Genomic DNA, 113,646 nt, shown 5'->3' on the forward strand with positions numbered 1-113,646 from the left:
AGGAGGAGCTAGGTGATGAGAGAGAGAAAGAGGGGGGGCATGGAGGCAGATGTTCACATGTCTCCACTAGTCAAAGATAATTGATATATCTAGGTTGGGTATTGGGTTACACTTTGAGCATTACCAAATTTATAAAGCCTTTGATTACATTAAAAATTGTATAAAAGCAAAAAGGAAAAGGGGGCATGGGATAGGGGTTTTCTAGGGAGGGGAAATTGGGAAAGGGGATGGTATCTGAAATGTAAATAAAATATCCAATAAAACAAAAAATGAGACTAAATAAAAATTAATCTTGAAATAAAAAAAAAAAAACATGGGGTGTCGTTGCCTCTCTCCCAGTTTTGCCTGACTTGTTGACTACATTTGTCATGAAAAAAGACTTCCTACTCTAGAAACATTGGGCCAGGAAGGGCAGAACAGCAACTATCTCTCCAATCTTGGGGGTGTTTAAGTTGGCAATATGGTTCCATAGGAGAGATTTTGTCCATGGTGTGTGAATGCCATTTTCTTTCACTGCTTGCCTGAGTTCTTTTAGGTCTGAGGCTTGGAGTGGGTACCAGTTAAGTACCCAGTTAACTTGAGTGGGGTTGATATTAACTGGGGATGCTCGAGCAGTTTGGGTTTCAAGTTCTATGGAATTTGGCAGGGTTTTATCTATGAGTTTTGAAGGTCTCTCACTTTTGCACTTGGAGAAGGGGGAAGGGATTTATCTTTCTATGGTTGAGTAAGGGGAGATGCAGGCGAGAGGTCCTTTGGTATTTTAATGGAGCCTTGCCTTTGGATGGGGGGAGGGATGAGCAGGAGGAGCAGATGGTTTGCTTGGCATTTCCTCCAAGGCCAATAAGGGGAGAAGGGTGGGTAGATGGATCTTATTTCTCTTATTAGTTGGGTAAGGGCTGTGAGGTCTGAAATAGGGTGATTTTTGTGACCTTGATCTTTGGGTTCATTTGACTGAGGGGGGTCAGGAGCTGTGTTGTTCTCAGTCTGTCCTATTTTAGATAGCCCTATACATTGCCAAATTGCCCCTAAGATTGGCAAAAACTCATGAGGGTTTTTAAAAATCTCTGTTTTTGATGAAGGAAGCTACTCTGCTCCATGAGTCTGGACTGTAAATTTTGTTGTCAGCCATGCATGGCACTATCTAAAGGACTTCCTCCCCAAACAAGGAGTCTTGTTTTTGGCTATTTTTATGCCATGGGATTTTAGTAGGGCACATATTTGCCTGGCCTGGGGTGCTTTTTTTATGTGATGTTGAGTTTCCCATGACAGAAAAGAGGAGAAATGCTTTGTCCAATGGGAACATTCCCTTGGTCTATTGGCTTTGGGGGATTCCACAGAGGTCCAAAATGCTAAGCCTTCCCACAGATTTAAGAACTGGCAGCCGCCCTGTGGCTTTTAAGTGGCTGCTGGCTGCTGCATTACCAGGGTTTTCTTTTTGTTTTAAAGAGCGTCTAGATAGAGAATCTTTGCCAATGCCTGTTGCGGGCTGTTGGGATTTAAAAAGAGGCCAGAGGGACCTTCAGTCAAAACCAGAGAGTAGCTCTGGCCAGAAGGCTTCAGTTGTTCCTTCTGCTTATCTAAATCCGCTCAGTGGCTCTGACTGAAAACACAGCAGGAAAAAGGACAGGTTGTTCATCTCCAGAGTTGGGGTGGGGCTCACCTTTCCACGGTATCAGTTCCTGCAGCTGTGTCGCTGTTCGAGCCTTATGTTGGGTGCCAGCTGTGGGTTCCCTGTTCCAGAGGGTGTCCCACGATTATCTCTAGCCTGGCCTGGTGCCAGGGTCTGGGCCAAGGGGACAGAGTGTGAGCAGGGAGGAGAGATCACCTGCCTCTGCTGTTGTCTCTGTTCGAGTCTCTGCTGTCACCACCTGGTCACTCCCAGGTGTTGCACCTGTCTCTCTGCACTGAGCCGGCCTGAAGCTGGCTAGCTGGCAGGGAGGCAACTTGGTGTCCCAGGCAGTTTTCAGGAGAGCAGATCTCTTCCCAAGTGTTACAGCTTTTGCGACAGAAACTCTCGGACACCGAGATGATTCTCACACACCTTTACTTCTCCGGAATAAAGCCCTTGTATACAGTTTCACGGCGGGTTAGGATCTGGCAGCAGATAACACCTATTGGCTTGGTCTGAGAGCTTGGAGATACTTCATCTAGATGTGGGAGAGCCTGAGGCACTGTTCTTTGTGACTGATGGCCATAGACCTCTCTGTGGGAGGGGCTGTGGAGGGCTGAAGCTAAACAAAAAGAACCAGGGCCTGGGAGCAGAGCCGAACACTTGCCATCTGATAAGGGTCTGGGGTTTGAGGCCTGTTTGACCAGGCACCCAGCTGCTTCTCACAGCCCACCGCCCCACACATATGTATGAAAGAAAGCCTCCTCTCAAGTAATGTATAATAGAAAAATGTAATCCAATGCCAATAAAATTAAACTTCTAGAAGTTATTTAAGAAGGATTCTGGCCTTTGGGGAACAGGAAGAACCCAAGGAATCAGACCTCTATGCCACAGAAAGAAACTCTGGGTCTACTATCCAGAAGGAATTGCATCCTCTCCAAGTCTCCAGACCTTTGGTTCCCATCAAAACTCTTCTTTTCATGCCAAATCCCCAACCAACTGTCTCGTCCAAAGAAATTATTTCAGTAACACACCTGGAACTAGAGTCCCACCTCCTGTTGTCCAGGAAACTGAGGGATCTCTATCCCTGTTTTCCACTCTTGACAAAGTCTACCACTTAGTTAATCATTCCCACCTGGAAATCAGCCAGGATCTCTGGTTATGTTATGGTGGGGGGGGTAGTTAACTCCCACCTCCACACTACTTAGGGATGGAAACTAACCAACTTAGTCTATTGGCAGACAAAACTCATTGTGACCAGAAACATCCCAAATTAATGTTAAAGGACTTTAAAAAGTCTGGAACTTGTCTAATATACAAAACCTTTAACCTACACATTCCCCCGTATTTCTGATGCCTGCTATTCTGCCTTGTGGGTTAACTCATCTGGAAAACAGTGATATTTACTGAGCACCTGACTACTTGGTGGGCACGGTTTGATTAAATGTACCTCTTCTGATGCTTTACAAACTGAGAAACTCCTTTTATGCACCTTCTGCCTCAGGTATACCTATATAATGGGGAAAAGGAGAGAATATATTTTAATATGAATCCTGGACTACAAAGAAAAAATATCTATGCCTGTTCAAATTCCACTACTAGCTGGTGTGGCATAGCCAGCTCAATAGACACGGGCGCCATCAGCCTTCATTATGGGGGGATACAAAGTTTAAGGAATGAAGTAGACAGGTTGATCAGGACTTAGAGTACCAAAAGTTTCCAATTCTGAATGAGAACAACAGTTAGATCTCTTGCAGAAGTTCTCCCACAGTATCAGAGGCTTAGACTTATTTCTCAGGAGACAACATGGATGGTGTATGGGTTTGGGAAACCCGTTGTTTCTATGCTAATTGAGCAGGAGTAATTGGAAAAATACTTGCCATATTTGGGGAACACCTCAGAAAGCTATCGGTACAAAGACATGAATCAGATAATTGGTACCGTTTCTCTTGGTCCTCTGGCTAACTACTCTGCTATCAGTACTGTCAGGACCTTTAATTCTAATTCTAATTGGATTAATGTTGTGGTCCTTTATTTTAAATCTCATGACCAATTATGTACAACAAAGGAATAATTCAGTCAAATTAATGGTTCTTAGTACCTTCCACACCTCTTTAGAGTAGGTTGAGTTCATGATTTGACTCATTCACTAAGACCAGTGGGGAATGTAATAGGCTCCCAGGCCTTAGCACAATTGACTTCTTTCAGACTATAAAACTCAGCAGGTAGACAGTACTACCTGCCAAAATAAAAAGAAGACCTAATTCATCGAAGTCTGTAGTTCTGGGAAAGTCTCTAAATGTACTGACCTTGGTTTTGACTTCTGTAGTTCTGCACCTGGTTGTTGTTGTTAACTAAAGTATGTAAATCCAATACATGGTTTTGTATTTAAAAAACTCATCCTGAGAAAGGCTCAGTGCTACACTGGGATCCTGGACACCCAGTGTAGCAGCCTGCCAGAGAATAAAGGCTTTCTGTTGTTTTAAATCCATATCTTCTCTGGTGAGTACCCCAAAACACCAGTAAAATAAACAAATAAATGTAATAAAAATATGAAAGAAAAACTGAGTCACTTGAGTCAGAAGCATAGCTTCTGGAGTGTAGGAGTTCAAGACCAGTTTGGGTACTACAGAAAGAGTGTTACAAGAAAAAATAACAACAAAACTGCATTCTGCATTCTGCCATTTGTGCTACCAGTGTGTCAATTGCATACAAAGGCCAGCTCTGACACAGTGTTAAATCTACTTGCTTCAGTTTCAAAGCAAAAACATATCCACTTCTGCACCTCTGATTGTCATAATGTTTTTTCCTACCAGTTTAATGAGAGCAGCCAGTGTTTCTTACATTGTCACCGAAGAGGAAGAGGAATACACAGATAGGTACAGGCAGGAAGTGGGAATGAGCTTACAAAAGTTTATACCTAAGGAAGCTCAGATCTGAGAAAAAGCACCATTTAAACCTAACACAGATCCAATCTCACGTGTATTATGGGGCCATTCAGTTTCAATTAGCTTTTACTGTTTACATCACAACTATGAAACTGCCCAGGAAAGAACATGAATCTGAATTGTGGAAACTGAGGTTGATAGAAGGGAGGTTAGGGGGACATTTTATTTATTTATTTATTTATTTATTTATTTATTTATTTATTTACTGAGTGCTAAGTGTGTCCAACTTGCAGGCAGTAACCTGCATGCATCTCACGAAAGCTACCAACACATTTGTAGATGATAACGTCAAGTTACATCATCAGAAGTTTGCACAAACCTGATACAGTTGGCCTTGAACTTGCTATGAACTGAAGGCTGGCCTCAAATATGTGGACCTCCCATCTTTACCTCTCAAGTTCTGGGATTACAGGCTTATGTCACTTTGTCTAGCTTCAGGGAAACTATATCTGTGCACACTTACATTAGAAGCTACTTTATGGTTCTAGCAAGAATGACTTAAGAGGTTGCATGACTCAGTGGCTACAGAGTCAGCTCAGTGGTAGAGCACTTGCCTAGCAAGTGCAAGGCCAAGGACATAGTCCCCAGCTATGCCAGACCTACTGGCGTAAAACATCTTATAAGAGCTGTTGAATGTAGTATCCCATGCATGCAATTCCAGCCCTCTGGAACTAGACACAGGAAGAACAGGAGTTTAAGGCCCGCCTAAGTAATATGAGACACTCTCTCAAAAAACAAACAAACAAACAAACAACAAAAATTAAAAAAAACCAAAGGTGATTTACATTCTCGAAACTTGAACTTCATGCTTTAAAAAAACACAATAGTGGGCTGGAGAGATGATGGCTCAGTGGTTAAGAGCACTGTCTGCTCTTCCAGAGGTTCTGAGGTCAGTTCCCAGCAACCACATGGTGGCTCACTACCATCTGTAATGGGATCTGATGCCCTCTTCTGGTGTGTCAGAAGATAGCTACAGTGTACTGACATACATAAAATAAATAAATCTTACACACACACACACACACAATAGTCTCACACTTATTTTTTTAACCTTCTCAGAATACTGTGCTGCTTAAGTGTGTTGGTTTGTTTGAGTCAACTGGACACAAATTAGAGTCATCTGGGAAGAGATAATTTAATTGAAAAAAAAAAAAAGGCCCAACAAGATTGACTTAAGCTAACATTGTGGGGGAATTGTGTAAACTTAATGTTTGAAGTAAGAGATCCCAGGCCACTGTGGGCAATACCATCCCTAGGCAGGTGGTTCTTTATGGTACAAGAAAGCAGGCTGAGCAAGCTATGTGGAGCAGGCCAAGAAACAGCACTCCTTCGTAGTTTTGAAAGAGTTAAAGATGGAGTCAAAATGCAGTTCAGCTTGTTCTGCTCTTCGGGTCCTAGGAAACTACCTATCCACAAGATAGATATGATGAGAGATCAGGGTAGCGTGACCAAGCGCTGTGGGTACCAAGAACTAGAAATGGATTAGATAGAGTTTGAGAAGAGTTCAGGTCAACGCGCCCGTGTACCCTGGATACCAGAGAAAAATTGAATAGGGTCTTAAGAGAACAAAAAGATATTCCCCCTGACCATTTGTTGAACCTGTCACGGGAACTGAACACTAGACAGGTACTTTCTATAGACACTTAATCATGACTCACCCCTCATTCCCCCTGGGCTGTGGCTTTTCCCTATAAAAAGCCCTTCCTCTGTCCAGAAGGGGTCATACTTCATTGCTTGCCTCTGCGTAGGACAGGCTGGAAGTGCAACCTCAACTCATTGATTTGAAATATACTTCTTGCAGTTACATCAAGTTTGGTGTCTTTGCAGTTATTGGGGTGGCCGCGAGTTCCCAGGAACAGGGAAGGAGTTCCTTCCTTCCTGTCAGGCCTTACAGTTTCTGCTTCAGTCCTTTCATCCCTCAATGAATTATGGAACTATGACTCAGGGCATGTAAGTCAAACCAACCAGTTCCTCCCTAAGTTGCTTTCAGTCATGATCTTTATCATAGCAATAGAAATGAACTAAGACAACTTCTTAATCCAATATAGACTCATGATTCTTAAAAAAAAATATATGTGCTAGGATACTGGCTTTGCTAGGATTTCTTCTCAAATAATTAATTAGACCTCATCCTATACACAGGATTTTGATAACATTAGGTCTCTAAGTGAATAGAAATTAAAAGTCTTTAAACTCTTAGGTTAGGCTATTTGATCATGTTTTGAGGATCTGTGTCTGTCCGCAGTTAAAGACATGGTAGGATAAAACAGAAATGAAATTGGATGGGTAAGGAAGTGGGAGAGTATGGGAGGGAGTGAGGGAGGAGAAAAAATATGGAGAAGATTTATTGTACAAAAGGGTTTTTTTTTTTTTTTAGATAAAAATAGTTTTGTTAAGAAAAATGTGGTAGGAGGGGCTGGGTTTGTGTCTTAGTGGTTAAAAGCACTGGGTCCTCTTGCATAGGAACAGGGTTTGATTCCCAGCACAGGCATGGTGGCTCACAACTATCTGTAACTCCTCTTCCAGGGCATCTGATGCCCTCTTGTGGCGTCCTCTGATACCAGGCATGCAAGTGGTGCACAGTCATACATGCAGTCAGAACCCTCATGCACTTAAAAACAAGTAACATTAAAAATTGTTTTAAAAACTTTTTTTAAAATTACTGGAGCTTGTGGGAGTAAGTAGCCTATTGACCAAATAAATATAGGGCAAAAGACAGTGGTAAGATCAGACAATTAGTAAAGAAAGGGGAATGGCAAAGAAACTGGAGAAGTTATGTTTGAAAGAAAAAAAAAACAAATGTATCAAGAATATTTTTTAAAAAGTGTCCCAGTTCTCTGCCTGCATCAAGGCTGTCAAGTTCAAAGGTCAAGTTCAAGGCTAACACCAGGCTCTCCTTGTCTTGTGTTTTTAGAACGTAGATTATATGATCCAAAGAGACAGTTTAACCAGTAAAGGCAATTGATGCCAAGACCCAGGACTTGAGTTCAATCCCCAGGACCCACATGGTGGATAGAATCAGTTCCCATGAATTGTCTTTTGACCTCCACACACCCTCTGTTGCATGTGCATACTCACATATGTGCCCACAAAATAAGTCAAAAGGCAAGTATGAGTATAACCCCTATTATTACTATACTATACTATTGCAACATACCCTATATTTCAAAGTAGGCCAAGACACTTGGTGGAAAGAGAGAATTAACTCCTGCTATGTTAGCATGTGTACACACAAATATACAGGCTGAAGTGGTTAACCCAAAAACTAAAGAAAAATTCCCTGCAGAAAATTGGAGAAACTAAAATCAATGTGAATCCAACTTCTAATACAAAAGAGAAGGAAGCTATGCTTGATTAGCCACATCCATATCTGTCAGTGATCCCTGTCTCCCTTATTGTCCAATATCCAGAGGGCTATTTTAATTACTTATAATGTGACAGAGCAAGACATTACAGAAGATCCTCGGTCTTGTATTCTTGCTGAGGCCACTTTAGGTTTGACTAGAATCTGATCTTGATGGGAAGCTGCATGAAAAATTACCCAACTCTATTCTGGGGACCTGAGGTCAAGATTCCCCAGCTTCCTTAGCTTCTGTCAAACTGCTTGCTTGTGCAGAACATCCCTGCTCCAGCTAACTGAATTTTTTAAAAAGAATTATTTATTTATTTTATGTATGTGAGTGTACCGTTGCTATCTTCAGACACACCAGAAGAAGGCACCAGATTCCCATTACAGATGGTTGTGAGCTACCATGTGGTTGCTGGGAATTGAACTCAGGACCTCTGGAAGAGCAGTCAGTGCTCTTAACCACTGAGCCATCTCTCCAGCCCTGCTAACTGAGTTTTTTAAAGCTTCTGTTAAACTTCTTGCTTGTACACAACACTCCTTGCCCCCTCCACCTAACTGCTTGTCTTAGCTTCTGTTAAACTGCCTGATTGTTCAGAACACCCCTGCTCCAGCCAACTGATTACTTTTAGTTTCTGTTAAACTGTTTCCTTCCCCCTCCAGCTAACTGCATATATTAGCTTCTGTTAAACTGCCTGTTTGTGCACAAGACACCCTGCCCCCTCCAGCTAACTATTTTTTAGCTTCTGTTAAACTGCTTGCTTGGGATAAACCTCCCCTTGAAGCTCCTGAGCGAGATATCAAGATATGGTTTTTGCCTTCAAAAATCCCTTACCCTAAACACTAATAAACATTTCACTTCAGTCTCAAATATTTGAGTGTATTCCAGCAAGATGGAAGAAAGACTTTCAATCAGCTATAAACTATGTATGAGTGGTCATCTCTGGCTTCCAGTAACAGCAAATGCAATTTTTTAGTAGTTCTAGAAACAATTTTTAAAAGGAAGGCATCTCAGCTTGTCCAATTTTTAAATGTAAATAATATGTTATTTTTTTAGGTTTTTTTTTGTTTTTGTTTTGTTTTTTTTTGAGACAGGGTTTTTCTGTATAGCCCTGGCTATCCTGGAACTCACTCTGTAGACCAGGCTGGCCTTGAACTCAGAAATCCACTTGCCTCTGCCTCCCAAGTGCTGGGATTAAAGGAGTGTGCCATCACTGCCTGGTTGATATGTTAGTTTTTAATAAAAATTTATGTGTGTCCATATGAATGAATGCCACATGTATTTGGGTACGGGATCCTCTGGAGCTGGAGTTGGTTGTGAGCTGCCTGACATGGGTGTTGGGAACCAAATTCAGGTCTTCTGCAAAAGCACCATGTGCTCTTAATCACTGAGCCATTGCATCAACATCCTACCCCAACTCCTCCATATGCTTAAACTTATGTGTGTGTGTGTCTAAATTAAATATTAATATGTAGCCTTGACTGGGCTGGAATTGGTTTTATAGATCAGGCTGGCCTCAAACTCAGAAAGATCAGTCTGCCTCTGCCCCCTGAGTACTGGGATTAAGGTACAACCATGATTAGCTTATAAACGCTTTTTCTAAAGATTCAAGATCATCCCATTTTTTACTTTTGAGATAGGGTCTCACTATGTAGCCCTGGTTGGCCTGACACTCACTCAGTAGAGCAAAGTGGCCTTAAACTCACATAGATCTGCCTGCCTCTTGCCTCCCTTATACCAGGATTAAAGGCATATGCCATCATGCCTGGCTTGGTTTTTTTTCCAACTAAGATATTAAATCACAGGATACTATGACTTTCTTGGGTGTTGCCATAACACTTCATGAAGGGCAGTTAGTTTTATATCTGAGAATGCAAAGTGTGGTGAGCAAGTGTACCCCTGTATGAATGTTTATTGGCATGAGCACGGCCATATCAGGGACACCAATGCTTTAGAACCTTGGGATCACCTTCCCCTAGTTTAAGTATGATGTTTATGAACATTGACCTTTAGCCAAAACCCCTGTGTCCTGGATGACTACAGATGGAGTCAGCTCTCCTACAGAGATCCTTAACTGAGATTAGCTAACTTGCTTCCTCCTTGGTGCTGTACACAATAAAGAAGCTTTAGTTCCCTTAATAGTGCTGGTGCATCTCCATCAGAGCACACAGCCTACCCCATCACAGCCTCTTTTTGTCTTCCTTTCTTCATTTTCTGTTGCTCCAGTCCAGGGCAATCCGAAAGCCATTCAGATCTCCAAAACAGAGGATACCTAATGGCAATGTGGAGTCTATGTCATGTAGCTAATGTGTCTTGAATATTTTAAATTGCTTCTAGCCAGTTTTCTAATACTTTTAATAATGTTCTATGAAAGATGAAAATGTTGAGCATGCACTGTAATGTTTAAAAACTAGTTCCATCGCAAACGGAGTTTCAAACAAAGTTACTGTGTGGAAAAATAAAAACCTAGGAGTCAGCAGGACATTAATGTTAGGCTAAAGATTGTTAACCACGAGATGTTTAGATCTTGACTCCAGAGTTAGCACTTCCAGCAGCTGAGTCTTGACAGCAATTTAAAAAGAAAACTGATCTCAGAGCTATGTGGCTCATTTCCTCTTATTGTATAATTCTTATCATAAAATATTAATCAGATGCTCATTCTGCTTTTGTAATCTCTATTATCCATTTGGTTGCTCAGAAAAAAAATGAAAGAAGAAGAAAACAACAACAACAACAACAACAAAAACTCCAAAGTTGAGACAGTTGTGATGTACTCCTTTAAAAACTCCAGCCCCTGTCTTCCTTCTTGGCAGCAGCTCTAAGGTTGGCAAAGAAGGCTGTTGTTGTGATGTTGCTATAAACAAAATAAACTTGCATTTTCCCTTTAAAGTGGCCTGGGACTCCACAACAGGAGCGAGTCTAACCCTGTGGATTAGTTGGTGTGAAATAAAGGGCTGTCAGTATTAGAACACATTCCTAGATGAGCTGCTCTACAGGAAAATTTCTCACTAAGATTGAAGCTGAAATATAATTGGTATAACACTTTAGAAACAAACACAATATATGGCTCTTTGGACTTTTGGTATGTGTTTTAAATATTGTGCATGAATTGAAATGTAATAAAATAAATAATAATAATACAACCAACCAACCAACCACCACCAGCACCACCACCACCATCATCCAGTAAAACAGACAAACAAAATCCCTGGAAGATGAGTATAGCTGCACTAACTTCTAATTGTAGCACTCGGGAGGCTGAGTCAGGAAGACCATAAGTTTAAGGCCAATCTGAGTTACATAACAATTTCTAGGACCCCATGGGCTGATATCCTGTATCACAGTAAATAGTAAACAAACAGAACACAAAAGAAGAGCGCCACAAAATGACTGCTGATGACACATGTCCATTTCATGCAAACTGAGGCCAGGGCAAAGGAAAGCAAGAGTGAAGGGGGGCAGGGGAAAAAGGGAATAAATGGCATAGGTGGCGTGTGTGACCGTGACCTCAGAAGCACCTCATCTCCAATCAGACTCCAGAGCAAGGATGGTATCAGGCAGCCCTGGGAAATGTGGGCATATTTCTCAGCATTAATGAATGTCCTCTGACACAGACTCTACTGTGACCCTGATTCTTAAACCAAACCTCGTATATGATAATAATAGTGACTGTTTTAGTATATTGAACAATCAATGTCAGTAAAAGAAGCTGTACATTATGAAATTCTTTATACTTTTGAGAAGCTGCTTTAAAAAAAACCTTTTGATTCTTTGTGAATTTCACAGCATGCACCCCAATTCCACCCATCTCCTCTTCCCTTCATATTCTCTGCCTTTCAACCTCCCCCGGAAAACAAAACAATCCCATGAACAAACAAACAAACAAACAACTAACTTGTTGTGGAAGCTGTAGTGTGTCACAGCGTGTGTTACACTGTACCCTTTTGTTCACATATCTTTACTAGCAAATGTCACTGCAAGGTCTAGTTCAAGCCTCTGTCTTCTGCTACATCATTAATACTGGATCCTCATGGGGACTCCTTTCAGATATCCTGCTGTTGCCCTGTGTCAGGGAGACCTTGCAGCTTTAGATTTGCAGGACCAGCCCCTTCATGTATTCCAACAGTTGATAGATGGGGTAGATGTTGGGGGTGGGCCAGCTGAAAGCCCTGGTCCTGGGTCTAGTTGGTAGCTGAGTTGGTCAGCCTGACATCTCTCCTAAATTCATGCAATTTGCCCTGGCAAGGGGCAGGGACAACTTTTAGGCTCTCATGTCTTTGGGGTTGGTTCTCCCTTGCCCATGTCAAACTCTAGCACACTGCCTAGACAAGGTGAAAGGTCACTCTCTGGAGTTCTGCACCCGGCAAGAGGCTGGGTCAGCTCACCCACTCTCACATCCTCAGAGCCAGCTTTTACTTGCCTAGGCACAGAAACTGCTTTCTTAATGGCAACTATTTCAGGGAAGTTGTGAACCCCATCTATTCAGTTAAGTTGCAGAAGAAGCTTACAGCCTTGTATCTCTCCTGCCGTGTTTGCTTTTGCCCACCCCTTTGAGACACGTCACTCTAGCCTAGGTTGAAGAAGACCTTGAACTCTGTTTCTCCTGCCTCCACTTCCAAAGTGATGTGATTATATACCTGTCACGATGTTAGATAGTTTTATTTTAAAGATAGGGTCTCATAGATCCTGAGCTGGCCTAGAACTGGCTTTTGTAGCATGTGATGACGTTGAACTTTTGGTCCTCTTGTTTCCACCTCCTGAGTTCTGGGTATTGCTTGTGTGTACAACCACACCTAGTGTATGCTGGGGACTGAACCTAGGGTTTTATGCACACTGGGCACTCTACCAACTGAGCTACATGCCTGACTCTTTCCCCTTTGAGAGAGGGTTTCTCCCTCTCATTATTTGGAATTGTGGGGATGTTGCATATGGTATAATGTGCCCCATGATTTAAATGCTACTAAGTGGAACAGCCTCCTTCTTGAAAATCCCATCTTCAGCCAGCAGTAAATAGACTAGAGGATCAAGCTGGATATTAATTTTTCAAGACAGCGTCTCACAGTGTAGCCCTGCCTATCCTGGAACTCACTATATAGGTAGACTGGCCTCAAACTCACAGAGATCTGCCTGTCCCTGTCTCCTCATTGCTGGGATTAAAGGTGTACACACCGTACCTGGGTTTAGTTTTTCTCAAACAGTTATTTGTGTATGTTTGTGTGCATACACACATGCTACAGCAAATGTGTGGAGGCGAGAGAACAGCTCTCAGGAATAGGGACTCTCCACTAGCTGTGTCTCAGGGATTAACTCAAGTAGTCAGGATTACTGGCAAGTTCTTTACCCAATGAGCCATTTTGTTGATCCCAGGCTGGATATTAAACACGTTTTCCCTGAGGATGTCCAAGAGTCATTTATCCTCCAAAACTTGTTGAACTGAAAAAAAATTACAAAATAGGTTTGACACGTGAGGCCCATGGCTTCTGCCCTGACTAGCTGTAATAGGAATATCTAAGCTATCTAATCAAACTGGTCTGAAGTTCACTCAAAACCACCACCAGATTGGCAGTTTCTTCCCATAACCGCACGCAACACACACTATGGAGAAAACCTAATAAACACACAAGACAGTGGTGCTACAGTACAGTTACATCGATAGATCTGAGCACCCGGGAACCTCAGACAGGAGTATTAATTGCTGTGTATTCCTAGTCCAGTCTGGAATACATAGTGAATACATGGGAAGCCAGGGCTACAATAAAAAGCCTGTCTCAAGCAAAATAGTGTGTGTGTGTGTGTGTGTAGCCCAAAATATAACCGGAAAAAGTCTTTAACACTAGAAATGTCTGGGGAAAATATTCAGAATTCAAATTGTGCCCTCTTTTTAAGGTGTATAGTTGAGCCACTTAATTTACTGTTACCCTTTATTCTAGATGTGTGCATGTGTGGAATCAGGTATGTGCACAGCAGTGCAGAAGCCCTTGGAGATCAAAGGCATTAGGTTTTCTGGAGAGTTACAAGGGGCCATGAGCCACCTGACCTTAGTACTGAGAACCGGAGTTCTCTGTAATAGCAATGTAACTTGCTCATAAGTACTAAGCCATTTCTCAACTCCTGATATTTTTTTTATGATTGTGTGTGTTCTGAGTGCATACTATGAAGGTCAGAGGACAACTTTCTTGGAATTTTCTCTCTCCTTTTATCCTGGAATTGAACTCGGGGTTTCATGCTTTTGGGGCAAGCACTTATATCCTCTGAGCCACCTCCCCAGCTCCTAGATTGTTCTTTGTTCCCATTTTCTAAAAAAATTCTAATTTGTAAATGTTTTGTCAACAACCACACCATATACTTTGGCAGTGTCTTAAGATGGCATAACTATTTTAGAAAAATTAAAATCTAGGATTAGGACATTTCATACTACATTACTATAAGCTAAAAATAGGAAGTCAAGTACTTTGATTTTTGAGATATCCCTATCAGAACTAAATATGTATTTAATTGTATTTAATTGCTTATATACTGTGTTTGGGTAAGTTGTCCTTTTATCTCAATGTCACAACATAAGTTTGTTCAATTCCCTAAGTCTGTGTGTTTTAATTTAAAAAATTTGCATATGGATGCTTTTGCCTGTGTGTATGTACCATATGCATACGGACACAGGAAAAGTGTCAGAGTGTCAGATCTTCTGAAACTGGAGTTAAAGGTCTTTGAAAGCCACCGTGTGGGTTCTGGGAATTGAATCTGGATCCTCTTGACTGCTGGGTCATCTCTCAAAACCTGTTTTAAAAATGATTATTGAAATCATAAAGTGAAGTCCCGGGGAACTAATTTGCAAACTTCCCAAGTTAGAATGGGTACTGAACTCAGTTCCACCCAGAAGTATTCCCTAAACAACAGCACTGCTATACAGTTAACATTTTATTTAATCTTATACAGGAAACAGGAGGAACGGATTGGTTCCTTTTTTTTTTTTCATCAGTAGCTTACAACTCTTTTGGTGAGATTCCCATTTGATGTTTTCTCAGTTTTATTACCCCCAAATGCCAATTTTATTATTCACTTTGCAAATATCAGGTAGGGAATGAAATGTGAAGCTAACTTATTCCATTTCTGACTTCTCCCCAAATTTATTAAACTTCACAAACATGAGGCAGCTAATCAAATATCAAGGAGACAAATTCGGAGCGTCTTGTTGCACGTTTTAGAATGACTGCTTGGGCACCTCGTATTCCGGTTCACTTCGCCCAGCGGTTTCTGCTTCGGATCCAACGTTTGTTTGCATTCCACGTTCCTTTCTGAGGGGAATAAAACAACAACCGTTCAAGATTTTCTAATAGGTAAAATTAAGTATAGTCCACTGGTGGTGACCCTTCTGCCTCTGCTTCTCCAGTACTAGGATCCTAAGAGTTGGGAACACTAAGCTTAGCAAAGATAACAGGGCTCACCAAATGGGCCCCCTACAGCCCGTGACTATGGAGGGAGAAGCCCAAGGGGTCCCCAGAAAAGACTTCGAGCCCCCTAGAGCAAGTGGTTTACCGCCTAAACACGCTGGGGAACTGAGTTCTTTGGAAGACTCGGTCCAGTTCTTGAAGCTTCAGCTCACTGAAGGCAGCGCAGATCTTGCTTAAATCATCATCCTGAATCTGCTGGATCTTAGTTGTAGCTTGTTGGATTGGCTGGTCCTGGTCACCATAGCCCTTGTTTTCCTCTTTGTTCTTGGCTCCGTGCGCTCCTGTAACTAGAAAACCAAAACTATTACTTTCTCCTGCTGCTCTTCCCAAATCAGATTTAGGCCAAATTTGGTCACCACCATCACCTCCTCCCCCAACACTGATCATAGGCAGTTTCACTTCTGAAAAGGATAAAGACAGATGAAGAATCCAAGAGACAGATAGAAAAACCTAAAGGCCGGACACCCAAAGGCTGCCACCAAGGAGTAGCATCTGTGGCGTCTCTACTATCCTATCCACATGTGTACCTCACAAAGCTTGTTTTTTGGGGGGGAGGGAGGGAAGGTATACCCTCCGAATTCCCCCAGAGGTTTCTTTGGGGAGGGTTGTAGGCCAATTTCTCCATTTCAGCCCAAGTACCAACCTTTAGCTTTTTCCAAGTTAGCATCAGTTCTGAAGCTCTGGTAGCTGGTGTCCTGATGCTCGAACTGGCGGCGAGGATCCATTTCGAAGGTGTTTTTTGAAACTTTTGGCGTTTAAAGCTCAGGAGGTCTGCTCTGTGAGATGGCAGCTGAACCACGGTCCTCTCGCCGCGCCGCCGCCAACTGTTCTGCTCCAAGCTCTGAGAGACCAGCTTGAGGGGTTTGTACCTATTGTGACGTTCACGGGGTTGATGATTGGACAGTGGTGACGTGCACAAGGTTGGGGATTGGATGAGTTGCAGGCATGTACTACACTGGTGATTGGTCAAGCTAGGACATGCATAAGGTTTGTGATTGGATGGGCTGTGATGATTTGGTGCTGCAGATTGGACTGTCTAGGGAATCCTGTCCCTGGGGATTGGACGGCTGTGACAGGCACGACAGTGGGAGGATTGGACAAGCTTCAGGCATGTGATTGATTGATCAGGCTAGGACACACATACGGTTTGTGATTGGATAGGCTGTGATGTATTTGATGCTGTAGTTTGAATTTTCTAGGGGTCTTCTGTCTCTAGGGATTGGATGGGCTGGGAGGCACATTCACACAATCATAGGGATTGGAGGGCTAGAATGTACATATGTGCGATGCTGGGGATTGAACAGATTGTAAAGGGCATGAAATTGTGGGATTGAGTGACACGCTTCCGGGTGTGGCTGTTGGGAGGGAAAACCTGTCTTGTGGGGGAAGGGGCAGAAGAGCGAGACTAAGGGTGAAATCTCGCGAGAGCCTCTGAGCTCATAGAGAAAAGCTACCCCACCCCACCCCCCACCTTCAAGGTGAGCATGCGCATTTATGGTGTGTTTCCTTCCTCAAGAGCTACACAAAACTGGAAGACCTGGTTTCTGAAAGCTGAGTTATCTTCGAAGGATTTGCCCCAGGGTTCTGGCCCATTGTCTCCCAAAGTGTGTAAGTTGTAAATAAGAGGAAACAAGCAGGCAGCAGTTTACAAGCTAAGAGTTTGCCCAACCACATAGAAGCTGAGGGCACTAAGCTTGGCAAGGTGTCCAGGAAAAACTATACCCTGACTGGCAACTACAGGGACAAGAGCACGCACTTAGCTGGGGCATTTTGACCCTGAGTTTCTAGAACAGAGTTGGGTACTTCTCCAGGGTACTTTTCACTTGTAGAAAGTGGGGGTGGTGGTGGTCAATTTCAGGTTAAACCAGCAGTGGAGCCAGATGAGACAAGATAAGAGGAAACTGCTTTGCCACAGTAATCAATCAGGTAAGAAGCATGCTGACATATAGAGCAGTGATTTGAATCTGGGAAGTTAGAAAACACGTCCTCCTCAATGATCATTTCCTAACTTTTTTAAAGATTTATTTTTTGTGAATACAGTGTCACTGTCTTCAGACAGGTTTTGAGACACTGTGTGGTTGCTGGGAATTGAACTCAGGGAGCCCTGGAAGAGCAGTCAGTGCTCTTAACTGCTGAGCCATCTCTCCAGCCCTTCTAATTTTTTTTCAAAACAGGAATGTGGGTGACAGGAAGTCCTTAGGTAACAATAAAAATAAACAAAAAGGAGACTAAGTACTTGAAACTAGAATACCCAAATCGACTTCTTTGCTGAAATTTTAGTATTAACCCCAAATGATACACTATCCTTCACCAACCACGGAGGCTGTTATGTAAAACAGCTATTGCTGGGAAGGACAGGATAGAATGTGCAGAAAATAGAACCTTGTGTATTACCTATGACTTTAAAACATGTCTGGGCTCCTGTGAAAAACATGAACAAAAGCCTCAACAACATACAGATTTGAAGTCCAACCTGACCATTTCACTTATGAGTAAACACTCAGATGAGCTGGGAGCAGAACCTACACAGATCCATGTAACCCACATTCAGGGCAGCATTGGTTGGAGTAGCTGGCAATGAATGCACCTATGTGCCCTTTGATGAACGAGTTGCTGAAATGTGAAATATAATTATACAGAAAGGAATATTTATTATTTATGATGCATATTATTATGCTATTATTTAAATTATTTATAATGCAATATGTACATGGGAATATTCATTATTGATACTCAAAAAAAGGAATGAAATCCTGGGTTCTATCTTCAATATTGCCCAATACAAATCAAAACAAAAGCTTCTGAAATAAAACAAAGCATTTTTTTATTTTTTTGGTTTCTTGAGACAGGGGTCTTGTTATATACCCTAGGTTGGCCATATCTTCTATTTGTAGGAGTCTAGGTTTGCAACATTATTCCTGTCTCATTACATTATAGCTGAATCTTGTATACATTGTGCTGATAGGATAAAGTATAATTCCATATTTGTGTGTGTGTGTGTTTGTGTGTGTGTGTGTGTGTGTGTGTGTAGCATTAAAGTTCATATGGGTAGAGTGGTGTTTCCTCGGGGCTGGAGGATGGAACATTAAGAGATTATGTTTAGTGAGTGTGAAGTTTCACTCTGGGAAGGTAAAGAGTTGTGCAGATGTGATGCATGGTGGTCATGGTTGCTCAGTGGGGTCAATGTACTTAATGTCATTGAACAGTGTGCTTTTGGGGGTTGTTTTTGGAATACAGGGTCTCACACTGTCTCCAAAACACAGTGAGTTGGTCATGCTATTGAATGTGGGACAAAATTGCTCAACACATAAATGTTGTCAGAGAAATTTGTGATTGGGGATGTATGCTTTATTCATTTTGTAATAGGAAAATTTCAACAAGAACTTGCTATCATGACTTTTGTGCCCCACCAATATGTGCACACTTCTCATGAAAACCAAATTTTGTAACTGTGGTGTTTGTCAGCTGCCTATATGGTGAGAACATGTTCTATCTAGATCCTGTTAACAAACCGTACCCACAGCTGCTACTCTGATTTAAGAGGGGCAGGTGTTTTTCTTGCTTTATTTGGGGGTAGCATGTGTTACCAGGATAGGAAGTGAGGAGGGTAAACCACAGTTGGCTTAAGGAGAGGCTGGAATTCTATTATTTGGAGGTCATGAGCTTTGGAAGCAGGGACACTCAACATCTGATCAGTGTTGCAAGCTGTCTCATGGCTGACAGTAAGAGACATGAGGGTGAACACAATACATGTCTGGTTTTGTTAGGAACCATTTAACATGTTGCAAGAATGAAAAAAAAAGATTCAAGTAAAGAAGTCTGTTTCTGAGATATGAGAACTATAGGAATGTGAGATTCTGCTCTGGGAAGGAGGAGACAATATGGCTTCTGGACTGGAGCTGTGGACCAAGAGAGAAGAGCCTGCCTGTGAGCTGGATAGAATGGAGTCTAAGTGTACCTTTGAAGCAGCAGGATCCCTGCCAGAGTAGCTATCAGTGCCCTGTGTGCCACATAAAGGGAAGGCAGGGAAGAGAAGTGGAATCAGCCTAGATATACTTGGGCTGGCTGCTCTTGTGAATGACCTCATAGGAAGTTTCTTTTAGGGTTCAGGGCTGAAATGAAATTCTTAGCTTATTCAGAATCAACTTTGTCTGGAAAATTACTATCTTTCTTTAGGGCCATGTCCTGCTTCTTTTGCCCATGGTCAGGGGTGGGGTGAGGTACATCTTACCTCTCACACTAGGGGTTGGTCCTGAGATATACAGCACTGTTACCTCGTGGAAGGAGGACCTTGTCATCTTGTTTAAAGGCCAGTTTCTGATAATGGAAACCATAATTTTACTAATCCAGAAGACACATGGATAAAGATGTTGAGAATTTACCTCTTTATTGAAAACACAAGTGCTGAGGAGATAGGGCTGAAACAAAAGGTTGTTGGTGGAGGGGGCTGGGGGAGGAGCTGGAGGGGGTGGAGCCTCTGCATCTGGCTCCCAGGCAAGGGCGAAACTTGAGGCTTCTCCACGATTTTCAGGGAAAGGTGATCTGCTTACAAGGAGGAGGAAGACCTCTGAGCCTTTATTTATGGATTATATTTCCTGTATTGCGCTCTCTTCTTTTCAAACCAATTCTACAACAGGAGAAAAAGAAATCGGCTTACTCTATAGTAAATAATTAGAGGAGAAAAACTGAAAAAAACACATCATGGCTTTCTGTTCTCTGTCAGAAGACCCTTTTTTCCTTACTGCTCGAATTTTTTGAGGGGCTGATGGTGTGAAACATGGAACAGTATCCCCAGCAGTCCAAAATAGTCCCTAAGCAAATATCCAAACGCCACATGCTCCTTTCCCCTCTCCATCGTAGCGCACACTGGAAGACATTAGCAGCAGCATTGCCAGGCAGGAAATGATAACACTGGGTGCCTTTATCTGTGTGGCTTCACTAGGCACTTCAAAACAGCAAGAGGATCAGGCATTTGGACTCTATGCTTTCCCCATTCCCACCAGTCTCTGTTTAATCAATCAGCTTTGTGAGTGCTGGGCTCTGCCTGTGAGCACTCAAATTGTCCCTGTAAGGATTTGTATTTAATTTTTAGTATTTCAAATAATTTAGCATCATGGAGCCCTCGGCTACACTAATTTGAATGAATTATTTATTACAACCCCAGTGGGATGTCTCCACAGAGACAATCTACTTAAAGGATACCCATGTTAAAAGAAGTTGTACAAGATATATACTTCTTTATATATCTCATTTATCTATATATAACTAATAGAAATATGTGCACATATAACACATATGTGTCTTTATAACTTAAATACATATATTTATAATTTACTTATTGGCTAAGTGTGTGTGACATGTATGTGTTTAGCGAGTGAAAGTAGCATAGTAGTCATCTTGCAAAGGTCCTGCATTTGCTTCCAAGCACCCACAGAGGCTCATGACTACCTGTAACTCCAGCTCGAGATGATGTAATGTTCTCTTCTGGTCTCTAGCACCCACAGATAGGTCATATACACAGACATATATACATGTAAATAAATAAATAGATAAAACCAATCTTTAAAAGGACAGTTTGAAGGCTGGAGAGAGATGGTTCAGCAGTTAAAAGTGCTGGTTGGTCTTCTAGAGGACCTCGGTTTGACTCCCAGCAACCACATGATGGCTCATAGTCATCTGTAACTCCAGTTCAAGGAGATCTGACTCCCTAATCTGGCCTCTGGGGGCACCAAGCATAAACAGGCAAAACAGCCATGAACATAAAATATAACAACAACACTAACAATAATTTTTAAAAGGTAGTTTTGAAATAGTGTGAGGTCAAAACAAACAAACAAACAAGACAAGAACAACAACAACAACAACAAAAAACCCAGTAACTTCTTGGACAGAATAAAGCCACCCTAGACCTGAAGCAAGTTCTAGAATGGCAGTTCTATCAAGTCGCCTTGTCTTTACCCACCTTCACTTTGGCTTCACGCACACACAGGCACACTGCCAGTCTTTTTCTGAGGGGAAAAATGGCAAAGGTTCAGCCTTTGACATCACAGATAGAATAAATTGTGTATAGGCTACTTCACATTTGTTTTTTTTTTTAATATTTATTTATTTTATATATGTGAGTTCATTGGTGTTGTCTTCAGACACACCAGAAGAGGGCATCAAATCCTATCACAGATGGTTGTGAGCCACCATATGGTTGCTGGGAATTGAACTCAGGACCTCTGGAAGAGCAGTCAGTGCTCTTAACCACTGAGCCATCTCTCCAGCCCACATTTGTTTTTCAAAAATGTTTTCACCAACTTTCTACTTTCTGTAACATTCACCTTGAAGATTTTGAGGCTTAAAAACAAGCTCCAGCTCCCGTAGCTGCCAGTGGGCGAATCTACTGCTGAAGCCACTTTTGCCCTTCAGCAGTGGCCCAGGCTGCACAGCCCAGGGGCCTGTCATATTCCAGAAAACTGGCTGTTGAAGCTGATGCACATTCTCCCTGACACAGCGACCAGCACCATGGCCTTCTTGGTTCCTGTTATCCATGAGGCCTGCAGCACCAGCAGCAGACCCACCTTCTCCACTTAATTCTTCTGCTCCTTCCCTTTCTGCTGCTGCTGCTGCTCCTGACCCAGGCTGGCTCCCTCTACTCTCTTCCTCCTTTCTTCCCTCTCCAGCCAGCAAGTCTGTCAGTGCCTTCGTACCTGAAGTGGGGAAACGGAAAAATCAGGCGTCAGGGCCTAGGCTGGTGCTGAGGTGCCGTGGAGTCACCTCACGGTAAAGCCTGTGGCACACTGCGCCTGTTCAGTCGCAGTATGGGACACTCCTTCCCTCGTGGACATCGCCTACCCACCATTCCCATCACTCACTGACCAGTCACATTTTCCTCATCTTCCTCAGGTCTCATATGAAGCGCGTAATTGATGTTTGGACCCTCCATGTCCATAAGGCCTTGGAAGGCGCTTAGTGTGTGCTGTCCGTCGTGCCACTGTGTAGTCTGGAGCCCCCTACAGTTCCGAAAAACTGAACATCTCAACCATCAAGGGCTGTCTTCAGGTTAGTACAGTATCCAATCATGGGCGCACAGTCCTGACCTCCTGTTGATTGGAGTTGAGACCCTGAATTGTGAAACTTGGGACAGATTAGAGCTGCAATGAGCAGGGTGTATTTGAAGGAAATCATGGCCCTTGGGCAAAGTAGGATGTAGAAGGGGCTTTCACTTTGCATCTCAACTGAGTCCTCTGGCCTTGCTTAATTATCTTCCTAGGGAAGGGATGGCAGTCAACTACCGGAACCTATGGGGGGGGGAAGATCCCCCAGTAGCTCTGGAGGCCTCGCAGAAATGTGCGGATAATACCTCTTGGTCTAGTTCTCCACATTGGGTCCCTGGTCCTTGGCACAGACTGGATATTAAGCTAATGTGTTTATCAGGGAGGCTCTTCCTTTGGGCTGTCACAGAAAGTGAAGCACACGCAGTCTGTCGTGCTTCCATGCTCTGCCTTTAAGGGAGCTTGTGCAGAATTGCAGGGCCTGCTGGCTCAGTGGACAGATCAGAGGGCTCACCTTCGCCAAGTCTGCTGGGCACGGAATGGAGGTGGGTAGTAGCGGTGACGGGACATGGGACTTTAGTACTACTGTCAAGCTTTGATAAGTGCTGGTAAAAGCTGTGAGACTTTTCATACCTGTGCTGAGCCTCCTCACATTTGCCTTGAACACACCACACACACACACTCACACAGACACACACAGACACACACACACAGACACACACACAGAAACACACACACACATACAGACACACACACACACACACACACACACACACACACACACACACACACACACTTCTAATGTCTTCTCTGAAAGGTCAAATTGTCAAGAGCAGGCTTTTATGCCTTGGTCTCCATCTTGGAACTGTCAGTCAAGCAGCCCCTTCGCTGGCATGTGGCTGGTCTGATCCTATGGTAGCCAACTTTTCCAACTCATCTGTTCTGGTCACCATGAGACTAACAGGGTCCTTAAAAAACTAGTGTATCTCCAGTCATTTCCATGTCTGAGCTGGCAATTTGGGAACCCTGATGCTGGAGTAAGAATTCTTCCAGAAAAAGAGTTACCTTACAGTTTCAATAACTGCTTGTATACCAAAACTGCGTATGTGTATCTCTTCTCTTCTCTTCTCTTCTCTTCTCTTCTCTTCTCTTCTCTTCTCTTCTCTTCTCTTCTCTTCTTTCTTCTTGCCTTTGTCTTTGAGTAAATCCTGAAACTGTTATTGGTAAGGTGCTGAGAACATGAGAATTTTTCTTTCTAGTCTGACCACAGTCATAGAGACACCAATTTCTGGGCAGGGGATGTAGCTTGGTTGACAGTGTTCTGCTATATAAGTAATAGCATGACTTAGAACCCCTGAACTACATGGGGAGCTGGGTACATGGTGAGCAAAGACATTAAGAAGTGACCCCAAGATCTCCAAAGATGATGGCCTATGACTTCTGCCTTTTGTGACCACCACAGGGTTGGAGGGGACCTAGGGTAATGGTCCTGGTGGCAAGTAATTCTTTGTCATTTTAATTGATACAGAGGTCATTTAGATTATACTTCCTGCTCTAATTTATCTTTTCTCAGATCTCTGATAGTTATTGTACTGGCTGATTTTGTGTGTCAACTTGACACAAGCTGGAGTTATCACAGAGAAAGGAGCCTCCCTTGAGAAAATGCCTCCATGAGATCCAGCCGTCAGGCATTTTCTCAATTAGTGATCAAGGGGGGAGAGCACACTGTGGGTGGTACAATCCCTGGGCTTGTAGTTTTGGGTTCTATAAGAAAGCAGGCTGAGCTAGCCAGGGGAAGCAAATCAGTAAGCAGCACACTCCATGGCCTCTGCATCAGCTCCTGCCTTCAAGTTCCTGCCCTGTGTGAGTTCCTATCCTGTTTTCCTTTGGTGATGAACAGCAATGTGGAAGTATAAGTTGAATAAACCTTTTTCTCCCCAACTTGCTTTTTTGGTCATGATATTTTGTGTAAAAGTCAGGAAATACAAAAGTCAGGAATACAAACCCTGACTAAGACAGTTATTGATGGCCAACTGTAAGTTCTGTCAGTTTAACAGAAGCAAGTAAACCAGCACCCCCTCCAAAGGCCACAGCTGCTCAGTCAATCCATCTTATATGTAAAAACCAGACTCACAGTTTACCTTGCTGGCAGACCTCACACTGAAAGAGATAAACTCACAAAACAGGTTCCAGTGCAACTTTTTACTATACTTTATTTAAAGGAACTTGTTTTGCAATGACTACTGTCAGCAGTTAACTGCCTGTCTCAAGGTAAATGATTGTGTAGAAAAAGAAAAGGTTTGAAGTTTTCGTAAGTTGTGAGGGTCTAAAGAATCAAAAGTATATAAATGCAAGATATAGAGCTCTGAGGATGTGAAAGCTTAAGTTGTAAGGGTCTAAGACAGTCATCGAAGGGGTGTAAATGCAAGTTATAAAGGTATAAGTATCTAAGGAGGTGATTTAAAGTATATGAAAAATGAGAAGTCTTTCAGATTTCTTTCCCTGTCTATGCTACTGTTATAGTAACACTTCAAATTTTCAGAGTTTTAACAAGAATCAACATGAAGTGGAAATCTGTGGTTGTGTCATATGTTGCAGACTCATGTGATGTTTTGCTGAAGCAAGACCTGAGCGTAGACACGTGACGTTTGGAGAGTATAACTATGACCCAAGGTGATAGGCACTTGCATAGCCAGTTGTACATCACTTCATTGGTCTTGCATCTTTGCTCATCTTCACTGCCTTGTGAGAGGCACCACAAGAGAACTTCTCCTGGTTTTCTGGCCAGTTGTGGTCACTGCTGCTGACTCCTGACAATTTAGTGGAGGCCTAGCTATTTCTACTGGATTGTGTCTCCTCTGCTGATTTGTATTTTGTGACACTCTTTGAACTGTGATGATAGTATCCTGACACAACTGAACTGGACCGCTGGTATCCTGACAATGGAGGTTGTAATTGCCCCAAAAGAACTACTTCTAAATAAGTCCACATCACTTTCTCCTATTTAGCATCTTTACCTCCTATCTTTGAACAGTGGGCTAGAAAGGGGGGATGTCAAAGTATTTGAGAACCCTTATTAATGTAGGTTTCAAAAAACTAAGCCTACACCAATGGGATTCTAATAAGCTATTAATATAGCCCTGATAAAGCACAGGCTACTATTATTATCATAGTCACAGGCACAAAAATTTAAATTTCCTTTTTTTCTAAGTATAGATTTAAAGGTGCTTTTCCTTGTGATGAAAACATCTCTGTTCAATCTAAATATCCAGCCCTCTGAACTAAAGAAAGAGTATTTATGCCTTTAACTCAAAACCATAGCTTTTGCTATGACTCAGTCATGAATCTACTCTAGCTGTTTACAGATAACCTATTAGCTGCTTTTTCCCCTACAATGAGAATTTCAGTACAGATTGCAAACAATAGTAATGCTAATGTATCTAAAACTTTTATCTCTTTTTGTAAACTTAAAAAAAATTATGTAAGCTCAGGGAGTCATGACACAGGCTAAATAGACTTCAGATACATAGTGTCTATAACCAAAAGCTTAAGCTCCCCCCTTCCCCCCACCTCCCAGCCCAGCTGCCTACCCCTGAGGGTGGGCTTGCCCTTCCTCTGGTCTTGAGACTTCTTTCCTCCCTCCAACTAGGACCACAGGCCTGGAAGTTTGAAGTGTACACTCAAAGATTTTCTCTAAAGATACCTTACTTTCTATCCCTAGTCTATATCTGTTTTTAACAGATTGCCAAGCAACTACAGACTAGAAACTGCTTCAAAACTGCCTGCAGCACTCCAGGTTCAGGTGGTCTTTCAGAACCATCTAGCAAAAGAGATGGGCCTGAATCCTCTGTTCATTTCCATCCTTTGACTAACATTCCAGCCTTGCTAGGCCCTGACAATGATGCTCTAATTTCAGCTGAGAAGCAGTTACAGAAGTGATTATGTTACCCCTTATCATCAACAAAAAGGTAGGAATGTCAGCTCCAAAAGAAATTCAGGACAAATGACTATCTGTGGTGTCTATTAGCATACCAAGGCTCATATTTTATCCAGGCTTCCTCAGTTTCATAACTACCTGTGGCTGTTCTCAATTCTTCTTAACCTGTTCTTTACAGCTCACCTCACCCTGATCCCTACCCTAAACTTCTCCAGCTTGTGGGATTCTCTCATCCAGATTCTCCTTTTTCATATAATTCCTTTCATTTTATCCATGCACTCTCTTGGATTTTTGCTCATTCTGTTTTGTCTTTCTCTCTTAGTCCTCTGCTCTTTTCTTATCCACTCCTCTCTTACGGCCAAGTTCACTCTGCTGGCCATGTTTAATATATTACTTTCCCTCTTTGCTCTGTATTCTTCCAAATGCCCTGGCTGTACTCCCCCTCATATCTATAATATAAACCTTGCCCTCAGTCATACCCTGGAGTAGTCATGTCCTCATTTTATACACTCACCATCCCTTTGTATTTACGTTCATTCTTTAAATGTTCAACTCCCCAAAGGACTATAATTTAAACTTTTATTTATTTATCTTTTTGTTGTCATTGTTGTTGTTTTTAATTTAATCCAGCAACATGGCTGCCCTGGCAAGGGATCACTTCCAAAGACCTTCTAGGTCTATATAATCCTGGTGGAGTGTAGACAAGCCTTGGATTACATTATGATCTAGCTGAAATGCAGACACTTCTTTAGTACACTTAGTTCCTAACAATGAAGGTAAGGTTAGTTTGTAAAAGGAAGTACACAAGTTTGAAAGTGACATTGAATTGAAGGGCAGACAATGTGATGGATCAGAAAGATTTGAAAGAATGAGAACAGAACAGAGTGAGTCAGTGGAGATCAGTGCTGTGGAGTGCAGTCCCAGGTGAACTGAGTTCAGTTAGTTCATTGGAGTTGAGTTCATGCAGTTCAGTGCAGGTCAGCAGAGGCAGTTGAAGCAAGAGAATGAGAAGGTGCCAGAAGATAAGAACTCATTTCCAGAGTTAATTTGAGATCAAGCAGAAAAAATTAGTGAGAAGCAAAATAAACTGGTTTGAGTCAGTCAGCTTGGAAAGGAGTTTGTACCAGAACAGTTGAGTTGAACCAGCCATCCAGAGTTCAGAAAGAACTAGAAAGAATGATTTTATCCAGCAGTAAGCCTGAGAGGCTGAAACATTCTAGGCCTAGATTAGACTGGAGGCTAGAAGCTTCCAGGACTAGGCCTAGGGATAGTTAGAGCAGAGAAAGAAGTGCTCTGGGCTCAGCCCAAGCAGTGTAGTTTGCATAGCTTGTGTGAGTGGATTCCAACTCATCCCCACCCCCATCCGAGGAAATGAAAGATACTTTTACAACTTTTTACTGATTCTTTGTAAATTTCATATCATGAACCCTGATCCCACTCATCTCCCTGTCCATCCATATCTGCCCTTGGATCTTGCAATCTCCCAGTCACCAAAGAAAATGAACAAACAGACAAAAGTTTTTCTGTAGATGCTCTGGTGTGTCACATACCCCTTTGCCCAAACAGATTTTCTTACAAATACTCATTGCAGTGAGTTATTGGTATTGTTTGAGGCATTTAGTGTCTGCTACATTATCAATACTAAATACTAAATCCTAACTGGGACTCCTCTCAGATATCCTTTGATTGCCTTGTGTTATGAAGATTTTTCAGCTTTGGTTCTGAAGGACCAGGCCCTTCATACATCCCAGCATTCATAGATGAGGTAGATGTTGGGGTGGGATAACTCAAAATCCTGGATCTAGGCCTGTGTGGTGGCTGGGTTGGCCAGCTGTCCTGCACACACACCACCTAGGCTAGCTCTCTAGTACTTCCCAGGTAAGGGGTGGGGCCAGCTCACCTGAGTGCAGCAGCTGGCAAGGGATAGAGATAGCTCTCATGCTCTCAAGTCCTCAGGGCCAGCTCTCCTGTGCCCAGGCTACCCGGGCCAGGTCTACTGTGCTGCCCAGCTAAGGTTTAGGGCCCAGTTTTCCAAGTGCTGCAGCTGGTATAGGGCAGAGCCAGCTTTCTTGTGTTTACACCCACAGGGCCAACTGTCCTACACTGTCCAGGCTAGGGGTGGAGGGTGGGAGGAGTAGGTCATTTCTTCTGTATCCATGGCACTACAAGGCCAACTGAGGAATAGAGCCAGCTCTGCATAGCCCTTAGGTATCAACATGGCCCCAGGCAGCAGCCCAGACCAAGGACTTCTGCATGGCCTTTGGTGGTAACATGGGCCATGGACATTGATGCTGACCCCTGCTGCAGCAGGACCAGTGACTCAAACATGGCCCTTGATGGCAGTGTGGGCCAGGACCTTTGGTGATATCTTAGAGTGCTCACATCAGGCTGTTCCTCACTACGCCAAGAGTCTCCAATTCTACATCTCTTCATTGTGCACACATTATTCTGCTTCTTTCTCTTCTATCTTTTCAGTACTTACTCATCTTAATGGAGCCCTGGGCCCCTGGGTGTCTTTCATGTGGCATTGGGTAGGGGTTGTCCTGTTTATCTATTTTTCTTATTTTATTAATCCTTTGAAAATGTCATACAGAATATTTTGATCATACCTAGATACACTCCTTTCCTTACCCCAGCCAATGTTGTGTCTTTTATTTATTTATTTATTTTTTTTTTTTACAAAACATACTATGTGCAGTTTGTGCTGCGTGAATATGAATATTCTTAGATACATGGCCTTTTCTTGGAGCATGGTCTGCCTATAAGTAGGCACATCTTTAAGAAGACTGTCTTTCCATCTCCCAGCAACTATTAATTGTCCATAGCTCCTTAGCTAGGGCTAGGATTTCATACTTACCTCCCGTCTTCATGCTGGAATATTGTCTGGCTCATGTAGGTCTTGTGCATGTGGTTACACCTGCTGTGTGTATGTGCAACTGCCTTGATGTGTCCACAAAACACTGTTACTGTATAGTTATTTGCCACCTCTGGCCTGGCCTATGCAATCTTTTATCCCTCCTCCACAATGATCCCAGCCCCTAGGAGTGCATTTGGCATATGATACAGATGTCTCATTTATTGCAGAGCATTCTGAAGTCTTTTCATTTTCTGCACCTTGACCTGTTATGAGTCTCTACATTAATTATCATCTACTACAAATAGGAGCTTCTCTGATGAGGGCTGAGAGATGCAGCGATCTATAGATAAAGTAATAAGTCAGGATTCTGTTTACTATTATGCTCATTTAGCAGAGTAACAGTTGGTTTTTCCCTAAGACTTATGACCTGTCTAGCCATAGGTTCTTGACCTTATAATGGTGCCAGGTTTGGCTTTCAAGTTGTGGAGTAGGCCTTAAAAATGATCAGAAAGTGGTTGCTTACTCCCATGCCATTCGTGTCACTATTGTGCCTATGTCCATATCCTTCCAGGCAGGTTTTTTATTGTAGCTCACAAGGCTCACAGCCAGATAAGATATGACAGCAAGTACCAGGCACGGAAGGAATCACCATATGATGATTATTTTATCCTCTGGTATCATGTATAGCACCTTCCAGCACTATGAAAGCTGTGGTCCTAGGTTTATAGAGGGACTTTCTTAGACCCTCCAGGTAATGACACAGAGGATTTTTAATATTTTAAATATTAGGGCTTTTAGCTAGGACAGTTTCCCAGACAGATACCCAGCTTAACCAGACTAATCCTGGCACTACATCCCTCCACATGGCTAGCTCCACTTCTCTGCTCTGGTCTGTCTGTTCACTAAAATGTTCATGGCAAATCTGGGCTCATTTTTTCTCCCAGCATCCCCCCGCCTCTTTCTAGGAAGTTCTGCCCTCCACTTCCTGCCCAACTATTGCCCATCGGCTTTTTATTACAGCCAGTCAGATACAATTCTAGATCACCTCTAGGTTAGTGATAAATATTCACAAAATATGAGACTGGTGATGGGCCATAGAAATAACAATATCAAGATCCAGCTAACATTTAGCTCTTTGCCAGTAGAGATTTAACAATTGAAGACACAGAGCTATACCTTCACACAATGTATCCCAACACAGGTTAGAACCAGCATGACTACTCTGTGTGTGACTCAATGATGGGGTGTTTTAAGCATCAGGGTCTTACCGTCACATTCTGGCAGATAACTGTGACTGTTTGAATGAAAATGTCCCCAGTATGCTCAAGTATTTGAACATCTTGGATTCCAGTTGGTGGTGCTATTTAGGGAGGTCATGGTAAGGTGTATGTAACCTTGCTGGAGGAAGTATATAGCTGGGCCAGGCTTTGGGATTTTATAGCCTCACCTCACTTCAGGTTTACCCCTGATCTTTGTTTCCAGTTAAGGATGTTTGTTATCTCTTGGCTTCCAGATCCTGCTTCCATGCCTGGCACTTGCTGCCATATCTTCCTGCATGATGAAGTCTTATCTTTCTGAATCCCTAAGCCAAAAGCAATTCTTCCTTTTATAAGATACTTTTGGTGATGGTATTTTACCATAGTAACAGAAAAATAACTAATACAGAATAATACTAATAATACTAGAGTGTGGGCTATTGCTAGAAAGAACCTGACTTATTAGGGATGTGGAAGACTTTGGAATTTTGAACTACAAACATGGTCAAATGCTGTAAGCAGAGTCTAGGGAGGTGTCCCAGTAGAAGCCTGGAAGACAGAAGTGTTGGGGGCAATGTGACCATGATGGCTTGAGTTGAGAGGTTTCCAAGGGGAAAATACGAGCAACTGGATGAGAGGACATTCTTGTGATTATTTTGGCAAAGAATCTGTCTGCCTTCTGCTCATCTTAAGAACTTGTCTGAGGCTAAACTGAAAAGTAATGGACCAATTGAAGGTAAGTTCAAGACAGCATAATACCGAATCCGTGGCATACTACATTTGTAAGTGTACAATGAAAAACAAGTGGGGCAGAAAGGAATACAAAATGTACACTTTGGAGAAAAGAGCACTAGGAAACTTAATGTTGCAACCAAGTCTTATGCTGAGAGCCTACAATCGTTTGACATTAGCAAAGTTAATGTGAGGCCTCCTGCTCTCCACTTGTGCTATAGGAAGGATACCTTCAGGGTAAGACTTCCTGTAACTATGCTTTAAACTTCTGAAATAAAAGAGACCCTAAAGCCGGGCAGTCGTGGCGCACGCCTTCAATCCCAGCACTTGGGAGGCAGAGGCAGGCGGATTTCTGAGTTCGAGGCCAGCCTGGTCTACAGAGTGAGTTCCAGGACAGCCAGGGCTACACAGAGAAACCCTGTCTCGAAAAACAAAAAACAAAACAAAACAAAACAAAACAACAACAACAACAAAAAGACCCTAAGGAGTTTTCTGCGTTTGAAAAGCAAACAAAAGCTGCTGTAAACATGATTCTGGGGGAGAAAGTCCATCCCAAGCTGGCAGCTGAACTTTGTAGTGCTGTACAGTACATGGCACTAACTTTATAGTGGGCTTTCCAGTTCAAGAAATGGGATCCCAGGGCCTCTTTTTTTTCTTTTTCTTTTAAACCAGAAAGTAGATTAATATCTGAAAGCCAGAGAGTCCCAAATCTCACAAGGATGAGGCTCTAATACATCATTGGCTCCTTTGTCTCTTATGTATGAATATATATTCTGCTTGGGTGCTTTTAAATTACTAAGCAGTGGTCACTAGAATGTGAAGATAAGGGAAAAAAAAGAAACTGCAGGGGTGACATGATCAGTGTCAGGTGCAAAGGACACTCTACTCCCCTCAATTCTGGGGCCTGTTCCCCTCTACCAAAGGAGTTACTGCTTATCACCGTCAGAAAGGAATACATGATTATTGTGGTGCCTAATATCATACCAAAATTTATGCTGGTCTTGGGCTTCCTCAGTTTCACAGCTGTGGCTCTTCTAAGCTCTTCTTACCCCACACCCTACCCTAAACTTTTCCAACTCATAGACTTCTGTCCCACAGCTTCTTGATCCCATACAACCATGTTACTTCAGCCATGTGCTCTCTAGGTCTTTTGTCTTTTCTCTTGGTCCCTCTTGCCTCTCTTTTTTGGTCTCATTTGCCTTCACTCTCTTATTCTTCCTTCCTTCCTACCCCCTCCTTCCTTTCGTGGTTCAGGCTGGTTCAGTCTGCCAGCCATGTTTGACCTATTACTTTCTCTCTCTGTTCTGTACTCTTCCAGATGCCTCTGGCTGTACTGTCTGTCACATCTACAATAAAAACCTTCCCCCTCAATCACCTTGGAGTGGTCATGTCCTTAGTTTTTATAGTCAGTTCACATGTACACATGAGTGTACTGGTCAGCTGTATGTACATATGGACATTGACCAGACCTCATGGGTATTTTCTGTTGTCTATTCTCCTTGCTCTATAGATCCCCCCTGTTCTACACTGGTGCTTTTTGGGGTCCAGGAGTTACCTCATAAACCACACGTACATCAATCTCAGTCAGACAGGGATAGCTTATTGACCATTTGCCCTAGGACTGATCAATTAGGGTTGCAAACCAGACTTGGGAGCTGACTGTGACCACAAATGTTTTCCATGGCCAGTTTATAAAGGCAAAAACCACAAAGAACTCATGTACAGGTATAGAAAGGGCTTCCTGGTGGTCAGATTGGACTCAAGTTATTTTGGCTAGCTAGACAGAACAGTTCTAACTGACTTTAATTCGGATTGGTCCTAAGTAGAGCTTATGGTTGTGGAATTTCTTAAAATTAACAAACCTCGGAACATAATAATAAATCTCAGAACATAACAGGGTGTGTGGTCAGCTTGACTCTGTTCTGAGTCAAGCTATTTTTCTGTCAGTAACAATATGAAATGACTGACAGGCATGGAACAAAATGGCTACAGTTATGTGAGGGAGCAGACTTCAACAGTGCTCAAGCCCATCTCAGAGTAAAAGAATATTACCTTAGTTTAGGGGTCTATATTTCCATGGATTCTATGGGGCTGGAGATAAATCTTTTGATTATGAAAAATATGCAAACAAAAATCAAGCAGGCTCCTGGAATCAAAAGCTTAACGACTATGATACACTTGAATCTCCCTAAAGATGAAAAACATCCCCAGATCATTTATCTGGGTTCTATTCACTCCATGTAACAACCTTCATCTGATTGGTGGTTTGTTCTATGACATTTCCTTCATCATCTATTTGTACACTCAGGTTGAATTTTTCACAAGTTCCTCCTTTGGAAGCAAGAACATAGTCTAAAGCTAAATGGTTTTTGGTAGATAGCATTGGGGATTTTGCTTTGTTGTTTGGTTAGAATATTAAGGGCATTTGCAGTTTTATTAGTTATAATTTTAGCAGCAGTTTATAATCTTGATGATTGATTTAGCATATAGATAGGTAAACCACCAGGATCCAGACTATGCCCAATGTCTGGACCATAACAATGGATTATATGTTTATATGGCCAGTTGTTAGCTTTACAGTCAACAATTTGTAAAGCCAGTCAGTTTCTTTGGGTCTCCTAGTCCTCATATATCGTGTGTGTGTGTGTGTGTGTGTGTGTGTGTGTGTGTGTGTGTGTATGTCCAAATACTCTCCTCTGGCAAATGAGAGTAGGAACAAGGAGGGCTGGATATATCTTAACACACAAGATCTGGACCAGATTAGAGGAAACACAGCATAAGCTGTTTTCCTACATATCCAATATAGTCTACCTGAAGCTTACCATTTGATGTTCATACTCCAGTGTCTCATGTCTGTCAGAGGTGAGCGAAGTCAGACAAAAGGTGGGTATAGATGAGTTAATCCAGCAACAGGGCTGATAACATCCAAATATACCTTCTAGGTCTTTATGACCCAGCTGGAATGCAGCCATGCCTTTAGTACAAACCTTTGATCCCTTTGGATGGGATCCTTCAGTATATACATTTAATCCCAAACAATTATGTCTCATTGAGGGGCAGACAAAGTGATGAATCAGAGAAAGATTGACAGAATGAATCAGAGATAGGATATGCCCAAGTCTCAGGAGAAAACCTATAAGAGTAGTGTAGGGGGAGTCAGTTTAGTCAGTTTATTTGTTGTGCATTTCAGTTGGGAGTCAGTTGGGAGTCAGTTGGGAGTCAGTTTAGTCAGTGAGTTGGGAGTCAGTGCAGTGAGTGCAGTGCAGTGGAGTTGACTTCCTCAGTGAGTTCATGCAGTACAGTGCAGGTCAGCAGAGGCAGTTGAAGCCAGAGAATAAGAAGGAGCCAGAAGATTAGAGCAAGTTATCAGAGTTAATTTGAGGCCAATCAGAACAATTCAGTGAAAAGCTGAGAGAAGCCAGATTGAATCATTCAGCTTGGAGAGAGGAGTTTGAGCCAGAACAGTTGTGTTGAACCAGCCAGCCAGAGTTCAGAGTTCAGAAAGAACTAGAAAGAGTGAACTTATTTAGCAGTAAGTCCTCAAGGTGAGAATTACATCTAACAAAGAAAAGTTACTTTTACAGGTGGGAGTTTTGTTCTGAATGGTTTAGAGATTCCCACCACTGAGTTTTTTGGACAGTTTCATTATACAATCTTTGGCCTAGGCGTGTTAGACAGCATGTTAGGCTTCTAATGGAAGCAATCAACTCCTTTCCCCTTGGGAAAATGTAATTTTCCCAATAACTGAGGCTTTAAGAAACTGTGTTCAGAAAAAAAAAAAAAAGAAACCACTTTCTGGTAGCAGAATAAGGGGGGGGGCATCCAATTTTTTTTTCATAAAGTTCGAGATGATCAGAATGTCTAGCTTCCTAGGGTCATTGATCTCTGTTAGTCTCTCTACATACACAGCAAGAAGAGACTTTAAAAGCCTGTACTGCTTTCTGCCATCTTTAGAAACAAGTTTCTGGTTATAGAAGGGTTTTGGTGTGCATACTTCTATTTATTTCTTCATAGAAGAACTGGAATACTTGGTATGACATGGCTTTGTGGGTGACAGGAACCCCTTTGAAATATAACATTGTCCCTGATTGTGTCTTTATCATCTAAAGTGAGCGCGCGCGCGCACACACACACACACACACACACACACACACACACACACACCACATGCATGTGTGCATATTTCAGCCTGCCACTCTTACCATGTGTCCTTTAAGTTGAGAATAATGAAATAGCCAGGGTTACAGGTCCCCAATTAACAGTTCCATTGTGACAGTTCCCTTTGGAAGTACTACCACTTAGTTTGTTTTCTGCCAAGAGGCCCATGTCACTCATGTTCAGTTAGGATGGTAGGTTTTGGAAGAGGGAATCATAGCCAAATCTCCATTTAGTCTGTTTTCTTATTCCCAGGATAGCTCACTGCATAATTCAACATGGTTTTTGGACCTTAATTATAATGTTGCGTGAGTCAAAAAGTATTAACATTAACTTTTTAAATTAGTGATCCTTATATTTTGGCTCATTCAACCTCTGCCTGGGTGGTTATTTTTTTTTTTAAAATTTGTGTATTGAGGCTGAAGAAATGGCTCTGTGGTTAAGAGCACTGGTTGCTCTTCTAGAAGAACTGGGTTTAATTCCCAACACGTACTTGGAGACTTACAACAATGGTAACTCCTATTCCAAGGGGATCCAGTGTCCTTTTCTGGTCTCTAATGGGCATTGAATGCACATGGTGTATAAACATACATTCTAACAAATACCCATATACATAGATTTTTAAAAAATCTTAAAATTGTATATAGGTGTTGTGGTGGTTTGAATTAGAATAGCTCCTGTAGGTTCATGTGTTTGCCAGCCCCAGTTGGTGAGCTGCTTCTGAAGGATTAGGAGATATAGAATTGTTGGAGGAAGTGTGTCATTGGGGGTGAGCTTTGAGTGGCTTTGCAGTTTCAAAAGCCCACATCAGGCTCAGTGTCTTGCTTTCTGTCTGTTGCTTATGGATCAGGATGTAAAGTCCTTAGCTATTGCTTCAGTGCCATGCTTTTATGCTTCCCATCATGATAATGGACTAACCTCCCAAACTCTAAGCAAGTTCCAAAAGAAATACTTTCTTTCTATATAGAGCTGCCTTGGTCATGATGTCTCTTCACAGCAATAGAACAGTAACTGAGGCAGGTATGTTTTTACATGCCTATATATTTGTGCACAACATGCATTTCCTGGTGTTGGTGGAAGCCAGAAGAGGGCGCCAGATCCCCTGGAATTGGACAGATGTTTGTGAGCCATAATTTGGGTGATAGAAATCAAATCTCCAACGTTTGGAAGAGTAGCCAGCATTCTTAACTGCTGAGGTATCTCACCAGTCCATAGCCCATAGGTATATTTTGATAAATGAATACGGTAAAGTAGGATCCACATATCCCCTTGACATGATCAAGTTATATGAATACATTGGTTACCACTAGAGGAGGTTATTGAACCACAAAAAGGGACCAGATTAGGGGCAGTGGACAGAGACTATACATCTCCTATCAAAGACATGAAACTGCACTAACAGAAACCCTTTTCACCACAAATCCAGTCATCTGGAGCCGCTTCAACTAAATGCATAGCAAAAGTTAAGTGGGGATAAGAGCAAATAGGTAAAGGCAAAGGGTTGCAGAACATTACGATGGGACAAAACCAGGTCACTTAATGAACTGTTGACTCATCAGTGCTTTAAGGTGCCTCCACACATGGGCTGGTCAGCTTCGGGTGTGACCACCAGCACAGAGCTGTAGATATCTGGTTTTGCCAGGTCCTCTGGTTTCCTTGAGTCGTTTGCTGCCGCAGCCTGGCCTCTCCAGGTGGTCAGCTTGCATGGTATTGATGTGTCAGAAACACATTCCCAGCCACCAGGCAATGGGTTTCAATCTGCTAGGATGGATTCAAGAAATTACCTCTGTATCTTTAGTGCAGCAAGGATGAATAAAACAACAGAGCAGACCTTTCCAGAGGGGCTTTAGGGGCCATGCATTCTATTTTCTTACCATACTGCAGCCCCTGGTTTAAAGGAGACGGTATCTCTGGTGAAGCTCACAGGCACTATAATGTATAGTAACCAAGGCTGGGCCAAGGGCCTGTATTTGTTGTTTTAAGATGATACCTTAAGGCTCTCCATATGCCTAAATATGGATAAAGCAGTGGGAGGAGGGCACCCATAAAGGATTTAATAAAGGCAGAACCTTGTCTGGCAGGGGTATATATAATTCTTAATGAGGTGGATGGTAACAGTTAATTCCAGTGTAAGTGAGTCTTTTGAAACAGTTTTCTTAGTCTTCATTTCACTGTCTAATTCTTACATTCCATCTTCCTGGAGCAGCTGTACCATTTCAGCTATAATTGCTGGTCTGTTATCTGATCCTTTGGTGACAGGAATTCCAAAGCAAGGGAAGATCTCCATTAAGAGATGTTGGACTTCCAAATATCTTTGTGTGTGTGTACAGATGGGGAAAGCTTCCATCCAGCCTGAGAAAGATCACACAAAGACTAGAAGATTGCAGCCTTAGACTCAAGGCATTTCAATGAAATCCACAAATATATTTCAAAAGGAGTTATTATCAGTTCCACAGGAAACCCAACTGCCCACACTTGAAAAGACATTCTAAATATCCAGAAATGAGGTCAGCCTGGACAAAAGGAGGGTTTCTGGTGGTTAGATAAAAAGCTCACATTCCTTAGGAGTTTGTGAAACTGGTTCCCATATGCCAAAAGGAATCATTTCCCTCATGTCTCACACTTGAAAAGACATTCTAAATATCCAGAAATGAGGTCAGCCTGGACAAAAGGAGGGTTTCTGGTGGTTAGATAAAAAGCTCACATTCCTTAGGAGTTTGTGAAACTGGTTCCCATATGCCAAAAGGAATCATTTCCCTCATGTCTCATAGAAGGGACACAGCCTCATCCATGGCGCCTGTTAGCATCAAAGGATATTTCTGTGGGTGACTGCATTAGACATCTTTTTGTCCCTTAACATCTTTTTATACATGCATATGTCTATACTTTAGGATGCTTCTATGTAGTGTTTTTCATATGACTTTTTAGAAATGTCTTCTGTGTTAATTATCCCTTCCCACTCCCCCTAACCATTTACACTGGTACATTTTATTTCCCATTTTATGATAGCTTCTCTTCCCCAACTACAGACTCTTACTGGTTTTCTGACATCTGTGGGTTTTCCAAATGGAACATACATATTTCAAGATTCAAAGCTCACACCCATAAATGAGAGAAAGCATGCAACATCTACCTTTCTGCATCTGGATTTTCTCACTCAGAATAATTGTTTCCAACTTTATTCATTTGCCTGTGAATTTCAGAATTTCACTCTTCTTTATGGCTGAGTAATATTCCATTGTTCCTACATTCATTACCCATTTATAAGTCCGTGGACAGCTAGGCTATCTCTATCCCCTGGCTATTGTAAATAGAACAACAGTGGACATGGATGAGCAAGTATCTCTGCTGTCAGATATTTGCCCCTTGAGTGGCAAAGAGTGGTATAGCTAGATCATGTGGCAGATCTATTTCTAGCTTTTTTTTTTTTAAAGACAACCCTGATTTCAGTAGTGGCCACACTAGTTTGTACTCCCACCAGTAAGTGAGTAAATGCTTATTTGTCCCCTCACCCACACCGGCATTTGTTTTCATGTTTTGTTTGGTTTTGTTTTGTCATTTTGACACAGATCAGTGTACAGCTGTTCCACAGAGGCAGAATGATGAAAACAAAAATATAGTACACTGGGTGGATTTTTATTTTTTTAAAGTCACCTTTAGTTTATCAGGAACTGTTTTTATAGCATTTTTGTAGAAAACCCTCTGTTTATCCTGTTTTTGAAGCCATGAGAATTATACAGTTTGAAAATACCTTAAAGAGAGTCAGTCACCTTCTGCTCTGGGGAGGAGGGGATGATATGCTTCCTGGGCTGGGGGGTGGTTAGGACACAAAAGAGAAGGAAGTACCCTTGTGGACTGGATGGGATGGCTTCTAGTGGTTGTGAAGCACCCACACTGGCAGTCACTTCTAGTGCCCTGGCTGGTTCGTACAGTGGGAGAGTAGCAGGAAGAATGTGGGGGCAGAAAGACTTGCTGCCTGCTTCCTGTGACTTCTTTGACTAGCTTCTTAGGAAGTTTCTGTCAGAGCCCAAGGTTAGAGACCAATGTTAGAACCAGATTCCCAGTATTAGCTCTGTTTGGAAAAAGTTTTTTTTCCCTCATTAGGGACTTGTCTTCCCCTCCTTCCACATTTGTAGTCTGGCAAGTTGAGAGGGGAGGGGTGAGGGCAGCATGATAGTGGGACAGAAAGGAATGTGTGAGTCAGAACAAACGTACTATGGTACTTGGGAAACGCTCGAGATACCCAGGGCATACAGATGCTGACTTAGTGATGTCATTTATGGAAAGAGACCTTGTCATCGTGTTTCAAGGAAAGTTCTTTGGGAACTTTACTCGTTTCTTACTAATTTGTAAAAACAAATGCAGCAAAGATACAGAGACTTCACTTCTTTATTAACAATACAGATGCTGAGGACATAAAAGTGTAGGTGGCAGCAAAACCTTATAGGTATCTGGCTCCTGTGCAAGGGTGGTTCTCTAGGACTCCTGCATAGTACTCCAGAAAAGAGGCACCTCCGAGCACTTCTAGCTTCTGCTGTCTCCTATATTGTTCTCGTCTTCCCTTAAACCAATTCTACAACAATCCAGAAAAAAATGGTTCAGTATAGTAACCAGGATTATAATTAGAAAACATATCATGTAATATTGGTTACCCTCTATAATTTATATCAATATAATTTACATTAATATTATCTTGTTCAGAAGAACCTGGTTTCTCACTGCTGTAATTCTGTAAGGTGAAGGGGAAGAAAGGCTGGTAGAGGGTACAGAACTTGCCTAGAATGTGGGAGAGCCAGGCTTCTGGCCCCAGCATTGCAAAATAGTTCATGGACAATTACTGCACACCTGGCTTCTCTGTCTCCTCTCCTAGAGCCCTCTGCAGATACTTATCAGCACTCTCGGGCAGATGCAGCCACATGGTCCAGAGAGGTTTTTTTTTTTTTTTTTTTTTTTTTTTTTTTTTTTTTTTTTTTTTTTTTTTTTTGAGACAGGGTTTCTCTGTATAGCCCTGGCTGTCCTGGAACTCACTCTGTAGACCAGGCTGGCCTCGAACTCAGAAATCTGTCTGCCTCTGCCTCCCAAGTGCTGGGATTAAAGGCGTGCGCCACCACCGCCCAGCAGAGAGTTCTTTTGATGGGTGACCTTATCTGTATGGCTTCACTAGGCACTTCAAAACAGCAGGAGGACTGGATATTCGACTCTCTGCTTTCCCCATTCCCACCAGTCTCTGTTTAAACAAGTTTACATCAGCTTTCTGAGTGCTCAGCTCTGCCTGTGAACTAACCACGTACTCAAATTGCCCCATAAGGATAGAATTTACGCTCAGTTTTCAGTATTTCATAGTTTAGGATCACCATTAGCCACACTAATATGAATAATTCAAATAATTTATATTTCATAACCCCAGTGGGATGTCTCCACAAAGACATCTTTCTACCTGAAGGATATCAGTGTTCCAAAGAATTTCATTCATACATATATATATATATATATATATATGTATATGTATATATATATATACATATATATGAGTTTGTATAACAATTTATTAATACAACTATTAATGCATACAAAGTATACATATTTTATATGTTAAAACATATATTCATAGTTTATCTACAGGATACATGTATATATGATCTATATGTGTCTATTCTGTGTTCCTTTCAGAAGCTGTGCTGTCCTAAAATAAGCCATTTAAAGTTGACTGGTTTTTTTTTTTTTTACTTTTTTTTTAATGTATGTGAGTACACTGTCGCTTTTTTCAGACACACCAGAAGAGGGCATCAGATCTCATTACAGATGGTTGTGAGCCACCATGTGGTTGCTGGGAATTGAACTCAGGGCCTCTGGAAGAGCAGTCACTGCTCTTAACCAATGAGCCATCTCTCCAGCCCCGATTTGGTTTTCTTTTCTTTTCCTTTCCTTTCTTTTCTTTTCTTTTCTTTTCTTTTCTTTTCTTTTCTTTTCTTTTCTTTTCTTTTCTTTCTTTCTTTCTTTTTTTTGGTTTTTCGAGACAGGTTTTTTTTGTATAGCCTTGGCTGTCCTGGAACTCACTCTGTAGACCAGGCTGGCCTCGAACTCAGAAATCCTCCTGCCTCTGCCTCCCAAGTGCTGGGATTAAAGGCGTGTGCCACCACTGCCCGGCCCGATTTGGTTTTCTTATTCCATTTTATATTCACAAAGAACATAAAGTTCAGAGGTTATTTTAAGGGGGCTGTAGAGAAGAGTTAAAAGCACTTAATGCTCTTGTAGGGAACCAAGTTTGGTTCCTAGCCCATGCATAAGGGGGTTCATGACCACTTGTAATTCAAGCTCCAGGGGATTTGATATCCTCTTCTAGCCTCGGAGGATACTTGCACACATGTTACATGCAGATATAGACACAACTATACACATGAATGAAAAATTGTAAAAATAAAGATTTTAAAAATGTAATTCTGAAACATAAAACTTAAAACAACAACAACAACAACAACAACAACAACAACAACAACAACAACACAACTTTACCCATAGGCTAAAAGTATCCAAGATAAGAAGCAAGTTGTAGAATGGCTGTCCTGTCAAATTGTTTTCTTCTTACCTGAACTCTGGCTTCACTCACACCTATCCATCTTGCCAGATGTTTTCTGAGGGCAAAAATAGCAGATATTCAGTATTGGGCATTTTGGAAGAAATACAATATTTTATTTATACTTGTTTTAAATGTTTATTCCAGCCTTTGCTTTCTGTGGCATTCACCTTGAAGATTTTTGAGGCTTAATAAAATTCCACTAGGCTTTTAATCCCAGCAGTCAGGAAGCAGAGGCAGGTGAATCTCTGTGAGTTTGAGGTCAGCCTGGTCTACAGAGTGAGTTCCAGGATAGCCAGGACTATGCACAGAGACCCGGTGTCAAAAAACAAACAACAAAACTACCCCCCCAACAATTCTACTGGTAATTTTATCTTATTATCATCCACCATTAACAGCCATGAAAACCCAAGCGGTCCCTAATAAGACATTTGAAAAACACTAATACTTAGACCAGCAAAATCCTCAAAAGAAATGCTCCCAATATCAGGTGAGGTGATGCAGGAAACTTTTTTCAAATAATTAAACAACAGTTACAAAACAAATACAAACAGGAAAATCCTGTGTGAGGCATTTTGTCAGAATTGAAGTATAAACTCAAAGAAAAGATTTCCTCCCTCTCTCTCCCCCCTCTCTTTTCTGAGACAGAGTTTCTTTTTTGTTTTGTTTTGTTTTTTTGTTTTTTTTCGAGACAGGGTTTCTCTGTGTAGCCCTGGCTGTCCTGGAACTCACTCTGTAGTCCAGGCTGGCCTCGAACTCAGAAATCCACCTGCCTCTGCCTCCCAAGTGCTGGGATTAAAGGCATGCGTCACCACTGCCCGGCTCCTGAGACAGGGTTTCTCTGTGTAGTCCTGGCTGTCCTGGAACTTGTTCTGTACAACAGGCTTGCCTGGAACTTACAGAGATCTTCCTGCCTCTGCCTGCTGTGTGCTGGGGTGTGCCACCATTGGCCAGTTTTAAAGATTTCAAATATTAACTCAGGAGGATGTTCAGCTTGCTGATGGTCAGGAGAATACCACATTACATTTATTTGTTTAATTTATTTGGCGCGTGTTAGTGCATGTGTAGGTAGGTATAGGTGTGTGTGTGTGTGTGTGTGTGTGTGTGTGTGTGTGTGTGCCTGAGCTATGGTGCATCTGTGCAGATCAAAGTGCAAGTGATGGGAGTCTGTTCTCTCCTTCCACAGTGTGGGTTCTGGGGATTGAACTCAGGTTCTCAGGCTTGGTGGCAAGTGCCTTTACCCACTAAGCCATCTTACAAGTCCCAGGAAAAGAAATGTTGACTACAACAAGTAGAAAAGGAACAGACAACAACAACAAAACAATAACCACTTCACAATACTGGCTGCCTAGTCTTATATTCCATAGCAGAGAACCAGAAAGAAATAAAAAACCCTTCAAGCAAGTGGAACATGCCCTAAATCCCAATACAAATGGTCTGGAGACGGGGCAGGCCTGGAACTCATTATTTAAGTCATATCCTTGCCTCCACTTCCCAACTGCTAGAACTCCAGGTGCACTACTAACACACACAGCAGCATGCTTTTGAAAAATACTGTTTCGAGATAATGTTTCACTTTGCAGCTCTGAGAATGCCACTCTCCCACAGGCTCACCTATTTGAATGCTTATTGTATTGAATAAAATCCCCGGTTGGTAGAACTGTTTAGAAAGAATTAGGGGTTGTGATCTTGTTGGAGAGGGTAGGCTTTGCACCTTCAAAACTCATGAGATTCTGCTGAGTCTCTCTTTGCTTCATGGTTGTATCTCAAGATATAAGCGACTGCCCTGTACCTACCTGCCTACTGCTGTGCTCCCTGCCTGCCTACTGCCGTGCTCCCTGCTGTGATGGTCAGGAACTCTAATCCTCTGAGACTGTAAGCCCCCAAAAACTTTATTTATTTATTTATTTATTTATTTATTTATTTATTTATATAAATAAGGTGCTTTGGTCACAGCAAGAGAAAAGTAACTAAGACGCTAGCTAAGCTTACCAGGAAAGTCACTTCTGTCCACGCTTGGCATTCCTAGCACCAGAAAGATGCCGCCATGCCCAGTATTGAATCTTGTTTTACAGATCACTTTTCTATGGGAAGGGGAACAAAATAGAGGCCCCCCCAAAACAAACCCAGTAACTAAGAGAAAGGTGCCACCAGGCTTTGTGGTGCTTCCTTTTAATACTAGCACTTGGGAGGCAAAGGCAGGTAAAACTCTGTTAGTTCCATGCCAGCCAGGGATATATAGGGAGACCCTGGAGAGACAATGCACTCATAAGTAAAAATAAACTTAAAGTCAAACACACGATATACAGATCTTTGAAATTTCTATTATTCCAACCACTCGACCTTTCACATGTTCAACAGGATCTTACTTAGAGAGAAGACACTGTCCAAAGTTTTCCACTCTAAGTCATTTAAAAACTATATAAAAATGCCTTCATCCCCATTATCTTTGCCAGGGTTTCCATTGCTTGGATGAAACACCATGGCCAAAAACAACTTGGAGAGGAAAGAGTTTATTTTGCTCACAGTTCATTATTTTGCTAATAGTTCATCAAAAGCGGTGAAAGCAGGAACGGAAGCAGAACAGAATCCTGGAGACAGGAGCTGATGCAGAGGCCATCGAGGCATGCTGCTTGCTCCCCATGGCTTGCTTAGTCTACTTTCTTATAGAATCCAGGACCACCTGCTCAGGGTGGCCTCACCCACAATGGGCTGTGCCCTCTAGAGTCAACCAATAATTATGAGAATACCCTAAAGGCTTTCCTACAGCCTGATTTTTTTTTTAAACCTGTTTTTTATTTTTATTTGCACTGATGTTGTGCCTGCATGTATGCCTTTGTGAGGGTGCTAGATCCTCTGGAACTAGAGTTACAGACCATTGTGAGCCACCACGTGGGTGCTGGGATTTAAATCTGGCTTCTCTGAAGAGCAGCCTGTGCTCTTAACTGTTGAGCCAGTGCCTTCAGCCCCTGACAGCCTGCTCAGACAGAAACTTTCTCAATTGAGGATCCCTCCTCTCTGATGACTCTAGCTTGTGTTAAGTTGATATAAAACTATCCAGAACAAACACTTTGCACGAGTCTACCCCCCTACCCCAGCACATTACCCCCCACCATACTACTGCAGGATGCAGGATTCTGGCAGCCTGGGTTTTGGAAGTGGCTTTTATTTAGGGTAAGAGGCCAGCTGAGGAAATGGCCCAGAAGATAGGTAAAGGTAAAGGTAGGAAGCCAGATGGCCTGCACTTGATCCTGAGTCTCAGGAGGAAGGAGAGAACAGACTAACAACCCAAGCTGTATTCTGACCTCTACATGTGACAGATGTCACCTACTCCCACAGTAACACATTCCCACTCTCACAAATCAAACAAATACATATATAATGTGCAATTTTCAAGGGGTAGCAGGAGGAGGATGATCTGGCAGCTGCTGTGGACTGCCATGTGCTCCTAGGAAACAGGCTCTGCTTACCTTTCTTCTGCACTGATGAAGTGATTCTGCTGGAAAATTCGCTCCAGCTCCTGCAACTGCCACCGGTTGAACTTGTAGTGGAAGCTACGCTGGCGTACCAGCACGGACACAGGCTGCACACCAGATATCAGCACTGACACAGGCTGCACACCAGATATCAGCACCGGAATAGGCTGCACATTCTCTATGACCTCCATGTCCTTGGGGACTGGCTCCTCTGGCTGCTTTTCATTCTCTCGGCCACAGCCACTGGCACCATGGCCTTCTTGGTTCCTGTTATCCATGAGGCCTGCAGCGCCAGCAGCAGACCCACCTTCTCCACTTAATTCTTCTGCTCCTTTGCCTTCCGCTGCTGCTGCTCCTGCTCCTGCCCCAGGCTGGCCCTGTTCACTCTCTCCCTCATTTCTACCCTCTCCATCCCGTAAGATCATCTGTGCCTTCACATCTGGAAGTGGGGAAACAAACAAACAAACAAAAAACAGGCGTCAGGGCCTAGGCTGGTGCGGAGGTCCGGTGAAGTCTCAGCAAATGCTTCAGTGCACAGCAACTCTCTAGTTGCCTCTGCAGACACATTTCTCCCCCTCGTGCACATGGCCAACCCACCATTCCCAGAAAGCACTCACCATTCAACTTTTCCTTATCCTCATCAAGTCCCTCATGAAGTAAGCAGTTGGTGTTTTGATGCTCCATGTCCTGAATGCGCCCCTGCAGCTTGCCCCAGCGGATTCTGAGTCGGAGCTCCCGAGGTTACGTGGTTTCGAAAGCCTAAAGGCCAAAAGCCGAAAGCCGAAAGCCGAGCTTCTCAACCAGGAAGAGATTCTCTTGTAGCCCTTGGGGGCGGTAGTGCAGGTTACCAAGTATCCAATCATGGGTGCGCTATCCTGACTTCCATTTGATCTCCTGCAGCTATGGGTTGAGCCTGAGGTGCAAAACAGACCAGGTTGGTGCTGCAACGAGCAGGCTATATTTGCAGGGACCGCATGGTACTTAGGCTTGTACAGATGCACACGTGGCTATCCAAGTTGCAGTTGGATAAATTATCTTCTAGGGTCAACTATGCCAAACGACTTGTATTGAAAAAGAAAAGCTCTGGAGACCTTGGAGACATGTTTTTAGAATACTTCTTGTTTAGTTGGGGGGGGGTGCCTTTTCATGACTTTAATCCCAGTATTCAGGGGAAAGAAGGAAGTGGCTTTCTGAGTTCCAAGCCAGTCTTGTTTACATAGTGATTTCCAGGACAGCCAGAACCACAGTGAGACCATCTCCTCTCAAAAACAAAGGGTGTCTTTGGCTTAGGCCTAGTAGTTTATACTAGGCGCCTGTTACTTGACAGAGAACAGAAATTAAACTGATAAGATTATCCATGAGGTCTCTTCCTTTGAGTGTTCACAGAAAGCGCAGTTAGAGTCTGTCATGTTTCCATGTTGTGCCTTTACAGGAGCATGGGTGTGGATTGGGGTTTATTAGTACTGGACACACTCGTTAAAACCGTGAAAATTGCCATACCTTGCTGAGGTTCCCTGCATTTCTCTTGAATGGGCCCTCCTAAGCTTTTCTCTGAATGATCAAAGGATCAAGAGCAGGCTCCAATCTCCATCCAGAAACTATCAGTTAAGCAGCCCCTCCGCTGGCATGTGGTCAAACTGGTCTTTAGGCAGCAAATATTTTCCAACACGTTCTGGCCACTCTGAGACTAGAAACAGCCCCTGGGAACTAGGCTCTCTCCAGGCAGTTCTTTTTCTAGGGTGGGAGTATTCTAGGGTCCTGGTGCCAGAGGAGGGGTTCTTCTCCCACCAAAAGACATACCTCAGAATTCTGGACCCATTTTAAAACCAAACCTACACATATATGTTTCTGGCCCTTGTTTGTTCCTTGTTGTGTAACCTGAAACTACTGTTGTCAAGGTGCACAGAACCTGAGGATATTTTTTTCTCTATAGCTCTGGTCAAGATTATAAAGATATGTGTTGGGGCATACAGCTTATTGTATAGAGTCCTTGCCTAGCATGTGTAATGCTATCTGTGGCTAATCCCCAACACTGTCTTGTCTTGTCTTTTCTTGTTTGTTTTTTTGAGACTGGGTTTCTCTGTGTAGCCCCTGGTTGTCCTGGAACCCACTCTGTAGGCCAGACTGGCCTCGAACTCAGAGATTCACCTGCTTCTGCCTCTCGAATGTTGGTATTAAACACATGCGCCACCACTGCCTGGAAGAGTCTCTGTCTTTTAATGCTTGTAATCTTAGATCTCAGGAGGTAGGGGCAGAAAGATCGGAATTTCATCTTCAGCTACAGAATTTATTTGAATCTAGCTTGGAACACATACCACACTAATAAAAGTCCATCTCCTTTCCCAAAATTTGATAACTCCATTTTCAAATAAAGTAGTGGACCTTATTTAATTTTTAAACTCACAGAGATACACTTTTTGTCTTAACATGTGATCTATTCTTGAAAATGTTCCTAGTATATGTAAAAAACCCTCTATTTTCTTTCTTGTGATTACAGTGTACATAGGAGTTGCAACTGGCTAGGACTTTCCTTTCTTGGCAGCTTGCATAGAACCTTCTGCTACTATGAAAGCCAGTTCTCAGGGCTTTCAGGCCAGATCCAGCTGGATTCCTCCAAGTTCTGTGTGTGAAGTGTGTCATGTCTCCAGCAATCCAGACTAACTTTCAGCTCTGGGAGACCATTCAGTGCAATAGCAGTAGGCAGACCATTTTCAGTGTTTTCAAAATCTCTGTGATTGCCAAGGCCAACAACTTGAAGTGGGTTTCTCATGCCTGGTATTGAGGGTTTGTTATATAGTCCATGCCTCTTATGGGGAGCACTGTCACCCCAAATGGGATAATGTAACTTAGAAATACATACATATACATACATATATGTGTATATATGTTATTCTAAGCATATATATGTATACACATGTGTGTCTATGCACACAGACTTATATGTAATTAAGGTATATAATTATTTTTTCAGACATCCTTAGTGTTGTTTAATGCTCTTTTTTTTTTGACTTCCTTCCCAACTTCCCAATTAAAGGCCCGTTTTTTTTGCATTTCCCCCTTCAAATTACTTATGTACTGCTGTTTGCTTCTGTCAGCTTGCAGCCACACCTACAGTGAACCCACATCATTGCCAGCATTTGTGGTGGGCAGGTTTCTTGATTTTAGCCATTCTAACTGGGGGAAGATGAATCTTAAAGTAGTTATCATTTGAATTTTTCTAATTGCTAAGGATGTTGAACACTTTAGAGTTTTTTTTTACTTTAATCATTTTTTATTTCTTACTCTGAGAACTCTGTGTTCAGATCCATATCCCCTCCTTTTTTTTTTTTTTTAAATTGGGTCCTTTGTTTTCTTGATTTTAGTGGTCTGAGAGACTTTAAGTTTGAGTACTTGTATATTATGGATATTAATCATTTATCAGATGTATTGCTGGCAAAGACTCTCATCTACTTTAAGGGTTTTCAAACTAAATAAAAATCCCCACATTCTTTACAGAATTAAAAAAAACATATTTCTTTTGCTGTAAGAAGGTTTCTAGTTTTATGAATTTCCACTTGTCAACTGTTGGTCTTATTTCCTGAGCAAATAGAGTCCTATTCAGAAAGTCATTGGCTACATATCTATCTTGTAGGATACTGCCTATGATTTCTTCCATTAGTTTCAGCGTTTTGTATTTTACACAGAGGCCTTTAGTCCTTTTGTCCACTTGGCATTAATTTTGTTCCAATGGAGAGGTCATCCTTGGTTAGGTTTGTTCCTAGATATTTCATTTTCTTTGAGACCAGTGTACATGGGAGTGTATCCATAATTTCTCTTCTCACCATGTTTTATTGTTAGTGTATAGAAAGGCAACCAGTTTTTGTAATTTGGTTTTATATCCTGCCATGTTATTGATGTTTTTAATATATGCCTGTATTTGGCTTGCAAGCATTTTTTTCTTTAATTCTCATTACTATGTAAAAAGTTCAGGCAATGCAGTTGCAGTGGACATCTCCATACCAAGTGCTGATGGAGTGGGGTATCAGGTAGAGATATTAAGATCCCAGGGCTCACGGGATGGCCCTTGAGATTAAGTGAGAGGGTTTGTTTTTTTTAAAAAAAGGTAGAGAGCTGAGTGTGTTGGCACATGCCTTTGATTACAGCATGTGTGCAGCAAAGGCAATCAGATATCTGTGAGTTTGAGGCCACCTTGGTTTACAAATCAAGTTCCAGGACAGCCAGAGCTGTCATACAGAGACATCTGGCTTCCCCGTGCACAGGCATACATGTCTACACTCCACCAACACATGAATACATACCCCTTGTGCATATCACCATAAAGAAAACTGATAATGTTATTTGGAAGTGAAATACTACCTCTCCATTTTGATCTCAATCTACATGATTTTAAAGTGATTTTTGATTCACTGAAGTCTTTTGTTGTGGTAAATCTCTGACCCAAATAAGTCCAGTCAAGAAAAACACAACTCAATATTTATGGATATAAACTGGAGGCCTAGATTGGGCAGATTTACCACTGCACTACTCTATTCCCCAGCTATGAGATCCCTTACAACTTGCGATTTTTCCAGGCCACATTCTTCTCCTCCTCCGTTGTCCTTCCATCTCTGGCTCCTCCATAGCTCCTCTGTAGCTCCTCAGTAGCCTCTCTCTCTCCTGTTGACTTCCTCCTCTGACTCCTCCCCTTCTGACTCCTCCTCTTCCTTTTTCTCCACCTCCCCTTCTACTGCCCAATCACTGGCTCTAGCCTTTATTTTACAAATTTAATTGTACAGAAGGTTCACAAGATTCACTCCTCTTCTGCAGCCCCTCCCAGGAGTGGAAATACCATGAAAACACGAGGCTGGGGCTATCCACAACAGTCTTTTGCCTAGAATTTAATCTTGTCTGGTATCAAGGTCATGGGACATTTCTTTGAATGTTATTTGTCTGTTTCTGAATTTTGAATCTTTCTGGGAAGATTTTTCTTTTAAAATATTATATATATATATATATATATATATATATATATATATATTACATAACACAAACACACACACACACACACACACACACACACACACACACACACACACACACACGGCTTTCGTCTGCACTAATGTCTGTGCACTATGTGTGTGCAGTGCCTGAGCAGTCCAGAAGAGGGTAGAGGAGCCCCTGGGACTGGAATTATAGATGATTGTGAGCTGCCATATGCTTGGAGTATGTGAATGAGTGGTTCTCTGATTCTTCTGTTTTGTCTTGGGCTGTTTTCTTTCTGTTGGTTTGCCTTGTCTATCTCTGATATGATGGTTTTTGTTCTATCTTAATATATATTATTTTGTTATGTTTTGTTGTTATCTCTTAGAAGCCTGTTCTTTTCTGAGAGACAGAATGAGAGTGAACCAGGATGGAAGGGGAAGAGGAGAGGCACTTGAAGGAGTAGAGGGAGGGGAAACTGTAATCAGGATATACTATATGAGAAAAAAAAATCTATTTTTAATAAAAAGAGGGAAAAAAGAAAAAGAGAAAAAAGTATTATCTTCTGTCACATATACTAGTAAAAGTATTGTTATAATACTTTTTAGTATATAATATAAATATATAACATACAATATATTACATATTAATATAAAATATTAATATATAATATATATTATATATAATATATGTAATACTAATACTAATTTAACTATATAACATGTTTTTCTCTTATTTATCTTTTAGCCATCTGCTGGCACAATTCAGCACACTATCTAATTTAAAGAGAGAAAAGCTGTATAATCATCCCAAAGATATCAGAGAGCACCTGATTTAATTCAACAACATTTTGTATAAAAATTCTTTAACATTAGCAATTTTATTAGAATAAACTCTCCTTACCATCTAAAAGAGTATTTACCAAATTTAAAAAAAAAAAAACATTAATAGGGGCTGGAGAGATGTCTCAGTGGTTAAGTACACTGACTGCTCTTCCAAAGGACCCTGGTTTGGTTCAGAGCACTCACATGGCAGTTCACAGCTGTCTGCAACTCCAGTTCTAGAGAATCTGGCAGCCTCTTCTGGCTTTTGTGGGTACTACATGCACACAATGCATATACATAGTACATATACATAGTGCATATACATACATGTAGGCAAAGCACCCATACACATAAAATAAAGATGTGATAACAAAACATACTTTAGATATATTTATTTTACACATGAGTGTTTTGCATGCATATGTTAGTGTGTGAGTATTTGTGTATGTGTGAGTGTGTACGTCTACTAAAGTGTGGTATGTCTAGGCATGTGAGTATGTGTGATTGTGTGAGTGTGTAAGAGAGTTGTAGGTGTAAGTATGTGTTTTGTTATTGAGGTTTTGAGTGTTAGTGTGAGTGCCTGTGTGACTTTAACTGAGGGTGTAATGTGGAGTGTGTGTGAAAGTGTATATTTGATTGTGTACATGTGAGTGTGTACATGTGTGTATGTATGCAGGCATGTGTGAGTTCATGTATATGTTTAGTGTCTTTTGCTTATAATAAAGTGTTCTTCCTTTTTTATAATCAATTTTAGTTTGTAGGCCATTTTTTTGGTCAGATATTAGGATAGGAACATCTTGTTTCCTTGTCCATTTGCTTTTTCCCCACATTCTTTCACTGCCCCTGAAGAAGAGTTTCTTTTAGACAGCAAAATATAGAGTTTGTTTCTTAATCCATTCATCTAACTTGTATCTTTTGATTGAGTAGTTGAGGCCATGAATCTTTGAAGGTGTTATTGAAAGGTGTGTATTGATTGCAGCAGTTTTATTGGTTTTCTTTGTGGTTTGTGTTTGTAGTCCCATTTTGTGTTTCAGTAACTATAGCTTCACTTGTTTTCTCTATATAGACTATTGGTGTGCTTATTCCTCTCTTCAGTCTGAAGTTTTGCCTCCAGTATTCTCTGTAGAACTGGTTTGGTGGACATGAATTCTACCTTGCTTGTAACATGAATTTATATTTTCTGTCTCTTACAACTATGGTGTATAGTTTTGATGGGTATAGTAGTCTAGGTTGGCAGTCACCATCTTTCAGAACTCAGAATACATTGCTCCACAGTCTTCAGGATTTCAGAGTTTCCATTAAGAAATCAGGTGTTTTCTGATGGATTTTTTCCCTTTATATGTGACTTGCATTTTTTTCTCTTGTGGCTTTCAGTACACTTTCTTTGTTCTGTATAATTAATATTTTAGCTATGATGCTTTCTTTGTTCTGTATATTTAATGTTTTAGCAATGATGTGCCCTGGAGAGTTTCTTTTTTTCTTTTTCTTTCCTTTTTTTTTGAGAGTTTTTTTTTTCAGCTCGATTTGTTGTTTCTGGTACTTGTTTTCTAGTAACAACTACAGAAACAATTTGTGAAAGTATAGCCTTTGTACATTTGTATCATAAATGTCACTTTTGAAATTGAAGCTTTCTGCTGGCTGCCTATATATTATCTATATACTCTAGGTCCTAGAACCTAGGTAATGTTTGATGTTTGAGAACAAACATCACCCCAAGTATCCCTCTGCTTCCTTAAGTGAAGGATGCAACTGTTGCATCTCTTTGAATGATTATCTTATGTTTCCAGGATGAGAAGTGAGGGGTAGATCATAGCAGTAGGTACAAGCAGCTGGGGTATGTATGAGTCTGACAGGGCAGCTACTGAGGAATTCCAGCTCCATAGGAGATGGGGAGAGTGTCAGCTTCTGCATCTGTAATGAGCCCATTGGGAACTATGGGCTTTGGGAATATTGCATCTTTGAATCATCCATGACTCTGGAAGATCCCAGGCACACAGCCATATGGTGAATACAGTAATGTACACTGTGTGTTCTTGAATTTTTTGTCTTATAAAATTGTTTTGTTTTAGTCTACATAAATTTCTTTCTCAGAAATATTATTACCAAAGTGACTTGCTTATAGGGATTTATAATTTGAAATAAACATAATTAAGAAAACAAGAATTTCTCTATTGTACTGAGGTATGATGTAAAACTTATTTATAGGCAATATTATTTAAAGCAGATAATTAGACTTATCTGCTAAAGCAACTTTCCTACTTAAGCCTATGTGATAGAAGGAAAACAGCAGCTAGGAGCTGTTTTCCTCAAAATCTTGCAGAGCAGTGGGGAATGTTTAGTTTCTACCACACAGAGCCACCAGGAATTTTTCATAGTCTTCTTTGGTTTCATCCAGGATGGCTTGGCAAAGACAGATTCCATACTTCTTCTAGTAAAGTTATTTGATTTCATTCATGTCAATTTCCAAACTGGAGACCATAATTCTGATGGGGAGTTCCAGCACCCTTCAGCTGGAGTGCTGGTGACACGTCTATGTAGGTAGAGTGTTTCAGAATTATAGTGATCAATGACATGAGCAAAGTTGTGTTCTTAAAATTTTTAAGTGGTAACCCTTTTACCAGGAACTATTTAAGAAGTTACAATATCTGCTGTTTCCCGCCCCTCCAGCTAGCTCTGTGGCTCCTGCGGCTCCTCCGGCTCCTCTCTTTCCTCTCCCGGCTTCCTGCGGCTCCAGCTTGGGCTCAGCGGTGGCGGGCAGTCGCAGTGGTACAGAATGGCAGACCTCAGTCTTGTGGATGCACTGACAGAGCCACCTCCAGAAACTGAGGGAGAGATAAAGCGAGACTTCATGGCCGCGTTGGAGGCAGAGCCCTATGAAGACATTGTGGGAGAAACTGTGGAGAAAAATGAGTTTATTCCTCTCTTGGATGGTGATGAGAAAACTGGGAACTCAGAGTCCAAAAAGAAACCATGTTTAGACACTAGCCAGGTTGAAGGTATCCCATCTTCTAAACCAACACTTCTGGCCAATGGTGATCATGGAATAGAGGGGAATAAGACTACAGGATGTCCAACTGACATCCTCAGAGAGAACGTGGACTATCAGGATTTTCAGAACAGCCAGGATTGGCCAGAAGATGCAAACTTTTGTTTCGAGCCCCAACAAGTGTTAGATACTAATCAGGCTGATCCCTTTAACATGCACCATGATGATGGTCTGGTGGATCTGCTCTTTGTTTCCAGTGGACCCACAAATGCTTCTGCATTTATAGAGCAAAACAGTCCTTTAGAAGACAGTTATGGTATGGTTCCACGTGACTCATTTGCTACCATGGCTGTTGTATCTCAGGAGGGGTCTGTAGGAGCCCCAAACTCTCCACACTCAGATTCCTGCATTCCCCCAGAGGTTACTATAGAAACCCAACAGCCAGCAACAGAGCTATCCAAGGCAGTAGAATTGGAATCAGTAAAAGAGCAGCTGCCAACTAAACCATTGGAAATGATGGCACAACAGACCACTGATGTGGTGCCATCCAAAGAAACCGAGGAATCTCCATCCATAGACATAACACCAGGCCCAGGCACAGAAGAAACACTGGCTAAAGATATAGAAGATATCACCAATCCAGATGTAATACTGGCAAATGTCACACAGCCATCAACTGAATCAGATATGTTCCTGGCCCAGGACATGGAATTACTCATAAAAACAGAGGCAGCCCATGTTAAAAATATATTGCCTACAGAACCAGATGTATCTTCAACCAAGGATATGGCACCACCTACAGAAGAAATGGTCCCAAGCAAGGATATGACATTCCTCAAAGAAACAGAGACAACACTTTCAATAAAAATGGACTTGGCACCACCTGAGGATGTGATGCTTCCCGAAGAAACACAGCTCTCCCCAGCCAAGGTCATGGTTACACTCTCAGAGAGAGACGTGGCCCCAGCAAGTGACGATGAGCCCTCTACAGAAGTGCCTGTGGCTCAAGAGGTGGTCTTGTCCTCAGAAACAGAGGTGGTACTGCCCTCAGACCCCATAATGGCATTGACAAAGGATGTGACAATCCCATTAGAAGCAGAGGGACCTCTGGTGACCGACATGACTCCATCTTCAGAAACAGAAATGACCATAAGCAAGGAGACAGCTCCACCCACAGAAACAAAATTGGGCATGGTCAAAGACATGACTCCACTCTCCGAATCAGAAGTGGCTCTGGTCACGGACATGGTTACACTTCCAGAAACAAAGATAACTGAGTTTAACAAAGAAGAGGTAACCTCAGTCAAGGACATGTCTCCGCCTATAGATACAGAGGCTCCCCTGGCTAAGAATGCTGATCTCCACTCAGGAAAAGAGTTGACTCTCGATAACAGCATGGTTCCAGCCTCGGATCTTGCACTACCCTTGGAAACAAAAGTAGCAACAGTTCAAATTAAAGACAAAGAAACTATACAGACCCAAGAAGAACTAAGTGAAGACTCCCAGTTAGAACCTGTGCAGCACAAGGGACAGTCGGCAGTACCTCCTTTTACAGTTTCACTAGAACCCGTCAAATCTACAGACCAAAAGTCTACCTTGCCAATAGATGAAGTTTCTCCATTAGAGAAATTAGAGCAGAAGGAAGCAGCTGGCGGCCAGCCTTCTGAGCTGTGCTCAGGAGTATCCCAGCTAGAAGGAAAGGCTGCTGTAGGTGTGACTGGAAATGACATCACTACCCCACCAAACAAAGAGCTACCACCAAGCCCAGAAAAGAAAGCAAAGCCTTTGGCTACCATTCAACCTGCAAAGACTTCAACATCGAAAGCCAAAACACAGCCCACTTCTCTCCCTAAACAACCAGCTCCCACCACCTCTGGTGGGTTGAATAAAAAACCCATGAGCCACGCTTCAGGCTCAGTGCCAGCTACCCCACACAAACGCCCTGCTGCTGCCACTGCTACTGCCAGGCCTTCCACCCTACTTGCAAAAGACGTGAAGCCAAAGCCAATTACAGACACTAAGATTACTACTGAAAAGCGGACCTCGCCATCCAAACCTTCATCTGCCCCACCCCTCAGACCTGGACCTAAAACCACCTCAACCATTTCAAAAGCCACATCTCCCTCAATGCTTGCTTCCACTGGGCCAAGGAGTAGAAGTCCAGCTACAACTCTGCCTAAGAGGCCCACCACCACCAAGACTGAGGGAAAACCTGCTGATGTCAAAAGGATGACTGCTAAGTCTGCCACAGCTGACTTGAGTCACTCAAAGACCACCCCTGCCAGTTCTGTGAAGAGAAACACCACTCCCACTGGGGCAGCACCCCCCGCAGGGGTGACTTCCACTCGAGTCAAGCCCATGTCTGCACCTTGCCGGTCTTCTGTGGCTCTTTCTATGGACAAGAAGCCCACCTCCACTAAGCCTAGCCCCTCTGCTCCCAGGGTGAGCCGCCTGGCCACAACCGTTTCTGCCCCTGATCTAAAGAGTGTTTGCGCCAAGGTTGGCTCTACAGAAAATGTCAAGCACCAGCCTGGGGGAGGCCGGGCCAAAGTAGAGAGAAAAACAGAGGCAGCTACCACAGTTGGAAAGCCTGAACCTAATGCAGTCACTAAAGCAGCCGGCTCCATTGCGACTGCACAGAAACCGCCTGCTGGGAAAGTCCAGATAGTCTCAAAAAAAGTGAGCTACAGCCATATTCAATCCAAGTGTGGTTCCAAGGACAATATTAAGCATGTCCCTGGAGGTGGCAATGTTCAGATTCAGAACAAGAAAGTGGATATATCCAAGGTCTCGTCCAAATGTGGGTCCAAAGCTAATATCAAGCACAAGCCAGGTGGAGGAGATGTCAAGATTGAAAGTCAGAAGTTGAACTTCAAGGAGAAGGCCCAAGCCAAAGTGGGATCCTTTGATAACATGGGCCACTTGCCTGCAGGAGGTGCCGTGAAGACTGAGGGCGGTGGCAGTGAGGCCCCTCCGTGTCCAGGCCCCCCCCGCTGGGGAGGAGCCTGTCATCCTTGAGGCTGTGCCTGTTGCTGGCGCCCCTACTTCAGCCAGTGGCCTCAGTGGCCACACCACCCTGTCAGGGGGTGGTGACCAAAGGGAGCCCCAGACCTTAGCCAGATACAGGAGATAAACATCTAACAATGACATTCTGGTCTTGTCTTCCATCTCCCTGTGTTCCCTCTCTTGTCTCCCCCGTTGTTACCCTCTCCCCTCCCTCCTCACGTGTCACTGCAGATTGAGACCTACAGGCTGACGTTCCGGGCAAATGCCAGGGCCCGCACTGACCATGGGGCTGACATTGTCTCCTGGCCTCCCCACTTCCCTGCTGGCCCAAGCTTGGGGTCTCGAGCCCTGGGCTCCTTTTCCCGGGTTGTCTACTAGACTTGTAAGCTCTTGGATGCTGGGCAGCCTCTTTAGCTCTCCTTCCCTCCTGCCTCGCTTGCTTGAGGCAGCAGCAGCCCCGCTGCCTTCACACCTCCTTCCACCCCTTTCTGGGCCCAGCTCCAACTTCACTATCTCACCACTTCCCCACTGCACCATGGAGAAAGGTGGGAGGGGATGGGAGTCTACTGGGTTCTCTGGGATCTAGAGGGGAGGAGCTGGATTCCAGCCTCAAAACCCAAAAGAAACTGACAAACCTTCCCTCTCTTCCCTGGCCCAACCTGGAGGGACTGGTAAGGGTGAACTCCCAAGTAGAGACCAGCACCGAATCCCCTGGAACCTAAGCCACTGCCTCTCCTTGACCCCATGGTGGAGGCCACCATGTAGGTGGTACCAGGCCCTTTTGCTGCCCCGCCTCAAGTTAGTCAAGGTTCAGTCCTCCTTGTCCCCACGGCTTATTGTACGTGAGTAGCTGCCGTCTCACTTTTTTCTTTTATTCTTTTCCCCTCCCTATGAACTGGTGGTGTAGTTTGCAGGTTGAAGCCATGTCTAAATGAGAGTTCTCAGTAGGTGGTAAGGGAAGCAGGAAAGAAGATCCTGAGTCTCCACTGAGGAGGCTGTCAGACATTGGGGGTTGCCCTACTCTGGGCAGCTTGGAGGCCCTGTGGGAAGAAGTGGGGCTATTGCCTAGTGAAGTCGGACAGCTAGGGAGGGTCAGTGTGACTGGTTGTGTTGGTATTGTGTATCTGCTGCTTTTCTAACCAAGAGGCTGGTTTTGGCATCTATCTCATTCCCTGGGAATCCAATGGTTACTGTATGATACAAAACCAGGGCTGGAGAAACAGAAATGAAGGTCAAAATCCCTGGCCTGTACCTGCAGGCCATGGCATCCAAATCCTCATATCTAAGGGAGCCTGAGATGTCCAGAACGCTTGTGAACAGTGGGGAATCAGGTGTGAAAATTTAAAACTAAAATGCATGAGACTGAGGCCATCCCACTTTTCTTCTGGTGTGACTGGAGAGGAGCAGGAGAGGCCAGCCATGGTGGTGTAGCCATCCCAGCGTGATCTGCTCACGGATGGGATGGCTGCAGTGCTAAGAAAATCCCGGGAATTGTATCAACAGAAGATTCTTATTGCACTTGTATTTTTTGTATTAAAGTTTGCATGGTTTCTAATAAAGGATTCAAACCTAAAAAAAAAAAAAAAAGAAGTTACAATATCGAAAAGACATATTTTCAGTATTAGTTTGGTTCTGAATTCACAAGATATGTGTACTTTGCAAAGATGCTGCAATGCACAGTGAATTTTACTGCATACCTCACTTTCAGCAGCTGTTTAAGAGCAAAGGCAACTACAATGAAGGTTTGGTTGTAAACAACACAAGGAGCCCTGGGCCCACAAGGAGGTGGACTCAGGCACCAATACAGCCTGAGACCCCTTTAACATCCATTTCCTCCCAGCACATGGCCTACAGCTGGGCAGTGGGAAGGAGGTTAACCTGGGCTTCGGGGAGGGGGGTGGGAAAGGATGAGGCTCCCTCAGACAGGTTTCAGGCATAAGGCTCTGCTGCAGGATTCCTTACTTTTCCTATAGGAGGTTGGCGTTGGGAACCAGAATTGGAATTTTCACCATACTGCTTACTTTAGCCCATCTCACCTCATCCCATGGCTCCCTGGGAGGGAGCTTCCATATTTAGGTGCCTTTTCTCCAGCAAGGAGTCAGCATGCCCTCCTCAGGGTCCCAAGATCCCTCACTGCCACCTGGGCCTTGTGTATTCTCTTGACTCCCCAACTACCTCTGCCCCTTAGCCTGGTTGTGAGCCACAGAGACTGGAAGAGGGAGAGTGGCATCGGCTGAGCCTCATAGATGCCCCCTCGATGGTGGGGAGAGGGCTGGTGAAGAGGCAAGACAGCCTGCAGCCTTCAGGGTCTGGGGGTCCCTTGTACCACAAAGCTAAAGCTCTTGCTAGAGCCTCAGCTGACAAGCTTGGCAACAGCTATGCTCCCCCTCTGTTGTGTCAGTCAGCACATGCTCTAGGAAAGAGAGACAATATGCCTCCTGGGTTTGGCTTGGGTGAGCTATACAGAGATGTCTTCTTGAGAAGCATGGGGTGGGTTCTTCTCTTCCCTTTGAAGCAGCAGGACTTCTGGCAAAGTACCCTGTTTATGCCATGGAAAGAGAGACAAGAGTTTGGGGAGCAGCCTAAAAAAAGGACACTGTACTGCTTCCTGAGAGTCCCATGAATAGCCTATACGGAAGATTCTCAGTGACCAGGGTTGAAATAAAATCCTCACTCTGGCCAGAATCAGCCCTGTCTGGATAAAGACTCTCTCTAGGGTCTTGCCCTGTCTCTCTCCTATATTTTTGGTCCTACATAGTAGGAGAAGAGGTGAGCCCAGCATGACAGGTAAACAAAAAAGAATATGTGGGTCAATGAAAACCCATTATGCAACTTGCAAAGCTCTTGTGATATAAATTGCTTGCCTGTGGTAGTACAGCAATAGCATCTCATGCAAGGAGACCTTGTTATTCAGTTTAAAGGACATTTCCTTGAAAGCTTACACACATATTTTACTAAATAAAAAGGCACATGAAACAAATATATTGAAAATTCATATTGTTATTGAAATACAAGTGCTTCGGAGATAACATATTGCTAGTAGCAGAAAAAAAATTCATTTCTATCTGGTGCCTGGGCTAGAGTGGCACTCCAGGGCTCCTCCACAGTCTTCAGGGAAAGTCGTTCTGGGAAGCAGAAGGAGAACTTCTGAGACCTCATAGCCTCTTATAGCGACTGTATTGTTCTCTCCTCTTCCGAAACCATCTCTACAATGAGTGAGAAAAAGGAATTAGTTCAGTGTAGTAAACTTTTAGGACCATAATTACAAAAACATATCATGTAAGTTTGTATATCAGTGTTACTTTATACTGAACAGATGAACCTGGTTTCTTATTCTTTTAATTCTATGTGGGGCTGAGGGGCTGAGGGGCTGAGGTGCTGGCAGGCTGGCACAGGGTCCAGTGCTGCTCTAGAATGTGGAAGGCCCTGGTTTCCACCCCAGCACTGCAAAATAGTCCCAGAAAAATGTTCAAAGGTTGCACATCTTGTTTCCCTCTCTACTGTAATTCACACTGTAGGATGTTAGCAGCATTTCCAGGCAGATATACCAGTGTTTACATCAGCTTTATGAGTGCTCGGTTCAGCCTGTGAGCTATAACCTAACTCAAATTCCTCCTGTAAGGATAGAATTTATGCTTGGTTTTAAGCATTTCAAATAGTTTTGGATCATGGAGCCCCTAACCCCAGTATGACTCCACAGAGAAACCCTATGTAAAAGATAACAGCATTACTAGGAGTTGCACATAGTTATATATGGAATATATATATGTGTGTCTATTTATCTATATATAATTAATATAATTATATATACTAAAACGCCTATTTTTATAAGTTAAGTCATGCCTGTTTATAATTTATCCATAGAATACATGTATGTGTAATATATATGTGTCTAAGACATGAAGTAGTTCAGTGTTATTTTTTGTTTCTTTAGGAAGTCATATTCCATTTTGAAATATGCCCTTTGTGCATGGTGAGGCTTCCCTATTCCATTTCCACTCACAAAGGCCTTAACGCTCAAAAGTCATTCCGAGGGGTCTGCAGAGACAGCTCTGTGGTTAAGAACACTTGCTGCTCTTGCACAAGGACCAGAGTTTGGTCCCCAGCATCTATCTTGGATGGATCAAGACTACCTGTAACTCCAGCTCCAGGGGATTTATGTCCTCTTCTGGATTCTTTAGGCACTTGGCCACATGTTTTATATGCGAACAGAGATATACACATCATAAAAATAAAACAATCTTAAAAACATTCTGAAACAGTTTTATGTTAACAACAAAACAATTTCATGGATAAGATGAATGAGTCCAAGACCTAAAGCAAGTTCTAAAATGGCTGTCTTGCCAAATGGCTTTGTTTGGTTTACTGACCTTCACTATGGCTTCAGTCACACCCATCCATCTGGCCAGTTGTTTTCTAAGGGTAAAATGGCAGATGTTCAGTATTTAGCATTATATATGAAAGAAAATATGTGAAGGACCTTTTATATTTGCTCTAAAATGCTGGTCTCATCCCTCACCATCTTTGACATTTATCTTGAAGGTTTTGAAGTTTTAAACAAATTCTACAAGTAATTTTAGTTTATTATTAATGAACCATTTATACACATGAAAACCCATACATGTCCCTAGTAAGCATTTTTAAAAGCAACAACACAGGCACCAACAATATCAAGTGAAATGCTGGTAATACTGGGTATGGTGGTGTAGGAGACACTGCCTCTAAAAACACAAGAAAACCAAACAAAGCAATAGTTGCAAAGCAAATGCATGCAGAGGAATCGTGTGTGAGTTCCTTTGTCAAGACAGAAGAATAAACTCAAAAGAAGATGGATTCATTGGGAGCACATGGAGATTTCTAATTTACAGTTAATACATGAGGACATCCAATGTGCTGAGTGTTGGGGGAAATTAAATGTTACATTTATTTTAATTATTTGGTGTGTGTGTGTGCACACGCTCGTGCGTGCATGTGTATACACGCACACTCCTGTGCCAAAGTGAACATGTGCAGGTTAGAGGGCACCTAATGGAGGTTAGTTTTCTTTTTCCATCATGTGGATGTGGATTCTGGGGACAAAACTCTGGTTCTCTGGGTTGGTGGCAAGTGCTTTTACCCACTGAACCATCATCTTACTAGCCTTGGGAAAGAAAATATTAAAAGCACAACAGACAGAAAAGAAACGTTCAAAGAAAGAAAAAAACAAAAATCAAAAATCAAACAACAACCCTCCACAGTACTGGCAATCCCTTCCCAAATTCCTAGTATAAGGGAGGCTCAGACAATGGGTCCCTGTAAATTCCAGGCCACCCTGGCCTACAGAGTGAGCTCTCGTATCAGAAAACAAGAACAAACAGAAAAAGAAATCTAGATAAGCTGATCTCAGCAAAAAGCTCTTATGGAGCCAGATGCCCAATATTAAGTCTTGTTTTTATGGACCGTTTTCTGTGGGCAGGGTGGCAAAAAAGGGAGGCCAAAAATACTAAAGGAATGTTGTGGGCCAGACTTGCTTGTGCATTTAATCCTGGCACTTGGGAAGGCAAAGGTGGGTGGATCTTCTTGAGTTTGAGGTCAGTCTGCTCTATAATGTGAGTGCCAGGCCAGGGATTTGGTTTTTTGTTTTGTTTTGTTTTGTTTTTTTGTTTTGTTTTTTTGTTTTGTTTTTTTGTTTTGTTTTGTTTTTTTTTTTTGTTTTGTTTTTCGAGACAGGGTTTCTCTGTGTAGCCCTGGCTGTCCTGGAACTCACTCTGTAGACCAGGCTGGCCTCGAACTCAGAAATCCGCCTGCCTCTGCCTCCCGAGTGCTGGTATTAAAGGCGTGCACCACCACCGCCTGGCTAGGCCAGGGATTTGTAATGAGATCTTGGAGGTGGGAGTTAAGGAGAAAAGTATGTTAATGAGTTTATAATTATAAAAAATTTAAAGGCAAAATAAATGATATACAGACATACCAAAAATGTTAACAAGAGCAGGATGCCACTCTGTACTATCCCAACCATAGTGCAGCCTTGCATGTCTCTTTAAAAAGGACCTTACTAATATAGGAGACATTGACTGAAGTTTTCCACTTTGATTCATTTAAATACTGTATGAAAATACCTTCACTCTCATTTTGTACGACTCTCACCCCTACCCCAGAACCATAGTGCAGGACACAGGATCGGGCCTGAATTTTTCAGGTGACAAGTATTTCAAGAGGCAAGTGTTTGCCGGGAATGACAAGATGGCTAAGTTGGTACCTGTGCTTGACGGAAAGCCCTGATGATCTCAGTTTCATGTCTCGGACCCACATGATAAAACTTAATGGTGCAAGTGTTCTCTCGTCTCCTCGTGTAACAAATGGTTCATACACTCGCACATAAGCAAATCCACACAGACATACCACCACCACCGCCACCACCACCACCACCAAATAAATGAGGTTACGTAAAAAAAAAAAAAAAACAAAAAAAACAAAAAAAAAACAAAAAACAAACAAACAAACAACAAAAAAAACCAGAGGCCCTGTGGGGGACCAGGGAGAAAGTCAACGGTCACCACGGGCCAGCACGCGCTCCCGTCAACTAGGACATAAGGCTAGGCAGTCTCTCTCCTCACCTTGCTTCTACACTGAAAAAACAATTGGTCTGGAAAATGCTCTCCAGTTCCTTCAGCTGCCACTGGGTGAATTTATGGCGCAATCGACGTCGTGGCACCTGCCTAGGCACAGACTGGACACTCCCGCCCTCAGCACCCTCAGGAATCGGCTCCTTCGGTTGCTGTTCATTATTCTGGCCTCTGCTGGCGCCGCCATCTTCCTTGTTCATGTCTTCATCTACAAGGCCTACAGCACCGGCAGCGGCGGGACTCTCTTCATTTACTTCGTTGTCTCCTCTCCCTTTTGCTGCTGTGGCTCCCAATGCCGGCTCCTCCTGTCCTGTATCTTCCTCATTTCTTTCCTCTTCAGCCGGCAAAACCTTTGTACCTGCAGTTGGGAAAAAAGAGAAAAACCAGGCTTCGCGGCCTAAAGTAGGCAAGGAGTCGCAGAGATGCCAGTAGCGCATGGCGCCAGTCCGGTCATCTCTCTGACGCCACATCCGTTTCACTCATGGAGACAGTTAAATCATTCCCAGCTACATACTGACCATTCCCCATACCCCCAACCTCATCAACTCCCAGAACAAACAAGTACTTGATGTTGTAACACTCCATACCTTGGGAGCTGTCCATTTTAGTTTTACATCTGTAGACTGAACTGGAACCTCTGGTAATTCTGACGTAGTTCCGGTAATAGGACAGAGCGGTGACCCTTGACCTGGAAGAGATTTCTTCCAGTCCGTTCCACGTTACTACATGTCCAGTTATAGATGTAATGTTCTTGCTTCATGCTCATCACCTGTTGCTATGGATTGAGCCCTGAGGTGCCCTAGTGAGAGCAGTTTGGTGCTGTTATAAGCGGGATGTGTTTCAGGAGGGCACAGTTCTTGGGCAAGTAGAGATGCAGAAATGGCCTTCTAAGCTGCATCTCAGATGAGTCCTCTGACCTTGGTGAATTATCTTCCTAGGGAAGGGATGGTGGTCAACTATAGGAGCCGAATTGAGGGGAGTAAGAAAATATCTCCCAGTAACTCTGGAGCCCTTGAGGAAAATGTTTGTAGAATTGCCTTTTGGTCTAGTGCTCCACATTGACTCCTTGGTTAGTTGGCAGAGAAAAGAAATTAAATCAATGTAATTATCTAGGAGGCCTCTTCCTTTGAACTTTCACACAAAGTGAACTTAGATCCTGTGGTGGTTTGAATAAGAATGGCTCCCCATAGGTATATATATTTGAATTTTTGGTCCCCAGTTGGTAGAAGTATTTGGGAAGGATTGGGAGCTATAGCCTTGTTAGAGGAGGTGTGGCCTTGTTGGAAGAGGCATGGTGTTGGGGGTGGGCTTTCAGGTTTCAAAGGTCCACACCATTCCCTGTTAATACCCCTCCCCTCTGTTGAGAGCTTGTTGAAGATACAAGCTCCCAGCTACTGCTCTAGTGTCATGCCTGCCTACCTGCTGCCATGCTTGCTGCCATGATCGTGGCTTCACCCTCTGAAACAAGCAAGCCACTAGGTAAATACTTTGTTTTATAAGATGCCTTTATGGCAGCGTCTCTTCAAGCAATAGGAGGGTAGCTAAGATAGAGCCTATCGTGCTTCCACGCTCCACCTTTAAGGGAGCTTGTGCAGAATTGCAGGGCCTGCTGGCTCAGTGGACAGATCAGAGGGCTCACCTTCACCAGGGCTACTGGGGTGGGGGTTGGGGGTAGGTTAGTAGTACTGTCAAGTTTTGGTAAGTACTGGTAAAAGCTATGAGAATTGTCATACCTGTGCTGAGCTTCGTCACATTTGTCTTGAGCTAGCACGCGTGTGCGCGTGGGCACACACACACACACACACACACACACACACACACTTCTAATGTCTTCGCTGAACAATCAAAGTGTCAAGAGCAGGCTTTTATGCCTTGGGCTCCATCCCAGAACTGTCAGTCAAGCAGCCCCTTCGCTGGCATGTGGTCAGACTCGTCCCAAGGCAGCCAAATTTTCCCAACATGTTCTGGTCACTCTTAAAATAGAAGGCCCTACACTAGTATCATGTTTCCAGACTGTTCCTTGTTTGGGATGGGAATATCCTGGAGCCTTGGTGCTGGAGTTCCCCTAGGATAAGACTTACCTCATTTTTCTGATAACTACCTCACAAAAAAGGCCACATGTTTATCTTTCCTAGTTCTTCCCTCTTTGCTCTAAATCTCAACATTGCTGTGTCAAGCACAGGAGAAATTTTTTCTATCCCTAGTCTGGTCAAAATAGTAAAGACATACATTTCTGGGCTGGGGCTGTAGCTCAGTTTGCATTGTCCTTACCTAGCATGTTTAAAGGCACAGGATCCCTACGAGTTGCATAAAGCCAGCATGGTGTGTGGCAGTCCTGTAATGCTAGCCTGTTAGGAGATAGATGCCAGAGTCACCCTAGTTTACAAAATGAGTTTGTATTCAGAGAGGGACATATGACACCATCTAAAAATAGAAAATGACATTCTATCTAAAAAAAGACAACCATCTCTTTTCCCCAATTATAATATTGCCATCTACAATAATGAAGTGTGCAAGGGGCCCAATTTAATTTTTAAAATTCACTGACATGTGTTTTTTGTTTTATTATATAATCTACCTGGAGAATATTCCCCATATGTTTGAAAACAATATGTATATTGCTGTTTGTGGTTAGAGCATCCAGTTTATCTAGTCTGCTTTATCATAGTAAGTTTTCCTTTCCTTAGGATATTCTAATTTTTATTAAACATTATTGAAAATGATATATTGAAATCTATATTGCTTTAAAACTGCCCATTTCTCACTTCATATTGTCATTCCAGGTCTGTTTTTTAAAATATTTTGAGACAGTGTTATCTAGGCAGCCCCAAAATTTTACATACCAAAAGATAACCTTAATCTATAATAGCACATGCTACCATCCTCTGTCCCTTTTTGAATAATTGTTTTGGTCACATATAGAATTATCCATCAACAGGGTTTTAAACATTCCTTTCACTGCCTTAAATATATTGTTCATGGTATTTCCTGTCCTCCATGTTTCATGAGGGCACTATTCATTATATCTATATGCCATTGGATATGACGCTTCTTCTTTGCTGCTGTTGTAAAGCAATCTTTTTGTTTATCAAGAGCAGGTGAGTCTTGGTGTAAATATCAAGTTTATGGTGCTTTAAGGTGGTTAGGCTTTCTTCTATGTCTAGTGCTGTAGGATTTGCCAGATTTACCAGATTTAGTCATTTTGCCATTATTTCTCCAAGTGTTCTTTCTTCTTCTTTCTCTAGCCCTGCTATTCCTCCAGGAGTTTAATCAGGTGTCCTCACATTTTTCTTTTTAAATTTATATTTTATTTACTTACATTATGAGGTGTATGCCATGCACTTGTGCAGAAACCATAGGACAACTTGTGGGAATCAGTTTTCTCTTACTATGTGGAGCCTGGGCACCAAACTCAGGATGTCAAAGCTTGGCAGCAAGCATCTTGACCCATGAAATCATCTTGTGAACTCTTACATTTCTTCTTTTTGTCATTGTTGAAAATATTTTTCCATACTATATATCCTAATCACAGTTTTGCCTACTCCATTTTCCCTCAGATTCTCCCCCTTCCCCACCCATTCAATCCTACACTTTCCAATACTTTCAATATTTTCTTCTTCATTCCTCAGACTGAATACTGAACTCAACTGGCCTATCTTCAAGATTGCCCAGTTCTCCTTTTGGTTACTCCAGTGATTTTTATTCAATGATGTTATTTTTGTTTACTTTATAAATAATGTTTTGTTTACTTTATAAATAATGCTGCTAGGATATATCCTTTTAATTCATTTATTTATTGCTGAGTGGAAGGGGCCAGTTCATGTCCCTATGTGGAAAACTTTATCTCCTCCCATTATGTGTGTCCTGAGTATGGAAATCAGGTCATTAGGACTGCTGGCAAGATCTTTTATCTTCAGAGCTATCTCATGAGTCCTTATGTTATCTTTTATTTATAGAATTTTTATTTATTATTTGGAAAAACACTTTGATATTTTTTGTGAACACTTTTCTCTTGAGTTCCTGTAATTCCTTTGTTATAAATTCCTATAGCTTTTTTAGCACATTTATTAGTAGAAGTATTAAAAGCTTAGTGTATCAATCTCAGCACCTGGTTGACTTCTCTCTTTTACTTAAAAGCAATTTTCACTTTATCTATGTATAGTTTGTGCATGTGTTTACACATGTACATTCAAGGTATAAACCCATGTGTTCACGAGGCTGGGCAGAAGTCAATATGGAGTGTCCTCTTCTAACGTCCTTTTCCATGTTATTGTAAAGTTTTTAAAATTTATTTTTGTTATTTTAAGTGCATGTGTGTACAGATGCCTGCAGAGGGAAAGTGTCATGTTCCCCTGGAGCTGGAGTTAGACATGATTGTGAGCCCCCTGGTGAGGGAGGTTGACAAACATCTGAGTCCTCTGGAAGAACAGTGCATACTCTCCAGACTCTTGATTTTTTAAATTTTAATTTGACATTTTATTTATTTACATTTCAGATGCCATCCCCTTTCCCCATTCCCCCTCCCCATTAATCCCCTATCCCATCCCTCCTCCTCCTTTTTTGCTTTTATACTGTTTAAATTACATGCAAGTATTAAGGTCAGTTCTAGGTTGTGGAGAAATGCAATAGATGCAAATAGTCAAGGAACAAGCAAGACAATAAATACAAATAGTTAAAGAACAAGCAAGGCAATAAACAAAATTCTGTGAACACTCCCATGATCACTGTTTCTAAGGGCTTACCAGGATGACCAAAATATCTGAGCCTACTTTCCTGTCCTAGCCCAAAGTCATTTTCATGCCTGAATCCTACTTCTTTGTGCTAGCCTAATATTTAGATTCCTGCCTGTAATTACTTCTTTGTTCCAGCCTAAGATTTAGATTCCTGCCTGAAATTACTTCTTTGTTCTAGCCTAGGCTTTATATTCCTACCTGAAATTACTTCTTTGTTCCAGCCTAATGTCAGATTCCTGTCTGCAGTCCATTTCCTTGTCCTTGGTCTATGTCAGATTCCTTCCAAGCAGCCCATTTCATTTCCTTGTCCTTGGCCAATCAGATTCTTGATTTTTATTTTTAAATTATGTGCATATATGTGTGCCTGAGTGTGGTTTGTACACATGTGTGTGGATGGGTATAAAAAGTAGAAGAGAGTGTCAGATCCCATGGAGCTTGAGGTTACATGCCATTGTGAGTTGCCTTTTGTGGGTTCTGGGAATCAAGCTTAGGCCCTCTGCAAGAGCAGCATGCACTCCTAATTGTAGAGACATCTCTCTAGTCACCCCTATGTTAGCTTTTTCTGGAACAGATTCAGTCTCTAAACCTCAAGCCCACAGTTACAGCTAGATGGGATGGCCAACAACCCCTTTAGAGCTACCTTTCTCTCTCTCAGAACCAAGATTTAATTGTTTGCTATTGCTTTTACATCTATGTTGGGGATCACAATCATATCTTTATGCTGGCTTGGCTGTCACTTTCCCTACTGAACTATTTCCCAGCCCCAGTTTTTAAAAGTGAGATGGAGACCTCATGTAGTGTACACAGGCTGTTCTTGAACTTGCTGTGTAGCCAAGGAGGACCACAAAAGTCTGATTCTCATACATCTACTTCTCAAGTGCTGTGATTACAGGTCCTGTCCATGGTGTTCAGCTCTTACTGTTTCTACCCTCACTTTCCCTATGAGCGGACCCCACTGTCTGTACCACTGCATGCTAGCTTTTTTCCCCTTTCATTTAAAATATTTAATTTCATTTTAAAAATGGGAAGCCCCAGTCTAGAGTAGCTGCAGCTGCCACAGATGGAGAATGGACAAGAGAGGAAAAGTTTGCCAGGAATGTGGAGGTCCTCTGAACTGTCAGAACCACGAAAAGTCACATCTGCGCTGTCTGTTTAAATGACATTGCCTTGGTAATTTAGACACATACCTTAACTGTCTCAGAAGACACTTGAAACAGATATAATGAGAATTCAGCTCTATATTGTAAATACAAGGGCTGAGGGGCTAAGTGTGTAATGACAGGATGTTGGTGGCAGCAAAATCTAAGACCTATGACAGAATTAACTGTTGGCTCATGCCACAACTGGCCCCAAAAGTTCCACACAGAAAAGGAGGGCAAGGAAAATAATTGAGAGGAGTCTAGTTATTATTTCATTGCTTGTGTCCTGTGAACCCCATGGGTTGTCTTAAATGAAGTTTCTGTCAAAGTTGAGGGCTGGGGTGAAATCCTGAGTTGGAGGGGCAGGGGCGGGGATCATCTGTGTTTAGAAAAAACTACTGTTCCTCTTTAGGGTCTTACATTGTCTCTCTTGTAAATTTGCATGTGTTAAGAGTCAGGATGAGAACAGTATGAGGGGGTGACAAAAAATAAACACGTGGGTCAGGGTAACCATACTATGGAAGTTAGAAAGTTCCTGTAACACACAGGGCTTACTGACTGTGATGCAGAGACATTACCTCCTGGAAACAATGTCGTTCTGTTTAAATGACATTTCCTTGATATCAGACATGTATCTTAACAATCTCAGAAGGCACACAAAGCAAATATATCGAGAATTCAGCTCTTTATTACAAATACAAGTTTTGAGGAGATAACTGTGTAGTAACAGGGTTTTGGAGGCACAAAATCATCTGCCTATGGTGCCTTGAGCAATCGTGGCTCCTCCACAACCTTCAGAGAATGATGTTTTGGGAAGCAGGAGGAGGACTTCTGAGCATTTACAGCATCTTATAACTCCTGTATTTTTCTCTCCACTTCAAAAGCCATTTCTCCAATGATTAGGAAAAAGGAATTGGTTCAGTGTAGTATAACCATTAGGATTATAACTAAAGTACTTAATAAAACCCAGCAAGAATCTACAGTATTATATTATCAACTAAAAGCTATATTGACTTTGTCCTTTCCTATTTGAATTTAGGTCCTACCCCACACTTTGAAACCTAGACCTGGCACCATTATTAAGGCCAAGAACCTGTAGCTAGAACAAGTCCTAGGGGGAAACTCCCTTTCTATTACTCTGCTAAATCAGCATAGCATTAAACTGACACTCAATGGTATATTGTTCTAACTAGTGCATTTCTCAGCCTCATTAGAGAAACCTCTATTTCTGGTAGACGGTGATCAACATAGAGATCTACTACAGAGCAAGGCAGAGAAAACACGAGATTGAAGAAGTCTCATCCCCAAATAGAACACATATAGCACACGTCCTCCTCCCAAGGCTCAGAGATCATTTTGGGAGAGAGGATGGGAAAAGGCTGTGCATGACCACAAGGAACAGTGTTTTCTTGGTACATCAGGGTATATGTGTATGTATGTGTGTGTGTGTGTGTGTGTGTGTGTGTGTGTGTGTGTGTGTATATATATATATATATATATATATATATATATATGCACATATCTAAGAATATTTAAGTATCGCAAATTAGGGTCACAACCAGAGTATGACTCTCCAGAGAAATGCTTTCTAAAGCACACCACCAGCCTTGGCCATATACCTTTAACCCCAGCACTGGGGAGGCAGAAGCAGGAGGTCTACACAGGGAGGGCTACACAGGGAAAGTCAACCTCAAAAACAAACACACACACACATATACACAAAAGAATACTAGCCTTACAATCTTTATATATATGTCTCTCTATATATACACATACATAATTTTTAATGTGTGTATACATATATATCTTACATATCTCTATATAATACTATTTTACATGTAATACGTATACACTTTCTAAGTTAAAATGCATATAATAATTTACCCACAGGATACACATATGTGTAATATATATGTACTTAGTGAAAATAAGCTTGGTAAAATTCTTTGTTCCTTAGGAAATTATGTGTCTTCTGGAAATGAGCCATTTTTGATTAGTAGTCCTGTCTGAATATTATTGTGCTACTATATATATAGACAGGGCTACTATTCTGTCTGGTTACTTTTAGACCATTTTTGGTTTTTCGAGACAGGGTTTCTCTGTGTAGTCCTGACTGTCCTGGAACTCACTCTATAGACCAGGCTGGCCTCGAACTCACAGAGATCTACCCACCTCTGCCTTCCAAGTTCTGAGTTTAAAGGCATTTCTTTCTTATTCCATATTCTACCCATAAGGACCACAAATCTCCAAAGCCATTTTCGGTTGGTTTTAAGTGATGGTTTAGTGGTTAATGCTTGTTGCTCTTATAGAGGACTTGAGTTTAGCTCCTAGGACCTATTTGGGCTGCTTATAAATATGTGTACTTCCAGCTCCGTGAAATATATGCCCTCTCCTGGCTTCCTTGAGCAGCCACACACATATGGCATGCATGTGTGTACATGTGCCAAAACACACATTAAAAAAAACTAGAGATAAATCTTTTAAAAGACATTTTGAAACATGGTTTGTAAATGTTATCAAAGGCAACACAGAGAACCAAAAGGACTTACAGATAAAGTAAGTTCTAGAATGGCTGTCCTACTGACTGGCTTTTCTGAGTGGACTCACCTGCACTCTGGCTTCACTCACATCCATGGATCTTGCCAGACGTTTTCTAAAGGTAAAAATGGAAGACATTCAGCATTTGAAGTTATGGATATGTGAAATGAAATATGAGAAGAATATTTTATTATTGTTTTCAAAGGTTTGTCTCATTCCCTACTTTCTCTGATATTCACCTTGAGAATTTTGAGGTGCTTATTACCAAACTACCATTAATAGATATTAAAACCCCAGCAAGTCTCTAATAAGCAATTTTAAAAGCACTAATGAAGACAGTAAAAACCTCAAAAGAAATTCTCCTAACACAGGTGACAGTGGTACAGGAGACCCTACCTCAAACAAAACAACATAAAACAAGGCAAAAACTACAAAACAAATGCCAACAGGAAAAACCTGCACGAAGTGTTTGTCAGGATAAAAGGAAGCTCCAGTCAAGAAGCTTAATGGAAAGTATCCAAAAAATTTTAATATTCAATTAACCATGAGGTACTTCAATCTGCTAATTATCAAACAAATGAAATACCACACTTCTTTTTTAAATGTATTTTTTTTAATGTGTGCATGTGTCTCTGGTGCACATGCAGAGAGGTCATCGTCTGCTATGTGTGTCCTCAGAGTGGACCTCAGGTTCTCATAGCAAATGCCTTTACCTGCTGACCCATCTTCCAGTCCAGGTAAAGAACTATTACAAGTCATAGCAGACACAAAGTGAGTATTAGAAAACCTCACAGCACTGACTGCCCAGTCCTGGATTCCAAGTATGATGGAAAGCTGAGGCACGAGCTCCCTGCAAGTTCCAGGGAAACCATGCTGCACAGTAAGATCTTGGATCAGAAAGCAGAAGAGAACCTCTGCACACACCTCCACCCCTGCCAGAAAAACAAATAAACAAGCAAACAAAAACCATATGGTGGTATGCCTTCAATCATAACACAAATGGCCTAATGGAGAAGGGGCTGGCATTGGAGTCTAACTGGGAGATAACTTTGAACTTCTGATCTACCAGCCAAATAAGGGGATTACAGACATGCACCACTTCGTTCTCATTCAGCCTGGTTTTTGTTGTTGTTGTTTTGTTTTATCTGTTTATTTTAATATTTTAAAGAAAGCCTTCCACTCTGCAGCTCAGGCTAGCTTGGCACTCACTACCATAGCAAGATGGTTCAGAGAAGGTGCTTGCCTGCTTGCCTGAGTTCAAAACCCAGGACCCACATGATGCAAGCAAAGAAACAACTCCCACAAGTTGTCATCTAGCCTCCAGATGTGCAATCTTGTGAACATGCACACACAAGTACAGCATGTGCAAACACACACACACACACACACACACACACACGCGCGCGCGCAGTCTTAAATAAAAGAAATTAAAGAAGTGCATCTAAAAATAAAAGGCAGACAAGGAGGAGACCAGGAGGGAGGAGAAGCTCTCTGTGTACTCCATTTCCCCAACAAACTGAAGCCAGCTAAGCAATCTACTTATGCTTCCGTAGTGCTGATGTAGTGATTTCTTTGTAAGATGCTCTCTAGCTCTTGTAGCTGCAGCAGGGCGAACCTGTGTTGCTGATGGGGGTGGTATTCAGGCACCAACACTCTCACAGGATTAACACAGGACCACTGTCCTGGCACAGGCTTTACATTTTCTAAATCCCCCCATGCAATCGGGGACTGGCTCCTCTGGCTGCTTCTCATTCTCCTGGTTATAGCCAGTGGCGCCATTGTCCTCTTGGTTCCTGTTATCCATGAGGCCTGCAGCACCAGCAGCAGACCCACCTTCTCCACTTAATTCTTCTGCTCCTTCCCTTTCTGCTGCTGCTGCTGCTCCTGACCCAGGCTGGCTCCCTCTACTCTCTTCCTCCTTTCTTCCCTCTCCAGCCAGCAAGTCTGTCAGTGCCTTCGTACCTGAAGTGGGGAAACGGAAAAATCAGGCGTCAGGGCCTAGGCTGGTGCTGAGGTGCCGTGGAGTCACTTCACGGTAAAGCCTGTGGCACACTGCGCCTGTTCAGTTGCAGTATGGGACACTCCTTCCCTCGTGGACATCGCCTACCCACCATTCCCACCACTCACTGACCATTCACATTTCCTCATCTTCCTCAGGTCTCATATGAAGCACATAATTGATGTTTGGACCCTCCATGTCCGTAAGGCCTTGGAAGGCGCTTGCGGCATGCTATTGCTGTTAAAGCTGTCCGCGCACCCCCCCCCCAGCAATTCCGGAAGTAGAGCTTCTAAACCACCAAGGGTTCTTCTCTTCTGCATCAACAGGCCCCATAGTCTATGTTAGCATGCATCCAGTTATGGTAGTGTGTCCTGGATTCTGGTTGCCCTTTTGTTGCTGTAGGCTGAACTCTGACCAGCAAAACTGAGAGCAAACTCTGACCTGCAAAACTGAGAGCAGTTTGGAGGTTACTTGAATAGGAATTATTTGAAGGAAATCATGGCCCTTGGGCAAAGTAAGATGTAGAAGGGGCTTTCACTTTGCATCTCAACTGAGTCCTCTGGCCTTGCTTAATTATCTTCCTAGGGAAGGGATGGCAGTCAACTACCGGAACCCATGGGGGGGGGTGGGAAAAGATCCCCCAGTAGCTCTGGAGGCCTCGCAGAAATGTGCGGATAATACCTTTTGGTCTAGTTCTCCACATTGGGTCCCTGGTCCTTGGCACAGACTGGATATTAAGCTAATGTGTTTATCAGGGAGGCTCTTCCTTTGGGCTGTCACAGAAAGTGAAGCACACGCAGTCTGTCGTGCTTCCATGCTCTGCCTTTAAGGGAGCTTGTGCAGAACTGCAGGGCCTGCTGGCTCAGTGGACAGATCAGAGGGCTCACCTTCGCCAAGTCTGCTGGGCACGGAATGGAGGTGGGTAGTAGCGGTGACGGGACATGGGACTTTGGTACTACTGTCAAGCTTTGATAAGTGCTGGTAAAAGCTGTGAGACTTTTCATACCTGTGCTGAGCCTCCTCACATTTGCCTTGAACACACCACACACACACACTCACACAGACACACACACACACACACACACAGACACACACACACACACACAGACACACACACACACACAGACACACAGACACACACACATAGACACACACACAGACACACACATAGACACACACACAGACACACACATAGATACACACACAGACACACACAGACACACACACACAGACACACACACAGAGACACACACACACAGACACACACACAGACACACACACAGACACACACACAGACACACACATAGACACACACACAGACACACACAGACACACATACAGACACACACACAGACACACACATAGACACACACACAGACACACACAGACACACACACAGACACACACACACAGACACACACACAGACACACACATAGACACACACACAGACACACACATAGACACACACACACACACACACATAGATACACACACAGACACACACAGACACACACACACAGACACACACACAGAGACACACACACACAGACACACACACAGACACACACACAGACACACACACAGACACACACATAGACACACACACAGACACACACAGACACACATACAGACACACACACAGACACACACATAGACACACACACAGACACACACAGACACACACACAGACACACACACAGACACACACATACAGACACACACACACACAGACACACACACACAGACACACACACAGAAACACACACACACATACAGACACACACACACACACACACACACACACACACACACACACACACACTTCTAATGTCTTCTCTGAAAAGGTCAAATTGTCAAGGGCAGGCTTTTACGCCTTGGTTTCCATCCTGGAACTGTCAGTCAAGCAGCCCCTTTGCTGGCATGTGGCTGGTCTGATCCCATGGTAGCCAACTTTTCTCATCAGATTCTGGTCACTTCATGTTCACTTTATGTATATGTGAGTGTGTGTGTGTGTATGTATATATTTTTTCCCCAAAAACTGCCTCCCAGGTCCCCCTCCCAGTGTTCTTCACCTCATTCCCCAAATAGAAGGTCCTATACTAATATCATGTTTCCAGACTGTTCCTTGTTTGGGATGGGAATATCTTGGAGCCCTGGTGCCAGAGTTCTCCTAGTATAAGACTTACCTCACAGTTCTGATAACTACCTCACAAAAAAGTCTGCATGTTTCTTCTTCCTAATTTTTCTTCCTTCTTTGCTCTAAATCCTGACATTGCTCTTGTCAAAGTGTCAAGAACAGGACAATTTTTTTGTCTCTCTAGTCTGGCCAAAATAGTAAAGACACACATTTCTGCACTGGAGATGTAGCTCAGGTTGCAGAGTCTTTGCCTAACACGTCTAAAGCCATCCATGGTTTATCTGGAACACTGAAGAAGCAAGCCTGGTGTACCAGTGCCTCAGTGCCTGTTATCTGAGCACTTTGCAGATAGGGGTAGGCTGATCAGCTTTTCAAATTCAGCTTTGGCTAGTGAGTGAGTTTGGAACTTGTTCTTCAATACATAAGGTTATTTCTCAAAATAAAGTCATTCATTTCTTCTCACCAATTGTCATTCCTCGGTTTTCCTGTCAAGCAGTGAGTGGCTGACTTATTTTTTGTCTATTTTTACTGTTTGAGCATTGCATCCATGTGTATAATGGAGTATGATCAAATCCACCCCCACATTCTCTTTTCTCCAATTACCCACACCCTGTTTCTCACTATTCCTCTCTTCCTAGTTTGTTTTTTTAAAACCCACTGAGTCTCCTTTTTGCTGTCTGTGTGTACATGGATGTAAGACCGTTACAGGAGCATGTATAACCTCCTCATGACCTTATCTCAGAAGAAAAGTGACTCTCCTTCCCCCCCAACCCAGGCAGCATTCAAAGGCCAGTTTTTTTATTTGGGTAGAAATTCATGAGGCCTTCCCCTATCCGCACTAGGATTTTGGCTAGCCTTTTCCTGTGCAGGCCTTTTATAAGTAGTCACAGACCGAGGGCTCATGTATGCAAGGGCCCTTGTGAGTATTCCCTGTTTAATTCAAGGCCTAATGTTTAACTGGAGTGTTTGTTTCCTGCCATTTAGTTTTTGAGTTCTTTGTATATTCTAGAAACCAACCCTTTGACAGAGTTATGGTTGGTAAAGATTTTTCCCCCCATTCTGTGTGCTGTCTCTTTATCAGAAGGATGTTTTCCTTCTCTTTGCTAAAGCTTTTCATTTCTGAGGACATATCCGTCAATTGTTAATTTTAATGACCACATCACCAGGGCCTAGTTGAGGAAGTCCTTTTCTCTGCTAGGATGGTGAACCATATTGCCCACTTTCTCCTTTATTGGGTTCAGGGTATTGGGTCTTGTGTTGAGGTCTTTGTTCTATTTGGAATTGAGTCATGTTCAGGATGTGAGGTGAGTAAGGGAGGGGTCTGAGCAGAGTGTTGAATGTGAGCAGCAGGGGCATGAATCTGATGGAGCAGCTCCTGAGTCCTTCCAGCTGGGCTCAGGTAGGTACGTCCACTGCAGGACTAACTCCATCACCCAAGCGCTATGAGACAGGGTCAAAAGATATCCAGCTCATATTCAGTGCCCCTTTGCACCATTGGTAACCCTAAAAAATGACAGCAGCATGTTTGCTACACAGAGCCAGAAGTGTGGACAGAATAATAGGAGTGTACTAGGTGTTTCTCTCAACATCTGGTGCCTCAAACGTGGGGCCTTAGAAGCCACACAGCCACGCAGCCACTGATACCGTGGGAAAGGTAAGCCACCCAACTCTTGAAACAAGCAATCTGTTTTTTCCTCCTGTGTTTCAGTCGGGAGCCATCGCATGGATTTAAGTAAGCCAAAGGAGCTTTTGCTACCTCCTGGCCAGAGCCACTCTGGTGTTGGTTCAAGGCTTCCCTGGCCTTTACTTAAATCCCGACAGCCCGCAACAGGCGTTGGCAAAGACTCTCTATCTAGACTCTCTTTAAAACAAAAAGAAAACTGGTAACACAGCAGCCATTTAAAAGCCATAAGGGCGGCTGCCAGTTCTTAAATCTGCGGGAAGGCTTGGCGCTCTTGGACCATTGTGGAATCCCCCAAAGCCAATAGGCCAAGGGAACGTTCCCATTGGACAAGGCGTTTCTCCTCTTTTCTATCATGGGAAACTCCACCTCACGTAAATGTTCACCCCAAGCCAGGCAAATATATTCTTTACTAAAGACCCATGGGATAAGAATAGGCAAAAAGCAAGCCTCCTTGTTTTGGGAGGAAGTCCTTCAGATAGCACCATGCATGGCAGAGGATAATATTTACAGTCCAGACTCATGGAGCAAAGTAGCTTCCCTTATCAAAAACAGAGATAAAAAAACCCCTTGTGAGTTTTTGCCGATCTTAGCTGCAATTTGGCAATGTATAGGATCATCGAAAATAGGACAGACTGAGAACAACACAGCTTTTGGGGCCCCTCAGTCAAATGAACCCAAAGATCAAGGTCCCCAAAATCACCTTGTTTCAGACCTCGAGGCCCTTACCCAACTAATAAGAGAAATAAAATCCATATACCCACCCCTCCCCCCTTATGCCTTGGAGGAAATGAAACCATGTGCTCCTCCTGTCCCTCCCTCCCCCATCCAAAGGCAAGGCTCCATTAAAATACCAAAGGAGCTTTCCCCTGCCTTCCCTCTTACCTCCCAACCAAAGAGAGGTAAGTCCCCTCCCCCTCCTCTTAGCCGCAAAAGTAGCAGTCCTTCAAAATCCATAGATAAAACCCAAACTGCTCGAACATTCCCAGTTAATATCCACCCCACTAGAGCTAAACCACTCAACTGGTACCCTATCCAAGCCTCCGACCTAAAAGAACTCAGGCAGGCAGTGAAGGAAGATGGCATTCACGCACCGTGGACAAAATCCCTCCTACAGAGCCATATTGCCAACTTAAACACCCCCCAAGATTGGAGAGATATTTGCCGTTCTGCCCTTCCTGATCCAATGTTTCTAGAATGGGAGGCGTATTATCGTGATGAGTGTCTTCAGCAAGTCAGGCAAAACCAGGGAAGGGAAGATGACACTCCATGGGGTTTTAAAGAACTCTTTGGCCAGGAAGATTTCTCTACTGGGGCACAACAGGCAAGTCAGCCAGCAGGCTACTATGACCAGGTCCGCCTCTGTGCCATTCAAGCCTGGAATAGGCTTACTCCACCTTCAGGGTCACAAGACCCTGCCCACTCCCTACTCTCCCTTCACCAGAAGCCTGGAGAACCTCTATGTGATTTTATCCTCAGAACTAAAATGAGCTTAGAAAGAAAAATCTCCAATCCCACAGCTAGGGACCTTCTTCTTAAAACCATTGTTTGGGAAGGCATGACTTCTGAGTCTAGGCTAGCTTGCCAGGGTCTCCGGGAGGAGCATCACGATAGGTGGATTGTAGCAACCAGAGAAATAGGAACCCCATCAAATCAGGTCGCATCCATAGCTCAGGCATTTGTGGCAGCAATAAAAACAGAAAAAATATGCCTCAAATGTGGGGAGACAAGACATTGGAAGGATGACTGCCCTACAACCTGCCATCCCTGGGGCCGGGAGACACAGTGAGACTGTGAACACTCGTGTCCCCTGCCCTCAAGCTACAAGAGCGAGGCTGGCGTGGCCACCACCAGTGGCACCACGCTCCCGCAGGCTGCAGCCAACACCGCGACATCTGTGGCACCCCCCAGACCCGGCGCCTAAAAGCCCTGCTGCCAGCAGTGTGCCCCAGGTCCCGGCGCCCGCCAGGCTGCTTGCAGGGAACCCCGGTGGAGACACAGCCCCCAGGCCCACCCAGGCCTCATCACCTCCCACAGGCAGCAGGGACGCAGAGAAAAAGGTTCTCGCCATCAAAGTCCTTGGCACCGTCAAATGGTTCAATGTCAAAAACGAATATGGATTTATAAACCGAAATGACACCAAAGAAGATGTGTTTGTACACCAGACTGCCATCAAGAAGAATAATCCATGCAAGTATCTGCATAGTGTGAGGGAGGGAGAAATTGTAAAGTTTGATGTGGTTGCAGGAAAAGGTGGTCCTAAAGCAACAAATGTGACTGGCCCAGATGGAGTTCCAGTAGAAGGGAGCCGCTATGCTGCTGATCGGCGCTGATATGGCAGGCGCCATATCATATCCGTGGACCTCCCCATAATGCTGGTGAGATTAGACAGATGAAAGATGGAGTCCCCGAGGGAACACAACTCCTGGTCCATCGGAATCCAACCTACCTCCCGAGGTTCTGCAGGGGACCCGCTCACCCACGCACGAGCCCATATCGTTCCCTACAAGTGGTAGAGGACATGGAAAGAGCCAGCTCCAAGAGTGTTCCCCCCAGTTGTTGCCCACAGAAAACCTCTCTGCGAAACTCCAGGACAGTGAGTAATCCCCAGCCTAGTTCTCAAAACTAGGCAGGCTTCTTTCTGTCTTCCCCCCTCTCTTTCTCCACGTGTTCCTTGTTAGCTTCTTCTAATTTTTAGCTACCACTAGCTCCTGCCTAGTTCAAAAGACTAGGCCCCACTCTTTCTCCATATGTTCCTGGTCAACTTCTCTACTTTAACTCCTCCTCCTCTTTCTCTCTGTCTGTCTCTCCCTCTCCATGCGCTCTCCAGCTCAAGGGCAAGATGGTGGCGACCCCCTAGCCTCCACTTTGCCCATCCCCCAGCTCCACAGAGAGGGCTCCTTCACAGACAACAGCTGTCTTTCAAGTCACAGTGCCTGTTGTGACCCTCCTAAGACTCCTTCCTTAGGTGAGAGATCCATACAGCCTTTCACTCTCTGACTCTTAGCTCTCCTATCAAGCCTAGGTATCTCTCCCTATAAACTTCAAGTTAGCTTTTTGATCCTTCTCTACAATTAAAATTTCTAAGAAAAAGAAAGGTGGAATACAGGTCCTCTCTGCCAGAGCACCCAGACACCACATCGAAGAGCAAGGCCCCTCCCCACTGCTTCTAAACCCACCATTACTGCTTCTCCCCAACAGGATGGCCTGCAACAAACGCTCCTGTTTTTCAACCAAAAAATTTTCCTTTTCTTTCTAACAGGAACACCTAGAGCAACAATGCTTGTGTTTTTCAACCAAAATTTTTGTTATTTTTTATTTTAATGCTGCCTTTTCTCTCTAATATTCGTGATAGATGTCCAACATTATTTTTTTTCAACCTTTATAATTTCTTCAAGGTTTAAAAGCCATCTAATTTCCTTCCACAGTTAAGTCAACGTGCTGGTCACCATTTCTTGAGTCTTAATTAACAACTAATTTCTTTTACAGGCAAACTGTTGCTGCCAATCCCAGATACAAAATTAACATTGTTTTTCTCCCTCAGCCATCTAAAACCAGACTCAAAGATACCTTCCAAGATTAAACTTTCCTCAAACACCTTTGCTTTTCCAGGATCTTAACGACAGGCCATAAGGAGCTTGTTCCCAAGCAATTTAATGCTCAGTATCCAGCCTACAGACATCTCCCTGCCCGAGGTGCTGCTTCCCTCCTGTGATTATCCTACAGGTATACCCACAGATCCAACAGAGTCCAGCCATCCTCTGGAACCTGCCTGAGATGCCAAGCTGCTTTCTCCCAGCCACCTCATCTGACTGCAGACTCCAGAGACACGCCGAGATCCAGTGACAGCGCCACCTCCTGGAACCTGCCAAACTGCCTTCTTCCAGCCATCTCATCTGACTGAAGACCCCAGAACATGCTGAGATCCAGAGACCCACACCAGGCTCCAGAGATGCACGCCAGAACCCAGAGATGCTCACTACAGAAGACAGATCCAGACCTTCCAGCTACAAATGAACTCTTTTGCCAAAGTCACATAGCTAAAGTTACAAGTCAGTGAGGAAAACATAATGTCTATTTAGATTAATCAGATGTCATTACCCTCAAACTGTACAACCTGTATTTAATTGTTTCAATGATTCCCTGCCTTCCAAACCCTACCCTCAATTCCCATTACCTTTGACTTAGTTATGCTACACCCTCTGGCCTACATAGTGTTTTCTTTTGACCACCTCATCCAAAATTTTCACTAAAAAAAACCTGAGATGTTGGGCCGTGAAGAGATGGTTTGGACATAGCCTGGTTGAACGAGCTTTGAACCCTGGAGACCCTTTAAGGGACGGTAGGATGTTCAGCTCTGTTCCTAGGCCCCCTTGATACAGCACTGGGTTTGAGATAGCCGGGAGACCCAACAGGACATTGCATGTCAGGGACGGCAATTATCTCCCCATGCTCCCAGATTCCAGACTACCCCACAGGGTCCACATCTCTCATTAACCTGCACCTTGCAGACTACAGATGATACAGAGCTGCCCCTCTTTTAACCTGCCACCTTCAGTCATGTAGGACACAGGTAGAGGGCGTGATTAACAAGTCTCTACCTCCAGAGATTTAAATATTAATGAATTATCAAAAGGCCAGGGGCATACCTAATTAAGTTATTCCCTCCCCTTTTCCCTTCCCTATAAAATGAGACTCCCCTGGCCTTTGGCGGGGGAAGCGTGTACCACCTACATCCATTTACCATGCCATGAACAATAAAAGCTTTGGAAAACTGGACTCCACGTGTCACATGGTCTCTCCGCCAGATTCCCAGCTTTTGGAACCCTGGAACCTTGCCGATGCAGCCGCCGGCCCGCCCACAGACAGCTGCGTGAATGTGGGACCCTCCGCTGGCGACGCAGGAAGCCCGCCCGGGACCCTGATGCCGGACTGCCCTGGGACCCAGCCGCCGAACTCCCTCTTCCCCCTGCCCGCGAGATTTCTTCCCCACAGTTTAGTTTTTATCAGGAACTGTTATCAGGAACAAAGGAGGAAAAATATTTTAAGAATTAGTGTGTTTTTGAAACCTTGAGAACTATATAATTTAGAAATAAACCTTTTAAAGGGTCGGCTCATGTGGGGGAGAAAATCGTGCTAGGAGGATAAAAACAATGTATGGGTCAATGCACACCCACAGTGGCATGTGATAACCTTCTGTGATATTAAATGGCTACTGATGATCACTCATTAATATCACCCCACAGAAGGAGACATTGTTGCTCTCTTCAAATGGCATTTCCTTGATACTGGCCACACATACTGTACTAATCTAGAAGACACATGAAGCAAATAAACTGAGAATCTATTTATTTCAAATACAAGTGCTTAGGGAATAAAGATGCAATAACATGTCAGTGGAAGAGAACAGGCATCTACAAGTGGCTCCAGGTCAAGGGTGGTACACTAGGGCTCCTGCGCCATCTTCAGAGAGAGGTGGGGTTGGTTCCCGAAGAAGCACCTCCACTCATCCCTGACTGACTCTGTCCTCTCCTGAAGTCCTCTCTCCTCTTCTCAAACCATCTCTGTAATGAGAGGGAAGAGGGGTTTGTTCTGTTTTATAATTAGGATTGTAAATCAGAAAACATGTCATGTATTATTGGTTGCTGTCTATAATTTATATCAATACAATCTATATTAATATTAGCTTGCTCAGAAGAACCTGGCTTCTCACTGCTGTAATTCTGTAAGGGGAAGAAAGGCTGGTAGAAGGAACAGGGCTTGCCTAGAATGTGGGAGAGCCAGGCTTCTGGCCCCAGCATTGCAAAATAGTTCATGGACAATTACTGCACACCTGGCTTCTCTGTCTCCTCTCCTAGAGCCCTCTGCAGATACTTATCAGCACTCTCGGGCAGATGCAGCCACATGGTCCCAAGAGTCCTTTTGATGGGTGACCTTATCTGTGTGGCTTCACTAGGCACTAGCCTGAGGACCAGATATTTGGAATGTGTCCTTTCCACATTCCCACAGGTCCCTGTTTAACTTATAAGCTTTCTGAGTGCTGGGCTCTGCCTGGGATCTATCATACATTCAAATTGTCACTTACGGTACATTCCACTTGAAATGTGCCAAGTCAGAGTAGTGAGCCTTCTAATCTTATTTTCTACCCACAGAGACCACAGATCTGGAAAATTATTTTGAGGCGCCAGCAGAGATGGTCCAAAGATTAAGAGCACCTGTGGCTCCATAGAACCTGAATACCATTCCCAGAAGCCATGCCTCCTGGCTAACAATGACTTGTAACTCCAACTATGGGCATCCAGAATCCTTCAGTAACAGGACCTGGAGAAAGTTCTCGAATGGCTGTGTTGTTAAATGACTTTTTGTTTCTTACTCACCTGCAATTGGGCCTCAGTCACACCCATCCACCTTGCCAGCTGTTTTCTGAGACAAAAAATGACAGATGTTCAATATTTGGTACCACAGATGAACAAGCATAAGGGACACTTTAAATTTAAATTTAAATTTAAATTTATGAAAACAATTGTCTCAATCTCCTACACTCTAGGATACTTGATTTCTACACGTGAGTTTCTTTCATTAGCAATATGCTATCAATAGACATAAAAACCTAAGACTATATCTAATAACACACTTGCAAAACACTAATGGAGACAGAAAACTGCTCTTAAGATTGGCTGTGGTGGAGCTTAAAGCTGTCTCACATTAACACAATACAAAGTAAGAGTTACAGAAACAAGTGCACACTTGCAAGACCTGGGTGAGGAGCTCTGCAATGATGGAAGGATAAAAGAAATAAAAGAAGATGACTTCCTGGACATCATATGAGGACTCCTACCATTCAGTGAGCACATAAGGATGTCCTGCGTGGTGATCATCAGGAAAAGGACATGTTACATTGCTTCATTTACTGTGTGAGTGTGGACATGCATCAACATTTGTGTTTCTCTCTCTCTCTCTCTCTCTCTCTCTCTCTCTCTCTCTCTCTCTCTCTCTCTCTGTGTGTGTGTGTGTGTATGGAGGTGCACACACTTTCTCGTGGCCACACTATACTTGTGAAGATGAGAACAAGTCTTGAAGGACTAGGTCATCTCTTGGTCCCAGGCCAGCATGACCTTTTATTACTTGCTGAACCACATCAGCAGTCCAGAGAAATGAAATGTTAAATCACATCAATCACAAAAGAAATGTTACAAAATCTCTCAGTGTTGGCTACAGAGTTCTGAATTCCCAGGAGGAGGGAGACATAAACCAGGGGTTCCCTGTAAGTTCCAGGCTATCTCTGCTAGAGGTGGGAGATCCTGCAGAACACAGTCAGAAAGAAAGGGATAGAAATAAAAAACTAGGCCTAAATCATCAGCAGAAAAATGTCCCAGGGAGTGGGCTGGCTTTGTTCACATTAAGACAGATGACCTTGAATGACCTCTTCTTCCACCTTCAAGTACAGGGGTCCAGACATTCCTAATTTGATACACCACTTATTTTTTTGTGTTGACTTAGGGTTCTTCTCTGCAGTTCAGGCCCCCAGGATCTCACCACCATAGGCCATGCTTGGCCTTCTCAGTGCTGAGATTACAGGCAGAGACCGCCATGCCCAACACTAAGGCTTGTCTTTATGGACAATTTTCTTTGGGCAGAGCACAAATTTTGAGAAAGTACTAAAAACAGTAGTAAAGAGAAAAGTGATGCCAATGTGTTTATAGTAGAAAACATAGAGGGAAATACACAGGATATAAAAATGTATCAGCACATTGACTGACTGTCACCCTCTGTCATAGGAACCACATCTGGGCTTCTGAGGCCTGTCCTAAGAGAACCTTACTTAGATCAGCAGACACTGAGAGATGGTTACTTTCTCCAAGTAGATCCTACAGGAGAAGGGCTCCACTGCCTTTTGCAGAGCTCCCACTTCCACCCCAGAACCCTAGGACAGCAAGGCAGGGGTCTGGCAGGCTGTATTACTTCTCTCAGTTTAGCCTTAGTTCTAGAAGCAAAATGGAGGCAGACAAGTGTACTCAGCAGATAAACCTGCTTGAGGGGACAAGCCAGGTGAACTGATTTTCCAGTTCAGGACACCCAGCCTGGAACGGGAGAACCAAGTCCTTCAAGTTGTCCTCTGACCTCCAAATGTTAGCCCCAGAGCCCTGACTTGAAGAAGAGACCCCGTCCAGACCAAAAATCCCACTTAACAGATGCAGAGAGCCACAGACCTCTCTGTACCAGGTTGCTCCCTCCTCAAAGGATTGAATTCCGACAATGTGCTTACCCTTCTTCAGCAGTGAGATAGTGATTTCTCTGGAAAACACGTTCCAGCTCCTGCAGCTGTAACCCTGTAAATCTGTCACTGAGTTGTCTTCGGCGGTGGAGACAGCATTGGTGGAGGTGGTGTTGATCTTGGCGGCAGGGCCCCAGAGCTGGCATACGTTGTACATTGGACACTGAAACTGGCATAGGCTGTACACAGGGCATCATAACTGGCACAGGCTGAACATGGGACATTACAACTGGCATGGGCCATACATAAGACAGCATAGCTCGCACAGGCTGTCCATGGGGCCCTCTAACTTGCACAGGCTGCATATTGTGCACTGAATGTGGCATAGACTGCACACTGGGCACTGTAACTCGTATCGGTTGTACACAAGGCATCCTGACTGGCATAGGCTGTATAGCAGGTATTGGCATATATGGTACGTTAGGCACGTTAGCTGATATATTCTGTGCCCAGGGCCTATTGATTGGCATAGGCTGTGCATGGGACCGAGGAATGGGCATGGGATGTGCCCAGAGCACAGTGATTGAAATAGGTTGTGCATGGGGCCCAGGAATGGGCATGGGATGTGCCCAGAGCACAGTGATTGAAATAGGCTGTGCATGGGGCCCAGGAATGGGCATGGGATGTGCACAGGGCCTATTGATTGCCATAGGCTGTGCATGGGACCCAGGAATGGGCATGGGATGTGCCCAGAGCACAGTGACTGAAATAGGCTGTGCATGGGGCCCAGGAATGGGCATGGGATGTGCCCAGGGCCTATTGATTGCCATAGGCTGTGCATGGGGCCCAGGAATGGGCATGGGATGTGCCCAGAGCACAGTGACTGAAATAGGCTGTGCATGGGGCCTAGGAATGGGCATGGGATGTGCCCAGAGCACAGTGACTGACATAGGCTGTGCATGGGGCCCAGGAATGGGCATGGGATGTGCCCAGGGCCTATTGATTGCCATAGGCTGTGCATGGGACCCAGGAATGGGCATGGGATGTGCCCAGAGCACAGTGACTGACATAGGCTGTGCATGGGGCCCAGGAATGGGCATGGGATGTGCCCAGGGCCTATTGATTGGCATAGGCTGTGCATGGGGCCCAGGAATGGGCATGGGATGTGCCCAGAGCACAGTGATTGAAATAGGCTGTGCATGGGGCCCAGGAATGGGCATGCGATGTGCACAGGGCCTATTGATTGGCATAGGCTGTGCATGGGACCCAGGAATGGGCATGGGATGTGCCCAGGGCCTATTGATTGCCATAGGCTGTGCATGGGGCCCAGGAATGGGCATGGGATGTGCCCAGAGCACAGTGACTGACATAGGCTGTGCATGGGACCCAGGAATGGGCATGGGATGTGCCCAGGGCCTATTGATTGGCATAGGCTGTGCATGGGATCCAGGAATGGGCATGGGATGTGCCCAGAGCACAGTGACTGAAATAGGCTGTGCATGGGGCCCAGGAATGGGCATGGGATGTGCCCAGAGCACAGTGACTGACATAGGCTGTGCATGGGGCCCAGGAATGGGCATGGGATGTGCCCAGGGCCTATTGATTGGCATAGGCTGTGCATGGGACCCAGCAATGGGCATGGGATGTGCCCAGAGCACAGTGACTGACATAGGCTGTGCATGGGGCCCAGGAATGGGCATGGGATGTGCCCAGGGCCTATTGATTGGCATAGGCTGTGCATGGGACCCAGGAATGGGCATGGGATGTGCCCAGAGCACAGTGACTGAAATAGGCTGTGCATGGGTCCCAGGAATGGGCATGGGATGTGCCCAGAGCACAGTGACTGACATAGGCTGTGCATGGGGCCCAGGAATGGGCATGGGATGTGCCCAGGGCCTATTGATTGCCATAGGCTGTGCATGGGGCCCAGGAATGGGCATGGGATGTGCCCAGGGCCTATTGATTGCCATAGGCTGTGCATGGGGCCCAGGAATGGGCATGGGATGTGCCCAGGGCCTATTGATTGCCATAGGCTGTGCATGGGGCCCAGGAATGGGCATGGGATGTGCCCAGAGCACAGTGACTGAAATAGGCTGTGCATGGAGCCCAGGAATGGGTATGGGATGTGCCCAGAGCACAGTGACTGACATAGGCTGTGCATGGGGCCCAGGAATGGGCATGGGATGTGCCCAGAGCACAGTGACTGACATAGGCTGTGCATGGGGCCCTGGAATGGGCATGGGATGTGCCCAGGGCCTATTGATTGGCATAGGCTGTGCATGGGGCCCAGGAATGGGCATGGAATGTGCCCAGAGCACAGTGACTGACATAGGCTGTGCATGGGGCCCAGGAATGGGCATGGGATGTGCCCAGGGCCTATTGATTGGCATAGGCTGTGCATGGGGCCCAGGAATGGGCATGGGATGTGCCCAGAGCACAGTGACTGACATAGGCTGTGCATGGGGCCCAGGAATGGGCATGGGATGTGTCCAGGGCCTATTGATTGCCATAGGCTGTGCATGGGGCACAGGAATTGGCACAGGCTGTACACTAGGCACCATTACTGATATAAGCTGTACATGGGGCACCATATATGGCATACATTGTACTCCAAGCACCAGTACTGCCACAGGCTGTATATTGGGCACTATAACTGGCATAGGTATCACATGGGGCACAGTGCCTGGCACAGGCTGTACATGGAGCACTATAGGTGGCATAGGCTGTACACAAGGCACCACAGGTGGCATAGGGTGTACATGGGGCACCATACACGACATAGACTTTACACAGGGCCGTATATGTGGCATAAGCTGTACACGGGGTCCCATAGGTGGCATAGGCTGTAAAGAGGGCACCATAGGTGGTATTTGCTGCTCATGGGGCACCACACATGGAATAGACTGTACACAGGGTGCCATATGTGTCATAGGCTGTACAGAGGGCACAATAGGTGGCATAGGCTGCCCACGGTGCACCATAGGTGGCATAGCCTGCCCACAGGGCACCATAGGTGGCATAGCCTGTCCACGGGGCACCATAGGTGGCATAGCCTGTCTACAGGGCACCACCAGTGGCATAGCCTGTCCATGTGTCACCATATGTGGCATAGCCTGTCCATGGGGCACCATATGTGGGATCGGCTGTACACAGGGTACCATAGGTGGTATAGGCTGTACAGAGGGCATCATAGGTGGCATAGGTTGCACACGGGGTATAGGTTGTCCTCGGGGCACTACAGGTGGCATAGCCTGTCCACGGGGCACCATAGGTAAGATAGGCTGTACATGGGGTATCATAGGTGGTATAGGTTGTACAGAGGGCAACATAGGAAGTATAGATTGTCCTTGGGGCACTACAGGTGGCATAGCCTGTCCACGGGGCACCATAGGTGGCATAGCCTGTCCACGGGGCACCATAGGTGGCATAGGTTGTACACGGGGCAACATAGGTAGCATAGGCTGTACAGAGGGCAGCAGAGGTGGCACAGGATGTATAGAGTGCACCATAGGTGGTAGAGGCTGTCCTCGGGGCACTACAGGTGGCATAGCCTGTCTACGGGGCACCATAGGTGGCACAGGCTGTACAGAGGGCACCATAGCAGGTATAGGTTGTCCTCGGGGCACTACAGGTGGCATAGCCTGTCCACGGGGCATCATAAGTGGCATAGGCTGTACAGAGGGCACCATAGCAGGTATAGGTTGTCCTCGGGACACTACAGGTGGCATAGCCTGTCCACGGGGCATCATAGGTGGCACAGGCTGTACAGAGGGCACCATAGGAGGTATAGGTTGTCCTCGGGGCACTACAGGTAGCATAGCCTGTCCACGGGGCATCATAGGTGACACAGGCTGTACAGAGGGCACCATAGCAGGTATAGGTTGTCCTCGGGGCACTACAGGTGGCATAGCCTGTCCACGGGGCATCATAGGTGACACAGGCTGTACAGAGGGCACCATAGCAGGTATAGGTTGTCCTCGGGGCACTACAGGTGGCATAGCCTGTCCACGGGGCATCATAGGTGACACAGGCTGTACAGAGGGCACCATAGCAGGTATAGGTTGTCCTCGGGGCACTACAGGTGGCATAGCCTGTCCACGGGGCATCATAGGTGGCACAGGATGTACAGAGGGCACCATAGCAGGTATAGGTTGTCCTCGGGGCACTACAGGTAGTATAGCCTGTCCATGGGGCACCATAGGTGACACAGGCTGTACAGAGGGCACCATAGCAGGTATAGGTTGTCCTCGGGGCACTACAGGTGGCATAGCCTGTCCACGGAGCACCATAGGTGACACAGGCTGTACAGAGGGCACCATAGCAGGTATAGGTTGTCCTCGGGACACTACAGGTGGCATAGCCTGTCCACGGGGCATCATAGGTGACACAGGCTGTACAGAGGGCACCATAGCAGGTATAGGTTGTCCTCGGGGCACTACAGGTGGCATAGCCTGTCCACGGGGCATCATAGGTGGCACAGGCTGTACAGAGGGCACCATAGCAGGTATAGGTTGTCCTCGGGGCACTACAGGTGGCATAGCCTGTCCACGGGGCATCATAGGTGACACAGGCTGTACAGAGGGCACCATAGCAGGTATAGGTTGTCCTCGGGGCACTACAGGTGGCATAGCCTGTCCACGGGGCACCATAGGTGGCATAGGCTGTACAGAGGGCACCATAGCAGGTATAGGTTGTCCTCGGGGCACTACAGGTGGCATAGCCTGTCCACGGGGCACCATAGGTGGCATAGGCTGTACAGAGGGCACCATAGGAGGTATAGGATGTCCTCGGGGCACTACAGGTGGCATAGCCTGTCCACGGGGCACCATAGGTGGCATAGGCTGTACAGAGGGCACCATAGCAGGTATAGGTTGTCCTCGGGGCACTACAGGTGGCATAGCCTGTCCACGGGGCACCATAGGTGGCATAGGCTGTACAGAGGGCACCATAGCAGGTATAGGTTGTCCTCGGGGCACTACAGGTGGCATAGCCTGTCCACGAGGCACCATAGGTGGCATAGGCTGTACAGAGGGCACCATAGCAGGTATAGGTTGTCCTCGGGGCACTACAGGTGGCATAGCCTGTCCACGAGGCGCTACAAGTGGCATAGCCTGTCCACAGGGCACCACAGGTGGCATAGGCTGTACAGAGGGCACCATAGGTGGCATAGGCTGTACAGAGGGCAACACAGGTGGCACAGGATGTACAGAGGGCATTATAGGTGGCATAGACAGTACACTGGGCACCATAGATGGCATAGGCTGTACACCGCGCACTATTTGTGGAATAGGCTGTCTATAGGCCACCATACAAAAACCAGGCTGTCTACAGGGTTCCATGTGTGGCACAGGCTGTCTACGGGGCCCCATACGTGACACAGGCTGTCTACGGGGCCCCATACGTGACACAGACTGTCTACGGGGCCCCAAACGTGACACAGACTGTCTACGGGGCCCCAAACGTGACACAGGCTGTCTACGGGGCCCCAAACGTGACACAGGCTGTCTACGGGGCCCCAAACGTGACACAGGCTGTCTACGGGGCCCCAAACGTGACACAGACTGTCTACGGGGCCCCAAACGTGACACAGACTGTCTACGGGGCCCCAAACGTGACACAGGCTGTCTACGGGGCCCCAAACGTGACACAGGCTGTCTACGGGGCCCCAAACGTGACACAGGCTGTCTACGGGGCCCCAAACGTGACACAGACTGTCTACGGGGCCCCAAACGTGACACAGGCTGTCTACGGGGCCCCAAACGTGACACAGGCTGTCTACGGGGCCCCAAACGTGACACAGACTGTCTACGGGGCCCCAAACGTGACACAGGCTGTCTACGGGGCCCCAAACGTGACACAGGCTGTCTACGGGGCCCCAAACGTGACACAGACTGTACGCAGGGATCTCTAACTGAAATAGGCTCTACACGACACACTCTAAGTGGCATAGAGTGTACACCGGTTACCAGTGCTGGTGCAGACTGCACATCCTCCGTGCCCACCATGTCCTTGAGAACTGGATTCTCTGGCTGCCTCTCATTCTCCTGGTCACAGCCAGTGGCACCATTGTCCTCTTGGTTCCTGTTATCCATGGGGCCTGCAGCGCCAGCAGCAGGCCCGTTTTGTCTACTCAATTCTTCTGCGCCGTCCACTTCAGCTGCCGTGGCTTCCGGCCCAGGCTGGCCCTGTCCATTCTCTTCCTCATTTCTTCCCTCTCCATCCGGCAAGGCCATCTGTACTTTAGAACCTGAAACTGAGGAAACAAAGGTTGAGTGACAGGGCCTAGTGCGGTGCGAAGTCGCCATGATGTCGAGCGTGGCGAAGCAGGAAGGGCACGCGCGGGCGCCCGCGGCACGGAGCGGCGCCTGTTCTGTCAGCCCCTGAGGGACACGCCTTCCCTCATGGATGTGGCCCACCCACCACGCCTACAAAGCACTGACCTTCCCATTTTTCCTCCTCAGGTCCCACACGAGACGGGTAGCTGCTGTTTCCATGCTCCATAACCCGAACGCTTCGAAGTCGCTCGAGGCTTGTAGTTCAGAGAGCGTCTTCAGACTGTGAGCTGGAGCCCCCTACAGTTCCGGGAGGAGAGTGTCTCAACCAGGAAGGACTATCTTCCGGCGGGGGACCGTCCTCCTGATTAGTAGGCATCCAATCATGGGCTCACACTCCTGGCTTCCGGTTACCCTCCTGTTGCTATGGGCTGAGATCCTGAGGTGCGAAACAGGGCAGATTAGAGCTGCAATAAGCAGGGTGTATTTGAAGGAAATCATGGCCCTTGGGCAAAGTAGGATGTAGAAGGGGCTTTCACTTTGCATCTCAACTGAGTCCTCTGGCCTTGCTTAATTATCTTCCTAGGGAAGGGATGGCAGTCAACTACCGGAACCTATGGGGGGGGGGTGGGAGAAGATCCCCCAGTAGCTCTGATCTGGAGGCCTCGCAGAAATGTGCGGATAATACCTTTTGGTCTAGTTCTCCACATTGGGTCCCTGGTCCTTGGCACAGACTGGATATTAAGCTAATGTGTTTATCAGGGAGGCTCTTCCTTTGGGCTGTCACAGAAAGTGAAGCACACGCAGTCTGTCGTGCTTCCATGCTCTGCCTTTAAGGGAGCTTGTGCAGAACTGCAGGGCCTGCTGGCTCAGTGGACAGATCAGAGGGCTCACCTTCGCCAAGTCTGCTGGGCACGGAATGGAGGTGGGTAGTAGCGGTGACGGGACATGGGACTTTGGTACTACTGTCAAGCTTTGATAAGTGCTGGTAAAAGCTGTGAGACTTTTCATACCTGTGCTGAGCCTCCTCACATTTGCCTTGAACACACCACACACACACACACTCACACAGACACACACAGGCACACACACACACAGACACACACACACAGACACACACACACACATACACACAGACACACACACACACACACACACAGACACACATACATACAGACACACACACAGACACACACACACACACAGACACACACACTTTTAATGTCCTCTCTGAAAGGTCAAAGTGTCAAGAGCAGGCTTTTATTTCTTGGTCTCGATCGATCCCAGAACTGTCAGTCAAGCAGCCCCTTCGCTGGCATGTGGCTGGTCTGATCCCATGGTAGCCAATTTTTCTCAACAGATTCTCTTAAAATAGAAGCAGCCCTAAAGTACTATTATGGGTCCAGGTATTTCTTTGCTTGTGGTGCGAGTATTCTGGAGCCCTGGTGCTACTGTTCTCCCAGGATAAGACTTACTTCACAATTCTGATGACTACCTTATCACTAAATCTGTACTTGTATATTTCCTGATTTTTAAATTAATTTATTAATTAAATAATTAATTTATTTTGCTGTATAAACTGAACCTTTTGGCAAGGTGTCTGGGGCCCTAAGAATATTTTTCTATCTTTTGAGGTATAATTATGAAAACCCTTATTTCTGGGCTTAGGATGTAGCCTATTTTACCAAGTCATTGTGTAGCATTCATAAAAACCTTGATTAGAGACCCCCGAATGTAGTGGTATGATGCTGCTTGTATTGTAATGCTAAGTAGTAGCCCCCAAGGCCTGGTGCTCCCAGGAAGGAGAGAATCTGCAGGTACAATTTGACCTTGCTCCGTAATTTAAAACTATTGGTTAAATAAAGACACTGACAGCCAATAGTTGGGCACAAGAGACATAGGCAGGGTTTGGAGTTTTGGGGCTGGGGGTCTGAGGAGACAATGAGGAAAGAAAGGAAGATGGAGAGAGAAGACACCATGGGGAAAGACTCTTAAAATAATGGCCATGAGGACTGGGTAATTGGAGTTAAGAGCAGCCCAGACAAAATGTGACAAATCATATAGTGGGGTTATTGGCATGGAAATAGACATAATAGCGCAAAGGCTGGTATCTGCTTGGTATCTAGATATCTGCCCAGCTCCAGTGCTGATTAAGGCTTATTATAAATATAAAGTTTGTTTGTGTCTTTTATTCAGAAACTGAATACTCAAAGGCAGCATAGAAGTCCTGGATTGAGATGAAATATTTTTTACAACACTTAAATTGCATGAAGTGGCAGAGTGTTTCAGTATAAAATCTAAGCACTCAAAAGATGAAGCAGAAAGATTAAAACTTCAAAGTCATTCTTGGTTACAGATTGAGTTTTGGCTCTGCCTGTGGTAACCAAAAAAAAAAAAAAAAAAAAAAAAAACCCACCAAAACCAAAAAAATAACAACTCCCCCCCAAAAAAAACAAAAACAAAAAACAAGTAATATCCATTTCATTTTATCAGCTCCATTGCTTCTTTCTCATTTTCCTGTCAAACAGTGAGCAATGGGCCTGATTTGATTTTTAAAATTTAATCATATTTGTTTCAAAAGATTGTGTGAATATACAGTTTTGTCATAAAAGCCTCCTTGGTATACCAGGTGTTTCAGTCCCCTGCCTCTCTAGTTGACTTTGGTTTTAGGACCTTAGGAAAGAATGCCACTTTGACTCCAGCTCTGCTCTCCTAAGCTTCTGGTGCCTCTCTTGCATCTCTTTTGTTACATGTGAGAGCTCAGAACATGGCAGTTGGTTCGGGGGGCTTGGATAGCCTATATGATCAGTAATGTCCTGAGCGCTTCCAGCCCATCATAGAAAAGCACTTCTATATCTATATAAATCATTGGGTGCTATGGGCATTGGAACTATGAAAACCCCACTTCTATTCAATGTCCTTCTGTACCATGTGGGACCTTGGAAGATCCTAGGCAGTTTCATGGATGCCATGGAGAGCCAAAATGGTAGACACAAATAACATAAAAACAATGAGTGTTTCTTGAATTTTTGTCATCTCTAGTCTTAATAAGAACCTTTTTAGAGTTTACAAGGGTGAACAAAAAAATTTTAAGGATTAATTTGTTCTCAAAACCATGAGAATCAGATGCTTTGGAAGGATCCATTAAGGAGTACCATACAGTCTCTGCTCTGAGGAGGAAGGACATATTCCTTCCTGGCTCTGAGTGGGAGACAGAAGAGAGAGAAGAAAGCTTCTTCCCTTTATCCTGGATGGGATGATGGATGATCATGTTACAGTGGAAGCTCTAAAACTTTAGCCTGAGTCCTGGCCAATGTCTCATGTGCCAAAGAAAGGGAGAGTAGAAAAGGGGATTGTGAATGCCCATCAATCTTGTGAATAGGCCCTTAGGAAGTTTCAGTGTCCAAACTGTAATGAATTGTGGGGTATGGGCAAAATCAGCTCTGTTTGGACAAACACTATCTCTCTTTATGGACTATCCCCACTCCTCTTGCATCTTTATGGTATGATATTGGCAGGGCGAAGAGGATGAGGGCCTGATAGGATATGGTGTACCAGTTTCCTCTGTGATTGAAATATTCCATTCTGTACAGACACTCTTTAAACAAGAAGATAAAGCACTCAAAATAGCTTCAGGAAGATCAGGTTCACTAGTTCCTCCCTAACCCCTCATGGAGGGCATGTTTCCCTCCAGCAAAAGGTTATATGGTGGAGGGGGAGGAGATGGTTTGCTAAGTCAAGAACTCCTCCAATAGGCAGGTATGATGATTGGGAAAGCATAGTGCCAGATTTCATATTGCCAGAGGGGGCACTATGCAGGTTGTTAGTGGAGATCTGTCACCAACATTCCTGTTTGGCTATGGACCCCGCTTGCTGAAATACCTACACACTAAGCAGGATTTATCTGCTTATGTAATAGTGGCTCAGCTATCATAGGAAAGATCAACAGGTTTCCAGTTGGATTTAGGCCCACTCCACAAAAGGGAGTTTATGCTTGTTACTGTAATCCAGGACAAAAACCTGTGGCTGAGGAGGTCATAGGTTACAACAGGGAAGCAACATATATCTAGTTTTCTAGATGGATCTGATGTGTCTGCCAAATGTCTTCTGAACATGTGTTTATGTTCATAGGTCACTGTGAACAGCCTCAACTCATAACCATGGTGAAGCTCCTGAGAACAAGTGACTGTCACTGTGGCATGATGGCATATTCTTAGCCACAGGTGGACATCTATAGTCAACCCTTCCAAGACTTGGAAATCGTTGCAGAAGAAGGGGCAGAAAGACTGTAAGATCTGGAGGGAGGGATCAGCTTCTGTGTAGCAGTTTCCTCTGAGATTAAAACATTCACCCTGCCAGGAAGCTCCTTAAACAGGGAGGTAAACAACTAGAAATACAGCTTCAAGAAGTCTGCGAAACTGACAATGTTCACTGGGTCCCTCTATGCCATAGGAAGCGAGACATGCTGCAAAGAAGACTTTTAGTAGAGCTGCACTGCCCAGAAGACTCTCAGACAAGCTGACCTGCAAAGATGATGAGACCAGATTAGCTGCCTGGAAGAAGCAGAAAGCAGTTGAGCTTCCTGGAAGAGGTTTAGACTAACCAAGACTAACTTACCTGGTAAAGGATACTCTTCCAACCTGTTGAGCTGCTGGCAGGCTGTGTAGTGTGTTGCAGGTTCTCAGTTTTGTGAATTGTCTGTCACTCATCCTCTGGCGGGCTTTGGTGATGCATCTGTCTTTGAGTCATTTCTGTTCCTGTAAGTAACACCCCCCCCCCCCAATTCTTTAGTTCACCAAATTGGACTTTGGCATTATCTGTATTTTGGTCTATAGTGTGTTCCCTATCTGGGTTGGGTAAATGTGTTTGTTTTATCTCCCCACAGAAAAAATTGTCACAAAACATTGAGGGGGCGGTCAAAAAAGAAAGTGAGAGTCAGTGCAAGCAAACTATGCCATGTTTGGAAGCTTAAGGCTGTACAGGGCCTACTGATGGTAAGTCAGTGTTGTCACATCATGGGAGGGGAATGTACCTTTCTATTTAAATATTTCCTTGATAACTTAGATATATATTTTACTACTCCAGAAGACATATGAAACAGAGTACCTGAGAGTCAACTTCTTTATTTTGAATACAAGTGCCAAGGGGATACGTGGTAACAAGGTGTTGGTGGCAACAGATAACATCATTTGCATCTAGCTTCTGGATAAGGGCTCCTTCAAAGTTTTCAAGGAAATGGGATCTGGGAAGCAGGAGAAGCTCTCTGAGTATTTACAGCCTCTGTTGTTTCATATACTTAGCTCTCCTACTCTTAAACAAATTCTACAATGAAAGGCAGGAAGGACTTGTTTAATTATACATTTAGGATTATAGCTGAAATTACATAATGTAAGTTTATATACTAGTGAGATTTTTACATTCCCTAGAGGAACTTTATTTCTCAATGCCTTAATAATTGTGAGGGCTGAAGGTAGAGCATAGAATGCAGTTCTTGTCTCAATGTGTAAGGCCTTAGATCCAATACTGGGGGCTGAAAATATCAAAATCTATGAAAAATCCCTTTTGGAAGCTTATATTGCACCCTGTCTTTCATGAAACCCTCCTTGAACATGAGGTGTGGAGCAGGCTTTGGAATAGACATTGGACCTTGCTTCTCCTCTTCAATATAAATACATTCATGCACTTTCATTGAGGATAGGATGCAGGTATAATTATCAAAGGAAGACTAATCAGTGAACTCCGGTATAAGTTTAGTTTTTTTTCAAAACCTACTTTTAATGATAGTTCTTAAACACTTTAGCCTCCTTTCTAGCCCACCTTCCACCACCCACCAGAGGTAGTGGAAAAGAAAGGATACAGGGGAACTGGACTTGTTTGTTTGTTTATTTATTTGAAATTGGAAATTTTTTTGGATATTTTATTTATCCACATTTCAGATGTCATCCCCTTTCCCCATTTCCCCTCCCTAGAACTCCCCTCCTATTCCCCCTCCTCCCTTTTGCTTTTATACCATTTTAATTACATGCATGTAGTAAGGTCAGTTCTAGGTTGAGGAACTAGCAATACAATAGATGCAAATAGTCAAGGAACAAGCAAGACAATAAACACAAATAGTCAAAGAACAAGCAAGGCAATAAACAAAATTCTGTGAACACTCCCATGATCGCTGTTTCCAAGGGCTTATCAGGATGACCAAAATATCTGAGCCAACATCCCTGTCCTAGCCCAAAGTTAGAGAATCTTTTTGATTCTCTATTCCACAAGATCTAAAAACTTGAGGCAAGGCAGCTTGTCCCATCAGGGGTATAGGTAAGCAATGGCGGGTTAGGAACATATGTCCAATACAGCTTCCCAGTCCCCATTGTCAGGGCACTCAGCAAGATCACAGGTCAGCATCATTCTTTGTCCTGGCACAAGCATGTCTCACCTGTCACTCTGACAGCCACTGTGCTCCTTCAGCATCCTGCAGAAAAAACACAAACATGCCCTCTTCCTCATATTAAATACCTGATCAGGATCATGCCTTATGCCAGTAAGTGGATCCTTCCCTTTCACCTATGCATAAGTATGCCTAGTTGTAGGTGCCATAGACACTCAGCAGAAAGTTCCTTGGTATCCAATTTTTTAAAAAAAATTAAAATAAAAACATGATTTAAATAAATTTGTGGTATATGGGGATATCTACCCCTTTTTATTTTATGAAGATATTGTTTTAAAGTTCCATGGGACCTTCCACAGTCTCTTGTTCTTGACAATTATAAGGAATCCCAGTAATATGGGTAATGTTAAATTGCTGCCAAAAAGTCTCAAATGTTCGACTGCGATAGCCTGTTCCATTATCTGTTTTTTGTTTCTTTTTCCTTTTTGTTTTTTTATTATTGAATACTTTATCTACATTTCAGATGTTACACCTTTCCTCATTACCCTCCCCCAGAAACCCCTTATCGCATTATCCCTCCTTCTATTACTATGAAGGTGTGTACCCTCACACATCCACCAACTCCCACCTCCCTGCCCACGAAGTCCCTCTCACTGGGGCATCCAGCCTTCAAGGGATCTAGGCCCTTCTCTCCCACTGTTGCCTGACATGGCTGTCCTCACCACATATACAGCTGGAGACATGGGTCTTTCTTTACGTGTGTTCCCAGGCTAGCCATTTTAGACCCTGGGTGCTCTAGTTGGTTGGTATTGTCACTCTCCCCTTGGAGCCACAAGCCCCTTCAACTCCTTCATTCATCTCTCTAACTCCTCCATTGGGGACCCCATGTTCAGTTTAATGGTTAGCTGTGGCATCCACCTCTGTATATATCAGGCTCTGGCAGATCCTCTCAGGAGACAGGTATATCAGGCTTCTGTCAGGATGCACATCCTTCTGGACATCCACAACAGTGTTTGCATATGGTGTTTGCACCTAGGATGGATCCCAAGGTGGGGCAGTATCTGGACAGTCCCTCCCCCAGTCTCTGCCTCACACATTGTCTTGTATTTGCTTCTGTGAGTATTTTGTCACTTCTTCTAAGAAGGACCAAAACACCCACACTTTGGTCTTTGTTTTTCTTGGGCTTCATGTGCTCTGTGAGTTATGTCTTGAGTATTGTGATATTTTGGACTAATCTCCACTTATCAGTGAGTGCATACCATGTGTGTTCTTTTGTGATTGTGTTACCTCACTCAGGATGATATTTTCTAGTTACATCCATTTGCCTAAGAATTTCTCGAATTCATTGTTTTGAATAGCTGAGTAATATTCTATTGTGTAAATGTACCACATTTTCTGTCCCATTTCTCTGTTGAAGGACCTCTGGGTTGTTTCCAGCTTCTGGCTATTATAAATAAGGCTGCTATGAATGTGGTGGAGCATATGTCCTTGTCGTTGGAGCATCCTTTGGGTATATGCCCAGGAGTGGTATAGCTGGGTCCTCAGGTAATGCTATGTCCAATTTTCTGAAGACTGCCAGACTGATTTTCAGAATGGTTGTAACAGCTTACAATCCCACCAACAATGGAGGAGTGTTCCTCTTTCTCCAAATCCTTGCCAGCATCTGCTGTCATCTGAGTTTTTAACCATTCTGACTGGTGTGAGTTGGAATCTCATGGTTGTTTTGATTTGCATTTCCCTGATGACTAAAGACATTGAACATTTCTTTAGGTGCTTCTTGGCCATTCGATATTCCTCAGTTGAAAATTCTTTGTTTAGCTCTGTACCCCATTTTAATGGGTTTGATTGTCTGGAGTCTGATTTCTTGAGTTCTTTGTATATTTTGGATATTAGCTCCCTGTCAGATGTAGGATTGATAAAGATCTTTTCCCAATCTATTGGTTGCTGCTTTGTCCTATTGACAGTGTCCTTTGCTTTACAGAAGCTTTGCAATTTTATGAGGTCCCATTTGTCAATTCTTGATCTTAGAGTATAAGCCATTGGTGTCCTGCTCAGGAACTTTTCCCCTGTGCTCATGTGTTTGAGGCTCTTCCCCACTTTCTCTTCTATTAGTTTCAGTCTGTCTGGTTTTATGTGGAGGTCCATGATCCATGTGGACATGAGTTTTGTACAAGGAGATAAGAATGCATCAATTTGCATGCTTCAACCTCCAGTTGAACCAGCACCATTTGTTGAAAATGCTGTCTTTTTTCCACCAAATGGTTTTAGCTCCTTTGTCAAGTGACCATAGGTGTGTGGATTCATTTCTGGGTTTTCAGTTCTATTCTATTGATCTTCGTGCCTGTCTCTGTACCAATACAATGCAGGTTTTTTTAATCACTACTGCTCTGTAGTACAGCTTGAGGTCAGGGATGGTGATTCCCCCAGATGTTCTTTTATTATTGAGAATAGTTTTCTCTATCCTGGGTTTTTTTGTTATTCCAAATGAATTTGAGCATTTCTCTTTCTATTTCTGTGAAGAATTGAGTTGGAATTTTGATGGGGATTGCATTGAATCTGTAGATTGCTTTCACCAAGATGGCCATTTTTGCTATATTAATCCTGCCAATCCATGAGCATGGGAGATCTTTCCATCTTCTGAGATCCTCTTTCATTTCTTTCTTCAGGGACTTGAAGTTCTTGTCATACAGATCTTTCACTTGCTTGGTTAGATTCACACCAAGGTATTTTATATTATTTGTGACTATTGTGAATTATGTCATTTCCCTAATTTCTTTCTCAGCCTGCTTATTCTTTAAGTAGAGGAAATCTACTGATTTGTTTGAGTTAATTTTATATCCAGCCACTTTGCTGAAGTTGTTTATCAGGTTTAGGAGTTCTCTGGTGGAAGTTTTAGGGTCACTTAAGTATACTATCATATCATCTGCAAATAGTGATATTTTGACTTCTTCCTTTCCAATTTGTATTCCTTTGATCTCCTTTTGTTGTCTAATTGCTCTGGCTAGGACTTTGAGTACTATATTGAATAAGTATAGGGGGAGAGTGGGCAGCCGTGTCTAGTCCCTGATCTTAGTGGGATTGCTTTAAGTTTCTTTCCATTTAATGTTGGCTACTGGTTTGCTGTATATTGCATTTACGATGTTTAGGAATGGACCTTGAATTTCTGTTCTTTTCAAGACTTTTACAAGGAAGGGGTGTTGAATTTTGTCAAATGCTTTCTCAGCATCTAGTGAGATGACCATGTGTTTTTTCTTTGAGTTTGTTTATGTAGTGGATTACATTGATGGATTTCTGAATATTGAACCATCTCTGCATTCCTGGGATAAAGCCTACTTGATCATGATGGATGATTGTTTTGATGTGTTCTTGGATTCTGTTTGCAGAGAATTTTATTGAGTATTTTTGCATCAGTATTCATAAGGGAGATTTGTCTGAAGTTCTCTTTCATTGTTGGATCTTTGTGTGGTTTAGACATGAGTGTAATTGTGGCTTCATAGAATGAATTGGGTAGTGTTCTTTCTGTTTCTATTTTATGGAATAGTTTATAGAGAATTTGTATTAGGTCTTCTTGGAAAGTCTCATAGAATTATGCACTAAAACTATCTGTTTCTTGGCTTTTTTGTTAGGGAGACATTTAATGACTGCTGGTATTTCTTTAGGGATTATAGGACTATTTAGATGGTTTGTCTGATTCTGATTTAACTTTGGTACCTGGTATCTGTCTAGGAAACTGTTCATTTCATCTAGATTTTCCAGTTATGTTGAGTATAGGCTTTTGTAATAGGATCAGATGATTTTTTTAAAAAAAATTCTCAATTTCAGTTGTTATGTCTCCCTTTTCAGTTCTGATTTTATCAATTTGAATACTGTCTCTGTGCCCTCTTGGTTAGTTCGGCTAAGGGTTTATCTATCTTGTTGATTTTCTCAAAGAACCAGCTCCTGGTTTTGTTGATACTTTGTATAGTTCTTTCTGTTTTTACTTGGTTGATTTTCAGCCCTGAGTTTGATTATTTCCTGCCGTCTACTACTCCTGTTGGGTGCATTCACTTCTTTTTGTTCTAGAGCTTTCACATGTGCTGTCAAACTGCTAGTGTATGCTCTCTCCAGTTTCTTTTTGTAGGCACTTAGAGCTATGAGTTTTCTTCTTAGCACTGCTTTCATGGAGTCCCACAAGTTTTGATATGATGTGTCCTCATTTTCATTAAATTCTAAAAGTCTTCTATTTCTTTCTTTATTTCTTCCCTGACCAAGTTATCATTGAGTAGAGAGTTGTTCAGTTTCCACGTGTATCTGGACTTCCTATTGATTTTATCATTACTGAAGAATAGCCTTAGTCCATGGTGATCTGATAGGATGTATGGGATTATTTCAATTTTCTTGTATCTGTTGAGGCTTGTTTTGTGACCAATTATATGGTCAAATTTGGAGAAGATACCATGAGGTGCTGAGAAGAAAGTATATTCTTTTTTTTTTGGATGAAATGTTCTATAAATATCTGTTATATCCATTTGGTTTATAACTTTTCTTATTTTTCACTGTGTCTTTGTTTAGTTTCTGTTTCCATGATCTGTCCATTGATGAGAGTTGGGTGTTGAATTGTCCCACTATTATTGTGTGAGGTGCAATGTGTGCTTTGAGCTTTAGTAAAGTTTTTTTTTTTGAATGTGGGTGCCCTTGCATATGGAGCATAGATGTTCAGAATTAAGATTTCATCTTGGTTGAGTTTTCCTTTGATGAGTATGATGTGTCAATTCTTATCTTTCTTGATCACTTCTGGTTGAAAGTCAATTTTATTTGATATTAGAATAGCCACTCAACCTTGTTTCTTTGGACCATCTGCTTGGAAAATTGTTTCCCAGCCTTTTATTCTGAGGTAGTGTCTCTCTTTGTCATTGATGTGCATATTCTGTATGCAGCAAAATGTTGGGTCCTGTTTATGTATCTAGTCCATTAGTCTATGTCTTTTTATTGGGAAATTGAGTCCATTGATGTTAAGATATATTAAGGAAAAGTGATTGTTGCTTCCTGTTACTTTTGTTATTAGAGGTGGAGATATTTTTGTTTGGCTATCTTCTTTTGGGTTTGTTGGAAGAATATTACTTTCTTGCTTTTTCTAGGGTATAATTTCCATCTTTGTGTTGGTGGTTTCCCTCTATTATCCTTTGTAGGGCTCGATTTGTGGAAAGATATTGTGTAAATTGGTTTTGTCATGGAATATCTTGGTTTCTCCATCTATGGTAATCGAGAGTTTTGCTGAATATAGTAGCCCCAGCTGGCATTTGTGTTCTCTTAGGGTCTGTATGACATCTGTTCAGGATCTTCTGGCTTTTATAGTCTCTGGTGAGAAGTCTGGTGTAATTCTGATAGGTCTGCCTGTATACATTACTTGTCCTTTTTCTCTTACTGCTTTTAATATTCTTTGTTTTGTGCATTTGGTGTTTTGGTTATTATGTGACAGAAGGAATTTCTTTTCTGGTCTAGTTTATTTGGAGTTCTGTAGGCTTCTTGTATGTTCATAGGCATCTCTTTCTTTAAGTTAGGAAAGTTTTCTTCTATAATTTTGTTGAGGATATTTACTGGTCCTTTAAGTTGGGAGTCTTCACCCTCATCTATACCTATTATCCTTAGGTTTGGTCTTCTCATTGTGTCCTGGATTTCCTGGATGGTTTGTGTTAGGAGTTTTGCATTTTGTATTTTCTTTGACAGTTGTGTCAATGTTTTCTAAGGTATCTTATTCACCTGAGATTCTGTCTCCTATCTCTTGTATTCTGTTGCTGATGCTTGCATCCATGACTTCTGATCTCTTTCCTAGATTTTCTATCTTCTGGGTAATCTCCCTTTGTGATTTCTTTATTGTTTCTATTTCCATTTTTATGTCCTGAATGGTTTTGTTCAATTCTTTCACCTGTTTGGTTGTGTTTTCTTGTAATTTGTTAAGGGATTTTTGTGTTTCCTCTTTAGGGGCTTCTACCTGTTTACATGTGTTCTCTTGTATTTCTTTGAGAGAGTTATTTATGTCCTTCTTAAAGTCTTCTATCATCATTCTGAGAAATGATTTTTAAATCTGAATCTTGCTTTTCTCATGTCATGGGGGTATTCAGGACTTGCTATGGTGGAAGATCTAGGTTCTGATGATGTTAAGTAACCTTGGTTTCTGTTGCTTATGTTCTTGTGCTTTCCTTTCACCAGCTGATTATCTCTAGTGCTATTTCTTAAACTGAAATTTTTTTGTGTCAAAGGAATAATGTTCCTGTTTGAGGCCTCCTACTCCCAATATTACTACTGTTCAGAGTCTTCTTCTCCTATAAATGTAGATTCTTAAAAGTTTGAATCGTGGTGTATATTTGGGGAGATTTGAAGGTAGCAAGGGTCAAAGTTCATGAGTATTAATGAACTTTCAGTGTCACAGTGGAGCTAAATGTGACATGGACTGACATTAGGTCCCTTTTCCAAAACTTATTTCTTAACATAGCTCTAAGATGTTTACAAAACAGAGAATGGAGAGTTATTTGAAAAGCCTTCTGGAGATATTCATGTTCAAAGGGTTGAGAGTAGAGGAGAACATTGTTTTTTTTTTTCTTTTTTTATTTAATATTTTATTTATATTTAAGATACCTTCCCCTTTCCCCATTTCCCCTCCCTAGAAAACTCCTGTCCCATGCCCCCTTTCCTTTTTGCATATATATATATATATATATATATATATATATATATATATATATTAAATGTTAATCAAAGGATTTATAAGTTTGGTAATGCTCAATCAGAAGCGTGACCCAATACCCAACCTAGATGTAAAAACTATCTTTGACTGGTAGAGACCTGTGAACATGTGCCTCCATGCCCCCCTCTCTCTTTCTCTCTCTCGCCACCTAGCTTCTCCTCTCCTTCATCTTCTCTCCTTACTCCATCTCTTCCTCTCAGTACTCCTTCCCACTTAGCTCCTCCTACATATCACTCTTCCTGTTAAAGTAAAACTTTTCTCTCAAAATACAGTTAGAGCATACTTATTCCTAATTGTACCAGTGAGGTACAAGATAGTCCTAATACCCAGTCCATCATTTTGTTGACTAACCAGAACCTCTGTCATCTCTTCTAACTAAAACACTTACTTTTTGATCCTGGCTTTTTTTTTTTTGGCTTTTGAGTGAATGTCAGCTGAAAATTATATACTCAGATCTTTTCTCTCAAAGTAAATAGCCAGGATTGGCTATGAGACTATGGGTCTTCAACCCCATCAGAAATCCAGAATGACTGAGTTAACTGAAGTTATGGGAAGCACTAAACGTTGCTTCTAAAACTTAGCCAATTTATAGAGACCGCTGAACACCTGAGAAGCCCCTATACTACCGAACATTGGAGCATCAAATCTTCAGCCTTCTGGCCCAGAGTCCTCTGACAGACCTTAGTGATGCAGAATTATTAAGGGCTGATTACTCTGTCTAGGCAGATATAATCAGTCGACTATTCTGTATGTGTGTCCTCTTCTGGACAGTAATTTGTCTGTAGATGGAAAGAGGCAATTCTTGCCTAGTGGCTGTCACCACACAACTGGCATAACACCAAGGATGCTCAATTTCTTCTTAGAATCCACAACAGGAAGCTGTCAGGAGCAGACAGGTCTCTAATCAGAATGAACATTAATATAGAAATATTTGTAGCATCAATTCTATGGACTTCTGACGTTTTGAAAACCAACTATCCATGTAAGGTCACCTGGACTGTTGTCTGTTCACTCCTCTCAGCTATTTCTAAATAAAATATGGGAAACCTCCTAACAATAAACTCAAAGCCATGAATTTGCTATAGTCCCTTAACTCATAGGTTAACCATCCCAAATCAGTTTAAAAAGTTAGAGAAGGACTGGGTCTAGGCCTTGTATTCCTAAATGTGTTATACAGGCACATTGTCCATGAGAGTATCAATATTCATCTCACTTTTATATTAATAAGAAGCTCGTGCCAATGAAAACCTTAAATTTGAAATCAAAGTAAGTTTTGTACCATTTAAGAAATTATAACTTCATCTTGATAATAATTATACAGATTTCTACCAATAGGTTATGGCTATGCAATAAGTCCTAGCTAATTCTCCCTGTTCCAACAAGACCACTACTTTCCCCTAGAAAGACAGACCATTATTAACCACATTAGTCCCCAAGCTCAGGGAATAGGGGCTCTGAGTCTTCTTTAACTTCTTCAAGCTGATTATGGGCATTGAGATATTAGAAGAGGGGTGGGGGGAAGAGTAAGTTGATAAGCCTCTGATGCTGTGTCTTCACTGAATCCAGATGGAATTCCAGGACATTGGAGGTTTGGGCAGGTCTGCTCAGTATGCTTGATGAGTAGATACACCAAGGCTGTGTATTCTGCAATATACAATTCTCAGAACAAGTTTTAGTATCAAGAAAAAAAAATTCCCCCCCCCCAGGGGGCTGACATTCTTTTTAAAGATGTTGGTTCTAACAACTTTTCTTTTTTTTCCCCTTTTGAAAATTGGTTGTAATATTTACACTTCAGATTTTATCCCCTAACCCCACTTCCTCCCATCACCCAGAAACCTCCCATCCCATCCCCCTCCTCATGCTTCTATGAGGCAGTGACTGCACCTACCCCCCACTATCCCCTCCCCACCCTCACATTCCCCCCCCCATCACTCTGTGTTTATTTTTTATGGGACCAAGAAACTCCTCTTCCACCTATGCCCGACAAGGCCATCCTCCCCTCCATATACCGCTGGAGTCTTGGGTCCCTCCCTATGTCTTCCCTGGCCGGTGGTTTAGACCCTGGGGGGCTCTGGTTGTTTGGTATTGTTGCTTTCCTCCTGGGGTCGCAAACCCTTTCCGCTCCTTCAGTCCTCTCTCTAAGTTCTCCATTGGGAAACCCCTGATCATATCAGTGGTTAACTGTGAGCATCGTCCTCTGAGTGTGTTAGTCTTTGGCAGACCTCTAAGGAGACAGCTATATCATGTTCCTCACATTATGCACTTCCAGCCATCCACAACAGTGTTTAGCCTAGGTAGCTGTACATGGGATGAATACCGAGGTGGAGTGGTCTCCTGATGGCCCCTCCTTCAGTTTCTGTCCAATGTTTTGTTTCCATATTTGCTCCCTTGAGCATTTTTGTTACTTGTTCTAAGTAGAACTGAGGCATCCCCTCTTGGTCTTCCTTCTTCATGAGATTCATGTGGTCTGCTGGTTGAGTCTTCGCTAATCCTAGCTTTGGGGCTAACATCTGCTTAACAGTGAGTGAATACCCTGTGTGGAAACATTGTTTTTATTCTTATTGGTGGCATGTGGGTCACTCTGCTTTCTGAACTCCAGCTAGGGAATACTCAAAAGGACCTCAAAGTTGGCATGAGACACCCCAAGTCCAAGTTCTTAACACAAAGGAGATTTATTTGTCCCAGAGGAACTTTAGGCAGAAAATAAGAGTCAAAGGTAGGATATAGAGTATGAATGACAAGGGGAAGGGAGCAAGGGAGAGTAGGAAGGACTATTTGCCCAGGAGGGACAAAGGACTGCCTCTGGATAGAGAGAAGACAGACATGGCCCATAGGCAAATGGCTGTTTATAAAGGTAAAAGTGGAAACCTTCTCACCTATCCACCCCTGTGTTAGGATGAGTTGGTTTGTTTTGATTGGGCAAGTTAATTAGGGCAGCCAAAAGGGGGCTTTTTATTGCTGTACTTCAATACTTTGATAGCTGGACCTTGAATGGTGAACTCCAAGAGGAGGAAATGGCAAAATAAGGGAATGGACCTTGATAGCAAGCTTTAGGAATGCAATCTAACAGTTTTTATTAAGGCAGAGAGAATGGAGGAAGGACAAGGCCTTGCTGAGTCCTGTTTGATCTGGTCCATCTAGATCCCCTTTGCTAGGTAAACAGACAAAGCAGCTCAGCAACCTTTAGTTTCTTGGTTCCCCCACAGGCTTCAATGCCCAGGAAAGCAGAAGTCTTAACTTGCATCTTGGGTTAGGTGTGGTGGTGATCATGGCTTGTGGTGTTGGGATGCAGACTTTGGGTGACGGGCTTTGTTCCTTTACTGATCCAGAAACAACTTTATCTGATATGCAGGGCCTTCAATCACTGCACTCATGGGAGGGCACTGAGAAGCAGAGCTAATGGCATCACCTGACATGGTTTCTAGCTTACTCTCTTTCCTTTTTTACTAAAACATTTCTGATCCGGAATGTTCTTTCAATGAACAAGTAGTTCTGAATCTGTGTATATGTCATGATGCTTTAGCAGAGGTCATCTAAGAGCTTTGGAAAATACAGATATTTCCATTATGATTCATAACAGTAGCAAACTTACAGTTATGAAAGAGCAATGAAATAATGCTATGGTTGGGGGTCGCCACAACCTGAGGAGCTGTATCAAAGGGCCGCAGTGTTAGGAAGGTTGAGAAACACTGTTATGGACTAAAGTAACTTGCATTGTAACCTAAATCCTAGAAATCAGTTACTACTGAATGAGTAAATGAGAGTCTTCAGATTCCAGTTGAGCACACAGTTAAACTTGAGAGTTATTCCCTATTCTTTAAGTCACACAAAACGTATTTACTAATAGCTTCCTACAAATTAAGGGCAAAAATAGCTTTTCACATGGTCACAATTGCTCCAAAAATATTTGTGAATGCATGCTTTCTACCCTTCTCTTGTCAGTGGAAATTGTGCAAATTTGTTCTTTTAGTTTGCTCATGTTTTTTTTTTGTTTGTTTTGTTTGTTGTGTTTTTAGCAAATTTGCCAACTTTACACTGTAATGTAAGAATGTCATGCTATGATACAGCCTCTGCTTAGGCCTTCTCTTGCAGATACTGATGGGTTCTGTACTGGGACATTGTCTGTGAGGCCCCAACTAGCTGACTGACACCTCATATAGAAAGTGAGTCAGTATCAAAGAGGTGTACATCCTGCCTCCTCATGTGTACCTCCTGCTTGGGAATCAGGGGGCCTCATTGCAGGCTCTGGCTATGTATGTACCCTTCCTATTCTCAAGTAGTATAAGTACACATTCCCTTTTCTGGCAAAGGGACTTTGCTGATTCTCTTCAGAGGACTACATGTGTTGCTGTCAGACTCTAAATCTGGTGCTGAACTCTCCTCAGAACTCTACCATGTTGTTCCTCTGTATATCTCTCCATGGTATTAATAATGTCTTGTAAATTGATTCATCTCCAGTAATCCATCCTGGTATCATCTTGAGCCACCAGTGCACTATCCAAGACTCAACACTAACCTCTGTCACCTCTGTGTGCAGGTGCCTGAGGAGCCACCTGACATGGGTTTTGGAAACCAAATTTAGACCTCCTGAAAGACCAGCAAGCACTCTTAACTACTAAACCATCTTTATAGCCCCACTAGCCATTTTTAAAAAATTATTTTAAGCCAGGCATTATTGACACATGCCTTTTAATTCTAGGACTTTGGAGGCAGAGACATGTGGTTGAATTTGAGGCTAGCTTGGTTTGCAGGGTGAGTTCCAGGACAGCCAGGGCTACACAGAGAAACTTTGTCCCCCAAACAAAACAAAACAAACAAAATAAAAACAAATACAAAAAGTCACTTGGAAAGAAGACACCACAGCTGAGGGGTGCAATAAAATTGGACTGAGAGCATGTCAGTGGGGCATTTTCTTAATTATCAATTCATGTGAGGGCAGAGGGCCAAGTCCATTGTGGGTGATGCCACCCCCAGGCTTGTGGTCCTGGGTTCTATAAGAAAGCAATCTGAGCAAGCCATGAGGAACAATCCAGTAATCAGCACCCCTCCATGTGCATCAGCTCCTGCCTCCAGCTTCCTTCCTTGGCTTCCCCTGATGATGGAATGTAATCCGCCAGCCAATTGGGTTACCTTTCCTACTCCAAATGGCTTTTGGTCTATTTTATTACAGTACCAGGAAGCAAACTAGGCTCATCACTTAAGAAACTTTCCAGGTTAGAATCACCACAAAATTTGAATATTTGGTCCAACTTTTTAGCAGTTTCATTCTTTTCTTCAACTTCTTTTTGAAGCCTCAATTCAGCAGTAAACCTGGGAGATCAGGAGGTGTGCCTGCTTCTCTTACATAAGGCTTCATTGTGGACTGGGAAAGCTATAAGCACCACAATTCCCTTTCTTTCTTTGTCAAGATATCCAGGGATAGATTCTTATAAAGAGAGAAACTGGCCAGGAATGTATCTGAAGAAATTAATTGTGTCCACTGCAAATTCTTTAAAATAATTAAGAAAAGATTTTCCTCTTTCTGAGGTTGGAGTTTAAACATTTCTTTTGCAACAGCAGTCAGTGCATTTTTCTGAAGTGGTTTAGGGGTGGTTAAATCCACCAACAGCACCTCCTATCTCTTTTTGAGTTCAAGTACTTAGGTTTTCATCTTTAGGTTTATACTTCAGCTTTAAATATTTTATTTGACCTTTTAATTGAGAGAGGAGAGAGGGGAAAGAGAGGGGGAGAGCGTGTGTTGATCTTTTGACCAGGACCTCATTATGTGTAGTGGGAGAATTTTAGCAAGCCGCAGCACAGTCTGGCTAGCTTCCTGGCCTGGCTGCCATGTTCCCACTCTAATGGTGGCCAGAGGCACCAGGAGCACTATCCCTAGTCCCACAAGACATTAGCATGGCTGTTGCCTCCACCACTCAACTCCGTGGACTCTATTTCTCTAAGCATGGCTTTTGGTTCAATTCTGCCACCCTCAAAGTGCTTGGCTAAACCTCAGACAATATCCGCCATGCTCATGGTACCCAGTAGAATGAAGACTCTTAGTGCTTGAAGATTATCCAATGGAGTTATATATCAGCAAATATTCAATACACAAGATGTCCACGCAATCAGAATTGTAGACCCAATATCTAACCTTTTGATATGAATACCCGAGACTGCTAGAGACATGAACATAGGCTTCTATCTTGCTTCTTCTCCTCCTCTCTCTCTCCTCTTTCCTCCTCCCAACTCCTGGTTCTGACTACCTCTTCTATTGCCCAATAACTGAGCTCCACTGCAAATACAATGTGGCAGGAAAATTCCTGCAACAACTATGTAGCCTTGACCAGCCTGGAACTCACTATGTAGACCAGATAGCCTCTGTCCTCTCCTCTCTCTCTCTCTCTCTCTCTCTCTCTCTCTCTCTCTCTCTCTCTCTCTCTCTCTCTCTCTCTCTGTGTGTGAATGCTTGAGTGCAGTGCATGCATGTGGCAGTCAGAGGACAACTTGCAGGAGATGGTCTTCTTCTTCCATTATGTGGATCCTGGGGATAGAACTCAAGTCCTCAGGCTTGGCAGCAAGTACTTTTTTCAACTGAATCATCTTGTGTGCCCTGGGGTCCTTTAATTTTGTTTGTATAAATTAAATCCACCAAGCATTAGCACAAACAAACCTGTATAACAGATGCTATCTTCTGGAACACAAGAGGTAGTTGGAGTGGAACCTTAATTTTCATAGTACAGGCAGCTGGAGAGACAGCTCAGTGGTTAAGGAAACTGGTGGCTCTTCTGGAGGACTGGGGTTTTGATTCTCAAAACTCATGGTGGCTAACAGTGGTCTATAACTCCCCTTCCAGAGGATCTGATTCCCTATTATGGCTTACAGAGGCAATGCATATGCACAGTACGCAGACATATATGCAGGCAAATATATACACGTAAAATAAAAATGAGAAATCTTAAAAAAAATCCTTCCATACTTCTCATCAAAGTTCTTAAATTTTTACAGATCAATAATTTTTCTGGAAAGGAGTGGTATGCTATTATTTTTCTGTTCCAACACGGCAAACAACCATTTCTGCTGCTCAAATTCAGTATGAGATCATTTTATCCTTAAAGATGTGACTTCGTAACTCATCCCATTCATTTACTGTTCAATGCACTTGGCTTTAGTAACCACACATGACACCAAGAGCCACTGTGGACAGAGGACCCGCTGCCTCAAAAGGAATAAGAGATTCTAATCCCTTGCAGCCTGCATCTTTAATAATCTTTAGTAACTAATACTCAGTGTTCCCACTATTCAATGGGTGTTTGTCATTACCTTTTGTACTGCCTGCCTCCTCCAACCTCCCAAACTGCTGGAGGCCCCCTGTATCTTCACTTGGAATTAATCCACTGATGTAGAAAACGTGACAAGGGTTAATACAGTTAAGTGACTGGGAGCAGCCTGTATTTCCAGGATGGGAATTGAGCAAGATCAGGGGAAGGAGCAAATGCAGTGGCCGGGGCTACTGTCTGCTCATCTGTGACTGTAAGACAAGGGAAGGTACATGGGTGTCATCTAGAGCCAAAAGACAGGTGAGCACATGAGTGTAATACAGTAGGTATTCACTGCATTTTGTGGGTCTTGTCCAATTATATAAGAAATTACTTAAGAGGCTGCAAAAGTAAATAAAAACAAAATACCTTGGCCTATTTGATTATTTGATCAAAGAAGAATGAAAGTGCCAGGCCTTATGCAGTGAGAATGTGTGAGTATTCCACAATTTATCCTCTGGATTAAAATGAATTTAGTTGCTCTCCTCGGTAAGGCAGCCAATACTGCTATGGGTGCTGGCTTTCTGGAATTGGAAGGTACACAACAGAGTTTGGTCTATTTTTGAAACCAAATACTTAAAGACAAATCTAAAGTAAGCTTCATGCATGCTCCAGGGCTGGGAGGCAAGAGAGAAGCTCAAGTCTCCTTGCAGGCTACAAGGGATAAAATCTCTTATTTCTTTTGAGGTAGCAGGTCCTCTGTCCACAGTGGCTCTTGGTATCATGTGTGCTGCACTGAAACGGGTTGGGGAGCAGGCAGAGTTCATGCAAAGT

The 113,646-nt window shown here is 43.4% G+C and overlaps 2 protein-coding genes and 2 pseudogenes across 3 annotated transcripts; 1 reads left to right on the plus strand and 3 right to left on the minus strand.

The window, feature by feature from the left end:
* Nucleotides 1–14,819: 14,819 nt before the first annotated feature.
* On the minus strand, nt 14,820–16,182 carry LOC143435481 (uncharacterized). The gene is made up of 3 exons (XM_076918352.1): nt 15,996–16,182; nt 15,438–15,639; nt 14,820–15,196 (listed from the first exon to the last, which is right to left on the minus strand). Exons 1-3 carry the CDS (start codon nt 16,075–16,077, stop codon nt 15,103–15,105), a joined length of 378 nt encoding a protein of 125 aa, XP_076774467.1. The 5' UTR covers nt 16,078–16,182; the 3' UTR covers nt 14,820–15,102.
* A 962-nt stretch (nt 16,183–17,144) lies between these two features.
* Nucleotides 17,145–57,451, plus strand: LOC117694352 (microtubule-associated protein 4 pseudogene; annotated as a pseudogene). Its single transcript, XR_013106069.1, has 3 exons — nt 17,145–17,278; nt 22,244–22,399; nt 53,830–57,451. The product of XR_013106069.1 is annotated as a microtubule-associated protein 4 pseudogene (transcript).
* LOC117695097 (uncharacterized) lies at nt 39,771–46,063 on the minus strand. The gene is made up of 4 exons (XM_034485987.1): nt 45,997–46,063; nt 45,374–45,818; nt 41,916–41,961; nt 39,771–39,902 (listed from the first exon to the last, which is right to left on the minus strand). Exons 1-4 carry the CDS (start codon nt 46,061–46,063, stop codon nt 39,771–39,773), a joined length of 690 nt encoding a protein of 229 aa, XP_034341878.1.
* A 2,858-nt stretch (nt 57,452–60,309) lies between the features above and the next one.
* Nucleotides 60,310–64,525, minus strand: LOC117694357 (uncharacterized; annotated as a pseudogene).
* Between the last annotated feature and the right edge of the window lie 49,121 nt (nt 64,526–113,646).

Source organism: Arvicanthis niloticus, chromosome X (assembly GCF_011762505.2).
Source record: "Arvicanthis niloticus isolate mArvNil1 chromosome X, mArvNil1.pat.X, whole genome shotgun sequence".
In the NCBI taxonomy this organism is placed as follows: Eukaryota; Metazoa; Chordata; class Mammalia; order Rodentia; family Muridae; genus Arvicanthis; species Arvicanthis niloticus.

What these genes read in the sequence shown, in the direction of transcription:
- LOC143435481 (XM_076918352.1), bottom strand. Translation starts at nt 16,077, where the DNA reads ATGGATCCTCGCCGCCAGTTCGAGCATCAGGACACCAGCTACCAGAGC. An exon ending in TAACTTGGAAAAAGCTAAAG is followed by an intron (nt 15,640 to 15,995) that starts GTTGGTACTTGG and finishes TTGGTTTTCTAG; the next exon opens with TTACAGGAGCGCACGGAGCC. An exon ending in TTCCCCAGCGTGTTTAGGCG is followed by an intron (nt 15,197 to 15,437) that starts GTAAACCACTTG and finishes TATTCCCCTCAG; the next exon opens with AAAGGAACGTGGAATGCAAA.
- LOC117695097 (XM_034485987.1), bottom strand. Translation starts at nt 46,063, where the DNA reads ATGGAGCATCAAAACACCAACTGCTTACTTCATGAGGGACTTGATGAG. An exon ending in GGATAAGGAAAAGTTGAATG is followed by an intron (nt 45,819 to 45,996) that starts GTGAGTGCTTTC and finishes CCCCACTTCCAG; the next exon opens with ATGTGAAGGCACAGATGATC. An exon ending in TTCATCAGTGCAGAAGAAAG is followed by an intron (nt 41,962 to 45,373) that starts GTAAGCAGAGCC and finishes TTTTGCCCTCAG; the next exon opens with AAAACATCTGGCAAGATGGA.